Below are 139,491 nucleotides of genomic sequence, written 5' to 3' on the forward strand. Positions count from 1 at the left end.
GTAATTAGACAAGTAAAAAAAATGTTTTGTCAGAAACATATATGGTCTTATATACTACAGCTTTCAGCCAATCAGCACTCAGGGTTCGAATCACACGGTTTATAAAAAATTCTGAATAGGATTTGGTTTGTGTATGTTGAGGTATGCTGTCAAGATGATGATTAGTCTACCAGTATGAGTGAAGCAGATATGACATCACAGCCATGCAGATTGTGAGAAGACTTATCTTCAACTGGAGGCTGCCACTGGAGGCAGCAGCTGTGGTTGTTGTTGCAGTAACAATGGATGTTGTGGTGGCATCCATTTTTATTTAGGAGCAGCTATGGTTGTCATAGCAGCAGCTATGGTTGTAGTTGGAGCAGCTGTGGCTGTGGGGGCAGCAGATGTAGTTGCGGTGGTGGCTCCTGCTGTGGTTGTAGTTGGAGCAGCTGTTGTTGTCATGGCAGCAGCTGTTGGGTTTGTAGTGGCAGCTGTGGTTGTAGTTGGAGTAACTGTGGTTGTTGTGGCGGCTACGTTGGTTGTAGTTGAAGCTGCTTTGGTTGTAGTGGCGGCAGCTGTGGTTGTAGTTGGAGCAGCTGTGGTTGTTATGGCAGCAGCTGTAGTTGCGGTGGCAGCAGCTGTAGTTGTGGTGGCAGCAGCTGTAGTTGTGGTTGTAGTTCGACCAGCAGTGGGTGTTGTGGCAGCAGCTCTGGATTTGGCAGCAGCTGTGGTTGTATTTGGTTCAGCTGTGGTTGTTGTAGCAGGGACTGTGGTTGGGGTGGCATTGGTTGTTGTGCTTTGGGATTTTCCTGATGCTGTTGTAAATTAAAGCATTGATTTTAGAGTATATTTTTGCGATTTCAAATAATTTGCAATTTAAAGAGTAGTGGATCAGGTTGCAATAATCAGAAGAAGGACTGTGATAATTGTTGCATTCATCTTCAAACCATGTAAGTATTATTCTAAAATCACAGAGTAAGGGTGAAGTCATTACAGTTGAAGTCGAAAGTTAACATACACTTAGGTTGGAGTCTGTGGATGTATTTCAAGGCCTACCTTCAAACTCAGTTCCTCTTTGCTTGATTTCATGGAAAAATCTAAAGAAATCAGCCAAGACCTCAGATAAAAAATTGTAGACCTCCACAAGTCTGGTTCATCCTTGGGAGCAATTTCCAAATGCCTGTAGTTACCACGTTCATCTGTACAAACAATAGTAAGCAAGTATAAACACATAGGACAACGTCATACGCCTCAGGAAGGGGATGCGTTCTGTCTATTAGAGATGAACGTACTTTGGTGCGAAAAGTGCAAATCAATCCCAGAACAACAGCAAAATGACCTTGTGAAGATGCTGGAGGAAACAGGTACAAAAGTATCTATATCCACAGTAAAACGAGTCCTATATCAACATAACCTGAAAGGCTGCACAGCAGGTAAGAAGCCACTGCTCCAAAACCACCATAAAAAAGCCAGACTACGGTTTTGCAACTGCACATGGGGACAAGGATCGTACTTTTTGAAGAAATGTCCTCTGGTCTGACGAAACAAAAATAGAACTGTTTGGCCATAATGACCATTGTTATGTTTGGAGGAAAAAGGGGGAGGCTTGCAAGCCGAAGAACACCATCCATACCCTGAAGCATGGGGGTGTCAGCATCATGTTGTGGGGGTGATTTGCTGCAGGAGGGACTGGTGCACTTCACAAAATAGATGGCATCATGAGGAAAGACAATTATGTGGATATATTGAAGCAACATCTCAAGACATCAGTCAGTAAGTTTAAGCTTGGTCGCAAAGGGGTCTTCCAAATGGACAATGACCCCAAGCATACTTCCAAAGTTGTGGAAAATGGCTTAAGGACAACAAATTCAAGGCATTGGAGTGGCCATCACAAAGCCCTGACCTCAAACCTAAAGAGCATTTGTGGGCCGAACTGAAAAAGCTTTTACGAGCAAGGAGCCTACAAACCTGACTCAGTTACACCAGCTCTGTCAGGAGGAATGTGCCAAAATTCACCCAACCTACTGTGGGAAGCTTGTGGAAGGCTACTCGAAACATTTGACCCAAGTTAAACAATTTAAAGGCAATGCTACCAAATACTAATTGAGTGTATGTAAACTTCTGACCCACTGGGAATGTGATGAAAGAAATACAACCTGAAATAAATCATTCTCTCTACTATTATTCTGACATTTCACATTCTTAAAATAAAGTGGTGATCCCAACTGGCAGGGAATTCTTACTAGGATTAATTGTCAGGAATTGTGAAAAACTGAGTTTAAATGTTTTTGGCTAAGGCGTATATAAACTTACGACTTCAACTGTGTATAGGAACACGTGATTCATTAGGTAAAAGATAAATAATGACAAACAGAATGACCATGACAAATAAAATATAGGAGATCACTAGAGTAATAGCCCATCACTCGTTTTTTTCTAGTATTGCATAAAGTTTGGGATCTACGATTTTCACTTTTCAAACAAAGTCATCCACAACTGCTCTTCAAAATATGATTTGTTACACAATACATTTAAAACACACTTACCCCCAAAAATGGTTTACAATTGTATGATTTTCAGTTTACTCCTTAAAAGTGCTGACAGTTCAGCAATGCTCTTCAATTGTGATGCTGTAGAAGAAACCATTGAGTTTGAGCAGCTGAGTACATTCTTCCAACGGTGTACCGCCACACTTCTCCTAAAATCCTGGAATGCTACAGCTTTTATAGTTTAACGAACACCCTTGATGACATCATTAATGACAAAGGCTGAGATGTAAAGGAAACGTTGGTTTTGATTAGAGGGCGTGCTCAGGTGTGTCCTATACTCCGCATTTGCCTAAAATAGAATAACGACTCTCTCCAATTAAGGCTGAAGTCCTAATCCTAATCCAGGAGTACATGGACATACACCACACGTTTGTTCCTTGATGCACTTTATGTATCAATTATAATTGATTGTAATGCATAATGTAATGTTATACATTATACTTGTACTTTTGTCAGATATCCCAAGGAAATTGAACCGGTTTAAGGATTATGCATGTAATTTTAAGAGTTTATTCCCCAAGAGTGCCAAGTATGCTCTCCCATAGGATGCTGTAGAGATAAGTCTAAATCTAAATTATCTCCCAGCAGTACATCTTAAAACTTCTGAATCGCTATTATAATCAGTAACAGTAAACAGTAACAGTGACATAAGTATGAAGAAGGATGAGATGTAAAGGAAAAATAGATCTGGTCCATCTGGATGAAAATGATTAGGTGTGGACATCATACTGTTAGTCATGTACAGGTAACTGCCAAAGTAATGGAAACATTGAGTAAATAAGGGACACAGAGTATATTGGAAGCAGGTCCTTGCACGCAGATGTGGTTACTGAGTTAATTAAGTAATTAATATCCCATCATGCTTAGGGTCATGTATGAAAATTCTGGGCATGCCTTATTTTGTCTACCATGGCTATCCCCCCATTGGATGACAATGCCCCCATCCACAGGGCACGAGTGGTCACTGAATGGTTTGATGAGCATGAAAACGATGTATGCCATGGTTGTCTCAGTCACCAGATGTCAACCCAATTGAACACTTATTGGAGACTTTGGAGCAGTGCCTTAAACATCATTTTCCACCACCATCAACGAAACACCAATATATGGAATTTCTTGGGGGGGAAATGGTGTCATATCACTCCAAAAGAATTCCAGAAACTTGTAGAATCTATGCCAACGTGCATTGAAGCTGTAAGACTCTTTATGTTGGGGTTTCCTTTATTTTGTCAGTTACCTGTATGTGCTATTTTTGTTTGGGACATATAATTGGCGCAGCATACAACTTTAACGACAAAGATGACTGACAGGTTTAATGAAAACTTTGGGATTTTTCTTCCACTCTATAGGGTCGGGAATACAACTCCATTCTATGATTTGTGTAAGAGTTATACTTGTATGTTCTGAAAAGACTATATACTCACAGAATCTCCCCACAAATAGTTATGTTACAATCAAATCATTTTGCAGTCCTTCGCAACTTATCAAGAGCTGAAATTACAAACAAAACAGGTCAGAAGTATTTGTTTTCATAAGATTGCAACATAAATGGGCATTGTGCTGCCCCACCTTGTGAGCTCCCCGTCACATTTGTATCTCTGCGAACACACCTGACACACCCACATAACTGAAACAGCACGTTCACTCCCAACATTAACAATGTCTAAACCCTGTGAAATCAGCAATGAACGTGAATATGTTACTATTGGGAGTTATTCGCGTGTGTCAGGTGTGTTTGCAGAGATACAATTGTGACAGGGAACCCACCAGGTGGGACAACACCAAGTCCATTTATGTGCAAATTTTATTTTATGAATACTTCTAACCAGTTTTGTTTGTCTTTTCAGCTCTTGGATAGTTGCAACGGAATGCAGAAGGATTTGTTTGTGCCAAAAGTATTTGTGGGATATTGTGGGAGTACACAGTGCAGTACTGTATGTTCAGAATTTTGCTTCAGAATTTGCTAACAATATTCAAATCAAATCAAAGTTTATTGGTTGCGTACACCGTTTTTAGATGTTATAGTGGGTGCAGCGAAATGCTTATTTTACTACCTTCTAACAATGCAGTACACAATTAATCGAAATAGATAAATAAATGTCAGCACGAATCCAACTAACAATCCGAATAGCCCTGTAGCAGTAATCTAAATGCAATCTATACGTATCTACACCGGATTAATTTACACTAGATATGCTATGAATAATATGCAGCAGTATGTGTATTAGAGTGAGCTGTGTCAAGAGTCCACTATATGAATAAATATGTGATGTGTATAAACAGTGTAACTAAACTAAACTAGAAATATTAGCATGATCTATGATGAGAATACACTATTTACAGTACAGAGTAAAACAATTCAGAAAATTCTGTATATGTATGTATATGTACAGTTGAAGTCGGAAGTTTACATACACCTTAGCCATGTACATTTAAACTCAGTTTTTCACAATTACTGACATTTAATCCTAGCAAGAAGTCCCTGTCTTTGGTCAGTTAGGATCACCACTTTATTTTAAGAACGTGAAATGTCAGAATAATAGTAGAGAGAATGATTTATTTCAGCTTGTTTCTTTTCATCACATTCCAAGTTGTTCAGAAGTTTACATACACTCAATTAGTATTTGGTAGCATGGCCTTTAAATTGTTTAACTTGGTTCAAACAATTCGGGTAACCTTCCACAAGCTTCCCACAATAAGTTTGGTGAATTTTGACCCATCCTTCCTGACAGAGCTGGTGTAACTGAGTCAGGTTTGTAGGCCTCCTTGCTCACACACGCTTTTTCAGTTCTGCCCACAAATCTTTTATAGGATTGAGGTCAGGGCTTTGTGATGGCCACTCCAATACCTTGACATTGTTGTCCTTAAGCCATTTTGCCACAATTTTGGAAGTATGCTTGGGGTCAATGTCCATTTGGAAGACCCATTTTTGATCAAGCTTTAACCTCCTGACTGATGTCTTAAGTTGCTGCTTCAATATATCCACATATTTTCCACCCTCATGATGCCATCTATTTTGTGAAGTGCACCAGTCCCTCCTGCAGCAAAGCACCCCCACAACATGATGCTGCCACCCCCGTGCTTCACGCTTGTGATGGTGTTTTTCTTCCAAACATAACGATAGTTATTATGGCCAAACTGTTCTATTTTTGTTTCATCAGACTAGAAGACATTTCTCCAAAAAGTATGATATTTGTCCCCATGTGCAGTTGCAAACCGTAGTCTGGATTTTTTTATGGCAGTTTTGGAGCAGTTGCTTCTTCCTTGCTGAGCGGCCTTTCAGGTTATGTCGATATAGGACTCGATATAGGACTTTTATCTGAGGTCTTGGCTGATATCTTTTGATTTTCCCATTATGTCCAGAAAAGAGGCACTGGGTTTGAAGGTAGGCCTTGAAATACATCCACAGGTACACCTCCAATTGACTCAAGGCGCAGATATGAAACAGACCAAACCATTATCAACTTCCATTGGTCCAATGAAGATTGATGTAGGAATCTATGGTTCAGAACCATCCTATTTGGACTACGAAGAAAAATGAGTGTGGAATTTTGGATTTGGAATCAGTGTGCTTGACAGGTGTTGCCCACCTTGAGCAAAACAGTATCCCATTAGCAAGGAGCTTTGGACGCTACTACAGTAGTGATTAAAGATCTATGGGACATGGGTATAGTTGAAAAGACACAATGCAATCCAGCTACCCTGTTGTATCCTACAGATACCACATTACTTGAACACGACTGTTGCGAGTTGTTTTGGATCAGCTATCGGATGGGTTTATAGAGTCATCAGTTGGAAAACCCTGAGTTCATCTTATACACAGACGGTTCAAGCACTGTGGAGGGGGGGGGTTGAGGCAGGCTGGACATGGGTAGTTACTGGGTAGTTACTACAATGGAAAATGTGATAATACAGGCATTTTAGATTTGAGAAAAGCAGACGTTCACTTTATGAGTGACACAATGCTTAATTATTGCATACAACTCTCTAATGGGGCATAACTCCCGAGGGGGGACATGACGTAGTACCAGGACAGTGGGTGATGGTAAAAAAATATGTGACAGACACATTAGGGCAAAATGGGAAGGTCCTTATCAAGTTATGCACCTAACTAGGTAAGCAGTAAAAGTTCAGGGAAAATCACGGTGGGTACATGTCATTCATTGCAAGGTTGTCCATATTCATTGCAAGGTTGTCCACTGTAATTACGAAGCGGAGCCCTGGAGAATAAAGAACTGATTGATTAGCAATTGGGGGCCAATCTCAGGTGAAGAAGCATAGTAAGATGATCAGAATCTGATGAGCTTCTATGTTGTACACCGCAGTCATCATAATAGGGATATCTAGGTGAAATGTCCAACGTTTTCCTGAAAACTGGGACATGCTTACTTAGGGAAATCTTTGTGAAATACCAATTTCTATTGAAATCAGGACATGTTACATTCACTTTTTTGTTTCCTTCATTACAGGTTATGATAATCTACAGTCTGAAGCAATATCCTTCGATTCAAGGACTGTACTTCAAACAATACAAGATCACTGGTGAAGTGCAACCAGTGGAAGGGAAGAAGAATTCCTCACTACCTGCAGACTGTCAGAACATAATTTCTAATAGTTATCTATGTGGGACTGATACATTGGTGGAAGAGCTGGTCATTTTTAAAGGACTTTGCGAATGATTACCTTGTCAATAGGACGATTGAATATTGTTGTCTTGCAGACAAGTGAAAGATGTTTGAAATTATTTTCCTTGTGAGTTTCCACCTAATACAGGATGTGGGTGGTGTTTCCATTTCTAACACAGATATGCATCAGCAGGATGAGGGACACTCGGGCGTCAATACGTTTCTAGCTCTCTCTCTACATTATGCCACAGTAGCCAGTCAAAGTAGTTGTTGGGTTTGTACGAATGCTCCATTCACATCAAGGCCAGGTATTCCATTAAGGGTTATTCCTTTTAACCAGAGCGAAATGTTGGGTATATGGAGAGATGTTAATTGGTGTGAGACGGTTATTGGTACTAATTTGGGTACGAATGTTGAGTATCAACATGCGAGAGTACCTAGTTCTGCAGATAGGTGCTGGAGGAGGCCTAATTCTTCTCTGCCTATTCCTGGTTACCAGAGTTGTGGCGAGGGTCATTTGGGATATGTCGAATGTAAGACATTCTGTGAATTCTCCTTCTTTACACCATCATAAACCTTTGATTACAGAAACTGAGAGATTCTTGCAATTGTGTTTCTTCTTGTGGTATTTCTGAAATAGCATGGGAAGTTATTAATATGGCCAACTCTTTGGAAATCCTAGCTCATAGAACGGCTGAGAGTCTTCAGTTAATTGCAGCTGAGATGGTTGACATTCGGATTGTAGTGATGCACAATCGTTTTGCACTGGACTATCTCTTGTCCGCATACGGGGGTACATGTGCTGTTATTGGCGCTGAATGCTGTAAATACAGTTCTGATAAATCTGAGGAAATAACTGACCTAATCCAAAATATCAGGACTGAGGGCACTAAATATCATGATTCCAATCCAGATGATTTAGGCTTAGTCATGTGGTTATCTTCCACATTTTGTGAGCATGATACTTCCAATAGTGGGAGTTCTGGTTATTTTTTTTATCCTCATCCAGGTTATCAAGAGTGCTATTGCTAGATGTTTATCTGCTGAAATCTGACTGTTACGTGATAGGGGATATCATAAGATTCATCAACCGTGTCCTATTGGAGATGGGTGTCAGTGGTGTTCACAATAATGTGCTGGCTGTCCGGCGCTGCCGGAGTCTCCCGTCCATTCGGGACCAATTTCTAGGGTCCCCAGTCCGAGGTCGGCGGCGAGGGTCGCCGTGTTTGAGGCCACGGAGGCGGACAATGAGGCGAAGAAAAACTGTGATGAAGTGGGGTCCATGTCCCGCGCCAGAGCCGCCACCGCGGACAGACGCCCACCCAGACCCTCTCCTATAGGTTCAGGTTTTGCACCTTTGGGTGGGGGGGGGGGGGGGGGGGGGTTACTGTCACGTTCTGGTCTGACCTTTTGTTCTGTCTATGTTTGAGTATGGTCAGGGCGTGAGTTGGGTGGGCAGTCTGTGTGTTTTTCTATGTTGGGGTTTTGAGTTCGGCCTAGTATGGTTCTCAATCAGAGGCAGCTGTCAATCGTTGTCTCTGATTGAGAATCATACTTAGGTAGCCTGGGTTTCACTTTTGGTTCGTGGGTGTTTCCGTGTGAGTGTTTGGGCCACACGATACTGTTACGGTTTTCGTTTTGTTCACATCGTTGTTATTTTGTATTTTGTAGTGTTCATTTTTTTAAATCAAAATGGACACAAACCACACTGCTAATTGGTGCGATCTATCTTACTCCTCATCAGAGGAGGACAACGAACAATACATAATTGTCATATTTTTGTCAATAATCTACACAAAATACTTGGTCATTTCAAAATGGAAGAAAAAATTTGAACATTTGTAAAAAAAACAACAAAAAAAACATAAAAATCTAATATATCTTGATTACATACTGTAAGTAGTCAACTATCCTGAGTCAATACATGCCAGAATCACGTTTGGCAGCGATTACAGCTGTGCGTCTTTCTGAGTAAGTCTCTAACAGCTTTGCACATCTGGATTGTAAAATATAGGTTTGTTGTGTCTTTGGATATGCCGGATTAAGTGATATGACATGCTATTTTATAAAATAATTTATCCGTAATTAATATCACTTGATTGAGCTAATCATGTAAATGTGATTAACTAGAGAGTCGGGCACCACAAAATAATATTTATAGAGCTGTTATCTTCCGAATAAACTCTTAAAGACCTAGTAATCATTTACATCAATAGCAGTCAATATCAATCGTCATCTTAATTCAGTCTCATCTGAAAGTTGTAAATTCTTGGTTATCTGCACGAACCCTGGCTAACAATTTGAATCAGCAATACAAAGTTGGGTTTAATTATTGATTTACTAAATACCTAACTAATCACACAGAATTACACATACACATAATTAAATCATAACTTGATTACAAATTACGTCATAAAGGAAAACGTCCCTGGCGGGCGGAACAGATATGACAGCTTGTTACACAAAGGAAAAGGGCTGGGTTTGAGCGGGAAGACTGAAGGACACAGGGAGAAGCTGTGCTAGCGTAAATACAGTATCTGATGCATTCTAAATTACCGCCCATTTGGAAAAGGAAAATGCAATAAATATTTACTCTGAGCTGCGCTTCGGTAGGTTGGTGGTAGATGGAAGGCCGTGTTGCCAAACCGAGTCCTTTGAAGAATGTCTCTGGTTGTCAGTAACGTCGTTGGGTGATATACGGGATACTCTGTTTGTTCCTTCCTAACCCTCGTTGCATCTGCTGTTGCTAACTCAACGGCCAGGAGGTATCACTTCTACAGTGAATAAGAGTTCAAAGTACATACCATTCGCAACCAAAGCTCACGCTGATGTTGGCTTCGTTCTGTAGTTATTATCTGAACCATTCTGACATCAGACCGTCGTCCTACATCCTCGGAACAGGAAGTTATATTGTCGTCAAGGGCTTATATAGGAAGGGAGAGGAGCTCGTGTTTGAAAAGTTTTATAGCCCATGTCCCTTCATAGGGGTGGGCCATTGAGCAGAGCCCTGTCTTATGAAAACCCAAATCTCACATTTTAGAAGCTAAAATCACATTTCATACCATCACAAATAATAACATTTAAATTGAACAACAATTCCATGTGAATCCGATAACTCTGATGTGTAGACTTTCCACTGTAGAGTATATGTCATCTTATCATTGATGAGAATGTCTCAGATGACAACCGAACTGACATCATATTCATTAAGTACTACCGCATATGTTCCATTGTTAGGATTACCAGAATATAGTTCATTTTCACCCACCTTCTGATGTTCCCAGAATCTCTATGTTAACCAAGGTTTTTGCTAATGCAACATCAGTAGGCTAGAGAGAGGAAAATGGGGGGAAAGAGGTATTTATGACTGTCATAAACCTACCCCCCAGGCCAACGTCATGACAGGTTCATTATCCTTTTTTAAATTCTTCAAACTAAAATTGTTGTCAAGTCTTGCCATACATTTTCAAGCCACTGATGAATAGTCACTTTCTTCTTGGTAAGCAACTCCAGTGTATATTTGGCCTGGTTTAGGTTTTTGTCCTGCTGAGAGTTGAATTTGTCTCCCAGTGTCTGTTGGAAAGCAGACTGAACCAGGTTTTCCTCTAGGATTTTGCCTGTGCTTAGCTTTATTCAGTTTCTTTTTATCATTAAAAAAACTCCCTAGTCCTTGCTGATGACAAACATACCCATAACATGATACAGCCACCACCATGCCTGAAAAAATGAAGAGCAGTAGTCAGTGATGTGTTCTGTTAGATTTGCCCCAAACATAATGCTTTGTATACAGGTCATAAAGTTCATTTCTTTACTTTAATGCCTTATTGCGAACAGGATGCATGTTTTGGAATAGATTTTATTCTGTACAGGCTTCCTCCTTTTCACTTTGTCATTTAGGTTAGTATTATGGAGTAACTACAATGTTGTTGATCCATCCTCAGTTCTCTCCTATCACAGCCATTAAGGGATTTTATGAAACCATAGCAAATGTTAGAAAGTTAGCTAGGTGTTTATCTCAATCTTATATGCTGAAATCGACACACAATAGACAAATGTCACGCATGTTCATATGTAATACACTGGAATGATCTAATTTACAAACATATGACACGTTGGTGAGATTTTGGGATGCACGCAAACGTCCTTTGACCACACTGGACACCAATTACTAACATATCTGCCCATTTTTTCTGATATTGTTCACATGTTGTGGAAGCTATCTGATTTGTTTCCAGCTCTAGTCATCAACAATTCACTTATAGCTTGTCAATGAAAGACAAGCTATATTATTTATTTTGACTTTCAAAATAAAGAAACAAACAGATGTTTTGTTTTTGCTTGTGTATTCTGAACTATGTAACTCCTATCTATCTTCTGATAATTTCCTCATAATATCCCAGATGTCTTCTTTCCAAATATACCAAGTGTTTGCATGTCATAAATACTTTTGTCTATTTAGGCAGAAATTTACATTTTGCTTAAGGGTTTGTAAGTAAGCATTTCATGGTAAGGTCTGTTTTATTCGGAGCATGTGACAAATACAATTTGATTTGATTTTGATGGTTCATCAGACCTTGATGACACTGTTACCCTGACACAAAGTCCTAACAGAAAAAGGAGAGCAGAGGAAGATAGTGCAGCCAAAGTAAGCCTTTCATAATTTGCTATGATTGTGTTTTTTATAATTAAAAATGGTATTGATCTTCCTAAGGGTCCAGCTTTTTGGTGTTGGGTTGGCCTACTCAAGGAGAGTTACTTAATATGTAGGCTTTTTCCAGTCCTGCTCTTATCAACTTAAATCATTTTGGAAGATCCTAACGTGCAGCTTAGTGATAGAGTTAGGTGTTGGAGCAGGGCTGAAACCAATGCTTGCACAGTAGCTCTCCAGGAGGATGGCTGTCTACCACTGAGCTCAATTTTTCTATCCTTGGCTTCAAGTGTCCTCTTCTCATCCTTCTCAAAACCAACTACAGAACAATGAATTAGGAGAGGAACATTGGGTCTTATTATCAAATGGGATTTGAGAAGGAGGCGAGGAATCAATAACAAATATTTTGAGAAAAAACCCTGGTTTACTAGGGTCTGTGTCTTTTTGCTAGATGATTGAGGGCATTCTCCAGAGCAAAGCTGGAGGGGAAAGGATCATGATCGCGTATGCTCGCACAAAAGGCTTGACTGACCACACCAGACCAAGAGGAGGACGACCGTGACAGTAAAAGATACATTATTTTCTTTACGAATGTAGTGAAGTAAAATTTGCCAAAAATATAAATAGCAAAATAATGTACAGATACCACAAAACACTACTTAAAAAGTACTTTAAAGTATTTTGATATCACTGCCAAAATGCCTTCACAGCAGTACAATGGCGTACTTTATATACTGTTACACATGCACTTATCACATACGTAGTATTCCATACATAAGTTAAGGCCATGAAACCTGAGTTTGGAGCACATGTACAGTACATAAACAGATTCATGCCCCATATATTTAAGTGGTGGACAGTTGATACGGTCACATGATATTGTTGTGGTATGCCACAAAATCATGTTACACTGCAGATAGTGCTGATGACTGGTCCTTCTAAACCACACATGAACAAGGGAATCTATATTCAGAGAGCCTGTTTCTGTTCGTCCCTTGACTTTGGTGCAGAGCATGTGATGTCCATAGCCTCTTCGTCGCAAAACTCCCTGATTTTGTCAAAAATATAGTTTGTCTAGCTATGTCCAGTCCAGGTGGTGCTTTTACAGGCAGACCATCTATGGGAGGAAGGATGTCAGCATTGCGCAGTCTGAACGCAACACCAGGCTCCAGAGCATTGAAGTTGTAAAACAGGGAATAACAAAAATCAGAAGACATTACAACCTTGCACAACATCAATTCACCTCCCAAGTTTAGATAAGAATAACCTCGTAAAAAGAAAACTATTTTTTACCTGAAGTGCTGGTACTGCTTGATCTGTGGCAGCGGCCTGAAGTATGGAGTCAGGTGTTGTTGCCACCATAGCTTTCCACCAGCACCGTACCATCCTCCAGTCCAACCAGCTGTGGGATGTTGACCCCTGTCACAGTGCTGTCCTTCACAATACCAGCAATCTCAGACAAAGTCTGGTCTTTCTGAAGCGCTGCTTGATGAGGCCAAAGCACAAGTCAGGGGCAAACTTGGTGTGGCCTGTGATCAGGAAGTGAAGGTCCAGATTGTGTTGGAAGTTGTGCATGGTCCACCAGGCACAATAACTGATGACAAACTTGTTCTTGTTTTGGCCACTGCAGTTATCACAATTCAGGTCCACACGTGTTTTCCCAACTTCGTAGTTGAAGAAATGGTGCACGTAGTTAATGACTACGCTGCGGCCTTTGCTTGCTTGCTTGGGCCAGCTCTCTTTTTGATGACTGTATGACTGGTGGATTAGAGTCAGGCGTGTTCCACTGATTGTTGCTGAAGACAAATTCCAGATTCAAATATTTTATCATTATTATACAATAGATGCAAATTGGCATTCTGAGATATCACTACACTGTAGCTCGACAGCCATCTATCGTCAGCTGGCTAGCTAACAGAAAGCATTAGCTTGCTATGAAAACTACTTTTGGACGAAATTTGAAACGTAAAATATCTGATTCTGTAGCTAGATTGTTATCTGTATACATGAGATGAAAGCTTCATGGCAGACTGCAACACCTTTTATAAGACATCCTGTGTTTCTGTTTAGTTTGCACAGCTTGTTTGGCCTGTTGTGTTCCACTGATTTCAAAACATGTTCAGGGCAGAAATGTTATTGAGAGCAGTAGCAACAAATTTGCAGTTCTCCATAGCTAACATAATATCTTTCGGGAAAAAACTGCATTAGAAACAATTATTCACGCATTACGAGCAGCTCATTTTATAGACACAACACCGACAATCCAAACTCATCTCTCGGCATGTCCAGCCCATTCATTATCTCAGGCAATCATGGCTAGTGGGAAGGTTGCTGACTTTTTCTGTGGCTAAACAATCTAGGCTCGAAATATAACTTTTTTAATGATGACATTCAGTTTTGATATTAAGGCACATGAAAGTTCACATGTTCGAGAAGGCACTTCTGCCAAAGAACGCATTTTGATAAAAATTAAAAATATAAATTAACAAATAAAAAATTGTGTTCAAAAGGCTCTCCTGTGAAGTTGTGAATTGCGACATAGGCCTAGTTTCCTGAATCAGGTCACATATGCAAATAAAGCATACAAATGTAGCCTATAAAAGCAGCCAAATATCCTAAAGTGATAACTTGTGGACAGATCCTAAAACAGAGTCTGTGAGTACATGATAGCCTTGGATCAGTTGGTTAGATCAGAGTCTCCACACAGGGTCCGTTAATTTTAAATGTTGACCTCTCTATTTTGCAAATATAGTTGAACATTAAAACTTCTTATGGCTGCAATCCCGTTAACGGGATGATATGACAACAGCCAGTGAAAGTGCAGGGTGCCAAATTCAAAACAGAAATCTCATAATTAAAAATTCTCAAACATACATGTGTCTTATACCGTTTTAAAGGCAATCTCGTTGTTAAATCCACAGCAGTGTCAGATTTCAAATAAGTTTTACAGCGAAAGCACCACAAATGATTACGTTAGTTCACCACCAAGCCACCGAATAAACAGCCATTTTTCCAGCCAAAGATAAAGTCACAAAAAGCACAAATAGAGATAAAATGAATCACTAACCTTTGATGATCTTCATCAGATGACACTCATAGGACTTCATGTTACACAATACAAGTATGTTTTGTTTGATAAAGTTCATATTTATATTAAAAAATCTGAGTTTACATTGGCGCGTAACATTCACTAGTTCTAAAAACATCCAGTGATTTTGCATAGCCACATCGATTCAACAGTTTCCTTACCTTTGATGAACTTCATCAGAATGCAGTCCTAGGATTCCCGGGTCCACAATAAATGCTTGATTTGTTCGAAAATATCCGTTATTTATGTCCAATTAGCTACTTTGGTTAGCGCATTTGGTAAACAATTCCAAAGTCACAAAGCACAAAGCGAAATGTCAAAAAGTTCCGTAACAGTCAGTAGAAACATGTCAAATGATGTACTGAATCAATCTTTAGAATGTTGTTTACACCGGAGAATTAGAATGACTTCAGATGACCGGTGGAACGCAGGTCCTTCCCCTGTGAACGAGCTTGGTGAATGCATGGTCAACTCATGGCAGTGGTGACTATTTCCTGTGTCATTCGATCCCCCTTCACATTAGAGTCATCAGACAAAGTTATATTGACTGTTGACATCTAGTGGAAGGCGTAGGATGTGAAAACTCATCCATATCTCGCTGTAATTGCAATGAGAGCTTGGTTGAAAATCTGCCAACCCCAGAAAAAAAACAGGAAGTGGAATTTCTCAGGTTTTTGCCTGCTATATGAGTTCTGTTATATTCACATACATAATTCAAACAGTTTTAGAAACTTCAAAGTGTTTTCTATCCAATACTAATAACAATATGCAAATATGAGCAACTACGACTGAGGAGCAGGCCATTGAATATGGGCACCTCTGTGCACCTTTCATCCAAGCTACTCAATGCTGCCCCTGCAGCCATGAGAAGTTATTCAAGCCTGTCTCAAAATAGAACACTGCCCTGAAAAAAAAAGCTCTTTAATTGACTTGCTTTTCAAGGATGTCTAGAAATGTATACTATTTGTGCTCTTGTTGGAAGTAATCACTCCCCTATTGCTGACTACAAATTACCTATAATTGGGCTAATAACTCACTAACTAGCAAAGGATATGAACAAAATATGTGCACATGTCTACATGCAGCTCTCGCTTTGATTTCAAAACATACTCATGACTGCTCATGCTGTAGGGTCTTTATTTTAAGAATGTGAAATGTCAGAATAATAGTAGAGAGAATGATTTATTTCAGGTTTTATTTCTTTCATCACATTCCCAGTGGGTCAGAAGTTTACATACACTCAATTAGTATTTGGTAGCATTGCCTTTAAATTGTTTAACTTCGGTCAAATGTTTCGGGTAGCCTTCCACAAGCTTCCCACAATAAGTTGGGTGAAGTTTGGCCCATTCCTCCTGACAGAGCTGGTGTAACTGAGTCAGGTTTGTAGGCCTCCTTGCTCGTGAAAGCTTTTTCAGTTCGGCCCACAATTGTTCTATAGGTTTGAGGTCAGGGCTTGTGATGGCCACTCCAATGCCTTGACTTTGTTATCCTTAAGCCATTTTGCCACAACTTTGGAAGTTTGCTTGGGGGCATTGTCCATTTGGAAGACCACTTTGCGACCAAGCTTTAACTTCCTGACTGATGTCTTCAGATATATGTCTTCAATATATCCACATACTTGTCCCTCCTCATGATGCAATCTACTTTGTGATGAGCATCAGTCCCTCCTGCAGCAAAGGACTCCCACACAACATGATGCTAAAAGCCCCATGCTTCAGGGTTGGGATGGTGTTCTTCGGCTTTCAAGCCTCCCCCTTTTCTCTCCAAACATAACGATGGTCATTATGGCCAAACAGTTCTATTTTTGTTTCGTCAGACCAGAGGACATTTCTCCAAAAAGTACGATCCTTGTCCCCACGTGCAGTTGCAAACCGTAGTCTGGCTTTTTTATGGCGGTTTTGGAGCAGTGGCTGTGCAGCCTTTCAGGTTATGTCGATATAGGACTCATTTTACTGTGGATATAGATACTTGTGTACCTGTTTCCTCCAGCATCTTCACAAGGTCCTTGCTGTTGTTCTGGGATTGATTTGCACTTTTCACACCAACGTACGTTCATCTCTAATAGACAGAACGCAACTCCTTCCTGAGGCGTATGATGTGGTCCCATGGTGTTTATACTTGTGTACTATTGTTTTTACAGATGAACGTGGTAACTACAGGCATTTGGAAATTGCTCCCAAGGATGAACCAGACTTGTGGAGGTCTACAATTTTTCTTTAGATTTTTCCATTATGTCAAGCAAAGAGGAACTGAGTTTGAAGGTAGGTCTTGATGTACATCCACAGACTCCAACCTAAGTGTGTGTTAACTTTTGACTTTAACTGTAATGACTTCACCCCGTACTCTGTGATATTAGAATAATACGAACATGGTTTGAAGATGAATGCTAAAATGATCACAGTCCTTATTCTGATTATTGTAAATTGACCCACTACTCTTTAAATATCCAATTGCCACCACAACCACAGTCCCTGCTACAACAACCACAGCTGAACCAAATACAACCACAGCTGCTGCCACATCCACAGCTTCTGCCACAACAACCACTGCTGCTCGAACTACGAACAAAGCAGCTTCCACCACAACTGCAGCTGCTGCCACCGCAACTACAGCTGCTGACATAACAACCACAGCTGCTCCAACTACAACCACAGCTGCCACTACAAACCCAACAGCTTCTGCCATGACAACAACAGCTGCTCCAACTACAACCAAAGCAGGAGCCACCACCATAACTACAGCTGCTGCCCCCACAGCCACAGCTGCTCCAACTACAACCATAGCTGCTGCTACTATGGGAGAATGATGTACATATATGGAGGAACAAAATACTGTAACACAAGAGAGAGATACACTTATAGAGTGCATTTGCCATTCTGGTAAAATGCATTGTCTATTGTATAGGACAGGAAGCCAGAGTAAGGCCATGAGAGTATGGGACAGCTGAAAACACTAAAACTGGAGACACATAGTCTGCTGATCTTAAATAACCACATGAAGAGAAGGCGACACATAGGCGCCTAGGACAGCTGGACATACCAAGGTCAGAGGGATATACAAAGGAAGGGGTCAGCCAAATGACCAACTGATGGACTATAGACATAGGCCACATATTTTTAGGACATGGAGATGCTGAAGGAATGTCAGAAGAGACACATAGTCTACGAATCCTAATAAGGACAGACATACCAAAGAACACACCAGGCTGAACGTAAGGGGGCCCATAGCATAAGATAGGCATGTATTATTTTTGGGACATGAAGAGGTCCTGTCACCATTATAACTTGACTGAAAGCAGATATGGGCATTATCGAGCTGAACAAGCAGGATGCACAGATTGGCAGAAGGACTGAGGGAAGTAACTTCATTTGCATGTGGGATGGACTCATATGTTGTATGTGTATAAATCAGAGCCAGTGCTCTGAAAAAGGTGTGTGTTCCGCGGACCACTCCGGCTTACAATACGTTGTATTAAAAGTCTATTATTGAATTCACAGGTTCTTGCAAGTGTCATATTTTGAAATGATTAGCCACGACACTACGACAACCATAGCTGCTCCTAAATAAAAACAGATGCCATCACAACAACATCCATTGTTACTGCAACAACAACCACAGCTGCTGCCTCCAGTGGCAGCCTCCAGTTGAAGATAAGTCTTCTCACAATCTGCCTGGCTGTGATGTCATATCTGCTTCACTTATACTGGTAGACTAATCATCATCTTGACAACATACCTCAACATACACAAACCAAATCCTATTCAGAATTTTTTATAAACCTTGTGATTCGAACCCTGAGTGCTGATTGGCTGAAAGCTGTAGTATATAAGACCGTATATGTTTCTGGCAAAAAAAAACATTAATAATTAAAACATAACTAATTATGTTGGTAACCAGTTTATAATAGCAATAAGGCACGTCTGTGGATTGTGGTAAAGGGCCAATATACCATGGCTAAGGGCTGTATCCAGGGACTCTGCGTGCCTAAGAACAGCCCTTAGCCATGGTATCCTTTGGTCGTATACCACACCTCCTCAGGCCTTATAGCTTAAATATATCATAAAATAATATTTAGTTTGAAAAGAGTAAAGATGCCTAGAGAGAAAATGAAATAGCTGTAGGATCTTCTAAAACAACTGCTGCTAATCGGTCCCCTTCACCCTGAAGTAATCGTCCTTGAAGTCACAGCAATAACTGAATTATTTGATATCTATTATAACTCAACATTTTATTTTGTGGAATTATGCACTTTAGTTCAGTATTACTTTGAGTACCTCAAATAATATAGGAAAAATTCATTAAGTAGTATCTATTTCTTTTCTGTATTGATTTATAATGTATACAGAACAAAAATATAAGCGCAACATGCAACATTTTCAAAGATGTTTCTGAGATACAGTTCATATAAGGAAATCAGTCCATTGAAACGATTTGAAATGAGGCCCTAATCAATAGATTTCACATGACTGGGAATACAGATATGCATCTGTTGGTCACAGATACCTTAACAAAAAGGTAGGGGCGTGGATCAGAAAGCCAGCCAGCATCGAATGTGACCACCATTTGACTCATGCAGTGCAACACATCTCCTTCACATAGAGTTGATCAGGCTGTTGATTGTGGCCTGTGGAATGTTGTCCCACTCCTTTTCAATGGCTGTGCGAAGTTGCTGGATATTGACGGAAACTGGAACTTGCTGTTGTACACGTCAATCCAGAGCATCCAAAACATGCTGAATGGGTGACATGTCTGGTGAATATCCAGGCTACGGAAGAACTGGGACATTTTCAGCTTCAAGGAATTGTGTTCAGATCCTTGGTTCTTCTATTTCACCTCACAATTGACCAACACTTTGTTACGTTCATGTTTTTGTTCAGTATTGGGTTGAAATTCACTGCACGAATGAGGGATCTTACAGATAATTGTATGTGTGGGGTACACAGATGAGGTAGTCTTTCATGTTGAACACTATTATTGCACACAGAGCGAGTCCATGCAATTTATTATGTGAGTACATTTTTACTCCTGAATGTATTTAGTCTCGCCATATCAGCTGGGTTGAATACTTACTGACTCAAGACATTTCATATTTTATGTTATTTTTATGTTTTCATTCTAAAAACATAATTCCACTTTGACATTATGGAGTATTGTGTGCCGGCCAGTGACACAAAGTCTCAAATTAATACAAATGTTGGCTGCAACACAACAAAATGTGGAAAAGGTCCAGATTCTGTAATACAGCTATTCTTAGATCATTATCATTGGCATAATAATAGCCTTTATTTACTTTATCAAAGACGTGGTTTGGAGATGTGCACATCCTGGGTGTCATCAATGGTTGTCTTCATACGTATGCGGAAACATATGGGTGTGGTGTCATTGGAAAAATAACCTTGTATATTTGTGGTTTTGGCATTTCCTTAGGAAAATTAGCTTGATGAAAACAAAATAAATGTATCACAATGATTATGTAATAGATTAATTTACATTATGTATTGCAATCAAATACAATTGGTACATTAAATGTGTCCAGGGGTGTAATCATTACAATGGCGTTTCTATTGAGCAAGTTCAGCAAACCTATCTGAATCTGTACAATAGAAACAATAGTTGTAGTTGTAAAACAGAACATTTTGCAACTGTTTGTACAATTGATTGCACCCCTGGTATGTGTGTCTCCGTGTACTGCTAGATTAGGAATTCAGTCATAACGTGGGGGAGGCATCATTCATTCTTCTTCAAAAGATGATTACGATACAACTCAGCACACCTTTTCCTTTACATCTCATTCATCATAATGATGTCATGAAGGTTGTGCTTTAAACTATAAAGGCTGTAGCAATGCAGGAGCTTAGTATGGTTTGGAGGTGCACAGTTACTGAACACTGAGGATTTCAGCTACATCACAATTTAAAAAAATTGGTAGGTGTGGTTTTTGAAATATTGTGTTACATTTATTTTTTATTATGATTAGACTTCTGTGTATTTTTAAAAGTGAACTTTTGGAAGAAACATTTGTGTATGTTAACTGACAAGGCTATAACTCGTAAAACTTCCTCTATACCGCTGTTCCTTGTCCTTGTTCAGCCTGGATTTTATCATCTGAAATCATCTCTAGTTAAACTCTTATTCCAGGTACCAAGGGTCTGATCAGAATATCTGACCCCTTGGTCCAGGAATCATCTTCTTTAACCTAGAGTGCTTTGTCCTGATAGAGGAATTCAAGGCTATAGTTTCAGACTTGCTGCAGGAGGTGTGCAAATGTTTCAATTCTTAATGACTACATGTGTTTTATGATTGATGGTGGGTAATTACAGTCATTCATATTCATGTTTTTGCTCTGCTGTGTATGTGTTATGGTAAATGTGTAAAAACACTAAATCGAAGGATTACATTCTCATTTGAAAATCTACAGATTTAGTGGTAAATCTATACATTTACGGATTATACAATAACACATGCACTGTAGCGTATCTATGTGTTTTTATTCAGCTGACCTCTTAGCCAGGTCTAAATAAAAAAATATGCCTTCTGACCTAAACAGGACTTCCTGGATAAATAAATCATGGTTAAAATAATAAATAAAAGTAAAAAATACAAATGTGCATTAATAAAATATTAAATATCAAGACAAAGAAGTTGTGGATCACTTGATTAAAAACATCACAAACAAGACTTACTGTACATAAACAGACAAAATTACTGCGTTTACCATTAGTGATCTCTTTCCACAATATTCAAGTTTATATTACATTGGTCAAAGTCATTCTGTTGATAAATATTTGTATTTTACCTTCAAATTAATCATGTGTGCCCATCTCTCTGTGACCACAGACTAAAAAGAAAACAGTTTCAAAGATGAACAGAAAAATTCTCATAGTCCTTCTTCTGATTATAGGTAAGTTCATTCTCTAGTCTTTAAATTGTAGATCATTATGAAATTCTAAAAGATATTCTAAAATCTATGCTTTTTTATTTGCAACAGCATCAGGGAATGCCCAAAGCCCAACAACGAATGCCCCCACAACCACAGCTGCCCCCACGAGCACCACAGCTGGCATGACGACTACCACAATTCCGGTCACAACAACCACAGCTGCTTCGACTACAACAACAGCAGCAACCACCACAATCACAGGAGCTGCCATCACAACCCCTACTGCTCCTACTACATCCATATCTCCTGTCATGACAACCACAGATGCTCCAACTACAACCACAAATGGAGTCACAACATCCACAGTTTCTCCCACAACAATCACAGCTGCTGCCACAACAACCACAGATGCTCCAACTACAACAACAAATGGAGTCACAACCACAGTTTCTCCCACAACAACCACAGGTGCTGCTACGGTCACCACAGCAGGCATCACAACTACCACAGATTCTCATTCAACAACCACAGCTGCTCCAACTACAACCACAGCTACTGCTGCAACACCAACCACAGCTGCTGCCACGACAACCACAGATGCTCCAATTACAACAACAAATGGAGTCACAACAACCACAGTTTTTCCCACAACAACCACAGCTGCATTCACAACAATCACAGGTGCTGCAACCACAACCACAGCTGCCCCCACGACCACCACAGCTGGCATGACGACTACCACAATTCCGGTCACAACAACCACAGCTGCTTCGACTACAACAACAGCAGCAACCACCACAATCACAGGAGCTGCCACCACAACCACTACTGCTCCTACTACATCAATAGCTCCTGTCATGACAAGCACAGCTGCTCCAACTACAACCTCAAATACGTCAATGATGACCACCACAGCTCCTGCCATGACAACGACACCTGCAACTGCTGCAGCAGCCACCTTAACCACAGTTGCTGTCATGACAACCACAGATAATCCAACTACAACCACAAATGGAGTCACAACATCCACAGTTTCTCCCACAACAACCACAGTTTCTCCCACAACAACCACAGGTGCTGCCACCACAACCACAGGTGCTGCTACGGTCACCACAGCAGGCATCACAACTACCACAGTTGCTCAATCAACAACCACAGCTGCTCCAACTACAACCTCAACTACGTCCATGGTGACCACCACAGTTCCTGCCATGACAACGACACCTGCAACGGCTGCCGCTGCAACCACAACCACAGTTGCTACAACAATGACCACAGGTGCTCCAACTACAACAACAGCTACTGCTGCAACCACAACCACAGCTGCCAAGACGACTACCACAATTCCGGTCACAATAACCACAGCTGCTTCGACTGCAACACCTGCAGCAACCACCACAATCACAGGAGCTGCCACCACAACCACTACTGCTCCTACTACAACCACAGCTCATGTCACGACAACCACAGATGCTCCAACTACAACCACAAATGGAGTCACAACATCCACAGTTTCTCCCACAACAACCACAGCTGCTGCCACAGCAACCACAGATGCTCCAACTACAACAACAAATGGAGTCACAACAACCACAGTTTCTCCCACAACAACCACAGGTGCTGCCACCACAACCACAGGTGCCGCCACCACAACCACAGGTACCGCCACGGTCACCACAGCAGGCATCACAACTACCACAGTTGCTTATTCAACAACCACAGCTGCTCCAACTCCAACCTCAACTACGTCCATGATGACCACCACAGTTCCTGCCATGACAACGACACCTGCAACTGCTGCAGCAGCCACCACAACCACAGTTGCTGCAACAACAACCACAGGTGCTCCAACTACAACAACAGCTACTGCTGCAACCACAACCACAGCTGCCCCCACGGCCACCACAGCTGGCAAGACGACTACCACAATTCCGGTCACAACAACCACAGCTGCTTCGACTACAACAACAGCAGCAACCACCACAATCACAGGAGCTGCCACCACAACCAATACTGCTCCCACAACAACCACAGCTGCTGCCACAGGAACCACAGATGCTCCAACTACAACAACAAATGGAGTCACAACAACCACAGTTTCTCCCACAACAACCACAGGTGCTGCCACCACAACCACAGGTGCTGCCACCACAACCACAGGCACCGCCACGGTCACCACAGCAGGCATCACAACTACCACAGTTGCTCATTCAACAACCACAGCTACTCCATTTACAACCTCAACTACGTCCACAGATGCTCCAACTACAAACACTGTTGGCGTTGCTCCCACAACTACAGCTGCCACCACAACAACCACAGATTCTCTAACTACAAACACAGCTACTGCCACATCAACAACTTATCCAACTACAACCACAGTAGCTTCCTCTGCAACCACACATTCTGCCACAACAACTATACCTGCTGCCACTATTACCACAGCTGTTCAAACTGCAACCAACGCAGCAGCCAACACAACCACAGCAGCTGCCACAACAACCATAGTTGCTGCCACGACAACCACAGCATCTCCAACTACAATCACAGCTGACAAAACAACAACCACATCTTCTGCCCCAACAACTACAGCTGCTTCCTCTACAACCACAGCTGCCTCCTCTACAACCACAGCTGCTTCCTCTACAACCACAGCTGCTTCTTTTACAACCACAGCTGCTTCCTCTACAACCACAGATGCTTCATCTACAACCACAGCTGCTTCCTCTACAACCACAACTGCTTCCTCTACAACCACCGTTGCTGCCACAACAACTATACCTGCTCCCACGACAACCACAGCAGTTGCCACCACAACCACAGCTGCTCCATCTACATCCGGAAATGCCCCCACAACAACCACAGATGCTCCAACCACAAGAGACACAAACACAACCACAGCTGCTGCCACGGCAACAACTGCTTCTCCAACTAGAACCACAGCTGCTTCCACTACAACCACAGCTGCTTCCACTACAGCCATAGGTGCTGCAACGACAACCACAGCAGCTGCCCCTACAACAACAGCTGCTCCAACTACAACCACAAATGCCCCCACCACATCCACAGCTGGCAACAGGACTACCACAGTTGCTACTACAACAGGCACAGCTGTGTCTACAACAGCCAGAGCTACTACAGCAATAGCTGCCACCACCACCACTGCTGCTGGAACGAATACCACAACTGCTTCGACTACAGCCACAACTTCTGCGACGACAACCACAGCTGCTGCCACAAACACCACTGTACCAACGACAACCAAAATTGTTCCCACAACCACCACAGCCACCGCTACCACAACTACGTCAACAGCGGCACCGACAGCGAATGAGGGGTCAATGGGATTAGGATTCAGAATGATCCGTGCATTCCAAAGTGACTATACTGATTCTTCCACAACAGCATATCAGGAACTGGCAGAAAATGTTACCACAGAGGTAATCAGCTAATCTTTTAACAACATTGTGTCACTAACATTGTGTCACTGACTTCACTTTTGAAATTACTGATGCTAATTTGTTTCTTTTTTTACAGGTGAATCATGGTTACAAAAGAATTTACCCTTTAACATACGTAAGGTGTAGGATTATTCAGTTCACGTAAGTAACAATAATTGTTTTCTGTAAGTCTGTGAATCTCTCCATTCAAATATAATTATCTTGCAATAACAGTGATAATGAATGATATATTAAGAAAACAAATACAAATAATTACCATACATTGTCTTGTTTTCTTAATACTTTCTTGGAAACATCGGTTTTAGTCCGTCATTGGAAATAAGAATTTGTTCTTAACTGACTTGCCTAGTTGAATAAAGGTACAATATTTTTTTTTTAAGATCTGACCTCGAAATGAAAACTAAATCTTTCTATATTTCGTTTACAGGAGAGGGTCAATTATTGTCAACATGACCCTTATTTTCAAGAACCAGACAGTGGTTCCCAATGTAACGAGTGTGGAGCAGGGATTGAATGACTCTCTGTCTCACGGGAACACCTTCCTCGACATTGATACAACCTCCATTACTGCAAGTAAGTCAAGCCATCACTGCTGACCTTGTCATTGTCATCACTCTCAACATTGACTCATGGCACTCTATATTGGGTAAATTTTTATGAGATAACTTCTGTGGTGTTACAGGAACTACAACTTCTGCAGCCACCACAGTTGCTGCAACTACCACAGCCACCACAACAACCACAGCCACCCCCACAACAACAACAACAGCTGGTCCTACAACAAACGCAGCTGCTTCAACAACATCTGTTATTGAATCAACAATAAGCAATTCTGCCGCCTCCAGTGGAATAAGCTACAAGACAAGTCTACTCATCTGTCTTGTTATGTTGTCACAACTGCTTGACTAATACTGATATAACTGATCACCACTATGACAGGGAAACTTACAAACAATGCAATCATATTTATTATTAGAACTGTATACTATTTATTGAACAGCTTGAGGATAATGTAAAAAAAAGATAGCTGTTCTACCAATTATCAACAGGATCTTAAGAATCTTGATAGTTATTCCTTCTACTTACTGCACTAATACTTATTGTAACTGAATGGTGTATTTATCCTGTTTTGTAATTCTCTATTACTCATACTTTGAATGAAGAAAATGCTGGTTTCATTTTCTGTACCGGATTAATGAAGAAATTAAATTAAATGCAACCCATTACCTGAAAAGACATTCACTTCCCTTAAGTTACATTTCAATAATTATTATTGTGTGCCAACTGCATCTGTTATGTCTTGTTCACATACAACATAAACACCACTTTATTTCTATGATAGGAATGAGATATGAATATCAGAAGATCGATTTCAAGCCGAACAGGACATTTGTTTACAATGGCAACAACAACAAAAAGACAATGGCTATGATAAGTTTGGACAGTAATCGCAGAAAGGGCATTTCTAAATTCATGAATATCTGAAGGTATATTTCATAGGTCGAAATTCATTAAAATATTAGACTGGCTGTAATATGTTACTGGGTTTTTGTGAAGTGAAATATGTTGTCAACACACTTTAAAAATGGGATAAACGAGATTAGTCCTTTCAGATATAATTTTTTGTTCCGCTTATCTATTTCATTGTTCATCTCCTATAGTCTTGAGGGAGGGCTTTGAACACACCTCAACCATTTTTTTGTCACCCTGATTTCGCCAATTGTGTATCTATGTATTTCTCTGCTAGAGTTGAAGTATTAGAGAGAGGCCTTACAGACATTATAAAACCAGTGTATCTCTCATGTACACAAAACTGTGTCACGTATCACATCAAGGCAGAAAGATTAACATATTTTGGTGGGAAATAAAGGCCTAATCACAAAATGTTCATGCTATGCTAACTGAATGGTGGTCTTAGAGTATGTTGTTAATTTATAGGTAATTTAACTTCAGGCTCTTTGTAGAAGGTATCAACCTCAGAAAAATAACCATGAAGGGACTTTCAACCTCTAACCCATCCATTAAAAATACCATGCCTAAATATAATTATTTGCAGACTTGATTGAATTGATACAGGACTTGGTAAATATTCTTAATTCATTAGTAAGAGGGAACTACAACGCACAAGGCAATGTTTAATAGATTGTTTTATTTTTTTCAACATTACAAAATTAATCTTACCTCCAAATGTTCTCTTGCTGGTTCCTAGTTTCTCATTGTGGTGACAACAGATTGTCTCGCATATCCTGAAAAAGATGGAGTGTGAATATATATATATACACCAGGTATACCAAACATTAGGAACAGCTTCCTAATATTGAGTCGTTTTGCCCATGGCACACAAATAATCCATGTCCCAATTGTCTCAAGGCTTAAACATGCTTATTTAACTTGTCTCCTCTCCTTCATCTACACTGATTGAAGTGGATTTATCAAGTAACATCAATAAGGGATCATAGCTTTCACCTGGTCAGTCTATGTCATGGAATGAGAGTTTGTAATGTATGTAAACTCAGTTTATATTGGATTAAGAAATAGATGCTGAACGACAGAGTTGAAATTTGAGCCTAAAGTTACTTAACTTTAGGAGCAAAAAAAAAGATAATAAACAAGTAAGCCACCACAATTAACAATATGTTAATATAGATACAAATGTAGTTTAGGCATATCCTCTTTTTATGAGCTGTAAATTGCCACTGAAATCTAAAGAATGAAAAACAATACATTTGTATATCAAAATTCAAAAGTCACTCGCAAATCTGAGCTATCTTTTATCAGGTGCGTGGTAACGGTTGAATAAAATGTTCTTTAATAAGCTTTAATAAGCTTTGACGAAGGCCGTAAGGCCGATACTACCCTGCCTTTCTAAGGTCTTTCAAAGCCAAGTTAACAAACAGATTACTGACCATTTCGAATCTCACCATACCTTCTCCACTATGAAATCTAGTTTCAAAGCTGGTCATGGGTGTACCTCAGCCACGCTCAAGGTCCTAAACGATATCATAACCGCCATCGATAAGAGACATTACTGTGAAGCCGTATTTAACGACCAGAATAAGGCTTTCGACTCTGTCAATCACAACATTCTTATTGGCAGACTTAACAGCCTTGGTTTCTCAAATGATTGACTTGCCTGTTTCACCAACTACTTCTCCGATTGAGTTCAGAATGTCACATTGGAGGGCCTGTTGTCCGGATCTCTGGCAGTCTCTATGGGGGTGCCACAGGGTTCAATTCTCGGGCCGACTCTCTTCTCTGTATACATCAATGACGTCGCTCTCGCTGCTGGTGATTCTTTGATCTACCTCTACTCAGACGACACCATTCTGTATACCTCTGGCCCTTCTTTGGACAAAGTGTAAAATGCTGCCTGTCAACCCGGAAAAAAACGTTGCACTGGTAATATACAGTGAGCTCCAAAAGGGTTGGTACAGTGACACATTTGTTGTTTTGGCTCTGTACTCCAGCACTTTGGATTTGAAATGATACAATGAGGTAAAGTACAGACTGTCAGCTTTCATTTGAGGGAATTTTAATCCATATCAGATGAGCCGTTTAGAAATGACAATACTTTATTTACATACTGCTCCATTTCAGGGGACCAACAGTATTTGGATAAATTCACTTATATGTGTATTAAAGTAGTCAAAACTTTAGTATTTGCACACAATTATTACATCAAGCTTGTGAATCTACAGACTTGTTGGATGTATTTGCAGTTTGTTTTGATTGTGCTTCAGATTATGTTGTGCCCAATAGAAATGAATGGTACTGTAAATGATGTACGGTGTCAATTTGGAGTCACTTTTATTGTAAATAAGAATACAATATGTTTCTAAACACTTATACATTAATGTGGATGCTACCATGATTACGGATAGTCCTGAATGAATCGTGAATAATGACGAGTGAGAAAGTTAGACGCACAAATATCATACACCCTTCAAAATGCTAACCTCCCATTTTTGTAATGGTGAGAAGTTAGTATGTGTCGTGTCTTTACTATCATTAAATTGAAGACTTAGTTTTTATCAAATATTCTCTGTAATTAGTATTACGCGATCAAACTGATTAATCATGTAACTGTAATTAACTAGGAAGTTGGGGCACCAAGGAAAATATTTAAATTAAAGTTATAATTTCCCAATATAATCTTTCAGATATTTTATATCTGATCAATTAGTCTTCGAATTAATGAACTATTTACTTTACCTCACGTTAGTCTCATTCCAAATGTAGTGAATTGTTGGTTATCTGCACGAACCCAGTCTTCACTATGAGTCATCCATACCTCAATTGTCTTAAATCATTTATTTATTAATTAACTAAACAATCACAGAAATGCATAAACAAACAGCAGACAGTTACAAGGAATGATAGGAGAATGTGCCCTAGTGGGCTAAACCGGCATGGTGGCTTGTTAGTTAAAAGAGAAGATGGGGGTCGACTAAGATGAGACACTACAAAGTTGATAATTATAACATTTGAAATGCTAAACCTTTGCACAATAACGCTTACTCATTCAGGAACAATTGCAATCAATATATATATTTACACTCAGTGTGTCGTCGGGATCTTTGTTGAAAAGTTAGTTTCGTATCGAAATTACCCTGATTTTGGCGGGGATGGCAGCCCGAATGGGGATTCCGTCCCTGTCACTTCGGCACGGCTTTAGGTGTGTTACTGAAGCTACTGTCACGGTGGAGGAGCTTTTGGTCGCCGTAGGAGAGAAGGTAGGATACGAGAATGTTGCTTATGCATCCCGGATGAATAAAGCGGTGGTGTTATTTCTTAAAGAAGAGTGTCTTGTTGATCGGATGGTTGAGCATGGTGTACTTCTTAAAGAAGAGTGTCTTGTTGATCGGATGGTTGAGCATGGTGTACTTCTTAAAGAAGAGTGTCTTGTTGATCGGATGGTTGAGCATGGTGTTCTTCTTAAAGAAGAGTTTCTTGTTGATCGGATGGTTGAGCATGGTGTACTTCTTAAAGGAATATTTAATCAAGGGTACGCCGCTTTTTTCTTCATCAACAAGGGTAACGATTTCAAATGTACCGCCGTTTATTCCAAATGAGCTATTGGAGCGCGAGTTATTGCGCTTTGGGAAGTTCGCCAGTTCAATTAAGGTTGTCCCGTTGGATTGCAAACACCCGACAGGTGTTTATGTTTTTGGACTCACCGGAGCAGACTTTAGAGTTATCGTTTAAAATCAAGTATGACAATAGACTGTATATGGCTTATGCTAGTATGTGTAGTCAACGGTGTTTTGAGTGTGGGGATATTGGCCATAAGTGACATGCTTGCCCGAAAAGGGAGAAGGCAGAGGCAGGGGCGCAGGTGATCATTGTAACGCCTGGGCCCACTGATGTAGGGAGAGGTGGGCTGACAGTGGTAGAGCAGCCACAAGCACCTGTTGCTGAGGAACAAGTTATCCGTGTTGAGGGCACTGAGTTGCAACTTGTATTAGAGGCAAATGTTATGCAGCAGAAAAGTATTGTTGTAGAAGGTAAGGATGTATCTGAAGAGCCAGTTCCTCAGACTGGTGAGCAGGTGCCTAGTACGAGTGCTGGGGTAAAGGAGGGGGTTCATGTGGAGCTAGGCTAACAGGTAGTGGAGAAGTTGCCCACTATGAGTGCTGGGGTTCATGTGGAGCTAGGCTCCTAGGTACTGGAGGAGGTGCCCAGTACAAGTGCTGGGGTAAAGGAGGGGGTTCATGTGGAGCTAGGCTCCCAGGTAGTGGAGGAGGTTCCCAGTACAAGTGCTGGGGTAAAGGAGGGGGTTCATGTGGAGCTAGGCTCCCAGGTATTGGAGGATTTGCCCACTATGAGTGCTGGGGTTCATGTGGAGCTAGGCTCCCAAGTAGTGGAGGAGATGCCTACTACAAGTAATGAGGTTCAGGTGGGGCTAATCTCCCATGTAGTGGAGGAGATGCCTGGTATGAGTGATGGGGTGCAAGTGGGGATTGTTGAAAGGGATGTGGTAGAGGGGAGTCAGTTGTCTGTGGCCTCAGCTGAGGATCAGGAGAAGGATATGGATATCTTTTTTGATATGATAGCAGCTGGTGAGGACTCAATTTACGATCTAGAGGAGTTAAATTAGTTTCTGGATCAGACTTTTGGGAAATCTTTCAAATTGGCAGATTATTTTGTTGTTGATAAGTGTGTGAGGTCAGCTGTGATGTTACAGAAGACGGTGGCGTTAGACCAATTGAGTGAGAAGAAGCGGTTTTGCGTGAGGAAATGTATTACTGCTGTTGCAGCAGCTAAAGGTGGTGGGAAACGTGGTCAGGTTAAGAGAAGATTAAAATAATGATGATGATCATGCTTCATAGGGTGTCTTTTTTCTCTTTGGTTTCTCTGTGGTTTCTTCTGCTTTTCTTTTCTCTTTTCAATATGTAGGTACTAAGGGTAGGTTATCTCAATATTAATGGGGGAAGGGGCAGGAATAAGAGGGCTTGGGTATTAGAAGTAATAAAACAGAAAAGGCTTAATGTAGTTTTTCTACAGGAGACACATAGTGATGAGGAAAATGAGGTTGACTGGGGTATGTGGTGGGAGGGGCAGCATGTACTCAGTCACGGTACTAATTTCAGTGCTGGGGTGGCAATCTTGTTTTCCTCAGGTTTAGGGGTGACCGTGGTATCTACACCAGAGATTGTCAAGGGTCAAGCTTTATTGGGGTTCATTATTATTTATTGGTGGATGTTATGGGTTTAAAAAAATATTTTTTTATGTTTATGCTCCCAATGAGGGTACAGAGCGTATTTCTATATTTGATCAAATAAAGGAAACCTTAAGACAGTGTGATCAAGAGGGGTGTATGGTTTTAGGGGGTGACTGGAACTGTACAGTGGATTTTACTGTTGATCGCACCGCTGAAGAACCTCACCTGTGGTCAGCCACTTGCCTGTCTGGCCTATTAACTGAGTTTGAGCTTTCTGATGTGTGGAGAGTAAGGAATGCAAAAGATAGGCAGTACACATGGCTAAATATTAATGAAGGTCGTGTCAGTGCAGCAAGGTTAGACAGGTTGTATGTATCTGAGCAATACTGTAGTAGGGTTGGAAAGTGTGCCATTACTCCTGTGGGTTTCTCTGATCATCATATTGTTGCTGTTGGTATTCACTTGTCCTGTCCACGAAGGTCATCACCTTACTGGTATTTTAATATTAAATTGTTACATGATGTCATGTTTTGTGACAGGTTTTTGTTGTTTTGGAAAAAATGGAGGGTTACAAAAGGGAATTTTGAGTCCTTGAGACAATGGCGGGAGGTTGGGAAGGCCCAAATACGAATGTTTTGTCAACAGTATACTGTTCTGTCTCAAATTGAAGTTAAAGAGACTATCAAGGCCCTTGAACAGGACATAAAGTCTATTGAATTGATGCTTCTCACTCAGAAAGACCCTGGACTAGTCATGAATTTACAGGACAAGAGACATGAACTGAGGTCGTTTCTGCATGGAAGAGTGAAGGGTGCCTTGATTAGGTCTCGTTTCGCTTCCATCAAGGATATGGATGCTTGTAGCGCTTTTAAAAAAACCTAGGACAGTCGACATTGCAACGTAAACAGATGGTCTGCCTTCGTCTCCCTGATGGGAAGGTGACTGCGGATGACAGTGAAATGCGTCAACATGCCGTGGATTTCTACTCGGCCCTCTATAAGGCGGAGGATTGTGACTCTCTGTGTACTGAACAGTTGTTATACGGTCTTCATCCATTTTGGACCTCAGCAGAGAGTCGCATTGGACTCTGATATTACACTGCAAGAGCTGTCCACATCAGTTATGCAGCTCTCAACAGGCCGAGCCCCTGGCATCGATGGTTTACCATCTGAGTTTTATTAGCACTTTTGGGGGTCTATTGGGGAGGATTTTTATGAAGTGGTGTGTGAATCTTTTCATGAGGGTTCTCTTCCTGTATCCTGTCAATGTGCGGTGCTTTCACTGTTGCCAAAAAAGGGGGATTTGGCTCTCATAAAAAATTGGAGACCTGTTGCTTTGCTGTGCGCTCAATACAAAATTGTTGCTAAATGTCTCTCAAACAGGTTGAAAGAGTATCTGGGATTGTTGGTCCACAAGGACCAGTACTACTGTGTACCTGATTGCTCTATTGTTTACAACTTGTTTCTGATAAGAGATGTTTTAGACATTTGTAAACTGTCTGATATACAGTGCCTTGCGAAAGTATTCGGCCCCCTTGAACTTTGCGACCTTTTGCCACATTTCAGGCTTCAAACATAAAGATATAAAACTGTATTTTTTTGTGAAGAATCAACAACAAGTGGGACACAATCATGAAGTGGAACGACATTTATTGGATATTTCAAACTTTTTTAACAAATCAAAAACTGAAAAATTGGGCGTGCAAAAATATTCAGCCCCCTTGAATACTTTGTAGCGACACCTTTTGCTGCGATTACAGCTGTAAGTCGCTTGGGGTATGTCTCTATCAGTTTTGCACATCGAGAGACTGACATTTTTTCCCATTCCTCCTTGCAAAACAGCTCGAGCTCAGTGAGGTTGGATGGAGAGCATTTGTGAACAGCATTTTTCAGTTCTTTCCACAGATTCTCGATTGGATTCAGGTCTGGACTTTGACTTGGCCATTCTAACACCTGGATATGTTTATTTTTGAACCATTCCATCGTAGATTTTGCTTTATGTTTTGGATCATTGTCTTGTTGGAAGACAAATCTCCATCCCAGTCTCAGGTCTTTTGCAGACTCCATCAGGTTTTCTTCCAGAATGGTCCTGTATTTGGCTCCATCCATCTTCCCATCAATTTTAACCATCTTCCCTGTCCCTGCTGAAGAAAAGCAGGCCCAAACCATGATGCTGCCACCACCATGTTTGACAGTGGGGATGGTGTATTCAGGGTGATGAGCTGTGTTGCTTTTACGCCAAACATAACGTTTTGCATTGTTGCCAAAAAGTTCAATTTTGGTTTCATCTGACCAGAGCACCTTCTTCCACATGTTTGGTGTGTCTCCCAGGTGGCTTGTGGCAAACTTTAAACAACACTTTTTATGGATATCTTTAAGAAATGGCTTTCTTCTTGCCACTCTTCCATAAAGGCCAGATTTGTGCAATGTACGACTGATTGTTGTCCTATGGACAGAGTCTCCCACCTCAGCTGTAGATCTCTGCAGTTCATCCAGAGTGATCATGGGCCTCTTGGCTGCATCTCTGATCAGTCTTCTCCTTGTATGAGCTGAAAGTTTAGAGGGACGGCCAGGTCTTGGTAGATTTGCAGTGGTCTGATACTCCTTCCATTTCAATATTATCGCTTGCACAGTGCTCCTTGGGATGTTTAAAGCTTGGGAAATCTTTTTGTATCCAAATCCGGCTTTACACTTCTTCACAACAGTATCTCGGACCTGCCTGGTGTGTTCCTTGTTCTTCATGATGCTCTCTGCGCTTTTAACGGACCTCTGAGACTATCACAGTGCCGGTGCATTTATACGGAGACTTAATTACACACAGGTGGATTGTATTTATCATCATTAGTCATTTAGGTCAACATTGGATCATTCAGAGATCCTCACTGAACTTCTGGAGTGAGTTTGCTGCACTGAAAGTATAGGGGCTGAATAAACAAACGAGGTCCGCTCCACGGTTACCAGGGGGGCTTCAGTGGGGCTTCAATGGGATGAAGACTTTGTTTTTTTTTCTAGGCTCCGATGTCTTTCAGAAAAAAAACTGGTAGGGTGTATTGGAGAAAGTGTGTGCCAGACTGTAGAGATGGAAATGGGTGCTGCCCCAGCTGTCTTATAGGTGAAGGGTCCTGGTAGCTAATAATCTTGCTGCCTCTACCCTGTGGCACAGACTAATGATTTTGCAGCCACCAAAGAGTCTGATACAAGAGCTTCAGAGGACCCTTGTCAATTTCTTCTCGTCTGGACAACACTGGATTAAAGCTGCAGCCCTGTACCTGCCACTGCAAGAGGGTGGGCAAGGCCTGGTGGACATTTCCTCTAGAATAATGGCTTGTTGTAGATTGTTGTACAGAGACGGTTCTAGCTGGGTCGAAACAGCCTACATATTGATGAGGAGAGCGGGCTGTTTGGGCTTAGACAAGCACCTTTTCCTCTTAAAGCTGGAGGGGGGTGATTTGCCTGGCCTGACTCCATTTTATGAGTCTGTTATGCAGGCTTGGAGAGTCCTTGTCAAGTCCCGTAAGACCTGCACACGCCACCAGGGATGTGGCTTTTTAAAGAGCCTCTTTTTCACAACACTGCCATCCAGTCCCGTGTTTTGGGTTCAGCTAGCCTATGTTCATGCCTTAGGCGTGGGGTGTACCAAGCTGGGTCATCTGATGCGGAGCAGGAGCAGATCATTGGAGGAGCTGGGAGAAAGAGCGGGGATCCGATCATCTCGCCAAATGAGGAAGGTCGTTGCTGAGGTCTGCGACTCTTTGCCAGTGCTTCATATGCAGTATGTGACTGACACTTCCAATTCTGATAGGTGGAAGAAGGGTCTGGATTATGTGTTCCTTGCACTGATTGTTAGTGCTGCGATGGGGGCAATCGAGGAGGACGTGGGATGCTGCTTTCCTTCGATACCCGGGAGCTGGGGGAGTTCAAGGAGGTGGGAAAGAAGGCCATGTACAGAATATGTGTAAAGGTGTCCCATGCCTCTTCCCTGGAAGGGGTAAAATCGACAAGGTGGGCGGGTGTGCTTGGTTCAGGTGCCTCTCCAAAAGGCTGTTGGCAATCATTATACAAACTGCCTATTGATAAGAGGACAGCTGACCTCCAATGGAGGATAATACATGGAGCTATAGCCACCAACATGCATCTGGTACACCTGGACCCTACTGTTGGGGAGGGGAGTCCATTCTGTGCTGAGTCTGAAACTCTGGCACATCTTTTTTTTACTGTGTCCCAGGTTGGTCGGTATGATTGAACTGATCACTGATTGGTTCTCAACGTTGGGAGAGGTTCTCTGTTCCCAACTGTATATATTTGGGCCAAAGTACAGGTTCAGTCAAAATGGTGTAGTTGTGTTGCTTAATTTTGTGTTAGGTGCAGCAAAATTAGCGATATGGAAGACCCGAAAGAACAGTTTTCGGGGACAGGGGTCTGTGGATGTGGTGGGAATGCTGGAGGGAATGTTGGCAGCGAGACTAAGGGTTGAGTTTGCCTAATATAAACTTGTCAACAATATTGATCTAGTTGAGTATATGGGGTATTCAGAGGCTCTTGTGTTTAGTTACTGTGGAGGAGGAATTGGAGTTGTGTTTTTAATTGATGTGTAACTGTGGTATTGTGTGGTGGACCCCCAGACCCAATAAAGATGATTTAAATCTCTCTCTCTCTCTCTCAGAGTGGACTGTTCAGAGTGATTCATTCGTTATAGAATGGATGTTTCGGCGGTTGTCGTTCTTCGCATTCAATGATACCGAATTCCTAGCTGCAGACTAGTAATTAATATCAAAGACTTGTTCTTATTCTGTCGGTATCGATAGTCTAAGAGTTTAACCACGTGGTATGGTTAAAAGATTCAGCAATGGTCTACAACCTTTGTCCTCCCATGATTGAGAGAAAAATCTGGGTTTTTTTCAGAATTGCAGAAAAGGGGCTGTCCCTGGATGCCTGACCCTAACTGGGCTCACGGGCGGTTCTCTGATTTAGATCAACTCAAAAGGGAATTGGAGTTTCCTTCATTAAACAGTCCAAAATCACATTACACAATTTTACAAACAGTATCATACTCACTCATTCATCTTATACAACAATTAGATGTAAACCTCATATCTGAGGCTATTATATAAACAGTGTTATGGTAATGTGGCCACACGTCTTCCATGAACTTCCCCAAGTTGTAACAAACGGATTCTTCACCGATCTTTTATACCTTCTCTGGAACGTAAACGTTGTTAGGACCTCAAGTTCTGTGAGGTGGAAGGATTTCCTTTGTTCTCTATGAACATTTACTCTCTCTATACTGCCCTAGGAATTTACGACCTCACTGACCACAGCAGCCTGGTTGAATGGAGCAAAGAGCGGGGGATGGTGTTCGCTGTACCTAAAGAGGGCAACGTCATGACATACAGTATGTCTTGGGGGAATGACATGAAATTCAGGACTTACTCATCTGGTTAATAAGAAAAGTCTGGATTGTCCGTCTGTAGACACTATACAAATACTCACAATATCAACAAACTATCCATTGATAAACAACTGCTTCCAAAGATTCCAGATAGGTTTAGAGTAAGGGTTAGGGTAAGGGTTACATTTCTGGTTAGGGCATAGGTTAAGTTTAGGGTTAGAGTAAAGATTATGGTTAGGGCTAGGGTTAGTTGAAATGTTACTGATAGTCTGTAGACCACCTACAGATGGACTAATCCAAATAAGTGTTGCCGAGTGCAGTCGCAGACACATCCAGGGCTCTTAGATCATATCAGTAACAAAGAAGGCTTTGATAAGAAGTCGACCGTCAAAGGATAACAAGTACTGGAACACACACACATACCAAACCCTTTGTTCTCCCTTAGTCTGCTTGGAAACACCCCAAGATAGCATAAACAAGGATGTTAGGATGTTGACGTCAGGTACTAGGCCTCACCAAATATTATTTATCCAGACCTGGGACTATTCTGGTTTGTGCTAGGTTTCTGATGTCTTGACAATGCCAACTGAAAAAAAAGTGTAATAACTGAATTGATCAATGAATGAACATACAAATGAAAGGATGAATGAATGAAATTGCTAGACAATATATTTTATTTAATCTTTATTTAACGAAACAAGTCAGTTAAATACTAAATCTTATTTACAATGACGGCCTAGGAAAAGCTTTGTTCAGGGGCAGAACAACAGATTTTTACCATGTCAGCTCGGGGATTTGATCTAACAACCTTCCGGTTACTGGCCCTAACCACTTGGCTACCTGCCACCCCTATATCAAGATAATTTGTTACATTTAGATGTACTCAAACCTTACACTGGATTACATGGTTGTAACACAATAGATGAAAACCTGTGATATCAAAGCAATAGTTAAACCCCAAAATCAAAATTTAGGCCGAGCTGCAATGCAAATTGACCACTAGATCTGGCAGTGTTGTATCAGACAACAACCTCTCCCTCAATGTGAACAAGACAAAGGAGCTGATCATGGACTACAGGGGGCCGAGCACGCCCCCATCCATATCGACAGGGCTGTTGCGGAGAAAGTCAAAAGCTTCAAGTTCCTCTGTGTCCACATCACTAAGGACCTGTCATGGTCCAAAAACACCATCACAGTTCTGAAGAGGGCAAGACAACGCTTTTTACACCCTCAGGAGGCTGATAAGATTTGGCATGGGCCCTCAGAACCTCAAAAAGTTATTCAGCTGAACTATTGAGAGTCTTGACTGGCTGCATAACATAGCTCAGTATGGAAACTCCTCAGCATCTGAACACAAGGTGCTACAGAGGGTAGTGCATATGGCCCAGTACATCACTGGGGCCGAGTTCCCTGCAATCCAGGACCTCTATACCAGGCAGTGTCAGAGGAAGACCCTCAAAATTGCCAGCCAGGTCGTAGACTGTTCTCTCTGCTATCGCACAACAAACGGTACTGGAGTTCCAAGTCTAAGAACCAAACGTCACCCGAATAGTTTCTACCCCAAGCCATAAGATCTGTAAATAGTTAGCTATATGGCTAACTATTTAACTATCTGGACTGTCTGCATTAATCTATAACTTTTTGACTGAACAAATACACTGCTGCTACTGTATATTATCTGTCACTTTATTCCTAGTTAAATGTCCATATCTACCTCAATTACATCGTACTCCTGCACATAGACTCAGTACTGGCACCGGATGTAAATATAGCCAAGTTGTCGTTACTCATTGTTTATTTATTATTACATGTTTAGCTTTTCTATTATTGCTCTATTTTCTTTCTTTCGGCATTGTTGGGAAGGGCCCGTAAGTAAGCATTTCACTGTTAGTTTCTACCTGTTGTTTCAGGAAGTATGAGACAAATAACATATTATTTGATTTAGAATTAGAAATGGAATGACAAACTATCAATTAGGTCATTATTCCTTCGTGGTATTAAGATGCGACGATTCAAACTCGGTCCTTGTTCGGGTTCCTCATCTTTGATTTGTTATTTTTTAGCTGTTGCAAAATAATTGACTGCATGATTACATCTGCAAACTCACTTGAGTTTCAGATGACCCAAAGCAGAGTTTTAGCAATACTTACATAGAATGGCACACCAAGCGTGTAAGACTCAAGAGGGAATATCAAAATCTTTGTACATAATTAAAGGGAGGGGGACAGTGTGGTAGCAATTAGAGAGGTGTATCTGTACGATCACCGTCTTGAAAGAGACATGATTCATGACAGTGGAGAAACACTGAAGACAACCTTAACTGTCACTGTAGGAAGAAGAGTATTTGTGTCTTTCATTGCTGATGTTAGATCAGTGTAAACTATATAGCAGAAGCTCCATCTAGTACAATAACACATATTCAGTTGTTTCAGGTCAAGTTGCCTAATGGTAAGGTATTGGTTTGAATCTTTGCACGGTAAATATTTTCTCTGACACTTTCCTGTCTTCCTGTACTGCAGTGTCACTCCTTAAATCACACGGCCGGCTTGTGTCTTTCATAAATTATTGTTTGGGCGGCAGGTATGGGGTTGCAGGTGTGCAAATCAAGTCGCCATCCGTGGGGACAGGACATACAGTATCATGGAGGCACCTGACGACAAATGTGACTTAAGGTGGCTCTCGGCAGAACCACACCTGTCTCTCTGAATCAGACATACTGTATCTGTCATGCCTATAGGTGATGTTTCGAAGATAACAAGGACAAACAAGGATGTAGCCTTTCCAATATGCAACTAATTGTGCTTTCAAACCATGAAATATCCAAATACTTACCTTGAAATGTATTTGAAAGTAATTAAAATAAATTAAATTGTATTTGAACCCAGGTCTGTTTTTTACAAGTATCATGCAGCATGTATAAGTTATATTCAAGAATCAATGGCTATGTTCATTTAACAGTCCAAAAATGGGACAGGACATATCAGGGAGGCAACAAATGTGACTTTGCCCTACATTACGTGACTTTAAGGTGCCTCTCCACAGAACCACACCTGTCTCTCTGAATCAAAGACATACCTGTCATATGGTATGTGGTGACGAGAGGGAAGGTGACTTGGCAAAAACAACAAGGACAAACAAGGATGCTGCCTCCCTACAATCTTAATAATAACAATACACTATTTATTTATGGAGCACCTTTTGTATAGCCAAGGATACTAACATTTAAAGCTACAGTCGGACATTTGGAATACAACAAAACTACCGCCCGCCACTCAAATGTATAAACAATGCTATGTAAGCAAGGACTGACAATCCATGAGATCTAAATTCTAGTTTTAATTACTAAGGGTTTAAGCCATACAATAGCCCATAGCAGGGGTGCAACTTTGGTTTTAGAAGTGGGCGGAGACATAACTTGAACGGGGTCTGGGGGTCCTCCCCTTTTTCGAGGCAGCTAAAGCTCATTTCCTGCATTTCTACACAATCTAATATAACCAACGGTCCTTCTAGCCATCTCTATTTAGAACAACAAAAAGTAAGCAAAAATGCCCACAGTCATCAAGCTACAGTAAGAGATCATTATAAAATAAGTTTGAGGGATTGATAAGACTGAACTTGATCAATGGTAATTAAATAATCAATATTGTCTTGCACCTTTAACTGTTAGCGTTGCAAATGAACAACCCTTACAAATAAAGTACAAAGACTTAACTTTTGATTCAGAAGGTCCAAAAGGCTTCTTGACAGCTTCTAACCCCAAGCCATAAGACTCCTGAACAGCTAATCAAAGGGTGACTAGCATTGCCCCCCCCCTCCTCCTTTTACACTGCTGCTACTCAATGTTTATTATTTATGCATAGTCACTTTATTTTTTAGGTAATTTTTTATATAACCTTTATTTAACTAGGCAAGTCAGTTAATAAAGAACAAATGCTAATTTACAATGACATCCTACCCTCAGTCAAACCCGGACAACGCTGGGCCAATTGTGTGCCACCCTAGGGACTCCCAATCACGACCGGATGTGAAACAGCCTTTAACTCCACCTACTTGTACATATTACCTCAATTATCTCGACTAACCGGCGCCCCCACACATTGACTCTGTGCCGGTAACCCCTGTAAATAGCCTAGCTATTGTTTTTTTTTTTACTGCTGCTGTTGAATTATTTGTTACTTTTATTTGATTGTCTTTATTAAGACATCCTCTATATCGAAATTCAGCCAGACCGACGAGCCAGCCCAAGCCGCCTGCATGCCCGACCCCCACCACTCTCTCCCCAACATCTTCCTTTAAGAAGTCCTGCCCGTAGGGGTCCACGGCCCCCTACATTCATTATTGGCCCCCCCAACATTAATTATTGGTTTCAGGTGTGTTAGGCCAAGGCCAGAGTGAAAACCAACAGTATGGCAGACCCCCAGGGACCAGACTGAGCAGCCCAGCAGCTAGGGACTGCCTTAATATAAGTCATTTTAAATTATTTACACTTACTTTAAATACTCAAGAATATTTTAGCAATTAAATTTACTCTTGATACTTAAGCATATTTAAAACCAAATACTTTTAGTCTTTTACTCATGTATGACAATTTACTACTTTTTCCACCATTGTGGAAGGCCGCCGGTCAAATGCAGTGGTTATAGGAAAGGTGACTTGATCACCTTAACACAGGATTAGTTGACCTATTTTTGTAATTTATTATGCCAACAAAAGGGTTTTTCCTAATTATTACAGTCCAGAAGTGTTGGGTATACTTACCTAAATGTTGGTAATTCATGTGGTGTTTTATTTCAGTGCAATCGTGTTAAACTTATCTGCCTACTAAGTGAAGTGAAGTCTTCCCATTTGTGTGAGACTTGGTATAGTCCTAAGGGGGAAAGGCGGTTTCACTCTTATTTCAGCAGTCTGTTTCAGACCTTCAAAAACAAAGGAGGTGCACAAAACTGTTAAAGCTCAGTCCCAACTCAAAGCAGTTTTGATATAGATTCTCATACGTTGGCTAAACTTTGAATGTTTTCAGCCTGACTGTCTTTGTTTTTTATTTAAATACACTGAACAAAAATAAAACGCAACATATAAAGATCCATAGATGATGCTATCTCAATCGCACTCCCGCACTGCCCTTTCCCACCTGGACAAAAGGAACACCTATGTGAGAATGCTGTTTGATCATTGACTAAAGCTCATAGTTCAACAGCATAGTGCTCACAATAAGCTAAGAACCCTGGGATTAAACACCTCCCTCTGCAACTGGATCCTGGACTTCCTGACGGCCGTCCCCAGGTTGTAAGCGTAGGGAACAACACATCTGCCACGCTGATCCTCAATACTGGGGTCCCTCAAGGGTGCGTGCTTAGTCCCCTCCTGTACTCCCTGTTCACCCATGACTGCATGGCCAAACACGACTCCAACACCATCATTAAGTTATGATGACACAACAGTGGTAGTAGACCTGATACTGACAACGATGAGACAGCCTATAGGGAGGAGGTCAGAGACGTGACAGCGTGATGCCAGGGCAACAACCTCTCCCTCAATGTGAGCATGACAAAGGAGCTGATCGTGGACAGGAAAAGGCCGGCTGAACAGGCTCCTATTAACATCAACGGGGCTGCAGTGGAGTGGGTCAAGAATTTTAAGTTCCTTGGTGTCCACATCCCCAACAAATTATCATGGTCCAAACACACCAAGACAGTCATGGAGAGCGCACGACAAAATATATCCCACTGAAAAGATTTGGCATGGGTCCCCAGATCCTCAAAAAGTTCTACAGCTGCACCATCGAGAGCATACTGACCAGTTGATCACCGCATGGTATGGCAACTGCTCGGCATCTGACCGTAAGGAGATACAGAGGGTAGTGCGTACGGCCTATATATCTCTGGGCCAAGCTTCCTACCATCCAGGACCTATACACTAAGTGGTGTCAGAAGAAAGCCCAAAAAATTGTCAAAGACTCCAGTCACCGAAGTCATAGACTGTTCTCTCTGCTATCGCACGGCAAGCGGTACCGGAGTACCAAAGTCTAGCACCAAAAGGCTCCTTAACAGCTTCTACCCCCAAGTCATAAGACTGCTGAACGATTGATCAAATGCTCAACGGGACTATTTACATTAACACCCCCCCCCCCCCCCCCCCCTCCTGTTTTTACACTACTGCTAATCGCTGTTTAATGTCAATGTATAGTCACTTTACCCCTACCTACATGTACAAAATAACTTGACTAACCTGTACCCCCACACATTGACTTGGCACCAGTACCCCCTGTATATAGCCTCGTTATTGTTATTTTTTGTGTTACTTTTTATTTTACCATTTTGACTTTAGTTTATCTACCAAATATTTTCTTAACTCTTTCTTGAACTGCATTGCTGGTTTAGGGTTTGTAAGTAAGCATTTCACGGTAAGGTCTACACCTGCTGTATTCGGAGCATGTGACGAATACAATTAGATTTGATTTTATTTGGTCCCATGTTTCCTGACTTAAAATAAAAGATCCCAGAAATGTTCTGGATTCACATAAATCTTGTTTATCTCAATTGTTGACACCCTTGTTAGTGAGCATTTCTCCTTTGCCAAGATAATCCATTCACTTGACAGGTTTGGCATATCAAGAAGCTGATTAAAGAGCATGATCATTACACATGTGCACCTTGTGCTTGCGACAATAAAAGGCCACTCTAAAATGTGCAGTTTAGTCACACAGCACAATGCCACAGATGTCTCCACTTTTGAGGGAGTATGCAATTGGTATGCAGTAATGTCCACCAGAACTGTTGCCAGAGAATTGAATGTCCGTTTCTCTGCCATAAGCCACCTCCAACGTTGTTTTAGAAAATTTGGCAGTATGTCCAATTTGCCTCACAACCAAATGTATATATGGGGTCATGTGGGCGAGCGTTTTGCTGATGTCAACATTGTGAACAGAATGCCCCAAGATGATGGTGGGGCTAAGGTATGGGCAGAATAAGATAAGGACAATGAGCGCAATTTCATTTTATCGATGGCAATTTGAATATACATAGATACTGTGACGAGATCCCGAGGCCCATTGTGAGGCCAATTTTTTAAAGCCATCTGTGACCAACAGATGCATATCTGTATTCCCAGTCATATGAAATCCATAGATTAGTGCCTAATTTATTTATTTCAATTGACTGATTTATTTATTTGAACTGTAACTCTAAATCTTAGAAATTATTGCATGTTGCGTTTACATTTGTGTTCAGTATAGTTTCTTAGGGAAACGGATTTCACGGTGTGCTAAAAATAAGTGGCAAACAAAAAACTTTGTCATGCACTTCCCTGACATCTCCCTATCACTTCCCTCCCTCTCCCTGTCATGAAGCATTTAAGTTATATTCAAGAATGAATGGCTATGTTAATTTAAAAGCCTGAAGATGTACTAATCGCATACTTAATCAAACTAAGGAAACATTTAGTAGGAAATTACACAGAACATGAAAGGAGGATGTGAGGAAACATAACAGTTCATAACCATCCAACAAAACAACGGTGATGGGTTAGGCAGAAGACATAACACTAACAGTGACTATATGAGAGGGCATGTCTATGCACACTTAGAAAAAAAGGTGCCATTTTATGTTCAAAGAAGATCCCTTTTGGTTCCAGGTAGAACCCTCTTGAGTTATATGTAGAACCCTTTCCACAGAGGGTTATACATGGAACCCAGAATTATTCTAGGTTTTTCTAGCCCCCCGCCCCCTTGGGTTGTGCTGTGGCAGAGATCTTTTTGGGCTATACTCGGCCTTGTCTCAGGATGGTAAGTTGGTGGTTGAAGATATCCCTCTATTGGTTATGGGGGCTGTGCTGCCTGTTTGTCCTTGTCCGGGGGTATCGTCGGATGGGGCCACAGTGTCTCCCGACCCCTCCTGTCTCAGCCTCCAGAATTTATGCTGCAGTAGTTTATCTGTCGGGGGGCTAGGGTCAGTCTGTTATATCTTGAGTTTTTCTCCTGGCATATCCAGTGTCCTGTGTGAATTTAAGTATGCTCTCTCTAATTCTCTCTCCTTCTCTCTTTCTTTCATTCTCTCTCAGGAAGACCTGAGCCCTAGGACCATGCCTCAGGACTACCTGGTCTGGTGACTCCTTGCTGTCCCCAGTCCACCTGGCCGTGCTGCTGCTCCAGTTTCAAATACTCTGAATGATCGGCTATGAAAAGCCAACTGACATTTACTCCTGAGGTGCTGACCTGTTGCACCCTCGACAACCACTGTGATTATTATTATTTGACCCTGCTGGTCATCTATGAACATTTGAACATCTTGGCCATGTTCTGTTATAATCTCCACCCGGCACAGCCAGAAGAGGACTGGCCACCCCTCATAGCCTGGTTACTCTCTAGGTTTCTTCCTAGGTTCTATGGAGTTTTTCCTAGCCACCGTGCTTCTACACCTGCATTGCTTGCTGTTTGGGGTTTTAGACTGGGTTTCTGTACAGCACTTTGTGACATCAGCTGATGTAAGAAGGGCTTTATAAATGAATTTGATTTGATTTGATTCTACCTGGAACCAAAAAGGGTTCTCCTCTGGGGACAGTTGAAGAACCCTTTTGGAAACCTTTTTTTCTAAGTGTATGGAGGTATGTCTTATGTTTAGAATTTAATATGTGGATGGATTCTGAATCTCTGAAAGGTGGTTGGGAGAAGAGGGATTTCCTAAATTGGAAGGCAGTAGCTGTACACAACCTACCATGGAGCATAGCTGGTTGCTGTGAGAAATATTGAAGCATGGCCAGCATCTGAGGAGTGTTGACTTAGAGTGCCAGTTGGGATATATGACTAACAGGTCATGAAAGCACAATGTGTGCCAAACCAAATTATGCTTTGAAGGTTTACAAGATAATTGTGAAGATGGTACTAATAGGCAGCGAGGGTAGACAGCCAGTGTTGCGTAGTGGCAGTATGTAGGCACTCCCAGTGTTTGGTATAAGCTGACCTGGTGATTGTATTGATATCAGTATTCATAGGCCAAAATCATTAGTAAACACAGAATATATAAATTAATATATATATATATACATTGTCTATGCGATATATATTGTCTATGTCGATACTCAACTCAAATATGTTACATTTAAAGACATAAACATCTCTGAAAGTAAACTTCATGTATACATATCCATTAAGGCACACCACAATGTTTATTGTTGGTATTTTTGGCCAAGCCATTTCCTGGAGTATAGCCAGCCTCATCCTCTTTGTCAGGTGATTTTCACAAAGACTGTCCTGCTACTGTTACTTAAACAACAGGTGATCGTTCATTTTGTGAAGCACCCAGCTGGGGGGGGGGGTTCTACTAAACTAACATATGGAATTGTTTCGTGACGGTCATATCATGGATAATTTAGCTACATGATTTTGAATTTTGGGGTAACTTTATTTTTCTACATTATCATTATTTTATGAAAAGTAGAATTTGGCCTTTACTGCTATAGCCCATAGAAACATATTGAATAACACATTCATAAATGGCAAAAAAAAGACAGTCAAATGAGTAATGAGGAAAAAGGGTTTGAAGTGTCTGTTGTTGGGGAATAATCAGAATAGTTGGGTAACATAGATAAGATGTTTTATTTTCATTATATGCTTGTGAGTTACTTCTCATCATAATGTATCTTGTTGTACTATAGTGGTGGCCATTTGCAGTTATCTGTCCTCTGTCAGGTTTCAGTTACTTGGGCCGCAGAGAGGGGAGCGGTCAAGTTTGTCTTCATATGTAAACATATCTTTTAAACCAATTATCTCTTTTGGCTCCACAATGTCTGTGTGCCAGTCACTGCGTCTCTGTGATCTTGTCCAGGAGGGGTGTATTTGATATATGCCTGTTGATGAGGTTTTGTTTTATGGTTCTGAGAGCGAGATAAGAACATAGTTTAGGAGACAAAGCTGAACGATAATTTATAGCCAATGCTGTCTGGCTATGTGTGTCTTTGCTATAAAGGATCTCAGTTGCAATGTGTAAGGACTCTCAGATCAATTCAGTGTCTATAAATGAATTCTCTGAGAGTCCTTACACATTGCAACAAGGTTGTGATGGAGCTCATATAATTAAAGATGGACTTTATGATAACTCTGACTTTTGTGTGGTTTGCTCTCATGATTTGGTAAATACAGGAAATTTCCACTACATTGTCCTGTATCTATGAGACATAAGAATGCTCGGGATATATATATATATATAATTTTTATTACATTTTTTACACATATTTATCCCCTTATTTTTGTTGAGGCGAAACTACAGTGCCTCCATACTTCCATATATTTTGTATGGGTTACATTCAGACAAGTCCCATGGGGCTTGTGGGGGGTCGTAGAGGAAAACGGAGAACAACATGTTGTTTCTGAGATTCTCATCTTTCCATCGAGTGGTCATATTAGACAGATATCTCTACCTTAAATTGACAGATTTTGATGGGCAATTTTTTTTAAATTACGTGCCAAAGTTTTGTCATGAAAATGTCATCAGATGGCATAAACTTTAAACATTGAATGGCCTCTCTCTTGATGGTGGAGAGAAAATGTAAGTTATAAAGTCAATTTCCTGCAATTCTACACATTTTGCCATGGACTGAGAGAACATTTTGCTATTTAATCAGACATTTCTTGCAAATCTACTTATTTTGCCATGGGGCAAAGAGACATTTGAGCTGTTTTAAAGCACATTTACTGCATTTCTACACATCTTGCCATGGTTCAGAGAGATCATTTTGCAATTTTATATCAATTGTCTGTAGAGACATTTTGCAGTTTGAAAACACATTTTCTGCTGTTCTATACATTTTGCCATGGGGTGGAGACAACCTTTAGCAATTGTATAAAATATTTCATGCAAATGCTACTCATTTTGCCATGGGGCAGAGATACATTTTTGCAGTTTTTAAACACATTTCCTGCAATTCTACACATTTTGCCATGATTTATGCCATGTTAATAATATCTGAGTGAGAGTGACAAACACATGAATAGGGGACCCCTAGATGTCAGAGCCGTGGGCAAGTGCCCGGTCGGTATCCGGCCATGATTACAGACCCTGGTTCGATTCCAGGCTGTATCACAACCGGCCATGAATGAGAGTCCCATATGGCAGCGCACAATTGGCCCAGCGTTGTCCGGGTTAGGCCATAGTAGGCCATCATTGTAAATAAGATTTTGTTCTTAAATGACTTGCCTACTTAAATAAAGGTTAAAGTAATGATGGACTGTAATTTCTCTTTGCTTATTTGAGCTGTTCTTGCCATAATATGGACTTGGTATTTTACCAAATAGGGCTATCTTCTGTATGCCACCCCTACCTTGTCACAACACAACTAATTGGCTCAAACACATTAAGAAGGAAATATGAGCTATGAGCAGCAAAATACATAAATAAACTTCCAGATTCTACCAGTGAAATGAAAATGTGCTCATTCTAGCCTGTGTTTTGGATCATTTTGATGTTTGTGAAAATAACGTAATGTTGTTCATATAGTAATAACTATATGCCGTGGCAGAGCCAGGGTGAAATTTCGCTTTAAGCCTGTTAAGAAATTGATAATGTTTCTGACTTCTACTGTTGCCTGCATATTTAATCATCCTTGTAGTCACAGTTATAACTTCTTTAGTTATTTTGTATTTATTTTAACTAAACATTGTATTTTGTGCTATTATGCACCTCACCTTAATTCAGTATTAAACAAAAACTCGTTGACTACTTTGAATAAATATATTTTTTAAAGAAATTCTGATCAATCTACACACAATACCCTATAATGAAAAAGAAAAAACTGGGTTTTAGACATTTTTGCAAATGTCAGAAACACCTTTTTTACATAAGTATTCAAACCGTTTGCTATGAGACTGGAAATTGAGCTCAGGTGCATCCTTTTTCCATTGATCATCCTTGAGATGTTTCTGCAACTTAATTGGAGTCCACCTTTGGTAAATTAAATTGATTGGACATGATTTGGAAAGGCACACACCTGTCTTTATAAGGCCATACAGTTGACAGTGATTGTCGGAGCAAAAACCAAGCAATGAGGTGTAAGAAATTGTCTGTAGAGCTCAGAGACAGGATTGAACTCTTTGTCCTGAATGCCAAGCGCCACGTCTGGAGGAAACCTGGCACCATCCCTACGGTGAAGCATGGTGGTGGCAGCATTATGCTTTGCTGATGTTTTTCAGCGGCAGGGACTGGGAGACTAGTCAGGATCGATGGAAAGATGAAAAGGAGCAAAGTACAGAGAGATCCTTGATGAAAACCTGCTAGTGAGCGCTTAGGATCTCAGACCGTGGTGAAGGTTCACCTTCCAACAGGACAACAACCCTAAGCACATAGCCAAGTGTCACGACGTGGCCCTTTGGGGTGTATATTGTGGCTATTTATTGATTTTACGACAGGTCATAAATTCCTGGCAGAGAAAATCTCCCCTGGTCATGTAGAAAGAGAAGGGAAATAAACCTATGGAACAAAGAGCTTTTCTTTGTTCAACTCCTTTTCCACAAAATTGGAGGATTAGACCATATTTATATTTTTGAGAATGTGAGAATGGTCCGTAGGTATTTAAAGAACAATCCTGTCGAAGCTGTGTAATTTTGTGACATCAGGAGGGACGGTAAGCACAGAATAACGGTAGCTTTGGAAGTGTACATTTCTCAGTTATTAGTTTCCTTCCTGAATGTTGTGTAAAATATATGATAGAATATTAACTATTTGTGAGAAGATGTAATGTCATGTTGGCCTTCTAAACGAGATACTTGTTTAGTTCTAGAGTTTTAACAAGTCACTGGCCCCATGAGCCCAGACATTACATCAGGCGTCATAGAACCGCCCCTTTTTCCACAGAGTATAAAACCCTTCTTCCTACAAAATATACATTAAGTCAGAGAACACCGGGGTGTAGTCCCCACTTTGGAATGGCTACAATTCTATAGAACATTAGACCATACAGCTGTAGTTTTGGCTACACGGCTGGAAATGGTTAAACTCTGAGACTATTGATCACTAGAGAATAAGAGCAAATCTTAGACGTATAATTACTAGTCTCAACAACCATCGAAACATCTATTCTATGCGACAACCATGGGTATGCATTATGAACACGAGCAGGGACTTTCTGCCGATTGACTCTCCAGCGGACGGACTGGATTCCAACAGAGAAGACAAGAATGACATATGGGTGTAAATATATACATTGCAATTATTCTCGAATGAGCGACCGTTCATGTGCAAAGGATTAGCATTTAAATTAATATAATTGCCAACTGTGTGTAGTGAATCCATTTTTGTCTTTCCCACTCTTTCTCAGTCCCCATCCCTTTTCTTTGTCTACCAAGCCGTCGCATCGGTTATGTCGGCTAGGGACATTTTCTTTGTATCATGTATTAACCCAAATATCTACTGTTCATTATATAATTCTGTGTGATTATTTAGTTAGTAAATAAATAATTAAGCCAATTTGTATATCTCTGATTCATGATTTAGGCTAGGGTTTGTGCAAATATCCAAGATGAGGTAATAAAAATACATTAATGAGAATGACTAATCGATCAGATATTAAAATACCTGAAGAGTTATATTTAGAAAATTATAACTCTGTAAATCTCAACATTTTCCATGGTGCCCCGACTTCCTATTTAATTCATGTTTACATGATTCGTTTAATCACAGTAACAATTAATCCTAGAGAACTGATTTGATATAAATAAGTCTTCATATATAATGATAATGTTACGGTTTTCTTACGGTGAAAGAGAGGCGGACCAAAACGCAGCATGGTTATTTATAAACATCTTTAATAAAGATGATAACGTGAACAATATACTTATACAAAACAAGAAACCGTGGAAAACAGTCCTAACTGGTGCAAAACAAAGAGACAGGAACATCACCCACAAGAGACCTAAAGAATATGGCTGCCTAAATATGGTTCCCAATCAGAGACAACGATAAACACCTGCCTCTGATTGATAACAACTCCAGGCAACCATAGACTTTCCTAGACAACTATACTGAACACAACCCCATAAATCTAATAAACCCCTAGACAAGAAAAACATAATAAATCACCCATGTCACACCCTGGCCAAACGAAAATAATAAAGAGAACACAGAATGCTAAGACCAGGGCGTGACAGATAATTCAGACACAACATATTGATGCCCCGTTCGAGGAATCTAAAAAGAATGAGGTCTTCATGATTTAATTAAGTATATTAATATTGCAAACATATTACTGTACAAACAGACTGCGTGAGATACGAATAGAGTGGTTTGATGTGTGCGTTGCCCATAGAAGTTGTCCTGGTGTCGCATATCTGATGACTTCAGAGTGTCTTATGAGTTGGTATTTAGCAATTACATTTCTAGTGCTAGGACACAATCCAGCTACTTATAAAAATTTGACAAATAGATGCACTGGGCCTAACGTGCTATTTCTGTCTCCCGCGTTTCAGAACCGGGTAGACTCGATAATTATTAACTTCTTGCGCAAGGACACAGAGCCAGCCAATTGAAATTTGAGGAGAAATTAGCTGACCAAGCGATAAATCTCGGTCCCCTGCGTTTTCAGTAGCCTGGGTAGGGCACAGGCATATCTTTTTCATTGTCACGCTCGTCGAAATGATTGGACCAAGGCGCAGCGTGCGTAGAGTTACACATATTTTAATTAATAGAAACTCACCAAACAAGCACAAACTAAACGTGAAGCTACTAGTGTGCACACAGGCAACTATCTTTGAAAGTGTACAAAGTAGGATTAGCTTGCACGAGATGCTAAACTAACAAAGGAAAAGCAGCCATTTTGTTTTTCTGTGTAACGTTGAAATTCCTCCGTCTTGGGCGACGGAAGTAGCACCCTTTGTAATTCTATTTGATTTCAGCCTTCTGTGATCAGTGACCCCTGGGGGTGAAGAATCGCTAGTACATTTAAAAAAAAAATATATATATATATATTTAGGTGATACCCAAACGTGTATCACGTTTAATTATGATATCTAGCCAATCTCAACTGATTGAATATCGATGTCTCATTCTATTGAACTAATAAGTAAAATTGCCAGACTTAACTTTTTGCGACATTCAGTAATGGGAACTGATGAGGTAAAAGTAATACATCAATGAGAATGACTAATCGATCAGATTTTAAAATATCTGAAGAGTTATATTTGGAAAATGATAACTGTAAATCTCAATATTTTCCATGGACTCCTGACTTCCTAGTTAATTCATGTTTACATGATTAGTTTAATCACAGTAATAATTAATCCTAGAAACCTGATTTGATATAAATAAGTCATCACATTTAATAATTGTCCAGACATGACACAAGACAATGCAGGAGTGGCTTCAGAACAAGTCTCCGAATGTCCTTGAGTGGCTCAGCCAGAGCCCAGATTTGAACCTGATTGAACATCTCTGGGGAGACCTGTTAATAGCTGTGCAGCGACGCTCCCCATCCAACCTGACAGTAGTTGAGAGGATATGCAGAGAAGAATAGGATTAACTCCCCAAATACAGGTGTGCCAAGCTCGTAGCGTCATACCCAACAAGACTTGAGGCTGTGATTGCTGTCAAAGGTGCTTCAACATAGTACTGAGTAAAGTGTCTGAATCCTTATTTACATATTTAATACTTTTACAAAAAATTCTAGAAACCTGTTTTTGCTTTGTCATTATGGGGTGTTGTGTGTAGATTGTTGACGAAAACTAACAATTTAATCCGTTTTTGAAAGGCAAAGTAAATGGGTCTGAATACTTTCCGTATGCACTGTATATACATAAACGCAACAGGCAATCCTTTCTAGGATTTTACAGAGTTACAGTTCATATAAGGAAATTAGTCAATTTAAATCATTTCATTAGGCGCTATTCTATGGATTTTCCATGACTGGGAATGCAGATATGCTACTGTTGTTCAAAGATACCTAAAAATAAAGGTAGGAGCGTGGATGAGAAAACCAGTCTGGTGTAACCACTATTTGCCTCGTGCATCGCGACACATCTCCTTCGCACAGAGTTGAACAGGTTGTTGATTGTGGCCTGTGGCATGTTGTACCACTCCAAGGTAGAGTATCTCATGATAAGCTGTAGACCACACTATCTACCTAGAGAGTTTATATCTGTATTTTTCGTAGCTGTCTAAATACCCCCACAGACCAAGGCTGGCACTAAAACTGCACTCAATGACCTGTCTGGGAACGGGGTTCCGCTACTCCTCGCCAACAGCCAATGAAATTGCAGGGCGCCAAATACAAATCAACAGAAATCTCATAAATCAAATTTCTCATACATACAAGTAGTAGGCACCATTTTAAAGATACAATTCTCGTTAATCCAGCCACAGTGTCTGATTTCAAAAATGCTTTACAGCAAAAGCTCAACAAACAATTATGTTAGGTCACCACCAAGTCAGAAAAACCCAGCCATTTTTCCAGCCAAAGAGAGGAGTCACAAAAAGCACAAATTGAAATAAAATTAATCACTAACCTTTGATGATCTTCATCAGAAGACACTCATAGGACTTCATGTTACACAATACATGTATGTTTTGTTCGATAAAGTGCATATTTCTATCCAAAAATCTCATTTTACATTGTCGTGTTATGTTCAGAAGTTCCAAAACATGCTGTGATTTTGCAGAGAGCCACATCAATTCACAGAAATACTCATTATAAATGTTGATGAAAAAGTGTTATGCATGGAACTTTAGATGAATTTATCCTTAATGCAACCGCTGTGTCAGATTTTTTTTAAACTTTACTGAAAAAGCATGATCTGAGTACAGCGCTCAGAGCCCAAACCAGCCAAAATAAATATCCGCCATGTTGCACAGTCAACATTAGTCAGAAATAGCATTATAAATATTCACTTACTTTTGATGATCTTCATCAGAATGCACTCCCAGGAATCCCTGTTCCACAATAAATGTTTGATTTGTTCGATAAAGTTCATAATTTATGTCCATATACCTCCTTTTGTTAGGGCGTTTGGTGAACAAATCGAAACGTGCGTGCAAGTCCAGTGGAAAGGTCGGACGAAAATTCCAAAAAGTTATATTACTGGTCGTAGAAACATATCAATATAATCAATCTTTAGGATGTTTTTATTATAAATGTTCAATAATGTTCCAACCGGAGAATTCCATTGTCTGTAGAAAAGCAATGGAACGAGAGCTACCTCTCATGTGAAATGCATGTGACGAGCACGTGACTGCTGGCAGACCTCTGACTCATTCCCCTCTCATTCAGCCCCCCTTCATAGTAGAAGCCTCAAACAACGTTCTAAAGACGGTTGATATCTAGTGGAAGCGTTAGGAAGAGCAACATAACCAATATCCCACTGTGTATTCGATAGGGGCTGAGTTCAAAAACTTCAAACCTCAGATTTCCCACTTCCTGTTTGGATTTTTTATTACAGACTACAAAGGTAAGAACAGCCAAGAGCTGTCCAGTGACAGTACGCCACCATTATCATCGACGGGGCTGTGGTGGAGCAGGTTGAAAGCTTTAAGTTCCTTGGCGTCCACATCACCAACAAACTAACATGGTCCAAGCACACCAAGACAGTCGTGAAGAGGGCACAACAAAACCTATTCCCCCTCAGGAGACTGAAAAGATTTGGCATGGGTCCTCAGATCATCAAAAGGATTTCATCACTGCCTGGTATGGCAACTGCTCGGCCTTCGACCACAAGGCATTACAGAGGTTAGTGCGTATGGCCCAGTACATCACTGGGGCCAAGATTCCTGCCATCCAGGACCTCCATACCAGGCGGTGTCAGAAGAAGGCCCTAGAAATTGTCAAAGACTCCAGCCACCCATGTCATAGACTGTTCTCTTTGCTACCGCATGGCAAGCAGTATCGGAGCGCCAAGTCTAGGTCCAAGAGGCTTCTAAACAGCTTCTGCCCCCAAGCCATAAGACTCCTGAACAGCTAATCAAATGGCTACCCAGACTACCCAGACTAAGCAGTACACGGGGGGAGAAACATCCTAATGAAAGATAAAAAAAATCAAGGAATATATAAAGCCAAGAATCTAAAACACAAAATGTATAGTGTTCTTGTGTATTCTGTGGGAAATAAACAACTGTTATAATGAGCAGAGTAATTACACATTTGGGACACACGATGGTGCTAAGACACATATTCCTGCACAAGAGGACTGAGAAAAATACACAAACATACAAAGCATACAAATTAAGCCTATAAAAGCAGCCAAATACACTAAAGTGACTCTGGACATCCTGAAACAGATTCTGTGAGTACGTGATAGCCAAAGATGACAACAGGGTCCATTCATTTTTCATGTTGACCTCTCTTAATATACAAATGTTGTTGAACATTAATACACAATATGTATACAATACAATATAGGGTTTAAACCATCTTTTGAGAATAGTTTTTTTCACATCTGTTGAAGCAGCTCAAATGAGTTGCTTTTCTTAAAAATACTTGTTTTTAAAGTGGGTTGTAACCAAAGTGCATAACAGCAGGTCAAGTTGCAAGGATCTTACTTAGAATTTTTCTTAAAACGTCAACAATATATTTCCGAAGAGCTTCCACAGTTGAACATTGCCAAGACATATGCATTTACATTCCTATTATAGCAAAATAACATTTGTTACATTGATCATTATTGCATGTGACTATGGTACGAACAGACAGAGACAGAACCACAGTCCCCTCACCAATATCATTGTGGGGGACAATCATCAAATTACCTTTATAATCCATCAACACACTACTCTATTGATGCCATCAGGCTTGGATGCTTACATTTATTTAGACAGGGGTCCTGAACAATTTCCCCCTAATTTTTTCTGACACTGAGCATATTTCAGGTCTGCTGAGCGCAAACTCGAGTTGTGAAAATTCTGTACAACTTCCAGGGCACGTTTACTGTGAACACTGAGTCTGTACCTGCTTTAAGTTTTAACAGTGGCCGTGTAGGCTACAGTGGCTATTTGAACATAATGCAGGCCTACCAGAGTGGCCTACCATCAAAAACAATGGAGACAATACACCCCATAACAATTAACATGGAAATAGCTGTTCAATCATTCAGCCTACAGTAGCAGCCAAAGTGTGATGTTCGACGTAGGTCTACATTCCATGAGACTTTTGAAAAAAAACATATAGGGCTTGACATTAACCTGTTTATCCACTTGTTCTTCAGACAAGGAGGTCACTGAAAATGCTGTTGTGTTGTTTGATGCGAGAAACCACTTTACAAAATAAAATGCATTATTATTCTCATGACATCATTACAGAGAATCAGACAAATTATGCTACCCTCTGTCTATTGGCCACTTAGCTTATTCAAGCCTGTCTCAAAATACAACACGGCCCATTTAAGACAAAAAAAAAAAACTCTTTGCTTGACTTGCTTTTCAAGGATGTGGAGAATTGTATACGTTTTGTGCTGTTGTCGGAAGCAATCACACCCCTATCTACAACTGGGCTAATAACTCACTAACTAGCAGAGGATATGAACAAAATATGCACACATGGCTACATACAGCTCTCTCTCTTTGATCTCAAAACAATTGCATCGCATCACAACTGCTCATGCTGTAAACGCAATCCAGTTCAAAGTAAATGGCACAGATCCATATATGACAATGTTCTATTTGCATATAGGCCGACTCATTTTGTTTCGATATGTTGCATTGAAAGTGGCTAATATTGCATTCATTTGATCAAAACTGCCACAGTTAAGGAAAACGTTGATAGTGTTAACAGGGAAAACTCTAGAACAGTGGTCACCAACATTTTCTGAGTCAATATCACTTTGAGTCAAAACGCAAGCTGAGATCTACCGCTCGGATTTAATTGTATTATGACTTAACGTAAGCCTATGCAACATTAACCAATTAAAAACGGTACTGTAGTAAATATCTTATTAGCTTTGCTTGAATCGCCCTGCCAATGCAATGTTGTTCGGGACAATTTTTTAAATTATGTTTAAAAAATGTATGTAGCTACAGTGCCTTCGGAAAGTATTCAGATCCCTTGATTTTGTCCACATTTTGTTAGGTTACAGCCTTATTCTAAATTGATTAAATATTTTTTTCCCCTCATCAATATACACACAATACCCCATAATGACAAAGCAAGAAGAGGTTTTCTAATTTATAAAAAAATAAAAACAGAAATTGTAACGATCTTCTTCATCTGATGAGTAGGAAAGATCGGGAACAGGCTACCTAAGTATGGTTCTCAATCAGAGACAACGATAGACAGCTGCCTCTGATTGGGAACCATACCAGGCCAAACACATAGAAAACATAGAAAAAAAACGTAGAATGCCAACCCCAACTCACACCCCGACCAACCAAAATAGAGACATAAAAAAGGAACTAAGGTCGGGGCGTGACAGAAATATCACATTTACTTAAGTTTTCAGACCCTTTACTAATACCTTAGTCGAAGCACCTTTGGCACCAATTATAGCCTTGAGTCTTCTTGGGTATGACGCTACAAGCTTGGAACACCAGTATTTGGGGAGTTTCTCCCATTCTTCTCTGCAGATCCTCTCAAGTTCTGTCAGGTTGAATGGTGAGTGTTCCTGTACATGTATTTTCAAGTCTCTCCAGAGATGTTTGATCGGGTTCAAGTCCGGCCACTCAAGGACCCCCCCCCCACACACACACACACACACACACACACCCAACAGCATAATGTGCCATCACCATTATTATTCACTGTAGGGATGGTGCCAGGCTTCCTCCAGACGTGACGCTTGGTATTCAGGTCAAAGAGTTGAATCTTGGGTTCATCAGACCAGATAATCCTTTTTCGCATGGTCTTTCTCATGGTCTGGAAGCCACTCCTCAGTAAAAGGCACATGACAGCCTGCTTGTAGTTTTCCAAAAGGCACCTTTTTGGAGCTTGGAGTTTGAAAAACTTCAAGCAGGCTGTCATGTGCCTTTTACTGAGGAGTGGCTTCCGTCTGGCCACTTTGCCATAAAGGCCTGATCCGGGGAGTGCTGCAGAGGTGGTTGTCCTTCTGGAAGGTTTTCCCATCTACACAGAAGAACTCTAGAGCTCTGTCAGTGACCATCAGGTTCTTGGTCACTTCCAGGAGGCTGTGTTCTTGTGGACCTTCAATGCTGCAGAAATGTTTTGGTACCCTTCCCCTGATTCCACACAATCCTGTCTCGGCGCTCTACGGACAATTCCTTCGACCTCATGGCTTGGTTTTTGCTCTGACATGAACTGTCAACTGTGGGACTTATAGACTGGTGTGTGCCTTTCCAAATCATGTCCAATCAATTGAATTTACCACAGGTGCGCTCCAATCAAGTTGTAGAAACATCTCAAGGATGATCAATGGAAATGCACCTGAGCTCAATTTCGATTCTCATAGCAAATGGTCTGAATACTTATGTAAATAAGCTATTTCTGGTAAAAATGTATTGCTAGAATTTCTAAAAACCTGTTTTCGCTTTGTCATTTGGGGTATTGCTGAGGATTTTTATAAATGTAATGCATTTTAGAATAAGGCTGTAACGTAACAAAATGTGGAAAATGTCAATGGGTCTGAATACTTTCCGAAGGACACTGACCAAAAAGGGACACCGTCTTTCAGCTGATTTTAAAACTTGAGTCACACCACATTATTTCTGCCTCATGCACAAATTCATGTTGTTACTCCTATGAACAGAGAAAGTGAAATATTCCTCGATATTAAAAAAGACACAAGCCGCCAATAATAACAACGCAAGCCTGTAGATCCACTTTCCTACTCATTCATTACTGCACAGTGCATGTTGTAGTGCTGAGTGGAAATAGGAAGAACGCACATTGTATGGCTTATAAATTGTTGAATACAGTGTTGACAGTGCTGAGTAAGAACTTAAAAATTAACTTGTAAAAACAGCAGCTCTTTGCTGTATTTGGTGAGAGTCTCTCTCTGGTCATGGATTTAAACATTTTGAAATCTCACACTATCAACTTTGCTGTAGCTTTCTTTTATTCCTGCTATGTTACTGCTGAAACTGTGATCTGAGCCATCCGATTGGGCTGCGGTAACCTATAATGCAATTGATTTGCTCTCTGGGCCCCCCTGCGAAGGCAGAGATTGTACTTTCAGACACATGACATGGTTCAAAACTGTTCACCTACCCGGCACGCAGGACAGCTGATTAGGGTGCAACTACCACAAAAACTCGAGACAAATAAATACAAATAATAGTAACACAAGGCTTTATCATTGTTGTTTTTTTACAGAAATGTAAAACTAGGAATGCCTTGGAGATCGACCAGTTGATCACGATGGACCGGTTGGTGACCAGTGCTCTAGAAAGTTTATTGAAGTTCAATCTGGTTCTTTTCACTGTGGGCTGATATTTCTGCTCAGCAGTCCCTGGGAGAGCAGCAAGGCAGTTTTGTGGCTTCTGCGCTGGCAGTTTTTAGGGAACATTGGTCCTGAACTGCTCTGACTGAAAAACAGACCCCAAATACTGTATATACATTTTTTAAAGGAAACAGTAAACCGGCTGTCCCCCATGAATGATGCAGCTCCCAACCTTGAGCCAATCAGTGTAAATTTGCAAATTACATATTTCTATGGCAAGACACACCTTTCAACCAAGTTTCGTCAAAATTGGGCCAGTGTTGTCCATGATGTCAAGTGTGACTAAAATACTAAGGACAGAGACAGATCCACAGCCACCCAATTTCACTCAGGGGGACAATCAAGGATACACGCCCAAGATCCTGTTGGTTGATGAAGACAGCACTCAGAGTATAAAGTTGCGGCCAAATATATTGGCATCCATGCACTGTTATTAAATAATTCCCTATTTCTTCTCAAATAAATTGCAATGGAAAAAAACTTAAGGTTGTGGGTCTTCCAGCAGGACAATTATCCCAAACACGCATCGAAAGCAACCCCTGGTATGGTTCAATATGAAACACTGGACTGCTCTGGAATGGCCAGCAGAAGAGTTCAGATCTGAATCACATCAATGACGTATGGCAAGAGCCGGAAACAGCAGTTGGTGGAGGGTACCACTCAAACACTGAAGAATTAGAGCAGTTTGTTGCTGAAACGGTGAAAAGGTGCAGCAAGCTCATTAGTGACTAGAATAAGCATTTGTTGGCAGTTGTCTTGGCCAAAGACTGTGTAACCACATTTTTTCCATACAATTCGTCTTTAATCGTAAACTTGACAAAAATGAAGTTCACAAAAATCTAATTGGTTTTGCAATGTTGAAAATCCAAAACAAAATAAGTTCTACAGTGCCTTGCGAAAGTATTCGGCCCCCTTGAACTTTGCGACCTTTTGCCACATTTCAGGCTTCAAACATAAAGATATAAAACTGTATTTTTTTGTGAAGAATCAACAACAAGTGGGACACAATCATGAAGTGGAACGACATTTATTGGATATTTCAAACTTTTTTAACAAATCCAAAACTGAAAAATTGGGCGTGCAAAATTATTCAGCCCCCTTAAGTTAATACTTTGTAGCACCACCTTTTGCTGCGATTACAGCTGTAAGTCGCTTGGGGAATGTCTCTATCAGTTTTGCACATCGAGAGACTGAATTTTTTTCCCATTCCTCCTTGCAAAACAGCTCGAGCTCAGTGAGGTTGGATGGAGAGCATTTGTGAACAGCAGTTTTCAGTTCTTTACACAGATTCTCGATTTGATTCAGGTCTGGACTTTGACTTGGCCATTCTAACACCTGGATATGTTTATTTTTGAACCATTCCATTGTAGATTTTGCTTTATGTTTTTGATCATTGTCTTGTTGGAAGACAAATCTCCGTCCCAGTCTCAGGTCTTTTGCAGACTCCAGACTTCTTCCAGAATGGTCCTGTATTTGGCTCCATCCATCTTCCCATCAATTTTAACCATCTTCCCTGTCCCTGCTGAAGAAAAGCAGGCCCAAACCATGATGCTGCCACCACCATGTTTGACAGTGGGGATGGTGTGTTCAGCTGTGTTGCTTTTACGCCAAACATAACGTTTTGCATTGTTGCCAAAAAGTTCGATTTTGGATTCATCTGACCAGAGCACCTTCTTCCACATGTTTGGTGTGTCTCCCAGGTGGCTTGTGGCAAACTTTAAACGACACTTTTTATGGATATCTTTAAGAAATGGCTTTCTTCTTGCCACTCTTCCATAAAGGCCAGATTTGTGCAATATACGACTGATTGTTGTCCTATGGACAGAGTCTCCCACCTCAGCTGTAGATCTCTGCAGTTCATCCAGAGTGATCATGGGCCTCTTGGCTGCATCTCTGATCAGTCTTCTCCTTGTATGAGCTGAAAGTTTAGAGGGACGGCCAGGTCTTGGTAGATTTGCAGTGGTCTGATACTCCTTCCATTTCAATATTATCGCTTGCACAGTGCTCCTTGGGATGTTTAAAGCTTGGGAAATCTTTTTGTATCCAAATCCGGCTTTAAACTTCTTCACAACAGTATCTCGGACCTGCCTGGTGTGTTCCTTGTTCTTCATGATTCTCTCTGCGCTTTTAACGGACCTCTGAGACTATCACAGTGCAGGTGCATTTATACGGAGACTTGATTACACACAGGTGGATTGTATTTATCATCATTAGTCATTTAGGTCAACATTGGATCATTCAGAGATCCTCACTGAACTTCTGGAGAGAGTTTGCTGCACTGAAAGTAAAGGGGCTGAATAATTTTGCACGCCCAATTTTTCAGTTTTTGATTTGTTAAAAAAGTTTGAAATATCCAATAAATGTCGTTCCACTTCATGATTGTGTCCCACTTGTTGTTGATTCTTCACAAAAAAATACAGTTTTATATCTTTATGTTTGAAGCCTGAAATGTGGCAAAAGGTCGCAAAGTTCAAGGGGGCCGAATACTTTCGCAAGGCACTGTACTTATTTTAAAAGAAATGGGGAATAAGATATTTTTTGAACTGAAGTTCATCCCTAGCTGGATTCCCAGGTAGGTAAAGCTGTGACATTCAAGAGAGACAGGTGATGATGGTAAATTAACTTCCTTGCCTGTGACTTTCAATGGCATTAAAATAGACTTAGACCAATTCGTCTTGAAGCGCGTAAAAAAAACTTTATTCCTTTGATTTAAAACGCCGATATACAGTACACTGATGTTCCCTAACAGCCTATAGGTTCTACCAAGAGCGTAAATAGGTATGGAAAAATGGGCATCCCTATTTCGTACTCCTATGCAATACAAACTCTAATTGTATAGTAATAAACACAAACCATTTGTGGACCATTCGATTTCAATGAGAGTGAAAAACAAAGCATGCAAAATAAATGCAGCTACTCGTTGTGAATATTGGGTTTAACCAGGTGCTCATTTATACCGAACAAAAAATATAAACGCAACATGTAAAGTGTTGGTCCCATGTTTCATGAGCTGAAATAAAGATCCCTGAAATGTTCCATACACACAAAAAGCTTATTTCGCTCAAAATTTTGCACAAATTTGTTTACATCCCTGTTATTGAGCCTTACTCCTTTGCCAAGATAATCCATCCACCTGACAGGTGTGGCATATCAAGAAGCTGATTAAACACCTTCATTATTGCACAGGTGCACCTTGTGCTGGGGACAATAAAAGGCCACTCTAAAATGTGCAATTTTGTCACACAACACAATGACATAGATGTTTCAAGTTTTGAGGGAGTGGGCAATTGGCATGATGATTGCAGAAATGTCTACAAGAGCTGTTGCCAGAGAATTGAATGTTAATTTCCCTTAGATCATTATCATAATAATAGCCTTTATTTACTTAATCAAATACGTGGTTTGTAGATGTGCACATTCTGTGTTTCATCGATGGCTGTGTGCACACGTTTGAGCATACATATGTGTGTGTCATTGGAAAAATAACCTTGTATGTTTGTGGTTCTGGCAATTCCTTGGGAAACTCAGACTGATGAAAACTCAATCAATTTATCACACTCCTTATGTAGTAGATGCCATTACATTATGTCCTACAATCAATGGCAATTGATACATCAAACGGGTCCAGGGGTGTAATCATTACAATTGCGTTTCTATTGGACAGGTTCAGCAAACAGGGAGGGACATAGAAACAATAGTTTTCGTTGTAAAACAGAACATTTTGTAACTGTACAAATGATTGCACCCCTGGTATGTGTGTCTCCATGTACTGCTAGATTAGGAACTCAGTCATAACGTGGGGGGAGGCCTCATTCATTCTTCTTCAAAAGATGAGTCACAGGACACACTTCAGCACACTCTTTTCTACAAGGTGACATAAACACACATTTTCCTTTACATCTTATTCATCATAATGATGTCATCAAGGTTGTTTTTTTAAACTATAAAGGCTGTAGCAATGCAGCAGTTTAGTAGAGTTTGGAGGTGCACCATTACTGAATACTGAGCTTTCAGAGGAGTTCAGCTACAATATAAGTTTTGGGGGTAAGTGTGGTTTTCCATTATTGTGTTATCTTTTTTTATTATGATCAGAGTTGTAGTGTGTATTTGTAAAAGTGAACTTTTGGCAGAAAAATGTGTTAATCTTAATTGGCAAGCCTATAACTGGTAAACTTCCTCTCTGTTCCTTGACCTCGGTCATCCTTGGTTCTTAAATCTCAGATCATCTCAAGTGAAGTTCTTGTTCCAGGTAGTAAGGGCCAGATCAGACCTTTAGTAGAACTGTTTTGAACTTTCTGGCACCTTGGTCACGGAATAATCTCAAGAACTCCTTAAACCTAGTGTTTTGACCTGATAGAGGAATTCAAGGCTATAGTTGCAAACTTGCTGCGGGAGTTGTGGAACTGTTACAACTCAATGATTACATGTGTTTTATAATGATGGTGGGTAATTATTGTAATTTATAGTTATGTTTTCGCTGTGTATGTGTTATGGTAAATGTGTAAAAACAGTGCATCTGAAGATTTCATTCTCGTTTGGTAAATCTACAGATATACTGTAGCAGGTAATCTATACATTTACATTTTTTACACATTTACACTAACCGCACTGTACTGTATCTTTCCGGGGGTTTTGTTAGCTGCCCTCTTAGCCAGGTCTCCAGCATAAAAGATCCCTTCTGACCTTAATGAGACTTCCTGGATAAATAAATGATGGTTAAATATTTTTAAATACTAGTGATCTCCTACCATAACATTTTACAACAGTGCAATATCAGACAAAAAATACTGATGGGCATTTACCATTAACGATCTCCTTCCACAATATTCCAGTATATATTAAATGTGTCAATGTCATTCTGTTTGTAATTATCTATCTTATCCCCATCTCTCTGTGATTATTGATTAAAAAGGAAACAGTTTCAAAGATGAACAGAAATATTCTCACAGTCCTTCTGATTGTTGGTAAGTTGAGCCACTGGTATTTACAGTATATTGTAGATAATTTTGAACTGCAAAAATGTATTCTAAAATCTATGCTTTAATTTTCAATAGCATCAGGGAATGCCCAAAGCCCAACAACTAATGCCCCCACAACAACCACAGCTACTGTAACCACAACCACAACCACAGATGTAGCAACAACAACCATAGCTGCCGCCACGACCACCAGAGCAGGCATAACAACTACCACATTTGCTGCCACAACGACCACAGCTGCTTTGACTACAACCACAGCTGTACCAACTACAACTACAGCTGCAGCCACGACAACCACAGCTTCTCCAACTACAAGTACTGCTGCTCCAACTACAACCAATGCTGCTGCCACAACAACCATAGCTGCACCAACTAGAACCACAGCAGACGCAACCACGACAACAGCTGCTGCCACCACAACCACAGCTGTTAAAACTACAACCATCACAGCAGCCAACACAACCACAGCAGGTACCCCAGCAGCTGCCACGACAACCACAGCTTCTCCAACAACAACCACAGCTGCTTCCACTACAAACAAATCTGCCACCACGACCATCACAGCTGGCATAACAACTACCAAGTTTGCTGCAAAAACAACCACAACAACCACAGCTGTACCTACCACAACTTCAGTTGAATCCAAGACAACCACAGCTGCTCCAACTACAACGACTACAGCAGCCACGACAGCCACAGCTGCTGCCACAACAACCACAGATGCTGTCACAAAAACCACGACTGCTCCAACCACAAACACAGCAGACGCAACCACAAATACAGCTGCCACCACGACCACCAGAGAGGGCATAACAAATACCACAATTGCTGCCACAACAACCACAGCTACTTTGACTACAACCACAGATGTACCAACTACAACTACAGCTGCAGCCAAGACAACCACAGCTGCTCCAACTACAACTACTGCAGCAGCCACAACAACCACATCTGCTGCCAAGACAACCACAGCTGCTGTTACGACAACCACAGCGGCTGCCACACCAACCACAGCTTCTGCCACAACAACCACAGCTGCTGCCAAAACAACCAAAGCTGCAGGCATGACAACCACAGCAGCTGCCACAACAACCACAGATGCTCCGAATATAACCAAAGCTGCTGCCACAACAACCACAGATGCTGTCACAAAAACCCCAGCTGCTCCAACTACAAACACAGCAGGCGCAACCACAACTACAGCTGCTGGCATAACAACTACCACATTTGCTGCCACAACGACCACAGATGCTTTGACTATAACCACAGATGTACCCACTACAACCACAGCTCCTGCCACAACAACCACAACTGCTCCGACTACAACCAAAGCTGCTGCCACAAAAACCATAGATGTTGTCACAACCACCGCAGCTGCTCCAACTACAACCACAGCAGACGCAACGATGACAACAGCTGCTACCTCGACAACCAAAGCTGTTAAAACTACAACCACCTTAGCAGCCAACACAACCACAGCAGCTTCCCCAACAGCTGCCACAATAACAACAGGTGCTGCAACTACAACCACAGCTTCTCCAACAACAACCACAGCTGCTTCCACTATAACCAAAGTTGCCAAAACGACCACCACAGCTGGCATAACAACTACCACAGTTGCTGGCACATCAACCACAGCTGCTTTGACTACAACCACAGCTCTACCAACCACAACTTCAGCTGAAGCCAAGACAACCACAGCTGCTCCAACTGAAACTACTGCAGCAGCCACGACAATCACAGCTGCTGCCACGACAACCACAGCGGCTGCCACAATGACCACAGCTGCTGCCACAACAACCAAAGCTGCTGCCACAACAACCACAAATGCTGCCACAACAACCACAGATGCTGTCACAACAACCACAGCTGCTCCAACTACAACCACTGCAGATGCAACCACAACCACAGCTGCTGCCACGATAACCACAGCTGTTCAAACTACATCCACCGGAGCAGCCACCACAACCACAGCAGCTACTACAGCAGCTAATACAGCAGCTGCCAAGACAACCACAGCTGCTCCAACTGTAACTATTGCATTAGCCACGACAATCACAGCTGCTGCCACGAAAACCATAGATGTTGTCACAACCACCACAGCTGCTCCAACTACAACCACAGCAGACGCAACGATGACAACAGCTGCTACCTCGACAATCACAGCTGTTAAAACTACAGCCACCTTAGCAGCCAACACAACCACAGCAGCTACCCCAACAGCTGCCACAATAACAACAGGTGCTGCAACTACAACCACAGCTTCTCCAACAACAACCACAGCTGCTTCCACTATAACCAAAGTTGCCAAAACGACCACCACAGCTGGCATAACAACTACCACAGTTGCTGGCACATCAACCACAGCTGCTTTGACTACAACCACAGCTCTACCAACCACAACTTCAGCTGAAGCCAAGACAACCACAGCTGCTCCAACTGAAACTACTGCAGCAGCCACGACAATCACAGCTGCTGCCACGACAACCACAGCGGCTGCCACAATGACCACAGCTGCTGCCACAACAACCAAAGCTGCTGCCACAACAACCACAAATGCTGCCACAACAACCACAGATGCTGTCACAACAACCACAGCTGCTCCAACTACAACCACTGCAGATGCAACCACAACCACAGCTGCTGCCACGATAACCACAGCTGTTCAAACTACATCCACCGGAGCAGCCACCACAACCACAGCAGCTACTACAGCAGCTAATACAGCAGCTGCCAAGACAACCACAGCTGCTCCAACTGTAACTACTGCATTAGCCACAACAACCACAGCTGCTGCCACGACAACCACAGCTGCTGCCACAACAACCAAAGCTGCTGCCACAACAACCACAAATGCTGCCACAACAACCACAGGTGCTGTCACAAAAACCACAGCTGCTCCAACTACACACACAGCAGATGCAACTACAACGACAGCTGCCGCCACAACAACCAGAGAAGGCATAACAACTACCACATTTGCTGCCACAACAACCAAAGCTGCTGCCACAACAACCACAAATGCTGCCACAACAACCACAGATGCTGTCACAACAACCACAGCTGCTCCAACTACAACCACTGCAGATGCAACCACAACCACAGCTGCTGCCACGATAACCACAGCTGTTCAAACTACATCCACCGGAGCAGCCACCACAACCACAGCAGCTACTACAGCAGCTAATACAGCAGCTGCCAAGACAACCACAGCTGCTCCAACTGTAACTACTGCATTAGCCACGACAACCACAGCTGCTGCCACGACAACCACAGCTGCTGCCACAACAACCAAAGCTGCTGCCAGAACAACCACAGATGCTGTCACAAAAACCACAGCTGCTCCAACTACACACACAGCAGATGCAACCACAACCCCAGCTGCCGGCATAACAACTACCAAATTTGCTGCCAAAACGACCACAGCTGCTTTGACTACAACCACAGATGTACCCACTACAACTACAGTTGCAGCCACGACAACCACAGCTGCTCCAACTACAACTACTGCAGCAGCAACGACATCCACATCTGCTGCCACAACAACCACAGCTCCTGCCAAAACAACCACAGCTGCTAACACAAAAACCATAGATGTTGTCACAACCAACACAGCTTCTCCAACTACAACCACAGCAGACACAATGATGACAACAGCTGCTACCTCGACAACCACAGCTGTTAAAACTACAACCACCACAGCAGCCAGCACAACTACAGCAGCTACCCCAGCAGCTGCCACAACAACCACAGGTGCTGCAACAACAACCACAGCTTCTCCAACAACCACAGCTGCTTCCACTACAACCAAAGTTGCCAAAACGACCACCACAGCTGGCATAACAACTACCACAGTTGCTGGCACATCATCCACAGATGCTTTGACTACAAACACAGGTCTACCAACCTCAACTTCAGCTGAAGCCAAGACAACCACAGTTGCTCCGACTACAACCAAAGCTGCTGCCACAAAAACCATAGATGTTGTCACAACCACCACAGCTGCTCCAACTACAACCACAGCAGACGCAACGATGACAACAGCTGCTACCTCGACAACCACAGCTGTTAAAACTACAACCACCTTAGCAGCCAACACAACCACAGCATTTACACCAACAGCTGCCACAATAACCACAGGTGCTGCAACTACAACCACAGCTTCTCCAACAACAACCACAGCTGCTTCCACTATAACCAAAGTTGCCAAAACGACCACCACAGCTGGCATAACAACTACCACAGTTGCTGGCACATCAACCACAGATGTTGTCACAACAACCACAGCTGCTCCAACTACAACCACTGCAGATGCAACCACAGCCACAGCTGCTGCCACGATAACCAAGGCTGTTCAAACTACATCCACCGGAGCAGCCACCACAACCACAGCAGCTACTACAGCAGCTACTACAGCAGCTACTACAACTGCAACTACTGCAGCAGCCACGACAATCAGAGCTGCTGCCATGACAACCACAGTGGCTGCCACGACAACCACATCTGCTGCCACGACAACCAAAGCTCCTGCCACAACAACCACAGCTGCTCCAACTACAACCACAGCTGTTAAAACTACAACCACCGCAGCAGCAAACATAACCACAGCAGCTACCCCAGCAGCTGCCACAACAACCACAGGTGCTGCAACAACAACCACAGCTGCTTCCACTACAATCAAAGTTGCCAAAATGACCACCACAGCTGGCATAACAACAACCACAGTTGCTGGCACATCATCCACAGCTGCTTTGACTACAACCACAGCTCTACCAACCAAGACTTCAGCCGAAGCCAAGACAACCACAGCTGCTCCAACTGAAACTACTGCAGCAGCCACGACAATCACAGCTGCTGCCACGACAACCACAAATGCTGCCACAACAACCACAGATGCTGTCACAACAACCACAGCTTCTCCAACTACAACCACTGCAGATGCAACCACAACCACAGCTGCTGCCACGATATCCACAGCTGTTCAAACTACATCCACCGGAGCAGCCACCACAACCACAGCAGCTACTACAGCAGCTACTACAGCAGCTGCCAAGACAACCACAGCTGCTCCAACTGCAACTACTGCAGCAGCCACGACGATCATAGCTGCTGCCATGACAACTACAGCGGCTGCCACGACAACCACAGCTGCTGCCATAACAACCACAGCTGCTGCCACAACAACCAAAGCTGCTGCCACAACAACTACAAATGCTGCCACAACAACCACAGATGCTGTCACAACAACCACAGCTGCTCCAACTACAACCACTGCAGATGCAACCACAACCACAGCTGCTGCCACGACAACCACAGCTGTTCAAACTACAACCACCGGAGCAGCTACTACAGCAGCTATTACAGCAGCTGCCACAACAACCATAGCTGTTGCCACGACAACCACAGCTTCTCCAACAATAACCACAGACACTGCCACAACAACCACAGCTGATGCCACAACAACCAAAGTTGCTGCCACAACATCCACAGACGCTCCAACTACAATCACTGTCGATGCAACCACATACACAGCTGCTACCACGACAACCACAGCTGTTCAATCTACAACCACCGGAGAAGCCACAACATCCACAGCAGCAACTACAGCAGCTGCTACCATGACAAACATTGCTGCAGCCACGACAACCACAGCTGTTGCCAGGACAAACATAGCAGCTGCTACCACTAACCCAGTTGATTCCACAAATATCGTCACAACAACCAGAGCTATCACCACATCAACCACAGCTGCTACCACAACGACCACAGCAGATGCTCCGACAAACACAGCTGCTCCAACTTCAACCACAGATGCCCCCTTAACAACCACAGCTACTGCCACCACAACCACAGCTACTGCCACGGCCACCACAGCTGGCATCACGTCTACCACAAATGCTCTCATAACAACCACAGCTGCTGTCACATCAACCACAGCTGATACCACAACAACCAAAGCTGATGCCACATCAACCACAGATGCTGTCACAACAACCACAGCTGCTCCATCTACAACCACTGCAGACGCAACCACAACCACTGCTGCTGCCACAACAACTGCAGCTGTTCAAACTACAACCACCGGAGCAGCCAACACAACCACAGCAGCTACTACAGCAGCTACTACAGCAGCTACTACAGCAGCTACTACAGCAGCTGCCACAACAACCACAGCTGCTTCCACTACATCCACAGCTGCTACCATGACAACCACAGCCGCTGCAACCACAACAACAGACTCAACAGCGACACCGACAGCAAATGAGGGGTCACTGGGATTAGGATTCAGAATGATCCGTACATTCCTAAGTGACTATTCTGACTCTTCCACAACAACATATCAGGAACTGGTGGCAAATGTCACCACAGAGGTAATCAGCACTTCTTTGAACAACATTCGCACTTCAATGCTGAAATTATTGATTGAAATGATTGATACTAATAGAATACTTTTTTCACAGGTGAATCGTGGTTACAAAATAATTTACCCTTTAACATACCTTAGGTGTAGGATTATTAAATTCACGTGAGTAACAATTCATTGTTTTCTGTAAGTCAGAGAATGTCTCCATTCAAATTCAATTTTCCAGAAATAACAGTGATACAGTGATATAACAAGTTTGAATAATACATAAAGAACAATTAGAACACATATTGTTTTGTTTTTAAATCATTTTTTGGGAAATATCTTTTTAAGCATCTGACCTGAAAAGAAAAACAAATGTCTTTGTTTACAGGAGTGGCTCAATTATTGTCAACATGACCCTTATTTTCAAGAACCAGACAGTGGTTCCCAATGCAACGAGTGCAGAGCAGGGATTGATGGACTCTCTGTCTCACGGGAACCTCTTCCTCAACGTTGACACAACCTCCATTACTGCAAGTAAGTTAAGCCATCACTGCTGACCTTGTCATTGTCGTCACTCTCAACATTGACACGTCACATCTCTAGTATTGGTATAGTATTTATGAGTTAACTTCTTTGGTCTTACAGGGACAACAACTACAACTACAACTGCCACAACTACCACAGCCACCACAACAACCACAGCCACCCCCACAACAACAACAACAACAACAGCTGGTCCTACAGCAAACACAGCTGCTTCAACAACATTAGTTGTTGCAACAACCACAGCTTCTGCCTCCAGTGGAATAAGCTACAAGACAAGTCTACTCACAATCTGTCTGGTTGTATTGTCACAACTGTTTCACTAATACGCATAGACTGATAACCACAGTGACAGGGCAACTTACCAGAAAATCTAATCATGTTTAATATTATCATATAATTATATAATATTCTTTGTTATTTATTATCCACAAATGTACAGGGTAAACATGAATTGCTATGAACAACAGGAGAGCATTGAGCAGCTTGTTGACAAAGTAAAAAACAACAGCAGTATTGACAATTAAAGTCTGTGAATCTGGGTAGTTATCCTACTACTTATTGCACTACCTTCATATTTAACATTGTGTATATGTAACATTTATTGTAACTGAAATGTGTATTTATATTGTTTTGTATTTCAGTATTATTCACACTTTGAAAGAAGAAAATGCTGGTTACATTTTCTGTAAAGTATTCATGAAGAAATTCAATTCAATGCAATCCATGACCTGAAAAGACATTCACATCCCTTTAAAAGTTACCAACATAAAGAAATAATAATAATTCTATCAATTATTGTTTGCCAACTGAATCTCCAGTAGGTCATGCCTTGTTCACAGAGCACAAATATCACTTTATTTCTATGGGAAAAAAATGGTTGAAAAAGGGTTCTACCGTTGTCCCCATGGGATAACCCTTTTTGGTTCCAGGTAGAACTATTTTTATGTTCCATGTAGAAAACCGTGGAAAGGGTTCTACATGGAACTCAACAGGGTTATTTATACCTCAAACTGAAAGGTTTCTTCAAAGGGTTTTTCTATGGGGAACACTTTTAGGTTCTAGACAGCACCTTTCTATGTGTACAAATGCAATTTCTATGAGCAACCTGTGATGGAAATGTTTCTGTGTGTATGTTAAGTAATTTTGTAATCAATGTTCATAAATTCCAATTATCTTTATCTGTCTGATACCCAGAGGTTGTAAAGTTCTGGCCTTAAATAAAACAGACAGAATTCCCAGCTCACTAATTGATCAGATCCAGATTTATTTGCGAGAGCTCTCAAGTTTTCACAAATACATTCCCTTTATACCATCCTAACCTATGCACATACATACACACCAACATAGGGAATTTCTCATGAGTCTCATCACAGTTTATAACCCCTCAGCTGACAGTTCCAGGCTCTCCCAGACACTAGAACTCTGGAGGAGCTCTCCCTGTCCTCTCTTATCTCCACATACATTATTTTCTTCCTAGGTACATGCCATATAACCCCTTCCTAATGAACCAACATGATTTAACACTACAAGAAAGACAGGGTATTCTTCTTGCCAGTTATATTGCCGTATACCTCTTTTAGTCATTATTGATTTTTTTTTAAATCCCACTCACTGGACTCCCATGATTACTTGGCTACGCTTGCCTCTCGCTAACGTCAATATGCCTTGTCCATTGCTGTTTTGGTTAGTATTTATTGCCTTGTTTCACTGTAGAGCCTTTAGCCCTGCTCAATACAGCTTAGTGAACACTAATTCCACCTCCAACACATTCGGTGACATCACCTAATTTAAATGATATTCCTACAGACAATATATCTTTCATCGTCACTCTATGCACAGGTTTACCCCCACTGTATTCACATCCTACCATACTGTACATTATGCCTTGAATCTGTCCCACCGCGCCCAGAAATCTGTTCCTTTTACTCTCTGTTCTGAACATACTAGGCGTCCTGTTCTTTTAGCCCTTAGCCGCACTCTTATCCTACTCCTCCTCTGTTCCTCTGGTGATGTGGAGGTTAACCCCTGCAGTGCCTAGCTCCACTCCCATTCCCCGGGCGCATTTGTTGACTTCTGTAACTGTAAAAGCCTTGGTTTCATGCATGTTAACATTAGAAGCCTCCTCCCTAAGTTTGTTTTATTCACTGCCCTAGCACACTCTGCCAACCCGGATGTCCTAGCAGTGTCTGAATCCTGGCTCAGGAAGGCCACCAAAAATCCTGAAATTTCCATCCCTAACTATAACATTTTCTGACAAGATAGAACTGCCAAAGGGGGCGATCTACTGCAATCTACTGCAGAGATAGCCTACAGAGTTCTGTCATGCTATCCAGGTCTGTGACCAAACAATTCGAGCTTCTACTTTTAAACATCCACCTTTCCAGAAACAAGTCACTCACCATTGCCGCTTGTTATAGATCCCCCTCGGCCCCCAGTTGTGCCCTGGACACCATATGTGTTATCTCCCTCTCTAACTTTAAGCATCAGATGCCTGAGCAGATTAGTAATCACTGTACCTGTACACAGCCAATCTGTAAATAGCACACCCTCATCCCCATATTATTACTTACCATCTTGCTCTTTTGCACCCCAGTATCTATACTTGCACATCATCATCTGCAAATCTATTCCTCCAGTATTAATGCTAAATTGTAATTATTTTAGCCTCTAGGGCCTATTTATTGCCTACCTCCCTACCTCTACATTTGCACAGACTGTACATAGATTTTTCTATTTTTATCCAAACATATACAGTATTATATAACCCATTGATGTGCCTGGAGAAAGCCACTGCTTAGAGCATCAGGCACGCCCCACAACCAGCATAGAGTCCCACAGCGGAGGTGTCATAATGCCCATGAAACCTTGCAGTCAAACAGGCAAATGGTTCCAATCATTTTTCCACCAACCATTTTTCCCATAAGGAATTTTAGAAACACTTAAAATAAGGCCTGTGTTTCGTGTAGGCTTACCCTGGCGTAACATTTTGATAACCATGTACAGTAAATCTCTCTTGGACAAGGGGACTTTGTCAATCAAGTATTACTGAAGTGCCTTGTTGCAAACAGGATGCATGTTTCGGAATTTTTTTAGTCTGTAAAAAGCTTCCTTCTTTTCACTCTGTCATTTGGGTTAGTATTGTGGAGTAACTACAATGTTGTTGATCCATGCTCAGATCTGATATCACAACCATTAAACTCTCTAACTGTTTTAAAATCAGCATTGACCTCATGGTGAAATCCCTGAGCACGTTCCATCCTCCTGTATCTTTGTAGTGACTGGGTGTATTGACACACCATCCAAAACCTAATGAATTACTTCAACAGTCTCAAAGGGATAATAGGCGTATTATTACAAATAAAAATAAATCACATCTAACAATCGGTGCCCTTTTTTTGTGAGGCATTGAAAGAATTCACTACTCAATTGTATTTTTGGTGTACAGAGATGGGATAGTTATACAAAATCATGTTAAGTAAGGGATAAAGGCCAATGTTCTGTACATTACCTTGGAAATAATGGACAACTCAGCAGAATGAGTTGGAGCCTAGTCCCTTTGCAGAGTTCATTTGTCCAAGGTAATGTACAGAACAGAGGGGTTTATACCGCTTATACCCACATTTGATTAAAAAAACTATATGAAAGCACACATTTAGCTGTAGGTATACAGTACCAGTCAAAAGTTTGGACACACCTACTCATTCCAGGGTTTTATTTTATTCCAGGGTATTTCTTTATTTATTATTTATTTTCAATATTGTATAATAATAGTGAAGACATCAAAACTATGAAATAACACATATGGAATCATGAAGTAAGCAAAAAAGCTTCAAATCAGCTTCATTAAATTGCACCCACAAAACACCAGTCTCAACATCCACAGTGAAGAGGCAACTCTGGGATGCTGGCCTTCTAGGCCGAGTTCCTCTGTCCAGTGTCTGTGTTCTTTTTCCCATCTTAATCTTTTAATTTATTAGGCCAGTCTGAGATATGGCTTTTTTTTCAACTCTTCCTAGAAGACAAGCATCCTGGAGACGCCTCTTCAATGTTGACGTTGAGACTGGTGTTTTGCACATACTATTTAATGAGGCTGCCAGTTGAGGACTTGTGAGGAGTCTGTTTCTCAAACTAGACACTAATGTACTTGTCCTCTTCCTCAGTTGTGCACCGGGGCCTCCCACTCCTCTTTCTATTCTGGTTAGAGCCAGTTTGCGTTGTACGAGATCTTCAGTTTCTTGGCAATTTCTCACATGGAATAGCCTTCATTTCTCAGAACAAGAATAGACTAACGAGTTTCAGAAGAAAGTTATTTGTTTCTGGCCATTTTGAGCCTGTAATCGAACCCACAAATGTTGATGCTCCAGATACTCAACCGGTCTAAAGAAGGCCAGGTGTATTGCATCTTTATGCAGCACAACAGGGTTTTCTAATGATAAATTAGCCTTTTAAAATGATAAACTTGGATTAGCTAACACAACGTGGCATTAGAACACAGGAGTGATGGTTGCTGATAATGGGCCTTTTTACTCCCATGTAGATATTCCATAACAAATCAGCCGTTTCCAGCGACAATAGTCATTTACAACATTGACAATGTCTACACAGTATTTCTGATGAATTTGATGTTATTTTAATGGACAAAAAATTTGCTTTTCTTTCAAAAACAAGGACATTTCTAAGTGATCGCAAACTTTTGAACGGTAGTGTATATATTTGTGAAGTGCTGCACATCAAATCAATTGCATGTGCTCTATTAATTTATAATTGATAATACTGGAAGAAAATGTACAACAAATGAAAGATCTGTGCGGACCTCTGAATGATTGCCTGTTACAAAAAATTGTGAGTAACACTGATCTAGATGGAAATCCTGTGTTTCTATGTCAAACAGATTTGTTATATTTTAGTCTTCTGTGATGTATATAAAGTGTAATATTGGGATGCAAACTCAAAATTGAATATATTGCAACTCTATATGTATCTGACATGGTACAGGTCTCTTCTTTTTTTAAGAACATGACCATGTGTGTGAGGGGTATGCTTTTGTTCCAAAATAGATTTGATTAAGACTAACAAGAAACACTCTGTGACCATGTTTTAGCCCACTGCAGTAAAAGGTTCATGTCCATTCTAGAATACCCTTCTAACCAATCAGAAATGAGTACTCAACAATTCTGTGGTATAACCACTATTTTAAACTGGGTGGTTTGAGCCCTGAGTGCTGATTGGCTGACAGCCGTGGTATATCAGATCATATACTACGGGTATGACAAAACATGTATTTTTACTATTCGAATTACTTTGTTAACCAGTTTATAATAGCAATAAGGCACCCTGGGGGGGTTTGTGATATATGGCCAATATACCACAGCTAAGTGCTGTGTTCAGGCACTCCGCGTTGCATCTTGCGTAAGAACAGCCCTTAGCCGTGGTATATTGGCCATATACCACACCTCCTCGGGCCTTATTGCTTAATTATACCATTGCATTGTTGAATACTTGTTTCTTATTGGCTTGAAGGGCATTCAAGAGTGTGCATTATTTCCCCCTTACGCACCATATATTTGCACAGTGTAATTCAATGGCTGTAGTTCGATCTTACATGTTTTATGTTTGAGCTGCTTTTAAAAGCAAAAGTCCAATTTAAAACATTATTGGCATTGTTGAATTTGATTTTCATAATGGATAGTTAGGACTGATGATTAGGTAGCTAAACTAGCAAACTAGCAACAACTACTGTAGCTTTCTAGTAAACTTGCTAGCTACTTCAGTGGATGTTGAACACATTTCTAATGGCAAATTAACACATCTCTGGGGCAAACATGTTAAATTATAGCCATGGTATGAAAGGGATAATCAATCCGAGGCACTATGCATTCTCTGGAAAATAATGCAACTCCGCGGAACACACCTTCCACCTCATTCATAATTTTCCACAGAACGCATAGCCCCTCCTTGATTATCCCTTATTGAACACAGAATGCAATTTATTATGCGATTTGTTGAGCAAATGTTTACACCTGAACTTATTTATACTTGCCATAACGAAGGGTTTGACTACATTTTCAGCTTTTAATTTTTTATTAATAAAAAAAAATGCTCTAAAAACAAAATTCCACTTTGACATTCTGGGGTATTGTGTGTAGATCTGTGACACAAAATCTCAATTTCATAAATTGTTTATTTGTCTGTAGCACAACAAAGTGTGGAAAAGGTAAAGGGTCCTGAAAACTTTCTAAAGGGACTATATATATTGAGACAAGAAATAGATTTAGACTATGTATGCTGAACGATAGAGTTGAACTTTGAGCTTAAAGTTACTAAGCCGTTTTAGGTACTAAAAGAGGTAATAAGCAACTAAGCCACTGCAATGAACAATGTATTCACGCAAATAAATTGTGAGTTCATGCCTATCCTGTATTTATGACCTGTAAACTGAGACAATAAATATATTTATGACCTGTAAACTGACACTGTGGACATTGTGGAAATTAAACACGGGAATCAATGAATCTGGACATTTTAGTTTTGAATTGATTTTATTGGAAATAAGAAACAGGTTAAGTTAGAATGCAAGTAAGAGGTTTTAAAATGTTTGACTCATGAGACTGACCAGAGGGTGTTCCAGATACCCGGATTAGTGAGATCTGTCAAACCAGAACTTTAGCAAACTCAGAATTCCAGTTCCAGAAAGAGAGCTCATGAATTGCTTCATCGGAAACCACAGCAACGAATGCTCTGAAGCAAACCTGCTACCTACTTGTTTAACTTGATCTTGGCCTGTCCTGGTGAATAAAGATGGGTCTTTTCCGACAATCAAATTCTTGTCAGTCACTATGGCCTGTCCCTTTACGGTAAATCCAAATGACATCGAATCCTGCATTGTTTGCCATACATTACAAAGGGACCTGCAAATAGATCATTGAGGTCATTAAGAAGCTTTTCTTTTGGAACGTTATCGTTTTACAGCACAATCAATCATATAATCAGCCAAATTGACATTTAGATAAATCAAAGAATGGGATTACTTTAAATATCAAGTTACATCATTATGTGATAGTCAGATGTTTACTTACTAGTAGCCTGTGGGCCAGGGGAGAACATGAGTAACAGTTTCTCCTGGCCCAGAGGCTACTTTCTGTGACTAGGGTGGGTATTCTAGTTTCTTTATTTCTATGTTTTCTTTTTCTATGTTTTGGCCAGGTATGGTTCTCAATCAGGGACAGCTGTCTATTGTTGTCTCTGACTGGGGATCATACTTAGGCAGCCTGTTTTTCCACCTTAGTTGTGGGTAGTTGTATTTGTTAGTGGCCTGTATAGCCCTAGGAAGCGTCATGGTCGTTTGTGGTGTTTCTTGTTTTGTTGCCGACATTCTTAATGAAGAAAAATATATGCTCACCACGCTGCACCTTGGTCCGGTCATTTCCCTGATGACGTTCGTGACACTTTCAGGTCAGGGAGCAATCTGATTTCCATGAAATACCCCTAACTAATAATTTACCCCTACCTGTATGTATGATGTTCTTGCATTTAGTTTTGATCTGCTGCCAGGTTATTTTTGCTCCCACGGGGTTACAAATAAACCTATAACACATTGCTGCCCGTGTCATTAAAAAGCACTATGAATTCAATAGATAACTATTAATCCTCCATAGGCTAATCCTCCATAGGCTATGGAATGGGCCTACCATTACAATTGTGACATAGCCTAATATGTAAGTTGTAGTAGTCTAGTGTAACATCACCAGCGTTGCAATAAAAGTGCTCTATGAAGCGGAAGCATTATTACTAATAACCCATGTGTGCAAGCTAGGGCTGTTGGATATTGCAATCATTCCACTTGACTTGGATACAGAGCATATACTCTGTATACAATTTTCTTCCAGTGCCTGGCTCCCTCTGTTTTTAGGGGGGAAATTACGTAAACATATTCGATGTTACAATTGCTTCTTGTTCTAGACTTGTGAAATATTGGGCTCTGTCTTTTGATTTTGTATCTGCCCATTAGCCGTCCTGGAACCAGCAAATCCTGGACATCATCTGGTTAAGTGCACCCGGAAATGTTCAACATGTCCTGAATTTGTTAAACCGTCTTTCTGGAATACCCCCGATATCAAACTTATGGTTGTGTGACACACACGCATGCGTGCAGACAGTAAGAGAGTAAGAGCAGCTCATGATTGTATGACAGTGCAGGGTCACACTTTAATTGGATAGTCTGGATTGTCCATCTGTAGACGCTATACAGATGGTCATTCTATCAGCAAACTATATCTGCTGATAAGCAACTGCTTGCTAAGGTTGCGATTAGGGTTAGAATAAGGTTTAGAATACGGGTTAAGGTTATGGTTAGGCCTAAGCTTAGTAGATAGTTAGTTGAAATGTTACTGATAGTTGGTAGAGACCCTACAGATGGACTATCCAGATAAGTGTTGCCCAATACAGTCACGGACATCTACACATCCAGAGCTCTTAGATCATATCAGTAACAAAAAAGTCAAAGGATAACAAGCACTGGAACACACACACATCACATACTAAACCCTTTGTTCTCCCAAGTCTGTTGTGAAAACACCCCACGATGGCGTAACCAAGAGTATATTTTTTCTTCAGGTACTAGGCCTAAACAAATATTATTTTATCCAGACCTGGGACTATTCTGGTTTGTGCTGTGTTTCTGTTGTCTTGACAATGGGGAGGCCAACTGAAAAAAATGTCATAACTGAATTGATCAATGAATGAACATACAAATGAACGAACGAAAGATACAGTATTGCTAGCAAATATCAAGATCATTTGTTACGTCCGATTGAGCATAAATTTGCATGTACTCGAGCCTTGCACTGGCTTATGAGGCTGTAACACAGTAAAAGAAAACCTGTGACATCAAAGCGATAGTTAAACCCCAAAATCAAAGTTTAGGCCAAGATGCGTTCCAAATTGACCCCTAGACCATACTCCTAGGCACTACATCTAAATCTGAAAGAGTCATGGAATAAACTGACATGAAAACGTCTGGCAAACTTCGATTTCGGAGTATGTGTCGTCCCGTTGACTGTAGAGTAATTCAACAAACGATTTGTTGTCTTATTATTCCTCTGTAGTACTGAGATACAAGGATTCAAACTCGCTACTTGTTTAGGTTCCCTCATCTTTGTATTAGGGGTTTTTCATCCGTCCGCAAAATGATTGACCCCCGTGATTACATCCGCAAACTCCCTTGAGTTTCAGCTTACCTAGAGCAGTTTTTAAAAAAGACTCACGTTTACACATTTCTTAAAGTCGTCCTGGCACTCCAAGCAGGTAAGACTCAAGGAATGTCAAAATACTCGCATGTAATTAAACGGAGGGTGTGGTAACAGTTGCGGAGGTGTATCTTTAGGACCACTGTCTTGAAAGAGACATAATGTAAGGGGAGGAATCCAAACCATGCGCTCTTGGCGACAACCCAGAGTTAGTTATGTCTGTGGGAAAAAGCAATCTTCACAAAACACAAAATATCACATGTCGGCCGTAGCTGGTGACTTGAACTTTTCTCTGGCCAATAAATGACAAGGTCAATATGAATTGACTCTTGAACTCAATGAGTATTTATATATTTCATGCACGAATAATGCAATGTCTACCCTTTCCCCGGGCTGGCTAATGTTAAAAGGAAGCCCCTTCTACATCTCCCTCCTTTCCAGATGCACATAGCCTCAGGGCTACGGGGCCTGGCCCGCCCTACTGTGTTTCCTTGCCCATCCAAATTGATCATCTATTTGACCGAGACACGCGCCGACAGAAAGATGCATCCATCTCAGATAAAGCATCCAAGCGAGCGAAACAGCGCCCCTCTGTCCCCCGTATGTAGACCATTTAGTCTATCTTCTGGACAAAAGGTGTATGGCACGTTATACTTTTCTGGCTAGACAACATCAGATACATAGGATGCATATAGTAAGACAGACGTGCGCTGTTTTCCTTGCTAGTTTCAGCAGAGAGGAAGAGGAGAAGTGAAAGAGCTCAGTCTCGCCAAAATCTGACCTAAGTATGTTTCCTATATTCCTGCCTTTTTGGGACAACGACTTGCATTGTTAAGTGATGAGCATCTTGTCATTATATACAATCAATCAAATGTATATATCAATCCCTTTTTACATCAGCAGATGTCATATATGATATCTGGTATGGAAACCCAACCTAAAACTCTAAACAGCAAAGCAATGCAGATGTAGAAGCACAGTGGCTAGGAGAAACCCACTAGAACATGGTGGGAGGAAACATAATAGTTCATAACCATCCATCAAATAAAACCAGAGAGACAAGTTGACAAGACAACATAAGAAATAACAACGGTGATGGATTCGGCAGAAGACAACGCTAACAGTGGCTATATGAGATGCCTGTCTATGCACTATGCACTATTTGTCCTTTATCATTAGTAAACATGGAAAATATATGTACAGTACACACCTACTCATTTAAGGGTTTTTATTTATTTGGACTATTTTCTACATTGTAGAACAGTAGTGAAGACATCAACACTATGAAATAACACATATGGAACCATGTAGTAACCAAAAAAGTGTTAAACAAAACGAAATAAATTTTATATTTGAGATTCTTCAAAGCAGCCACCCTTTGCCTTGATGACAGCTTTCCACAATCTTGGCATTCTCTCAACCAGCTTCACCTGAAATGCTTTTCCAACCGTCTTGAAGGAGTTACCACATCTGCTGAGCACTTGTTGGCTGCTTTTCCTTCACTCTGTGGTTCAACTCATCCCAAACCATCTCAATTGGTTTGAGGTCGGGGGATTGTGGAGGCCAGGTCATATGATGCAGCACTCCATCACTCTCCTTTTTGGTCAAATAGACCTTAGACAGCCTGGAGGAGTGTAATACTTAAAATGAAGCACATTGGAATTTGTTCAAATGACCTTAATTTTGTTCTATGTCTGATTAGTGGGGTGGCAGGTAGCCTAGTGGTTAGAGCGTTGGGCCAGTAACAGAAAGGTTGCTAGATTGAATCCCTGAGCTGACAAGGTAAAAAGCTGTCATTCTGAACAACACTAAATAAAGGTTTTAAAAAATATGACATAAGTGCTGTTGGAACACAATACATTATTTTTTCTATTTGAATTAACCTTTTTTTAACTATGCAAGTCCGTTTACAATCACGGCCTACCCTGGCCAAACCCTCCCCTAAACCGGATGATAATGGGCCCATTCTGCGCCGCCCTACTTAACATATTTAACTGATGCGCCATCATTGGTTTATGGGCTTCCCATTGTGTTAAAGCTTGGCCCCAAGGGCAATCAGCAACCAGTTTACTGAACAGAAAAATGAACAGAAAAATGTATTCATACAGTTACAATGTTTTTTATGAAACCAATATACAGTGCCGTGAAAAAATATTTGCCCCCTTTCTAATTTTCTCTACATTTTCATATTTTTGATATTGAATGTTATCTGATCTTCAATCAAAACCTAATATTAGATAAAGGGAACCTGAGTGAACAAATAACACCACAATTACATACTTATTTTATAAAATGTCATGAACAAAGTTATGCAACACCCAATGCCTCTGTGTGAAAAAAAATATTTGCCCCCTTACACTCAATAACTGGTTGTGCAATGACTCCAGCCAAATGTTTCCTGTAGTTGTTGATCAGTCTCTCACATCGCTGTGGAGGAATTTTGGAACACTCTTCCATGCAGAACTTCTGTAACTTAGCGACATTTGTGGGTTTTCAAGTATGAACTGCTCATTTCAAGTCCTGCCACAACATCGCAATTGGGATTAGGTCTCCTGTATAATTCTCTGAGACCCAGCAGAATTCATGGTTCCTTCCATTAAGGCAAGTCGTCCAGGTCCCGAGGCAGCAAAGCATCCCCAAACCATCACACCACCACCACCATGCTTCACTGTTTGGTTCTTAATGTGGAATGCAGTGTTTGGTTTTCACCAGGCATAATGGAGACCCATGTCATCCAAAAAGTTGTACTTTTGAATCATCTGTCCGTAGAATATTCTTCCAAGAGTCTTGATGATCACCAAGGTGCTTCCAGATGCTTTTTGGCAAACTTGAGTCAACTTTTTGCCTGGTGGAAACCAAATACTGCATTCCATAGTAAGCACCTCATACCAGTGGTCAAGCAAGGTGGTGGTGGTGTGATTGTTTGGGGATGCTTTGCAGTCATTGCAGCTAAAGGTGGCACAAATAGTTGTTTAGTGTAAGGGGACAATTACTTTTTCACACAGGGAAATTGATTGACTTTGTTAATTAAATTAAATAATATCTACTTTGTGCATTATGGGTTATTGTGCATTATGGGTTACTTTGTCATTATGGGTTATTGTGTGTAGATTGATGAGGGATTCTTTTTTTGAATAAAGCTATAACATAACAAAATGTGGGGTCTGAATACTTTCCGAATGCGCTTTATATATACAGTTGAAGTCGGAAGTTTAGGTCATTAAAACTCCTTTTTCAACCACTCCACAAATTTCTTGTTAACAAACTATAGTTTTGGCAAGTCGGATAGGACATTACCTTTGTGCATGACACAGTAATTTTTCCAACAATTGTTTATAAACAGATTATTTCACGTATAATTCACTGTATCACAATTCCAGGGAGTCAGAAGTTTACATACACTAAGTTGACTGTGCCTTTAAACAGCTTGGAAAATCCCATAAAATTATGACATGGCTTTGGAAGCTTCTGATAGGCTAATTGACATAATCTGAGTCAGTTGGAGGTGTACCTGTGGATCAGCCAAGACCTCAGAAAATAAATTGTAGACCTCCACATGTCTGGTTCATCCTTGGGAGCAATTTCCAAACGCCTGAAGGTGCCATGTTCATCTGTACAAACAATAGTACGCAAGTATAAACACCATGGGACCACGCAGCCGTCATATCATTCAGGAAGGAGACGTGTTCTGTCTCCAAGAGATTAATGTACTTTGGTGCGAATAGTGCAAATCAATCCCAGAACAACAGCAAAGCATCTTGTGAAGATGCTGGAGGAAACAGGTACAAAGGTATCTATATCCACAGTAAAACAATTCATATATCGACATAGCATGAAATGCCACTCAGCAAGGGAAAAGCCACTGCTCCAAAACCGCCATAAAAAAAGCCAGACTACGGTTTGAAAGAAATAAAAGCTTAAATAAATAATTCTCTCTACTATTATTCTGACATTTCACATTCTTAAAATAAAGTGGTGATCCTAACTGACCTAAGACAGAGAATTTGTATTAGGATTAAATGTCAGGAATTGTGAAAAACTGAATTGAAATGTGTTTGAAAAAGGTGTATATAAACTTCCGAACTTCAACTGTACATATCGATATCATATCAGAAAGAACTGCAACTGATATTCATATAGATTTTCCATTTAAATGCCCATCTCTAGTTCATATTCACCTTTGTATAACACAGCTGTTCTTAGATCATGATAATGATAGCCTTTGTATACTTGATCAAGTATGTGGTTTGTAGACGTGCATATTCTGTGTGTCATCAATGGCTGTGTGCACATGTTTGCACATACATATGTGTGTGTGCCATTGGCAAAATAATCTTGTATGTTTGTGGTTCTGGCATTTCCTTGGGAAACTCAGACTCATGAAAACACAATACATTTATCACAATCATGATGTAATCGAGTACATTACATTATGTATTACAACCCATTACAATTGCAACATCTAACAGGTCCAGGTATGTGTATCCGTGTACGGCTAGATGAGGAATTCAGTCATGGCATGGGAGAGAGCTCATTCACTCTTCTTCAAAAGATAATAGTACAGGACACACCTCAACACACCCTTTTCCAACGTGCTGTCGTGAACAAACATTTTCCTTTGCACCTCAACATTCATCCTAATGATGTCATCGAGGTTGTTCTTTAAGCTATAAAGGCTTTAGCGGTGAAGGAGCTAAGTAGAGTTTGGAGGTGCACCATTGGAAGAGTACTGAGCTTTCAGAGGATTTCAGCTACAACGTTACAACTGAAAAGAATTGCTGAACAGCAAGGACAGTAAAGGAGTGCTGTAAAAAAAAAAAGACATCCATAACCCATACATTTTTTGGGGGGGTAAGTGTGGTTTTCAATTATTGTGTTACGTGTCTTTTCATTATGATCAGAGTTTTAGTTTGTGTTTGTAAAAGTGCAATTTTGTCAGAACAATCTTCATTGACAAGGCAATAACTGGTCAACTTCCTCTCTAACTCTGTTCCTTGAACTCAGTCAACCATGTTCTTATCATCTCAAGTGAAGTTCTTAATCCAGGTACCAGAACTTTTTACCTTGGTCCTGGAATAATTTCAAGAACTCCTTAAAACTGTAATGCTTTGACCTGATAGACGAATTCAAGGAAATTGTTGCCGGCTTGTGTGCAACTGTTTTCACTCTTAATGGCTACATTTGTTTTAATGTGACGGTGGTAAGTGTTGTCACTGATATTAATGTTTTTGCTGTGCATGCGTTGTGGTGAATGTGTAAAAACAGTACATCTTAAGATACCATTCTCATTTGTAAATTTGCAAATTTGGCAGGAAATCTATACATTTACAGTTTTTACACAAACACATGCACTGTACTGCATATCCATTTTTTAATTGAGCTGCCATATATGCCAAGTCTCCATCAAAATAGATGCCTTCTGATCTTAATGGGACTTCCTGTATGAATAAATAGTGGTCAAAATATTAATGAATAACTTTTAAAATACAACTGTGAATTAGTCAAATATTCAACCCTAGCAACAATACTGTACAAAAACAGGGACAAAAATCAGACAAAAAGTCTGACGTACATTTACCATTCGTGATCTCTTTCCACAATATTCCAATTGATTTTATGTTTGTCAATGTCATTCTGTTTATAACTATTTGTCTTTTATCTTTACATTAATCTTGTGTGCCCATCTCTCTGTGACTACAGACTAAAAATAAAACTGTTTCAAAGATGAACAGAAAAATTCTCATAGTCCTTCTTATGATTATAGGTAAGTTAATTCTCTAGTCTTTAAAATGTAGATCATTATGAAATTCTAAAAGATATTCTAAAATATATGCTTTTGAATTTGCAACAGCATCAGGGAATGCCCAAAACTCAACAACTAAAGCCCCCTCAACAACCACAGCTCCCCCCGCGACCACCACAGCTGGCACGACGACTAGCACAATTGTGGTCACAACAACCAAAGCTGCATCAACTACAACCACAGCTTCTGCTACAACTACGTCTTCTCCAACTACAACCACAGCTAGCGTTACAACAACCCCAGCTCCCCCCGCAACCACCACAGCTGGCACGACGACTAGCCCAATTGTGGTCACAACAACCAAAGCTGCTACAACTACGTCTTCTCCAACTACAACCACAGCTAGCGTTACAACAACCCCAGCTCCCCCCTCAACCACCACAGCTGGCACGACGACTAGCCCAATTGTGGTCACAACAACCAAAGCTGCATCAACTACAACCACAGCTTCTGCTACAACTACGTCTTCTCCAACTACAACCACAGCTAGCGTTACAACAACCCCAGCTCCCCCCGCGACCACCACAGCTGGCACGACGACTAGCACAATTGTGGTCACAACAACCAAAGCTGCTACAACTACGTCTTCTCCAACTACAACCACAGCTAGCGTTACAACAACCCCAGCTCCCCCCGCGACCACCACAGCTGGCACGACGACTAGCACAATTGTGGTCACAACAACCAAAGCTGCTACAACTACGTCTTCTCCAACTACAACCACAGCTAGCGTTACAACAACCCCAGCTCCCCCCGCAACCACCACAGCTGGCACGATGACTAGCACAATTGTGGTCACAACAACCACAGGAGCTTCGACTACAACCACAGCTGCTGTAACAACAACCAAAGCTGCATCAACTACAACCACAGCTTCTGCCACAACTACGTCTTCTCCAACTATAACCACAGCTAGCGTTACAACAACCACAGCTCCTCTTAAGACAACCACAGCTTCTGCGGCAACAAATACAACTGCACCCACTTCAACCACAGTCGCACAAACAACTCCTATTCCACCCATAACCACCACAGCCACCACAACCACAGACTCAACAGCAGCACCGACAGCGAACGAGGGGTCAGTGGGATTAGGATTCAGAATGATCCGTGCATTCCTCAATGAGTATTCTGACTCTTCCACATCAGCATATCAGGAACTTGCAGCAAATGTTACCAAAGAGGTAATCAGCGTATCTTTCAACACCATGACACTGACTTCCCTGCTTTAATTACTGATTGAAATTATTGACACTAATAAATTTTTCCCCACAGGTGGGTCGTGTTTACAAAAAGGTTCACCCTTTAACATACTTAAGGTGTAGGGTTATTCAGTTCACGTAAGTAACAATAATTGTTTTCTGTAAGTCTATGAATGTCTTCATTCAAATACAACTATCTACAAATAAGTTTGAATAACACATAACACATAAAGAACACTGCCCTGAAAAGAAAAACAAAATAAGTATTTATTTCTTTGTTTACAGGAATGGCTCAATTATTGCCAAATTGGCCCTTATTTTCAAGAACTCGACAGTGGTTCCCAGTGCATCGACCGTAAGGCAAGAATTTATTGACGCTGTGTATCAGGACAACACCATCCTCAATGTTGATGCAACCTCCATTACTGCAGGTAAGAAAAATGCATCATTGCCGAATCGTGTCATTGTCGTCACTCTCAACATTCACACATGGCACTCTATGTTGGGTTCATTTTTATGAGTTAACTTCTGTGTTCTTACAGGGACACCAACCACAGCTTCAAGTCTACTCACAATCTTTCTGGTTGTATTGTCACACCTGCTTCACTACTATTGAGACTGATGACCACAGCGGCAGCGCAACTTGCCAGTCAATCCAATTGTATCACAGTTTTTAATAGAAGTGTATTGCATTCATTCGTATTAATTATCCAAATATGTACATTGTAAAGATGAATTGCTATGGAGAACATGACAATATTGAACACCTTGAGGATAATGTAAAAATCTGAATATGGGTAGCTTTCCTTCTACTTACTGCACTGCCTTGATTTTTAACATTTGTTGATATGCAATATTGTTTTATAATTCAGCATGACCCATGTTGTGAATGAATGAAGGAAACGCTGGTTTCATTAGCTTCGCTGTACTAATTAAGAAATTAAATGAAAAGACATTCACATCCCTCTTGAGTTACCAAAGTTCAAAATGAATGAACTGAAAGGGTTTAAGCTAAACAGGACATTCTTTGTTTACAATGGCAACAAAGACATAGACAATGGTCATGATAAGGTTCAGACAGGTATGTCTAAATTCATCAATATTATTATTATTTATTTTTTAATTAATGAACATTTTAGATTGTGGCTATAATATGTCACCACATATCAGTCTTGGGCTGGGTATTTGTGACATCAATAAAAGTTGGGAAACATAAAGACCCAAGCACAAAAACGTTCATGGCATGCTACAGGGCCTTCAGAAAGTATTCATACCTCTTGACTTATTCCACATTGTTGTGTTTTTCAAAATGGATGAAATAAAAAATTATCTCACCCACCTACACACAAAACCCCATAACGACAAAGTGAAAACATGTTTTTAGAAGTGTATTGAAAATGAAATGCAGAGGTTCACATAAGTATTCACACTCCTTTGCTATGACACTCCAAATGGAGCTCAGGTTCATCCAATTTCGGGTGCGTTAGTAAATTGACTCTGGAGTGCCAGAGGGCTCTCAGAGTGCGCTCTGGGCTTTCATAAATTAAGAGTGTTGTCAGATTATTCGTTTGTAAAGTCAGAGTGTTTCCCTCTCAGAGCATTCAGGGCGTGCACTGGACGCTCTGGCCGAGGAGTAGGGTTGATCTGAGCATCTGTGAGTTTAAAAAAATTGCAGTGTCCGTAACGGCAATATGTGATGGATGTGGCTATATTGATTCACTTGAAGTTCAAATTCAACATATTGCCAAATCAAACACAGGATGTATTTGAGACACACCTTCAATCTTCATGAAGTAGGTCACTTATAAGCTAAAAAATATATATATATTTAACTAGGCAAGTCAGTTAAGAACAAATTAATATTTACAATGACGGCCTTGGAACAGTGGGTTAACCTCCATGTTCAGGGGCAGAACGACAGATTTTAACCTTGTCAGCTCAGGAATTCAATCTAGCAACCTTTCGGTTACTGGCCCAATGCTCTAACCACTAGGCTACCTGCATTAGCTAGCCAGGTGCTGTTATTTATTGTAAAAGTGTCTCCGTCCTCTAATTGGTTGTCAGCAGGCTTCACCTGGGACCAGGCAGCACTCTATCTCCTCAGTGCATGTTATGAACAATGCAGATCCAATTTCCATTCTTCCAAAAGTAGAATAAAAGCGTCCTGAGATCTTATAGCACTAGAACTGTAGAAGAAAGGCCAACAGGTCACAGGCCCTTAATGTGACAACAAGTGGAAGGGCATGTTAAAAGTGTGTAAAGAGACCCTTTAATAAAATGAAAGTTGGTCTCAGGAACAGCAACATGCCCATATTTGAATGCACTCAACACCCTTCTTCATAGATACCCCAACATCAACCCTGAGTCAATAGCCAGGAACATCAGTGGGTTTCAACCCATGTTAGCTCTACCAATTGCTCCAATGCCCACCACTCAAACGGACCTGACACAAGCAGAGTCCACCTAGACAATGCACATCAGCCAGAGGATGAGGAACAAGCAACCCAATCTGTGATGCCATCGCCTGTGAAGAAAAGGAAACCTGCAGAGGAGCCAACTTGGCTTAACGATTACAGGGTGGAGGGTGATACACCACAGCAGGCAGCTAAAAAAGGGCAATGGAAGCACAGACACGCCACACAGAGAAGATGGCCATGATGAAACAACTACTGGAGCAACAGAGCACTGTAGTAAACATCCTCCAAAGCTATGAACAAGTGAAGTTGCAAAAGTGAAGAACCTGTAATTAAATTAATTTAAAGAAAATAAACAGCATGTTATGTTATTAATTATATATCAAATAAGTATAGGCATATCAAAACAAGTTTAGGTTTGATTTAGGCATATCAAAACATTTATTTACAAGTTCATAATTTGTAGCAAATTAAATACATTGACCCATTATTCAATAAAGACTACTTGACATTAATTTCAATTGTTTTGTTTGTTTGTTCAGCAGTAAATTATTGCATGTGGGCATACAGAGAGAGATTTGGGGGGGGGGGCAGTGGAATAGTAAGTGCTGGCTCCATCACATACACACGTCTTGACGGGCCGTTCCCAACTCTTGTCCAGGGCCTTGGGGTGGGTTTGTGTTGTAGCCTACAGCTCATGAGACAACAGGTGAGCAATCTAGTTCCGCTTCTGCGATGCAACATCATTGACAACCTGCTCACCATGTAGCATGCCCACGAGCAAACCACGTATTGTATCATCATAGCAGAGGTAAATGCTATGCAGCACAGAGCGGGATCAGGTCAGTGCGGAAAATATCAAGGTACTTTATGCACCTGAACCTTTCCTTCAGGTGGGTGAAGGACCACTCTATTGTGCACCTTGGTTGTAGAGGACATGCTGGATGCTCCGGGATGTGGGTGTCATTGGGCACCATAGACTGCGGGTTGGCGGTAATCATCTGATGCAGGTCTGAGTTCCACTGAGCCGGGATAGGCACTACATGCACTAATGAAAAGCATTTTGTCATCGCAGACGGCCTGGAGGTGCATAGAATGAAACAACTTCCGGTTGACATGTCTCAGGTTATTCTCAGGGGGGGCCTTGATGGGATTGTGTGTTCCGTCAATGGCTCAGGTCACCCCAGGGAACTTAGCTGCCTTTAAGAAGCCACTGATGACCTCTTGTGCTCTGGCGCTGTTGGCCAGATGATGACTTGTTGCAGAGAGATGAGATACTGCTTCAGTTACCCTCTGAAAGCAGGCCTCAAATATAGATTTAGAGACATCGAAACTGTCGCCAATTCCTCTGCACCAAGGAATATAATTGATATTACGATATTATATACATTTTGATAGAACAGTTTAGAATAACACTACTCTGAACATAAATTCACTCTTTACCAACTATGGCTATAAATCAGCAGTGTGATCAAAAATACACACATCAGAAAATAAAAAATTGGGAATATAGTGTTTTGGGGTATGTCAGATTTTATGTTATGAATGACGAACAGTGTCTCAATGTCTGAAAGGACTTTGCTCGTCATATATACTTGTATGTTCCCGGCCTTGCCTCATATGCATGATTCAATATCAAATCCAACATGATTTTGCAGCAACGTCCAGTTCGTCATTACCACCACAGGGAATCAGCTCTGTTGGGGTATAACAGTATAACTTCAGACCGTCCCCTCGCCCATACCCGGGCGCGAACCAGGGACCCTCTGCACACATCAACAACAGTCACCCACGAAGCATCGTTACCCATCGCTCCACAAAAGCTGCGGCCCTTGCAGACCAAGGGGAACTACTACTTCAAGGTCTCAGAGCAAGTGACGTCACCGATTGAAACGCTATTTAGCGTGCACCACCGCTAACTCAGCTAGCCGTTTCACATCCTTTACAGGGCTTAACTTTCACTGAAAATATATGGTTAACCTCTGGGACTATCGATCCCGACGGAATAAGAGCAAATCTTAGATACTAATTACTAGTCTGCAGCCATAAATTATGTAAACCTGGGATGCTATTACCGACAACCGCCGAAGCATCTATTCTATGAGAACATTTCTGAATGGTACTCTGAAGTATTCATTCTAACCACGAAAGACTTTGATCTTCAGGGAAAAAGAGAGAGAGAGAGGGTCACGATCGTCATAATGAGGAGACCAAGGCGCAGCGTGGTAAGCGTACATAACTCTTTTAATGAAAGAACGTACACTGAACAAAACTATACAAAACAACAAAACGTGAAGCTATATGACTCGTGCAAACAGGCAACTAAACATAGAATAACAACCCAGAAAACTATCCAAGGAATATGGCTACCTAAATATGGTCCCCAATCAGAGACAACGATAAACAGCTGCCTCTGATTGAGAACCAATCTAGGCAACCATAGACATATAAACACCTAGAATATAAAACCCCATAAACATACAAAACCCCTAGACAATACAAAAACTACACAAACCACCCTTTTTACACCCTGACCTAATCAAATAATAAAGAAAACAAAGATAACTAAGGTCAGGGCGTGACAGAGAGAAAGAGACTCGGATGAACTGACTGTCCAGCAGACGGACTGACGATTCCAACAGAGATCCCGACGACACATGGGCATAAAACTGTATTGATTGCAATTATTCCCAAATGAGTGAGCGTTCAGGTGCAAAGGATTAGCGTTTCAATTAATATAGTTATCAACTGTGTGTGTAGTGACCCCTTTTGTCTTTCCCGCTCTCGCACAGTTCACACCCACTTCCCTTTGTCCACCAAGCCGTCATATCAGTTTAGCCCACTGGGGAACCTTCCCTATAATTTATTAGTGACATATCTAGTGTTGTTTGTTTATGCATTTCTGTGATTATTTAGTTAGTTGGTAAATTAATGATTGAGCCAATTGGTGTATGGATGATTCATAGTAAAGGCTGGGTTCGTGCAGATAACGAACAATTTGCGACGTTTGGAATGAGACTGACATGAGGTAAATAATAATTCATTATTAAGAAGACTAATTGATCAGATATTAAAATATCTGAAGAGTTACATTAGGAAAAGTATAACTTTGTAATCTGAAGATTTTCCTTGGTACCCCGATGTCCTAGTTAATTATATTTACATGATTCGTTTAATCAAGTCATAATAATTACAGAAAATGTATTTGATAAAATAAAAGTCTCACAAGAACAGCTCAAATAAGCAAAGAGAACAGTCCATCATTACTTTAAGACATGAAGGTCAGTCAATGCTGGAAATCTCAAGAACTTACTATGTTCTTCAAGTGCAGTCGGAAACACCATCAAGCACAATGATGAAACGGTCTCTCGTGAGGACCGCCACAGGAAAGGAAGATTCCAAGAACACAGGATGAGATGTTACTATCCTTTGTGCAAGCACTTCCTAGAGTTCATGAACAGTGAGCCTGGTGAAATTTGTTGAGCGCATCGTCAGTAGTGTACCTTTGGTTCCTAGGGTGTTTCGGCCTTTCACACTATACACCCTCCCCAAAGGCGGCCAGCGACAGAGTGATCAATCCTACGCTTGCGTCCCATTCCCAATTAGTCATAGGAGTTGCCTTGTTGTTGATAGCCAACATACCATGGGACTATGCATGGCAGGGGCGTCCTCCCCCCTGAGTCAAGCATTGTTGACCGCATACCTCCTGGCCCTCTCACTTCGGGGCCCAGCTGGGGTCTTTCCTCTTCATCCAGAGCCACTAACTGCTGCCTTCTGCCGCCTCCGATACAGCTTTGATTGCCGAACGCTGGCTCTGGCCCTTAATTCCCAGGTCTCTAAGCAGTCTGGTTGTAGATGTTGCCACAAAACCTCTGCAGCCCACCTCCACTGGTCGGACTTCTGTGTTCCAGCCATGATGCCGTGCTTCGGCAGCTAGATCGGCATAGCGCAGATGTTTTCGCTCATAAGCCTCATCTACTGAGTCCTCCCAGGGTACTGTGAGCTCAATTATGAAGACCTTCTTGAGCGAACGGACCTTCCAGAGCACCATGTTAGGTCGTAGGGTGGTGGTTGCGATCTCCGGAGGAAACACAAGTTGCCGGCCAATGTCAGCTAGAATTTTCCAGTCTCGCTCTAATGGTGTAGAGCCGCTCTTCGGTGGTTTATCCCCTTCGCGGACAAAGGTCGTCCGTAAGAGGTGTGATGCTGCAGGGGGTGGTAGGGAGTTGGTGGCAGGACTTTAGGACTTTAAGGACTTGGTTGTGACGCCAAGTGTAGCGTCCTTGGGTGAGGCTTGTTTTACACCCTGTGAGAATGTGCCTGAGGTTGGCTGGCATGGAACAGAGGGCACAGTCCGGATCTTCACCATACCATTGGTGAAGATTAACTGGTGTTGGAAGGACGTCATATGTTGCTCTGATGGAAAAGCTCAACCGCCTCGCTTCCATGGCCCACAGATCCTTCCAGCTGATCTCCACACTGTCCCATCGAGTCCACTGTCCCTGTTTGGCAAGAGAGACTGCCTTGGCCCACCTTGCAACCTCCTCCTGATGGCGTACTTCCTGCACTACCATCTTCCGCCACTATGGTGCAGTGGCCTTACTCCAAGCAGCACGGCTAGTTAGCCCAAGGCCTCCTCTCCCTTGCTGAACATGACCCACAATGTCAGCATGTCTGAGGGCTGCTGTTGCCTCCTGGACTGCTTTTCCTGGCCTCCATTTGCGCCCAGTTGCCAAGGTCGGCACGTTGTTGCTCACCACTGGGTCTCGAGATTCAATCAGTGTCATCTGGAGCCTAATTTTTGCACACTTGAATTCCTCTGTTAGACTGGTGAGGGGCAGCTTGAGGACACCATCTCCATAGAAGCCTATGGTGGTAAGGCATCGTGGAACTCCGAGCCACTTCTTTAAGTAGCCTGTGACTCCTCTTTCCATCTTCTCCACTGTTGAGATTGGAACCTCATACACTGCTAGGGGCCACAACACCCGGGGTAGGAGACCAAACTGCAGACACCAGGCCTTTAACTTTCCAGGTAGTTGGGTGTTGTCGATGGACTGTAGGCTACTACTGATGTCTTTGCGCAGCTGTTGCACCTGGTCTTTGTCCTTCAGGCTTGCATCATACCACCTTCCAAGGCTTTTTACCGGCTGCTCAGACACTGTTGGGATTTGGTCATCTCCGATGAAGAATTTCAGGTCAGAGAGTACTCCCTTCACAATCGAGATGCTGCGTGACTTGGATGGTTTAATCTTCATACGGGCCCAGCTGATGTTCTCCTCAAGTTTTCTGAGCAGTCTCCTGGTGCATGGGACAGTGGTGGTCAGTGTTGTAATGTCGTTCATGTAGGCTCTGAGTGGAGGGAGGCGGAAACCAGAGTCGACTCGCTGTCCACCAGCAACCCATTTTGAGGATCTGATGATAACCTCCATTGCCATTATGAATGCCAACGGATAAATGGTCCATCCCGTCATTATACCTACATTCAGGCAATGCCATGAGGTGGTGAACTCTGAGGTGGTGAAGCAGAACTGCAGATCCTGGAAGTACGACTTCACCAGGGTTGTGATGGTGTCCGGTATGTGGAAAAATCTGAAGGCAGACCACAGGAGTTCATGGGGCACAGAGCCAAATGCATTGGCGAGGTCGAGGAAGACTACATGGAGGTCCCTTTTCTCCACCTTGGCCATTTGGATCTGGTGCCAGATCATGCTGGAATGTTCCAAGCAGCCAGAGAACCCTGATATTCCTGCCTTCTGTACAAATGTATCGACGTACACATTCCTTTGCAGGTACTCGGCCATCCTCTGGACAATGACCCTAAAATAAGATTTTACCCTCGACATTCAGTAAGGAGATTGGGTGGAATTGGTTGATGTTCACTGCATCCTTCCCCTTAGGGATCAGGACCACACTTTGGGTATTATCTTCTTTTGCCAAGCTGTTGTCATAAGCCTCCAGAGGAACCTCAGGACGTCTAGTGCGTTCTTATACACTTTGTACGGGACTCCATTTGGCCCCGGGGCTGATGCTGTTCTTGCCCGTCGAACTGTGTTTTCCACCTCTTTCCATGTCGGAGGGCTGGTCTCATTAAGATGTTTCTGGGGTTCAATGGGTGGGATATCTGATGGGATGGCCACATGTTCATGTCGTTTTGAGTCAAAGTTTGTTGTTCTCAGGTGCTCCTCTAGGTCTTTCTTTGTTGTTTTTAGAGCTCCACTTTTTTCCATCGTGAAGAGACTTTTAAGGAAGGGATCTTTATAGAATCAAGTTCTAGTTTGTTCTTTCTTCCATCTGCGTTTCCGTAGGTTCTCTGCTCTACGGAGGGATGCCAACCGGGTTTTGATGTCAGCCTGTATCACGTTCTGACCTTTATTTCTTTTGTTTTGTATTTATTTAGTATGGTCAGGGCGTGAGTTGGGTGGGCAGTCTATGTTTGTTTTTCTATGATTTGGGTATTTCTATGTTTCGGCCTAGTATGGTTCTCAATCAGAGGCAGGTGTCATTGGTTGTCTCTGATTGAGAATCATACTTAGGTAGCCTGGGTTTCACTGTGTGTTTGTGGGTGATTGTTCCTGTCTCTGTGTTTGCACCAGATAGGGCTGTTTTAGGTTTTCACATTTCTTGTTTTGTTAGTTTATTCATGTATAGTGTCTTTATTAAAGTACCATGAATAACCACCACGCTGCGTTTTGGTCCGCCTGTCTTTCTCCTTCACCACAGGAAAACCCTTACAGAATCACCCACCACAACAGGACCAAGCGGAGTGGTAACGGGCAACAGCAAAAGCAGCAGCAGGAGAATGAACAGAGGCAGCAGCAGCAGCAGCAGGAACAGCAACAGCGAGGTCAGGATTTCGGGACATGGGAGCAGAATCTGGACTACACAACTTGGGAGGAGATAGACAGATGGGCGGTCGACCCAGGGAGAGTGCCGGAGCCCGCCTGGGATTCGATGGAGCAGTGTGCGGAAGGTTACAGGAGAATGAGGTTGGCGAAGCAAGCACGGCGGCGCGGACGGAAGCCCGAGAGTCAGCCCCAAAAATTTCTTGGGGGGGGCACAGGGGGAGTGTGGCAGAGTCAGGAGTCAGACCTGAGCCAACTCCCCCGTTTATCGTGAGGAGCCAAGGAGGAGCTCAGAACCAGAGCTGGTGTTGGAGGTGAGCGAAGCAGAGACTGTGAAGGAGTTAATGGGGAAATTGGAGGAGAGAGATATGAGGGAGTTGCTGGTTTGGTGCATGAGGCACGACATTCGCCCGACGGAGCGTGTCAGGGATTTAATGGCACCAGGGTCAGCCCTCCATACTCATCCTGAGGTGCGTGCTAGGGGTCTGGTGAAGACTGTGCCAGCCTCACGCACCAGGCCTCCTGTGCATCTCCCTAGCCTTGCACGTCCTGTGCCATCTCAGCACTACAGTGCTCCTAGCAGTGCTAACCGTGGCGGGCGTGGTGCTGGTCAGACACCGTGTTATGCTGTGGTTCGCACGGTGTCCCCAGTACGCGTGCTTAGCCCGGTGCGCTACATCCCAGCTTCCCACATCTGCCGGGCTAGGGTGAAGATCCAGCCAGGGCGGTTGGTGCCAGCCCTGCTCTCAAGATCTTCAGTTCGCCTTCACGGTCCGGTCCATCCAGTGCCACCTCCACACACCAGCCCTCCGGTGGCAGCTCCCCGCATCAGGCTTCCTGTGCGTGTCCTCGGCCCAGTACCACCAGTGCCAGCACCACGCATCAGGCCTACAGTGCGTCCCGCCTGTCCAGCGCTGCCGGGGCCTTCCTCCTCTCCAGCGCTGCCGGAGTCTCCCGCCTGTTTGGCGCTGCCAGAGCTCCCGCCCCTCAGTCCAGAGGCGCAAGAGCCCCTCATTCCAGAGGCGCCAGAGCTCCTTAGTCCAGCGCTGCCAGAGCCTTCCTCTCCAGCGTTGCCGGAGCTTCCCGTCTGCCCAGCGCCATCTGAGCTACCCGTCTCTCCCGCGTTGCCAGAGCTTCCCGTCTGCCCAGCGCCATCTGAGCTACCCGTCTCTCCAGCGTTGCCGGAGCTTCCCGTCTGCCCAGCGCCATCTGAGCTACCCGTCTCTCCAGCGTTGCCAGAGCTTCCCGTCTGTGTTCTTGGAATCTGAATATCTGGACTTGTCAGCCCAGAGGCGCCAGAGCCCCTCAGCCCAGAGGCGCCAGAGCCCCTCAGCCCCGAGCAGCTGCCCCTCTGTCCCGAGCAGCTGCCCCTCTGTCCCGAGCAGCTGCCCCTCTGTCCCGAGCAGCTGCACCTCTGTCCCGAGCTGCCCCTCTGTCCCGAGCTGCCCCTCTGTCCAGTGGGGTCATTGAGAGGGGTTGCCATGGTTAGAGAGCCACGGAGGCGGACAATGAGGCGGACTAAGACAATGGTGAAGTGGGGTCCGCGTCCCGCGCCAGAGCCGCAACCGCGGACAGACGCCCACCCAGACCCTCCCCTATAGGTCAAGGTTTTGCGGTTTTCCGCGCCTTTGGGGGGGGGGGGGGGTACTGTTACGTTCTGACCTTTATTTCCTTTGTTTTGTATTTATTTAGTATGGTCAGGGCGTGAGTTGGGTGGGCAGTCTATGTTTGTTTTTCTATGATTTGGGTATTTCTATGTTTCGGTCTAGTATGGTTCTCAATCAGTGGCAGGTGTCATTGGTTGTCTCTGATTGAGAATCATACTTAGGTAGCCTGGGTTTCACTGTGTGTTTGTAGGTGATTGTTCCTGTCTCTGTGTTTGCACCAGATGGGGCTGTTTAGGTTTTCACATTTCTTGTTTTGTTAGTTTATTCATGTATAGTGTCTTTATTAAAGTACCATGAATAACCACCACGCTGCGTTTTGGTCCGCCTGTCTTTCTCCTTCACCACAGGAAAACCCTTACAGCCTGAAGTGCCTCTATGCCCTCCTTTTCCACTTCCGAGGCCTTCTTCCACTGTTTCTTAAGCTGTCTCCTTTCTTGAACGAGGCACTTGATTTCTTGTTGCCTCCTGGAAACTGGTGGGGTTGGAACCTTTCTCCCGCCTTTTGCCTCTTGCACTCCAAAGCTTTCTGCCCCGTACTCATAGATGATGTCCCCCATCCTCTCCAACTTCTTCTCCACTGTGCCTCGAAGTTTCTCGAGGGTCAAGGTAAGGTCAGTATTCACTGTTTCCCACAACTTCATGTCACTGGCGCCAGGCCACTTCACATACGGTCTGGGTGAGGTCTGGGAGGCTGGGTGAGTTCCACTCCTGTTGTTGGTTCCACCTCAGTTGTTACTTCGGTGCTTGAGTTTACGTCCTCCATGACAGTGGTACTGATGCACTGCAGACTATGGTTTGCGTCCAGTTGCTGCTCTTCATTTGACTGATTTGATCACTTTCGCAGAAAGTAATCAATGCGAGGCCTCTGTCTCTCTTTACCCAAACACCCCTTCTTTCCCTGGTGGATCCTCAACCCATGGTGTGATATAACTTTCCTCCAACCACAGACACATATCTGCATCTGTTTGTGGCCCGCTGTTGTAGCAGCACTTGTGACAGTTGCTGTGGTGTTCTCTTGTGCTGTGCTCTCATTATTCGTAGTCGTTTCCGGTCCAGTCGTTACCATGTTGTCAGCCGATGAGTCATCTTCTGCCCCCGCTCTCGCAGACTCTAGGGGTATTCTCATATGTTGACTTTCTGTAGCTAAAGCGGGTGTTTCCAACATACTGCAAAGCATGGTAAACTACAGAAATGGGAAGCTACCCCATGACTGTCCCAGTGGTGTCTATTCCCTCCTGTCAGCCGTCTCTCCGTACCGCCACAAGGACTTTCCCCTGTTGTCAGCTGATCTTTCTCAGCAGTCACTGGACCAAGTCCAGATATTCAGATTCCAAGAACACAGGATCAGATGTTACTATCCTTTGTGCAAGCACTTCCAAGATTTCATGAACAGTGAGCCTGGTGAAATTGAAACACCATCAAGCACTATGATGAAACGGTCTCTCGTGAGGACCGCCACAGGAAAGGAAGACCCAGAGTAAAAATAAAGAAAACCCCTTGAATGAGTAGGTGTGTCCAAACTTTTGACTGGTACTGTATATATATGGTCAAGAAATTAGTTTTTACTATGTATGCTGAACGATAGAGTTTCAGTTACTAAAAAAGCCACTGCAATTAACAATATGTTTGTACAAATAACTGTAGTTTCTGCCTATCTTGTATTTGTGACCTGTACATTGACATTGTGGAAATTAAACGTGGGAATGAATGAATGTGGTTTATTTCGACAGGAGAGAAAAACAGACAGACGCAACTGGGTCCAGAAAACCTCCAGCCAATAAGGCAAAGTGTAAATTGCGCAAAACAATGACACGGGGAAAACGCACACAAGCCTAGTGCGATCAAAAACACATGACACACAAACAATCTTCCACAATGACATGAGGGGGAGCAGAGGAATAAATACATGTAGAGTAATTGGGGAATGAAAACCAGGTGGGCAAGGAACAAGACAAAACAAATGGATACATGAAAAATGGCACGGCGATGGCTAGAAAGCCTGTGACGTCGTCCGCAAAATGCCGCCCGACCAAGGAGAGGAGCCAACTTCGGCGGAAGTCGTGGCATTTGGACATTTTAGTTTTGAAATAGATTTTATTGCAAACAAGTTAGAATGCCAGTAGGAGACTTTAAAGTGTTTGCCTGATAACAATCTTATGGTTGTCACAAACACAATCATGAACACAGTAAGACAGTAAGAGGAGCTCATGATTGTATTACATTACAGTCGCAAACATGTTTGTTGCTCTTAGATCATACCAGTAACAAAAAGGGTTTTGAGAAGAAGTCAACCATCAAACAATATCAACAAGTACTGCAACACACACGCATCACATACCAAACCCTTTGTTCTCCCTTAGTCTGCTGTGAAAACACCCCACGATGGCATGACCAAGTCTTTTTTTTAGGATATGGACGTCAGGTACTAGGCCTAACCAACTAATATTTTATCCAGACCTGGGACTATCCTGGTTTGTGCTGGGTTTCTGTTCTCTTGACAATGGGGAAGCCAACTGAAAAAAAAGTGTAAGTGAATTGATAAATGAATGAGCATATGAATGAATGAATGACTGAATGAAAAATGGCGATTTGATTGCCAATATCAAAATCATTTGTTAATAGTTGTACATCTGATTGAGGGTAGATTTACATGTACTCAACTTTCAGTTACTCTGGACTATGAGGCTGTTACACCATCGATCAAAGCCTGTGATTTCAAAGTGACAGTTCTGAATGAAGATCTAGCTGCACTCAGAACTGACCAATAGACCCTACTCCTAGATCTGAAAGGGTCAATTAGGAACGGAATAAAATCAAATGAAACCGTCTGACAAGACGTACGAGACGTTAAGGTGGCTCTCCGCAGAACCACACCTGTCTCTCTGAATCAAAGATATACAGTACCTGTCATACCTATGTCTCGTTGTGACGAGAGGGAGGGTGACTTGCCAAAAATAACAAGGACAAACAAGGATGCTGCCTTCCCTACAATAATAATAACAACAAAACACTACACATTTTTGAGCAGTTTTCGTGTTCCCAAAATCAAGGATGCTGAACATTTAAAGTCTGCGTTTGGGAAACAAAAACTGCCGCCCTGCCACTCAAATTTGACCGACAAAGCTATGGATGCAAGGACTGAAGATCCATGGGATCAAATGTATATTTTTAAAGGGCAACTCCACCACTTTTAACATTTGGGTTTATGTTCTAAAGTATCTAGTGAGGTCCTACACAGTTTCAGTCTAATTTTATGATTTCAAGTAGAATCCCTAAGATCCCTAAGATGACTATTTTTTCCTATTGAAACTTGCTTTATGATGCTCTGGTTGTCTTTGTCTAACGGCAAATAAATATTTTAAATAGAGACTCAAAAACCTATAGAACTAAATTCTACGACAAACTATTCCAATATTTTCCTGTTATTTAAGGCTCAAACTCCCATGATGTTTTGGCAAAACCACTCCTACCATCATCGTTTAAGTTGCAGCTCCAGCAGCAATTATGCCCTGTCCAAATAGACTATATTTTTAGTGAATTACTTGTAAAACTTGTAAAATTCCTATTTTTAATTAGTTCCAATAGGCCTACAGTGTTGTTGGATGGTTTCTTGGGCAGTCGCTAAGGCAACTCACGTTCAGCCACTAAGACCAGGGTGAAAAAACATACTGTGGCAACCCCCAGGACTAGCATAATGAAAATATGCATATTTTACACATTTTTTATGCCTTCTCGCCATTAAATTGAGTTAAGGAGGAAATTGAGTCTTTGCAGCCTGAATGGAGAATGTTTTATGTACAAACCGATCCAAGGGGTATACAAGTGTATACATTTCCTATGTCTGGTAAGAGGAAAGGACTCACTATCACCATCTTCCGGCTGTTGGGCTAATATAGATGTATACATCCAAGACGGGTAGATGGCGTGGTTAAGACAGCTTATTATTTGAGGATTTGATCTGATAAAAACAAACCAAAAATTGGCTACCTGATGTCTCAAACAATATTACACATGTGAAATTGGGTTGTCACTAGTTACCATAGCCACAAAGTACAAACTGGCAATATCAGAAAAAATGTGTGTGAACAAACATTTGCTTTTTGATCTTCATTTAAGGTTAAGGTTAGGCATGAGGTTAGCAGCGTGGTTAAAGTCAGTTGTTAAGGTTAGGTTTAAAATTGGCAACCCTTTAATTAGTGCACTTCCGCAACAGTCGGTTTGGCCAGATCCCCATTCAGCAGGACGCTACGGTGTGCAGCGTTAATTCAATGGAAACTGTGCTGTTCTGAACAACCAGTTGAAGAATGTTATGTGATTTATGGTGTTGTGGCAGTGTGTGCTAATATTTCCTCTAAGGGCATATTAATCAGTAGCAACCAATCCAGTTTCAAACTCTGTGAAAGGCGGAAGTAGGCTTCTCCTGTGCAGACAGGGAGCAAACTGCAGACAATATCATCTCAAATGTTAAACCCCAGCACCTTTACCTTTGGCCATTGGAGTACATTTGTCTACTGGTGGAGTGAGTTTGTGAAAACTACTCTTCTCAAACATATATGTTTCTCTTGCTGTTCCTTTAAAGATAAGGATTTATTTTGTACCTGTAGTCTGCAGGTACAACCCCCTTTTAAATACCTTTAATCTACAAGGGGAAATCCAAGTCATGTCCAATTAAGGAACATCACACTTTCCTTTTGGTACTTTTGGCACCATCCTCTTTGTCAGGTGATTTCCAGGAAGACTGTCCTTCTACTGCTACTAGAACAGGTGACAACCAAACAAGTGAGCATCAACAGATCATTAGATTTGTGCAGCACCTACGCTAGCAGGTCAATGTGGCAACAAGTGTGGTTCATTTATTTTCTGAACCAGTTATTGGCCAATGTTTAATCATGAAAATGTCACCAAACACAGATGGCATACACTTGAAATATTTAGGTATTTATTTAAGGGTGAATAAAATATATATATGTTTAAACATAATTTATTTTGTTCATCATCCTCCTGATTGGCTAGCCTTATTGGTTGTCATTGAAAACAAAATTATATTGCACAAATATAAACCTTTTTTTTTACAATAAAGTAAGAAATCAGTACAAAACTATTTTAGATACAGTAGTAGCCTACTCTTAAATGACAATGGTTTATCAAAATGATCAGTAAAACCTCACAAATGGTGCATTTAACGTGGTGAACTAACTCAAATTGATTGGTGGCCGGCTTATAGTTCACTTTGTTAGCTAGTACCAGGCAAGAGCAAAACAAGACAGTTAAATCAGTCAATCAATCAAATGCATTTAGACAGCCGATGTCACTAAGTGCTTATTCAGAAACCCAGCCTAAAACCCCAAACAGCAAGCAATGCAGATGTAGAAAGGCGGGAACCTAGGAAGAAACCTAGAGCGGAGGCGTGGCCAGTCCTCTTCTGGCTGTGCTGGGTGGAGTTAAAGTAACTGCCCAGTGAAAAACTCACTTTTAAAAGTTTGTTTTCTCGCATACCCAAATAATGCTGTTCATTCGTCCAATACTTGCTTTTGTGGTCAAAGCATAAATTGGAGGGGGGAAAAAACACTTTAAAAACCATACCTCAAACTTGTATCTCAAACATGCTGTTTAAAAAACTTTTGGTATTTCCTCATACTGTAGAAAGGACATTATCAACCCGAGGAGGATAATCTGGCCAATCAATGGTCTACTTGCGTTCCTATTTTTTGTGAACGGTATACGCCCACACCATTCCAACACAGAAAATCTGCTTTTTAACATACTTAATTACAATTTTCTGTATAAAAAAAAGCAATTTCACTCATATTGTTGGTAATGATAGATCATATTTCATAAAAGTTTGGAAATACTGGATAGTTTGTTTAAAATAAAGAAAGGACAGACATGCATTGATATTGTTCATTGTGCATTCTCCCTCAATAGGCTACAGCATCGCTTTGGTTGGTATTTTAATTTTTTTATTATTTTTATTAACTGATATGGCTAATGCAATTCTGCTTTATAGATCACTAATTCATTAACAGATATTGTTCATATTGTATGCCAAGGGATAGACGAACGGAAACAGCCCTCCTACACATGTATTGCTCCACGTCTACCCTCCAAGACACCTCTGAAAGGTGATGAAGGTAGCCATTCTTCACCCCCAGCTCTCCCAGGCTCTGGTGCCCCTGGACGGGCTTGCCGTTGTAGGCGAGGTTCAGGCTTCCCGTCAGGTCAGACCGCTTCTGTAGGAACCTCCTCTGTAGTTTGCCGATGGTGTGTGCTCTTGAGGACGAATGGGACTCTTTTGCCGTCTGAGCCGGTGACAGCTAAACGGGATGCTCGGTTCGGTTTATGGTCTTGGACATCCAGTAGAGAGGTGTGAGTTGCGTTCAGGAATGTTGGATCGTACGGAACAGGGATCGGTGGGTCTCCTCTGGGGCAATCGTGGAGTCTAACAGGTAAGGCCTGGGACAGGGAGAGAGAAAGAGACAGGGGGGTAGAGAGAGAAATAGAGTGTGTGTGTGAGAGGAGAGAGATATGGCATACTGTAAATACTGGCTATATCATCAATAATGTCAAGGTTGTTCATCCTCTTCATTCTTTTCTGACATTCTACTTCAATGAACATCAATTTTGCAATGTACAACAATGACGGGAAATGCCACACATTTGCTTATTTCATGCCCTCCACTATGCCTGCTTTCAGTTTCTGTTACTGTGTCGTACAGTTGATATCATGATGAAGAATTGTGAATGATAAAAGAAAAACCCGCTGACTCACATTTCACTTTTGGGCACAAGAAATAGTGCTTACATTTTCAACATTGATGACCAATACATATCTCTTTTAAAAAAAATAATGTTTTACTCGAAACAATACTAAAATATGTTACCAACCACGGCAGTGTGACATTATAGTGTGGAAGTACCGGTGCGTAAATAAACAAGCCTTACCAGTGGCCATTGTAGCTGTGCCGTTGCCATTTTGCAGAGGGTTTGTGAAGAGTACTCATCAACCTCATATGTTCCTCTTTTAACTTGAACTGTATTTATACTAAATCAATAGGAGAGTTCCAGAAGCTGCAGAAGCCAGAGGGAAGTCCCTAGATCCCCCAAATTCAATGTTGTTGTTTTTTTTTTACTTTTCTGGAGTTTCTGGAGTGAGCATCAACATCTCTTGCTGCTGGTGATTCTCTGATCCACCTCTACGCAGACGACACCATTCTGTATACCTCTGGCCCTTCTTTGGACACTGTGTTAAATAACCTCCAGACGAGCTTCAATGCCATGCAACTCTCCTTCCGTGGCCTCCAACTGCTCTTAAACACAAATAAAACTAAATGCATGCTATTCAACCGATCATTGCCTGCACCTGCCCGCCCATCCAGCATCACTACTCTGGACGGCTCTGACTTACGTGGATAACTACAAATACCTAGGTGTCTGGCTAGACTGTAAACTCTCCTTCCAGACTCACATTAAGCATCTCCAATCAAAAATGTTTTCTAGAATCAGCTTCCTATTTCGCAACAAAGCCTCCTTCACTCATACCCTCGTAAAACGGACCATCCTACCGATCCTTGACTGCGGCGATGTCATCTATAAAATAGCCTTCACCACTCTACTCAGCCAACTGGATGTTGTCTATCACAGTGCCATCCGTTTTGCCACCAAAGCCCCATACACTACTCACCACTGCGACCTATACGCTCTCTCATTGGCTGGCCCTCGATTCATACTCGTCGCCAAACCCACTGGCTACAGGTTATCTGCAAGTCTCTGCTAGGTAAAGCCCCGCCTTATCTCAGCCTGCTGGTCACCATAGCAGCACCCACTCGTAGCATGCGCTCCAGCAGGTATATCTCACTTGTCACCCCCAAAGCCAATTCCTCCTTTGGTCGCCTTTCTTCCAGTTCTGCCACTGACTTCCAGTGCTGCCACTGACTGGAACGAACTGCAAAAATCACTGAAGCTGGAGATTCCCATCTCCCTCACTAGCTTGTAGAACCAGCTGTCAGAGCAGCTCACAGATTACTGCAACTGTTCATAGCCCATCTATATACAGCCCATCTATCTACCTCATTCCCATACTGTATTTATTTATTTTGCTCCTTTTGCACCACAGTATCTCTACTTGCACATCCATCTTTTGCACATCTACCATTCCAGTGTTTAATTACCATATTGTAATTACTTCGCCACCATGGCCTATTTATTGCCTTAACTCCCTTATTTGACCTAATTTGCACTCACTGTATATAGACTTTGTTCTCAACTAGCTTACCTGGTTAAATAAAGGTGAAATAAAAAAATAAAAAAATAAACAGATCATTAGATTTGTGCAGCACCTACGCTAGCTCAGGTCGATGTGGCAAAAAGTGTGGTTCATTTATTTTCTGAACAAGTTATTGGCCAATGTTTTATCATGAACATTTCACCAAACACAGATGGCATACACTTGAAATAATTAGGTGTTTATTTAAGGGTGAGTAGAATGTCCATATTTTTTCAGATAAAATATTTCAACATAGTTTATTTTGTTCATCATCCTCCTGATTGGCTAGCCTTATTGGTTGTCATTGAAAATATATAGTATTTTTACAATAAAGTAAGAAATCAGTACTGAGCTATTTCTGATTCAGTAGTAGCCCCACTCTTAAACGACAATGGTTTATCAAAATTATCAGTAAAACCTCACAAATGATACATTTAACTTGGTGAACTAACTCACATTGATTGGTGACCGGTGTATAGTATAGCTAGGCAAGAGCAAAACAAGACAGTTAAATCAGTCAATCAATCAAATGTATTTAGAAAGCCAATGTCACCAAGTGCTTATTCAGAAACCCAGCCTAAAACCCCAAACAGCAAGTAATGCAGACGTAAAAGCACGGTGGCTGGGAAAAACTCCCTCGAAAGGCAGGAACCCAGGAAGAAACCTAGAGCAGAAACAGGCTCTGAGGCGTGGCCAGTCCTCTTCTGGCTGTGCTGGATGGAGTTAAAGTAACTGCCCAGTGGAAAACAGCTCTCCTTCACATCTATTGCTGCACTTTTACTCCACATCTACCCTCCAAGACACCTCTGAAAAGTGATGAAGGTAGCCCCATTCTTCACCCCCAGCTCTCTGAGGCTCTGGTGCCCCTGGACGGGCTTGCCGTTGTAGGCGAGGTTCAGGCTTCCCGTCAGGTCAGGCCGCTTCTGTAGGAACCTCCTCTGAAGTTTGCCGATGGTGTCTGTGCTCTTGAGGAGCAATGGAACTATTTTCCCATCTGAGCCGTTGAGCACAGTGACAGTGAAATGGGAAGCTCGGGTCGGTTTAGTGTCTTTGACAACCAGAAGAGAGGTGTGAGTTGCATTCAGGAATGTTGGATTGTACGGAACAGGGATCGGTGGGTCTCCTCTGGGACAATGCTGGAGTCTAACAAGTGAGGCCTGGAACAGAGAGAGAGAAAGATAGAGGAGGGGGGGTAAAGAGAGAAAGAGTGTGTGTGAGATGAGAGTGATGGCATAAGTATAGGCTATGTAATCAAGAACGTCGAGGTTCTTAATCCTCTTCCTCCTTTTCTGATACACTACATCAATGAACATCACTTTTGCAATAAAAAAATGCCAGAATATGCCACAGATTTGTTTATTTCATGCACTGCTCTATGCCTGCTTTCAGTTTCTGGTACTGTGTCATACAGATGATACCATGATAAAAGAAAAACCCTCTCACACACATTTTACTTTTTGGCACAAGAAATAGTGCTTACAATTTCAACATTGTTGACTAATACATCTTCTAAAAACAAAAACTATAAACCATACTATGTTGCCAATCACTACAGCTTTAACATCTATGACATTATCGTGTGGAAGTACTTTTGCATGAAGAAAACTATAATATTGTGTAGAAAAACACCTAATAGCCTTACCATTGGCCATTGCAGCTTTGCCGTTGCCATTTTGCAGAGGGTTTGTGACGAGTACTCATCAACCTTATCTTTTCCTCTTTCACCTTGGAATGTGTGACTGTGACTGTGTGTGGCTGTAATTTATTCTAAATCTGAAGGGGAGGTCCAAAAGTGTCAGAAGCCAAAATGAAGTCCCTAGATCCCCTAAAGTTACATTTTTCTACCATTTTGCCACCATTCCCTTCTGTGGAGTGTAGCCAGCATGATCCTATTTGTCAGGTGATTTCCACAAACTGCCGCGACTCCTGATACCAGTTCCATCAGATAGGCAAAGGTCATAGAGTTATAACTCTCTAACAACGACAACCTGTTACCAGGAACAGAGCAACAAAAAGCACCTGACTGCCAAGTAGTTGTGAGTTGTTAATCACTGGCTGACTTACCATTAGGCAGAATAGGCAATTGTCTCAGGTCTCACATCATCCAGAGACCTCCTGAGCTGGGCATCATAATTCAAAATATAACAGTAACATTCTCCACTTGAACCCCACCCATGCTGATATTCAATCCAAACCTCCAAAAGAATGAAGAATTGTTGAGAAGGATTATTGGGAGTGATATCAGTTTAATGCAGCAGCATCATAATGTGAAGCAAATACGTGCAGAGATCTTGACTGTGTGTGTTTGTTTGCCTGAGAAAGTGAAAGAGTTGAAGAGGTCACATGACTTTTAGTAACAGTAATAAAACAACAGAGGAAACAATTGCATTTCTAGCCCTCATTTCTTTACAAACACAAGTTTAGGTTGAACTATGTTTATATGTTAGTGTTTTAAAAGACACTCAAATGAATGGTAACACTAATGTAATTGCTAAGCGTATTCCTATTCAATCAAAACTGTTATCGACGCGTCTGGGGTGACACGAGTTCTAACCTCGACTCAGTAACCTCTAACCTCGACTCAATAGTGTCTCTGTGCTGCATTTCTTGTCTTTGGCTATGCCGGATTAAGTGATATGACATGCTATTCTATAAAATCATTTCTCCGTAATTAATATCACCTGATTGAGCTAATCATGTAAATGTAATTAACTAGAGAGTCGGGCACCACAAAATAATATTTATAGAGCTGTTATCTTCCGAATAAACTCTTAAAGATCTAGTAATATTTTACATCCATAGCAGTCAACATAAATCTTCATCTTACTTCAGTCTCATCTGAAAGTTGTAAATTCTTGGTTATCTGCAAGAACCCTGGCTAACAATTTGAATCAGCAATACAAAATTGGGTTTAATTATTTATTTACTAAATACCTAACTAATCACACAATTAATCACATGCACACAATTAATCATAACGTGATTACAAATTACGTCATAAAGGAAAACATCCCTAGCGGACAGAACAGATATGACAGCTTGTTACACAAAGGAAAAGGGGCTGGGTTGTAGTGAAAGAGCGGGAGACTGAGGAACAAAGGAAAAAAGCTGTGCTATCGTAAATACAGTATCTTAAATTACCGCCCATTTGGAAAAGGAAAATGCAGTAAATATTTACTCTGAGCTGCGCTTCAGTAGGTTGGTGGTAGATGGAAGGCCGTATTGCCAAACCGAGTCCTCTGTCCTTTGAAGAATGTCTCTGGTTGTCAATTGGATACGTTGTAGTAACTTCGTTGTGTGATAGACTGGATACTCTGTCTGTTCTTTCCTAACCTGCGTTTGCAGCTGCGGTCGCTAACTCAACAGCTAGGAGGTCACTAGCTTCACTAGCAAGCTTCACTAGCTAGGAGGTCACTAGCATCACTTCTGTAGTGAATAAGAGTTCAAAAGTTCATACCATTCGCAACCAAAGCTCATGCTGATGTTTGCTTCGTTCTGTAGTTATTACCTGAACCATTCTGGCATAGGACCGTCGCCCTCATATCCTCGGAACAGGAAGTTATGTTGTTGTCAAGGGCTTATGGGAAGGGAGAGGAGGGTGTGTTTGAAAAGTTTTATAGCCCTTGTTCCTCCACTGATTGAGCAGCCCTCCCCATCTTATAATAATCCAAATCTCACATTTCAGAAGCTAAAATCACATTTCATCCCATCACAAATAATTTAATATTCAAACATTTAAATTGAACAACAATTCCATGTGAATCCGATAACTCTGATGTGTAGACTTTCCGCTGTAGAGTTTGTCATCTTTTCATTGATGAGAATGTCTCAGATGACAACCGAACATGACATCATTTCATTAAGTACCACTGCATATGTTCAATTGTTCGGATTACCAGAATATAGTTCATCTCCCCTACCTTCTGATGTTCCCAGAATCTCTCTGTTAACAAAGGTTCAAATGTAACCTCAGTAGGTTAGAGAAGGGAAAAGGGGGGAAGAGGTATTTATGACTGTCATAAACCAACCCCCCAGGCCAACGTCATGACAATGGTAACAGCGTGAAAATCCACATCAATCAATCAATCAATCAGATGTATTTAGAAAGTCCTTTTCACATCAGCAGATGTCACAAAGTGCAATACATAGCTGCCACTACAGTTTCCAAATCTATGAAAGGCATTGCAGAAGTAGGCTTCTCCTGACTGGCATGGAGCAAACTGCGGACAATATCATCTCAAACGTTATACCCCAGCACTTTTACCTTCGGCCATTGGAGTGCATTTGTCATTACTACTGGTGGAGTCAGTGTGTGAAAACTACTCTTCTCAAACATACATTACCAGTCAACGGTTCAAACGTCTGCTCATTCAAGGGTTTTTCTTTATTTTTACTACTTTCTATATTGTAGAATAACAGTGAAGACATCACAACTATGAAATAACACATATGGAATCATGTAGTAACCAAAAAAGTGTTAAAGGAATCAAAATATTTTTCATATTTGTAACGATTTTCGTTCTCCTCTTCTGAGGAGGAGTAGGAAGGATCGGACCAATACGCAGCATGGTAAGTGTTCGTCATATTTTTTATTAAAAGTGAACACTACACAAAATGAAAGCGAAACAGTTCCGTGTGGAAAAGACAGACACCGAAAATAATCACCCACAACCAAAATAGGGAAAACAGGCTACCTAAGTATGATTCTCAATCAGAGACAACGATCGACAGCTGCCTCTGATTGAGAACCATACCAGGCCAAACACAGAAATACAACATAGAAAAAAGAACATAGACTACCCACCCCAACTCACGCCCTGACCAAATTAACACAAAGACATAATAAAGGAACAGGTCAGAAGGTCAGAACGTGACAATATTTTTGTATTTCTACAAAGTAGCCACCCTTTGAATTGATGACAGCTTTGCACACTCTTTACATTCTCTCAAACAGCTTCACCTGGAATGTTTTTCCAACCGTCTTGAAGGAGTTCCCACATATGCTGAGCACTTGTTGGCTGCTTTTCCTTCACTCTGAAGTCGAACTCATCCCAAACCATCTCATTTGGGTTGAGGTTGGGTGACTGTGGAGTCCAGGTCATCTGATGCAGCACTCCATCACTCTCCTTCTGGCTCAAATAGCCCTTACACAGCATGGAGGTGTGTTTTGGGTCATTGTTCTGTTGAAAAACAAATGATAGTCCCACTAAGCACAAACCAGATGGGGTGGCATATCGCTGCAGAATGCTGTGATAACCATCATGGTTAGGTGTGCCTTGAATTCTAAATCACAGACAGCGTAACCAGCAAAGCACCCCCACACCATCCGTGCTTCACGGTGGGAACCACACATGCAGAGATCACCCGTTCACCTACTCTGCGTCTCACAAAGACACGGCAGACCAAATGAGAGGTTTCCACCAAGGTTTCCACTGTCTGATGTCCATTGCTTGTGTTTCTTGGCCCAAGCAAGTCTCTTCTTTGTATTGGTGTCTTTAAGTAGTGGCTTCTTTGCAGCATTTCAACCATAAAGTGTCACGTATGACACCGCGAACGACCGAAACAGTTCTGGCTGGTGCAGACACACAAGGTAGTTTGGTCAGGGCGTGAGTTGGGGTGGGCATTCTATGTGTTGTTCTATGTTTTTGTATTTCTGTGTTTGGCCTGGTATGGTTCCCAATCAGAGGCAGCTGTTTATCATTGTCTCTCATTGAGAACCATACTTAGGCAGCCTGTTTTCCCACTATGATTGAGGGTAGTTGTTTTCTGTTGTGTGTCTGCACCAGCCAGATCTGTTTCGGTCGTTTGCGGTGTTATTTTTGTGATTTCAGTGTTCGTTAAATAAATATGGACACATACCACGCTGCACCTTGGTCCTCTCCTTCCAACAGCCGTTGCATGAAGGCTTGATTCACACAGTCTCCTCTGAACAGTTGATGTTGAGATGTGTCTGTTACTTGAAATCTGTGAAGTATTTATTTGGGCTGGAATTTCTCGGATGGGGCCACAGTGTCTCCTGATCCCTCCTGTCTCAGCCTCCAGTATTTATGCTGCAGTAGTTTATGTGTCGGGGGGCTAGGGTCAGTTTGTTATATCTGAAGTACTTCTCCTGTCCTATTCGGTGTCCTGTGTGAATCTAAGTGTGCGTTCTCTAATTCTCTCCTTCTCTCTTTCTTTCTCTCTCTCGGAGGACCTGAGCCCTAGGACCATGCCCCAGGACTACCTGACATGATGACTCCTTGCTGTCCCCAGTCCACCTGGCCATGCTGCTGCTCCAGTTTCAACTGTTCTGCCTTATTATTATTCAACCATGCTGGTCATTTATGAACATTTGAACATCTTGGCCATGTTCTGTTATAATCTCCACCCGGCACAGCCAGAAGAGGACTGGCCACCCCACATATGCTCTCTCTAATTCTCTCTTTCTTTCTCTCTCTCGGAGGACCTGAGCCCTAGGACCATGCCCCAGGACTACCTGACATAATGACTCCTTGCTGTCCCCAGTCCACCTGACCGTGTTGCTGCTCCAGTTTCAACTGTTCTGCCTTATTATTATTCGACCATGCTGGTCATTTATGAACATTTGAACATCTTGGCCATGTTCTGTTATAATCTCCACCCGGCACAGCCAGAAGAGGACTGGCCACCCCACATAGCCTGGTTCCTCTCTAGGTTTCTTCCTAGGTTTTGGCCTTTCTAGGGAGTTTTTCCTAGCCACCGTGCTTAGGCTGGGTTTCTGTACAGCACTTTGAGATATCAGCTGATGTACGAAGGGCTATATAAATACATTTGATTTGAATTTCTGAGGCTGGTAACACTAACGAACTTATCCTCTGCAGCAGAGGTAACTCTGGGTTTTCCTTGCCTTTGTCTGTCCTCATGAGAGCCAGTTTCATCATAGCACTTGATGGTTTTTACGACTGCACTTGAAGAAACTTTGAAAGTTCTTGAAATGTTCCGCATTGACTGGCCTTCATGTCTTAAAGTAATGATAGACTGTCGTTTCTCTTTGCTTATTTGAGCTGTTCTTGCAATATTATGGTCTTGGTCTTTTACCAAATGGGGCAATCTTCTGTATCTTCTTCCCCCCTACCTTGTCACAACACAACTGACTGGCTCAAACACATTAAAAAGGAAAGAAGTTCCACAAATGAACTTTTAACAAGGCATACCTGTTAATTGAAATGCATTCCAGGTGACGACCTCATGAAGCTGGTTGAAAGAATGACAATAATGTACAAAGCTGTCATCAAGGCAAAGGGTGGCTACTTTGAAGAATCTAAAGTCTCAAATATATTTTGATTTCTTGAACACTTTTTTGGTTACTACATGATTCCATGTGTTATTTCATAGTCTTGATGTCTTCACTATTATTCTACAATGTAGAAAATAGACCAAATAAAGGAAAACCCTTGAATGAGTAGGTGTGTCAATACTTTTGGCTGGTACTGTATATGTTTCTCGTTCTGTTCCTTTGAAGATATGGATTTATTTTATACCTTTAATCTGCAGGGGGAAATCTAATCCAAAGGGAATCCCCTTCGTGTCCATTAAGGAACACCACACTTTCTTTTGGTACTTTTGGAACAGCCATTTCCTGGAGTGTAGCCAGCACCATCCTCTTTGTCAGGTGATTTCCATGAAGACTGTCCTTTTACTGATACTAGAATAATTGACAACCGAACGAGTGAGCATCAGCAGATCATTAGATTTGTGCACCACCTACGCTAGCTCAGGTCGATGTGGCAACAAGTGTGGTTCATTTATTTTCAGAACTAGTTATTGGCCAATGTTTTATCATGAAAATGTTACCAAACACAAATTGCATATGTTTAAATATTTAAGTGTTTATTTAATGAAGGGTGAATACAATGTCCATTCCGTATATGCAGATAAAATAAATACACGTTTAAACATTATTTATTTTGTTCTGATTGGCTAGCCTTTTTGGTTGTCATTGAAAACATATTTCTAGTTACAAAAATATTTGTTGTTACAATAAAGTAAGAAATACAGTCGTCTTTAAACAACAATTGTATATCAAATCTATCAATAAAACCTCACAAACGGCACATTTAACGTGGTGAACTAAATCACTTGATTGGTGACCGGCTCGTCGTGCACTTTGTTAGCTAGTACCAGGCAAGAGCAAAACAAGACAAACGTATTTATAAAGCCCTTTTTAAAATCAGTCAGATGTCACAAAGTGCTTATACATAAACCCAGACTAAAACATCAAACAGTAAACAATGCAGATGTAGAAGCACGGCTAGGAAAAACTCCCTAGAAAGGCAGAAACCTGGGAAGAGATCTAGAGAGGAACCAGGCTCTGAGGGGTGGCTAGTCCTCTTCTGGCTGTGCCTGGTGGAGTTAAAGTAACTGCCCAGTGGAAATGTCACTTTTAAAAGTTCCGTTTCTGATTTGTCCCGTACATATTTGTGGCCAAAGCAAAAATTGGAGAAAAAACACTTTGAAAACCCCATCTCAAACTTGTACCTCAAACAGGCCATTTAAGAAACTCTTGCTATTTCCTCATATAAATTATTTCCCTGAGGAGGATGAGCTGGCCAATCAGCCGTCTACTCAAGTTAATATTTGTAATGACTGGTGTACGCCCACACAATTCCAACACAAAAAAAGCTGTTTTTTAACATACTTAATTCTCATTTTTTGGAATGAAAACTATTTCACTCTTATTGTAAGTATTTATAGGTCATATTTTATAGAAGTATGGGAAAGACTGGACAGTTACTTTAACATAAAGAAAGGAAAGAGATGGCTTGACATTATTCATTGTGAATCCTCCCTCAGTAGGCTACAGTATCACCTTTGTTGGTATTTGAATCAAGAAACCATATATTATGTTGTGCAAAAAGAACACCTGATATGTCCAATGCAATTGTTCTTTGTAAATTACAAAATCATTAACAGATAATGTTTGTATATTATTTCATACTATGGGATAGATAAATGGAATCAGCCCTCCTCCACATCTATTGCCCCACGTTTACTCCACATCTACCCTCCACGGCATCTCTGAAAGGTGATGAAGGTAGCCCCATTCTTCACCCCCAGCTCTCCCAGGCTCTGGTGCCCCTGGACGGGCTTGCCGTTGTAGGCGAGGTTCAGGCTTCCCGTCAGGTCAGGATGCTTCAGTAGGAACCTCTTCTGAAGTTTGCCGATGGTGTCTGTGCTCTTGAGGACCAATGGGACTCTTTTGCCGTCTGAGCCGTTGAGCACGGTGACAGTTAACCGGGAGGATCGGGTCGATTTACGGTCTTGGACAACCTGCAGAGAGGCGTGAGTTGCGTTCAGGAATGTTGGATCGTACGGAACAGGGATCGGTGAGTCTCCTCTGGGACAATGCTGGCGCCTAACAGGTAAGGCCTGGGACAGAGAGAGAGAGCAGGGGGGTGGAGAGAGATAGAGAGTGTGTGTGAGATGAGAGACATATGTCATACATACAGGCTATATCATGAAGAGCGTCAAGGTTGTAAATCCTCTTCCTCCTTTTCTGACACACTACATCAATTAACATACATTTTGCTATTATAAAAAAATGTATGAGATAAAATATGCAGAATATGCCACAGATTTGTTTATTTCATGCACTGCACTATGCCTGCTTTCAGTTTCTGTTACAGTCAGTCATGCAGATGAACAGAGTTTATACAATGCTAAACAAATATGAATTATAAAAGATTACGTACTCCCGTACACACATTTTACTCTTGGGCTCTGTCACATTTTCAACATTTATGACCAAAACATACAGTATCTCTTAAAAAAAAGCTCTAATCAATGCTATGTTACTAACAACTAAAACTTTAACATCTATGATATTTTATTTTGGAAGTACTATTGCATGAAGAAAACTATAATAATGTGTAGTTAAACACCTAATAGCCTTACCAGTGGCCATTGTAGCTGTGCCGTTGCCATTTTGCAGAGGGTTTGTGAAGAGTACTCATCAACCTTATATGTTCCTCTTTTAACTTGAACTGTATTTATACTAAATCAATAGGGGAGGTCCAGAAGCTGCAGAAGCCAGAGGGAAGTCCCTAGATCCCCAAATTCAAAGTGTAATCACATTTGGCCACCATTCCTCTCTCTGGAGTGTAGCCAGCATGATCCTCTTTGTCAGGTGATTTCCACAAACTGTCGCAACTACTGGTACCAGTTCCATCAGATAGGCAAAGGGCATAGAGTTATGACTCTCTAACAACAACAACCTGCACCCGGAAGAGAGCAACAATAAAGACCTGGTTATTGGGAGTGATACACAACAGTTTACTGCATCAAATCAAATCAAATCAAATGTATTTATACAGCCCTTCGTACATCAGCTGATATCTCAAAGTGCTGTAACAGAAACCCAGCCTAAAACCCCAAACAGCAAGCAACGCAGGTGTAGAAGCACGGTGGCTGGGAAAATATAATAATATAATATATAATATCTAATATAATAAAATAATGTGGCACAGATATGTGCAGAGACCTTGACCTGTGTGTGTGAGTACGTGTGTTTGCCTGAGAGAGAAAGGGAAAGAGATGAATAGGTCATATGACTGTTAACAACAATAATACATTCTCTCAAACAGCTTCACCTGGAATGTTTTTCCAACCGTCTTGAAGGAGTTCCCACATATGCTGAGCACTTGTTGGCTGCTTTTCCTTCACTCTGAAGTCGAACTCATCCCAAACCATCTCATTTGGGTTGAGGTTGGGTGACTGTGGAGTCCAGGTCATCTGATGCAGCACTCCATCACTCTCCTTCTGGCTCAAATAGCCCTTACACAGCATGGAGGTGTGTTTTGGGTCATTGTTCTGTTGAAAAACAAATGATAGTCCCACTAAGCACAAACCAGATGGGGTGGCATATCGCTGCAGAATGCTGTGATAACCATCATGGTTAGGTGTGCCTTGAATTCTAAATCACAGACAGCGTAACCAGCAAAGCACCCCCACACCATCCGTGCTTCACGGTGGGAACCACACATGCAGAGATCACCCGTTCACCTACTCTGCGTCTCACAAAGACACGGCAGACCAAATGAGAGGTTTCCACCAAGGTTTCCACTGTCTGATGTCCATTGCTTGTGTTTCTTGGCCCAAGCAAGTCTCTTCTTTGTATTGGTGTCTTTAAGTAGTGGCTTCTTTGCAGCATTTCAACCATAAAGTGTCACGTATGACACCGCGAACGACCGAAACAGTTCTGGCTGGTGCAGACACACAAGGTAGTTTGGTCAGGGCGTGAGTTGGGGTGGGCATTCTATGTGTTGTTCTATGTTTTTGTATTTCTGTGTTTGGCCTGGTATGGTTCCCAATCAGAGGCAGCTGTTTATCATTGTCTCTCATTGAGAACCATACTTAGGCAGCCTGTTTTCCCACTATGATTTGAGGGTAGTTGTTTTCTGTTGTGTGTCTGCACCAGCCAGAACTGTTTCGGTCGTTTGCGGTGTTATTTTTGTGATTTCAGTGTTCGTTAAATAAATATGGACACATACCACGCTGCACCTTGGTCCTCTCCTTCCAACAGCCGTTGCATGAAGGCTTGATTCACACAGTCTCCTCTGAACAGTTGATGTTGAGATGTGTCTGTTACTTGAAATCTGTGAAGTATTTATTTGGGCTGGAATTTCTCGGATGGGGCCACAGTGTCTCCTGACCCCTCCTGTCTCAGCCTCCAGTATTTATGCTGCAGTAGTTTATGTGTCGGGGGGCTAGGGTCAGTTTGTTATATCTGAAGTACTTCTCCTGTCCTATTCGGTGTCCTGTGTGAATCTAAGTGTGCGTTCTCTAATTCTCTCCTTCTCTCTTTCTTTCTCTCTCTCGGAGGACCTGAGCCCTAGGACCATGCCCCAGGACTACCTGACATGATGACTCCTTGCTGTCCCCAGTCCACCTGGCCATGCTGCTGCTCCAGTTTCAACTGTTCTGCCTTATTATTATTCAACCATGCTGGTCATTTATGAACATTTGAACATCTTGGCCATGTTCTGTTATAATCTCCACCCGGCACAGCCAGAAGAGGACTGGCCACCCCACATATGCTCTCTCTAATTCTCTCTTTCTTTCTCTCTCTCGGAGGACCTGAGCCCTAGGACCATGACCCAGGACTACCTGACATAATGACTCCTTGCTGTCCCCAGTCCACCTGACCGTGCTGCTGCTCCAGTTTCAACTGTTCTGTCTTATTATTATTCGACCATGCTGGTCATTTATGAACATTTGAACATCTTGGCCATGTTCTGTTATAATCTCCACCCGGCACAGCCAGAAGAGGACTGGCCACCCCACATAGCCTGGTTCCTCTCTAGGTTTCTTCCTAGGTTTTGGCCTTTCTAGGGAGTTTTTCCTAGCCACCGTGCTTAGGCTGGGTTTCTGTACAGCACTTTGAGATATCAGCTGATGTACGAAGGGCTATATAAATAAATTTGATTTGAATTTCTGAGGTTGGTAACACTAACGAACTTATCCTCTGCAGCAGAGGTAACTCTGGGTTTTCCTTGCCTTTGTCTGTCCTCATGAGAGCCAGTTTCATCATAGCACTTGATGGTTTTTACGACTGCACTTGAAGAAACTTTGAAAGTTCTTGAAATGTTCCGCATTGACTGGCCTTCATGTCTTAAAGTTATGATAGACTGTCGTTTCTCTTTGCTTATTTGAGCTGTTCTTGCAATAATATGGTCTTGGTCTTTTACCAAATGGGGCAATCTTCTGTATCTTCTTCCCCCCTACCTTGTCACAACACAACTGACTGGCTCAAACACATTAAAAAGGAAAGAAGTTCCACAAATGAACTTTTAACAAGGCATACCTGTTAATTGAAATGCATTCCAGGTGACGACCTCATGAAGCTGGTTGAAAGAATGACAATAATGTACAAAGCTGTCATCAAGGCAAAGGGTGGCTACTTTGAAGAATCTAAAGTCTCAAATATATTTTGATTTCTTGAACACTTTTTTGGTTACTACATGATTCCATGTGTTATTTCATAGTCTTGATGTCTTCACTATTATTCTACAATGTAGAAAATAGACCAAATAAAGGAAAACCCTTGAATGAGTAGGTGTGTCAATACTTTTGGCTGGTACTGTATATGTTTCTCGTTCTGTTCCTTTGAAGATATGGATTTATTTTATACCTTTAATCTGCAGGGGGAAATCTAATCCAAAGGGAATCCCCTTCGTGTCCATTAAGGAACACCACACTTTCTTTTGGTACTTTTGGAACAGCCATTTCCTGGAGTGTAGCCAGCACCATCCTCTTTGTCAGGTGATTTCCATGAAGACTGTCCTTTTACTGATACTAGAATAATTGACAACCGAACGAGTGAGCATCAGCAGATCATTAGATTTGTGCACCACCTACGCTAGCTCAGGTCGATGTGGCAACAAGTGTGGTTCATTTATTTTCAGAACTAGTTATTGGCCAATGTTTTTGTTACGGTGCGTGAATGAGGACCCAAAAGCGAATCAACTAAAACAGAGCTTCTTTAATTACCAAACATAGGTAGGCTCAGATGGACCGGCAGATTCCGACAGGACAGGACAAGGTTACAGCAAACATGACGACAGTCTGGTTCAGGCATGAATGACACAAACAAACAAGAATCCGACAAGGACAGGAGCAGAAACAGAGAGAGATATAGGGACCTAATCAGAGGGAAAAAAGGGAACAGGTGGGGAACGGGGTGAATGGGTAGTTAGAGGAGACAAGGGACAGCTGGGGGAAAGCGGGGGAGAAAAGGTAACCTAACACGACCAGCAGAGGGAGACAGGGTGAAGGGAAAGGACAGAGACAAGACAACATGACAGTACATGACAGTACCCCCCCACTCACCGAGCGCCTCCTGGCGCACTCGAGGAGGAAACCTGGCGGCAACGGAGGAAATCATCAATCAGCGCACGGTCCAGCACGTCCCGAGAGGGAACCCAACTCCTCTCCTCAGGACCGTACCCCTCCCAGTCAACTAGGTACTGATGACCACGGCCCCGAGGACGCATGTCCAAGATTTTACGGACCCTGTAGATAGGTGCGCCCTCGACAAGGATGGGGGGGGGGGGGGAAGACGAGCGGGGGCGCGAAGAACGGGCTTAACACAGGAGACATGGAAGACCGGGTGGACGCGACGAAGATATCGCGGAAGAAGAAGTCGCACTGCGACAGGATTAATGACCTGAGAGATACGGAATGGACCAATGAACCGCGGGGTCAACTTGCGAGAAGCCGTCTTAAGGGGAAGGTTCTGAGTGGAGAGCCAAACTCTCTGACCGCGACAATATCTAGGGCTCTTAGTTCTACGCTTATTAGCAGCTCTCACAGTCTGCGCCCTATAACGGCAAAGTGCAGACCTGACCCTCTTCCAGGTGCGCTCGCAACGTTGGACAAAAGCCTGAGCGGAGGGGACGCTGGACTCGGCGAACTGAGATGAGAACAACGGAGGCTGGTACCCGAGGCTACTCTGAAAAGGAGATAGCCCGGTCGCAGACGAAGGAAGCGAGTTGTGGGCGTATTCTGCCCAGGGGAGCTGTTCTGACCAAGACGCAGGGTTGCGAAAAGAAAGACTGCGTAAGATGCGACCAATAGTCTGATTGGCCCGTTCTGCTTGACCGTTAGACTGGGGGTGAAAGCCGGAAGAGAGACTGACGGAAGCCCCAATCAAACGGCAAAACTCCCTCCAAAATTGAGACGTGAATTGCGGACCTCTGTCCGAAACGACGTCTGACGGAAGGCCATGAATTCTGAAAACATTCTCGATGATGATTTGTGCCGTCTCTTTAGCAGAAGGAAGCTTAGCAAGGGGAATGAAATGAGCCGCCTTAGAGAACCTATCGACAACCGTAAGAATAACAGTCTTCCCCGCTGACGAAGGCAGTCCGGTGACAAAATCTAAGGCGATGTGAGACCACGGTCGAGAGGGAATAGGAAGCGGCCTGAGACGGCCGGCAGGAGGAGAGTTACCGGACTTAGTCTGCGCGCAGACCGAACAAGCAGCCACGAAACGACGCGTGTCATGCTCCCGGGTGGGCCACCAGAAACGCTGGCGAATGGAAGCAAGCGTACCCCGAACGCCAGGGTGGCCGGCTAACTTGGCAGAGTGAGCCCACTGAAGAACGGCCAGACGAGTAGGAACGGGAACGAAAAGAAGGTTCCTAGGACAAGCGCGCGGCGACGGAGTTTGAGTGAGTGCTTGCTTTACCTGCCTCTCAATTCCCCAGACAGTCAACCCGACAACACGCCCCTCAGGGAGAATCCCCTCGGGGTCAGTGGAGGCTACTGAAGAACTGAAGAGACGAGACAAAGCATCAGGCTTGGTGTTCTTAGAGCCCGGACGATAAGAAATCACGAACTCGAAACGAGCGAAAAACAGCGCCCAACGCGCCTGACGCGCATTAAGTCGTTTGGCAGAACGGATGTACTCAAGGTTCCTATGGTCAGTCCAAACGACAAAAGGAACGGTCGCCCCCTCCAACCACTGTCGCCATTCGCCTAGGGCTAACCGGATGGCGAGCAGTTCGCGGTTACCCACATCATAGTTACGTTCCGACGGCGACAGGCGATGAGAAAAATACGCGCATGGGTGGACCTTGTCGTCAGAGAGGGAGCGCTGAGAAAGGATGGCTCCCACTCCCACCTCTGACGCGTCAACCTCGACAACGAACTGTCTAGAGACGTCAGGTGTAACAAGGATAGGAGCGGATGTAAAACGATTCTTGAGGAGATCAAAAGCTCCCTGGGCGGAAACGGACCACTTAAAGCACGTCTTGACAGAAGTAAGGGCTGTGAGAGGAGCTGCCACCTGACCGAAATTACGGATGAAACGACGATAGAAGTTCGCGAAGCCGAGAAAGCGCTGCAGCTCGACGCGTGACTTAGGGACGGGCCAATCAATGACAGCTTGGACCTTAGCGGGATCCATCTTAATGCCTTCAGCGGAAATAACAGAACCGAGAAATGTGACGGAGGAGGCATGAAAAGTGCACTTCTCAGCCTTCACAAAAAGACAATTCTCTAAAAGGCGCTGGAGGACACGTCGAACGTGCTGAACATGAATCTGGAGTGACGGTGAAAAAATCAGGATATCGTCAAGGTAAACGAAAACAAAGATGTTCAGCATGTCTCTCAGGACATCATTGACTAATGCCTGAAAGACAGCTGGAGCGTTAGCGAGGCCGAAAGGAAGAACCCGGTATTCAAAGTGCCCTAACGGAGTGTTAAACGCCGTCTTCCACTCGTCCCCCTCCCTGATGCGCACGAGATGGTAAGCGTTACGAAGGTCCAACTTAGTGAAAAACCTGGCTCCCTGCAGGATCTCGAAGGCTGAAGACATAAGAGGAAGCGGATAACGATTCTTCACTGTTATGTCATTCAGCCCTCGATAATCTATGCAGGGGCGCAGAGACCCGTCCTTCTTCTTGACAAAAAAAAACCCCGCTCCGGCGGGAGAGGAGGAGGGGACTATAGTACCGGCGTCAAGAGCTACAGACAAATAATCTTCGAGAGCCTTACGTTCGGGAGCCGACAGAGAGTATAGTCTACCCCGGGGGGGGGTGGTTCCCGGAAGGAGATCAATACTACAATCATACGACCGGTGTGGAGGAAGAGAGGTGGCCCTGGACCGACTGAACACCGTGCGCAGATCGTGATATTCCTCCGGCACCCCTGTCAAATCACCAGGCTCCTCCTGTGAAGAAGAGACAGAGGAAACAGGAGGGATAGCAGACATTAAACATTTCACATGACAAGAGACGTTCCAGGAGAGGATAGAATTACTAGACCAATTAATGGAAGGATTATGACAAACTAGCCAGGGATGGCCCAAAACAACAGGTGTAAAAGGTGAACGAAAAATTAAAAAAGAAATGGTTTCACTATGATTACCAGAAACAGTGAGGGTTAAAGGTAGCGTCTCACGCTGAATCCTGGGGAGAGGACTACCATCCAGGGCGAACAAGGCCGTGGGCTCCTTTAACTGTCTGAGAGGAATGTCATGTTCCCGAGCCCAGGTCTCGTCCATAAAACAGCCCTCCGCCCCAGAGTCTATTAAGGCACTGCAGGAAGCTGACGAACCGGTCCAGCGTAGATGGACCGACAAGGTAGTGCAGGATCTTGAAGGAGAGGCAGGAGTAGTAGCGCTCACCAGTAGCCCTCCGCTTACTGACGAGCTCTGGCCTTTTACTGGACATGAAGTGACAAAATGACCAGCGGAACCGCAATAGAGACAGAGGCGGTTGGTGATTCTCCGTTCCCTCTCCTCAGTCGAGATGCGGATACCTCCCAGCTGCATGGGCTCAGCACCCGAGCCGGCAGAGGAAGATGGTAGTGATGCGGAGAGGGAGGCGACGGAGAGCGCGAGCTCCTTTCCACGAGCTCGGTGACGAAGATCAACCCGTCGCTCAATGCGAATAGCGAGTTCAATCAAGGAATCCACGCTGGAAGGAACCTCCCGGGAGAGAATCTCATCCTTTACCTCTGCGCGGAAACCCTCCAGAAGACGAGCGAGCAAGGCCGGCTCGTTCCAGCCACTGGAGACAGCAAGAGTGCGAAACTCAATAGAGTAGTCTGTTATGGATCGATTGCCTTGACATAGGGAAGACAGGGCCCTGGAAGCCTCCTCCCCAAAAACAGATCGATCAAAAACCCGTATCATCTCCTCCTTAAAGTCTTGATACTGGTTAGTACACTCAGCCCTTGCCTCCCAGATTGCCGTGCCCCACTCACGAGCCCGTCCAATAAGGAGAGATATGACGTAGGCGACACGAGCAGTGCTCCTGGAGTAAGTGTTGGGCTGGAGAGAAAACACAATATCACACTGGGTGAGGAACGAGCGGCATTCAGTGGGCTCCCCAGAGTAACACGGCGGGTTATTGATTCTGGGCTCCGGAGATTCGAAAGCCCTGGAAGTGGCCGGTGGATCGAGGCGGAGATGGTGAACCTGTTCTGTGAGGTTGGAGACTTGGGTGGCCAGGGTCTCAACGGCATGTCGAGCAGCAGACAATTCCTGCTTGTGTCTGCCTAGCATCGCTCCCTGGATCTCGACGGCTGAGTGGAGAGGATCCGAAGTCGCTGGGTCCATTCTTGGTCGGATTCTTCTGTTACGGTGCGTGAATGAGGACCCAAAAGCGAATCAACTAAAACAGAGCTTCTTTAATTACCAAACATAGGTAGGCTCAGATGGACCGGCAGATTCCGACAGGACAGGACAAGGTTACAGCAAACATGACGACAGTCTGGTTCAGGCATGAATGACACAAACAAACAAGAATCCGACAAGGACAGGAGCAGAAACAGAGAGAGATATAGGGACCTAATCAGAGGGAAAAAAGGGAACAGGTGGGGAACGGGGTGAATGGGTAGTTAGAGGAGACAAGGGACAGCTGGGGGAAAGCGGGGGAGAAAAGGTAACCTAACACGACCAGCAGAGGGAGACAGGGTGAAGGGAAAGGACAGAGACAAGACAACATGACAGTACATGACAGTTTTATCATGAAAATGTTACCAAACACAAATTGCATATGTTTAAATATTTAAGTGTTTATTTAATGAAGGGTGAATACAATGTCCATTCCGTATATGCAGATAAAATAAATACACGTTTAAACATTATTTATTTTGTTCTGATTGGCTAGCCTTTTTGGTTGTCATTGAAAACATATTTCTAGTTACAAAAATATTTGTTGTTACAATAAAGTAAGAAATACAGTCGTCTTTAAACAACAATTGTATATCAAATCTATCAATAAAACCTCACAAACGGCACATTTAACGTGGTGAACTAAATCACTTGATTGGTGACCGGCTCGTCGTGCACTTTGTTAGCTAGTACCAGGCAAGAGCAAAACAAGACAAACGTATTTATAAAGCCCTTTTTAAAATCAGTCAGATGTCACAAAGTGCTTATACATAAACCCAGACTAAAACATCAAACAGTAAACAATGCAGATGTAGAAGCACGGCTAGGAAAAACTCCCTAGAAAGGCAGAAACCTGGGAAGAGATCTAGAGAGGAACCAGGCTCTGAGGGGTGGCTAGTCCTCTTCTGGCTGTGCCTGGTGGAGTTAAAGTAACTGCCCAGTGGAAATGTCACTTTTAAAAGTTCCGTTTCTGATTTGTCCCGTACATATTTGTGGCCAAAGCAAAAATTGGAGAAAAAACACTTTGAAAACCCCATCTCAAACTTGTACCTCAAACAGGCCATTTAAGAAACTCTTGCTATTTCCTCATATAAATTATTTCCCTGAGGAGGATGAGCTGGCCAATCAGCCGTCTACTCAAGTTAATATTTTTAATGACTGGTGTACGCCCACACAATTCCAACACAAAAAAAAGCTGTTTTTTAACATACTTAATTCTCATTTTTTGGAATGAAAACTATTTCACTCTTATTGTAAGTATTTATAGGTCATATTTTATAGAAGTATGGGAAAGACTGGACAGTTACTTTAACATAAAGAAAGGAAAGAGATGGCTTGACATTATTCATTGTGAATCCTCCCTCAGTAGGCTACAGTATCACCTTTGTTGGTATTTGAATCAAGAAACCATATATTATGTTGTGCAAAAAGAACACCTGATATGTCCAATGCAATTGTTCTTTGTAAATTACAAAATCATTAACAGATAATGTTTGTATATTATTTCATACTATGGGATAGATAAATGGAATCAGCCCTCCTCCACATCTATTGCCCCACGTTTACTCCACATCTACCCTCCACGGCATCTCTGAAAGGTGATGAAGGTAGCCCCATTATTCACCCCCAGCTCTCCCAGGCTCTGGTGCCCCTGGACGGGCTTGCCGTTGTAGGCGAGGTTCAGGCTTCCCGTCAGGTCAGGATGCTTCAGTAGGAACCTCTTCTGAAGTTTGCCGATGGTGTCTGTGCTCTTGAGGACCAATGGGACTCTTTTGCCGTCTGAGCCGTTGAGCACGGTGACAGTTAACCGGGAGGATCGGGTCGATTTACGGTCTTGGACAACCTGCAGAGAGGCGTGAGTTGCGTTCAGGAATGTTGGATCGTACGGAACAGGGATCGGTGAGTCTCCTCTGGGACAATGCTGGCGCCTAACAGGTAAGGCCTGGGACAGAGAGAGAGAGCAGGGGGGGTGGAGAGAGATAGAGAGTGTGTGTGAGATGAGAGACATATGTCATACATACAGGCTATATCATGAAGAGCGTCAAGGTTGTAAATCCTCTTCCTCCTTTTCTGACACACTACATCAATTAACATACATTTTGCTATTATAAAAAAATGTATGAGATAAAATATGCAGAATATGCCACAGATTTGTTTATTTCATGCACTGCACTATGCCTGCTTTCAGTTTCTGTTAGAGTCAGTCATGCAGATGAACAGAGTTTATACAATGCTAAACAAATATGAATTATAAAAGATTACGTACTCCCGTACACACATTTTACTCTTGGGCTCTGTCACATTTTCAACATTTATGACCAATACATACAGTATCTCTTAAAAAAAAGCTCAAATCAATGCTATGTTACTAACAACTAAAACTTTAACATCTATGATATTTTATTTTGGAAGTACTATTGCATGAAGAAAACTATAATAATGTGTAGTTAAACACCTAATAGCCTTACCATTGGCCATTGTAGCTGTGCCGTTGCCATTTTGCAGAGGGTTTGTGAAGAGTACTCATCAACCTTATATGTTCCTCTTTTAACTTGAACTGTATTTATACTAAATCAATAGGGGAGGTCCAGAAGCTGCAGAAGCCAGAGGGAAGTCCCTAGATCCCCAAATTCAAAGTGTAATCACATTTGGCCACCATTCCTCTCTCTGGAGTGTAGCCAGCATGATCCTCTTTGTCAGGTGATTTCCACAAACTGTCGCAACTACTGGTACCAGTTCCATCAGATAGGCAAAGGGCATAGAGTTATGACTCTCTAACAACAACAACCTGCACCCGGAAGAGAGCAACAATAAAGACCTGGTTATTGGGAGTGATACACAACAGTTTACTGCATCAAATCAAATCAAATCAAATGTATTTATACAGCCCTTCGTACATCAGCTGATATCTCAAAGTGCTGTAACAGAAACCCAGCCTAAAACCCCAAACAGCAAGCAATGCAGGTGTAGAAGCACGGTGGCTGGGAAAAACTCCCTAGAAAGGCCAAAACCAAAACCATCAGCATGATAATGTGGCACAGATATGTGCAGAGACCTTGACCTGTGTGTGTGTGTATGTGTGTTTGCCTGAGAGAGAACGGGAAAGAGATGAATAGGTCATATGACTGTTAACAACAATAATAAAACAACAGTGGAAACAACTGCATTTCTAGCCCTCATTTCTTTGAAATCACAAGTTTAGTTTGGACTATGTCTATACATTAGTGTTTTAAAAGTCAATAAAATGATTGGTATCACTAATGTATTTGGTAAGCTTATTTCCTATTCAAGCAAAACAAGTGTCTGGGGTAACATGAGTCCTAACCTCGACTCAGTACTCAGTCCCGGTTATGCCTAATTGTCTGTGCTGCATTATTTGTCAAACAGTGTTAACAGCATGAAACTCCACAAAAACATTTATTTGGGGGAACCACATCCTCGTGATAGGGCAATATAATAATATGTTACCCTAGCTACTAACTCCACACACTACAAGCGTTGTACTGTATTGGGCATTTTGTTATTGAGAGACACTCCAAAGATGAAATTCAAATCAATGAAGTAAATTCCCAGAGACGAAACCCAGATACCCATAAAACTCATAAAGTGAAACTACAATAATAACTTTTCACACAGAACGTAGGCTACAAACTACTGGTGAACCAAATAAAGAGCACAGAATCCGCCTACCTGATTGCCATCCCCTTAGAGGACAGTTTCTGACCAGGACGATTTATCAAAGACAAGACCAACAGACAGACTGGACAATACAGACCAATGCATCACATCACTTCTGCAAATGGCTATTTACACCATGAATAGTGAAATCTAAGCCAGCCTAAATATGTTATATTGAGGGACAATTTGCTTTTAAATTATTTTATAAAAAAATTAAAAATAAATTGTACCAAGATAAATTATCTAATGTCATTGGCCGGTAATTTTGCTTATGTTAACCCCCCAAAAAGTCTTAATACAAGTAATTTATCTTATAACAGCTGACTCTACTGAGGGCCGCGCCAACCAGATGGAACCAACTCCAGGCTGGCACAGACAATCTACTTTTACCAATCTGATCTACGTGCGCTGTTCCGGATTATGAGGGACAATCCGGATGACTGGGATGGTGAGACCCTGACCATGGCCTCCAGATGTGATCTTTGACTGTCAAAGGCATCCACCTGCTCGTATTGTTCTGTACGTAAACCCAAGACACTCCATTTATGTTAAATTTTGTATGGTATGTATTCATTTGTGGATGTCCATCACCCAGTATGATATATTATGAATAAGAATTCGTATTGTATGTTACAAATTTGCAAAATGTACAATATGTTAGCTAGATGGCTAACTTTAGCTAGACTAGGTTTTAGAGTCAGGGTTAAGGTTAGTGTTAAGTTTAGGAGTTAGGCTAAAGGGTTAAGGGAAAGGTTAGCTAAAAGGGTTAAGGTTAGGGGAAAGGTTAGCTAACATGCTAGTAGTTGCAAAGTAGCTAAAAAGTAGTAAGTACTTGAACATTTGCTAATTAGCTAAAAAACTAACGTTGTTAGTGATGAAATTTTATCTTGCAACCTTTGGGTTGCTAGATGTTCATATTATATATCTACCCATCCACCCCAACCAACCAAGCTAAGTTTTTGCCTTAACTTACCATCTATCTTATCTAACCATACCAAACATAACATACCATACTCATTTGAGTGTCCCGGATTTACATAGCTGGCCTCACCGCAAGTCACGGCAAGTCACGGCAGAGCTACGATAAGGTACTTTCCACATAAAGTGAAAGTAAAGTCAAACTCCATAACAATAACTTTTCTCAGAGGTTGAACACAAAACAGTCTTGATAATTAATATTTGCAGGACGTTCTTTTCAACAATTTTTTTTTTTACAAACACCAAAAAGTAGGCTCCAAACCACTTGTGAGCCAAATAATGTGTGGATGAAGAATCCTTATTTTGGACAGTTAGTACAAAGTAGGCTAATCATTATGGGTGCTTAGAGAGAGAACAGAAACCCCCCGACCTGATTGCCATCCTCCTTACAGGACACTTTCGGATCAGGAGAAAAAAAAGTAGACTTATCAGAGACATGACCTATATCAGACCAACATATAGACTGGACGATACAGACCAATGTATCACATCACTTCTGATAAAAGCAGCAAATTCCTCTTTAATACCAATTGAGTTATTGAATTTGTATTGGACACGTCTAATTTCAAACGCAGAATTGACCCCAACACTGATTTAGTCATAAACAGTGTTGGATCTGAACATCCAATCACAGAACCGGTGCACTCTGTTTACAGTGTAAAACAGAGTGCAAAATACTTAAACGTACATGCAAAATACCTGCTGTTAACTTTTAAATGATTGGAATGAATTATCCAAAGAGAGTATAAAGATTTTCAGATGAAAAGATGAAAATAAAACCTAACATAACTCAAACGGAAAGCATTTGCATTTCTGCGCAGTTTAAGAACAAAAATAGGTGACAGGTTTGAATCCTGAGCAGAAGGCCTCAGACACATTAGTTGTTCTTTTGGCTCAACCTAGTATAATGATTTGCTGTTATTTTATTGATATTGACAGATATAGGCATGTAGTAGTCAACATAATATTTATGAGCATTCCATTTTCTTTACAATGGAGATAATAATAAATCAATCAAACTCAGATACACAGATTTTAAGTGCAACTGAGCACTTGCATGCACCATAGGGGGGGACCGAGTCACCATCATGAAGACAAAAGCTGGTATATTGAAAAACATGCTAAGAATATAACACCCTGTGTAAACAGTGAAATCAAGATATGGTTTGTTTCAACCATTCCATCCGTCCAAAAGCATTGCTGTAAATGTAGAGTTTGAAACACTACCACCGACTCAAGGTGATAAGAGACCTGGAAGTCAAGATCATGTTTGTTTCCATTTTTTGTATTTCCCACAAAATGGAGGTAGGAAACCCTTTCCGCAGGTGTCAAGCGTCTCCACCGATCCACAGATCCTCATTTGTGTCGAAAGAGTCTGCTCATGCATTCCAGGCTCACATACCCATTGCGCTTAGCCATGTACAGTAGGTCCTGTTCAGAAACACCCTGTAGATAGACGTAGATGTGAAAGGATTAGATAGGCATGTTGAGATATTCCCCTTTTTACTTATACCTATCCATTTCCAAATGTACATAAAGTGAAGCGACTAAGGGGTAGGGGTTTAGATCTGAACATCCAATCACAGAACCTGTGCACTCTGTTTACAGTGACACATTAGTTGTTCTTTAGGCTCTGTACTCCAGCACTTTGAAACTATACAATGACTGTGAGGTTAAAGTGCAGACTGTCAGCTTTAATTTGAGGGTATTGCCATTTATATATTACAGCACTTTTTGTACATATTGTAGTCCCCCCCCCCCCCCCCATTTTAGGGGAACAAATTAATTAATTAACTTACGTGAATTAAAGTAATCAAAAATATAGTATTTGGTCCCTGATTAGATCAAGCTTGTGACGCTACAAACTTGTTGGGTGCATTTGCTGTTTGTTTTGCTTGAATTTTTTATGCCAAATAGAAATGAATGGTAAATAATGTAGTGTGTGATATTTTGGAGTCAATTTTATTGTAAATTAGAATGGAATAGGTTTCTAAACACTTCTACATTAATGTGGAGGCTACCATGTCCCATTTCTTCCTCTCGTAATGTAAGTCTTCTTTTTCCTTAAGGCCTGACTGAGGTCCAGGATCAGGAAGAACAAAAAGGCCCAGTTTGTCAACACCCATAACCTGCTGCTGCTCCAATACAAGTATGAGGTGAGTCAGTGAACGGATGGTGAACTGGGCAGTCATTCATTCTGTGCTATGAGTCTAGCCAATCTACCCTTGTTAGAAATGAACCAAGCCTCTGTTATAGCTGAAGTCTTCAACTCCCTTCTTAGGCTGATGTTTTGAGGATTCTTCTGGGCTACCTGGCTCAGGACAGAGAGAGGCCACTACTTATACAGGTGAGTGTAAAACACGGTCTTTAGTGTTGTGATGATACAATATGTGGATTTATGACAATGTTGTTGACTGTGTGCGTTCAGGTGCTGCGGTCGCAGTGCCAGACCTGGGCCAACCCCCTCTGGTGCAGCAGCTCTATGTGAGCCGGGCTCTGCTGCCTTGTGTGGGACTACTGAAACATGCAGAGTTACAGGAGCCACGCTCAGGTAACACCCCCAACACTACGAGACAGTATTACGTCACACGATTAGAGCTGTTCACACAACTTTCTGACCTCTGGCTTGTGTTCATTGGAGAAATGGAAAGCATTTTCCTACGGAAAACAACAATGGGACGTTTTGTTATGGGACGTGTCCATGTAGTCTCGCCTTGTTGGAAGTCCAGTTTCTTCTGTTTGGTGCCTAATGATCACGACCGTGATGTACTTTCCCCCTGTCAGAGCTGCTGCAGTGCATGCGGGGAAGGACGCAGAGCAACCTGGACAACAGGGTACTGCGTGTGAGTCGCATGGGCATGGGGGTGGGGAAGTGTCTCCACTCCTGCAGGAACATCAGCGGACTCAAACACACATTCGAGGTACAGTATGGCACCTTACCCAAGGTTTTGGGTGTGTCTCAATAGTCTGAAATGGCTCCCTAGCTTCTGTTCTCTGCTCATGCTGATCTAAAAGAACTTGACAGGTGAAAATAAATTCCATAATGCTTCCACATACTGTTGTATTGACTCTATGTCCCTGTCCTGTATGTGTATGAACCAGTGATGACCCCTTCCGATACGTCAGCTGACCAGGAGATGAGCCAAGTCCCACCTATCTACCTCCGAGGCTGTCTGGAGGACGAGAGGTGGACATTTAAGCTTATCAACGCTCGCTTTATTTAACTGACTTGTTGAATGATTCACCCATTCTTCCATCCCTCCATCTCTCTCCAGACTTCCTCTCATCTGAGGACCCAGTGAGTGTGGAACTCAGTCTGAGAGTTGTTGAGGGACTGGTTAGGAAGAACACTTCCACTCACAGAGAGGTGATAGGTCACACACGACTTAGATGTTAAATCTTTATATCCCCTAATCGGTTCATCACGTATCCAAAAGGGAATATGTTCCATCGTCTATGTTAATTTACATGTGCAAATTGTCCACCGAAATTCATGTCATTTCTTGCCCCTTTTGGCTGTATGAAAGTTTACTTCCCCTCAGGCACACACATTTGTTCTTTGTTATTATGAAAGTAATTTGTGTGGAATGTATTTTTTCCCACTCATTCACCCCATCTCTTTACATTGCATATGCATATTTGGTGGCATGATTGCATCCAGACTATATCAAATTTCTGAACAAAATGTGCCGGGTGTAACCAAGGCCATAGATTATCCATATTCATTACTTTGAGTGTTTTACTAAATGTATTTATTTTTGTGTTGCAGGGGCAGTCAATAAATGGAATGGCAAGGCCACAGAACATGACTTACACAGAGCTGTGGAAGATTACTTCAAGCCTGCCCCTGGTAGAGCCGGGAGTGTTTACTACTGCAGCCTGCCATGGGGGTGGTGTTTACCACTGTAGCCTACCATAGGGGTGGTGTTTACCACTGTAGCCTACCATAGACCACCACTGCCTTTAGCAGGCTTGATAAGTGACATTGATCTGTTTGTCTTTGTTTGATCCATTTGTTTGCTTCAGTTTTCAGCAATTGAATCCTTTGACATATTGTTGATTTAAAAATGTTTTTCAAATGCACAGGATGGGTCGGGAAAGATATACTAAACTTACATACCATGCACAATTTTGACATAGCGGAAGATACACACTGAATGTATGCTGTTTTTCATGCTAAGATAGACCAAGATATGTGTTGCTTTTGCACATACTTGTTCATTGGTTTTCGCAAGTCGGTTGATTGGTTTTGCAATATGTTGATGCCATTGATTAAAAGAGTAAGAATAGGATGCAACGTCCAACTCAAAATCTAAGCTTGTTTTACTCCATTGTTTGTAAAAAAAATAATTGTTAGAAGAAAAAATTGCAGTTGGTTGCATAGATAATTATTATTACTAAATGTTACATGAAATGTAAATGTTAAATATCAAAACCGAATGGGAACCCAGTTCTAAATATGTATTGGCAATAATTCACTTAACTGTGAGGCATGGAATAATTGTTATTTTGTCAGGCTGGATGTTTGAAATATGAGTAGACATAATGATTGGAGTCATGCTTCTTCAGCAGTGGAATAAAGGCAATTAGCACTTGACTGTTGTAAAGCAAATACTGTGTGTAAATAATGGAATGTTGTATGATTGTCAGTGGCGATTTTAGCATGTAAATCTTGGTTGGGCAAACTCCTAAAATTGTTTTAGACGCATGCCAGCAAAACAACCACACAACAAAATACATTAATTGCACTAGAACGGTTCCCACAAACTGTTAGGGCCTAAACAAAGCTGTCCGATCAGCAGAGATTTATTTTCAGCACCATGGAGTGAATCCTTACCACGTCTAAACCTGGCTATCAGCGGAGCCTTGTCTGGCAGTGAAACAGTTCATTCAGCCTCATTTACTGCCTTTTTAAAAATCATAGCTGATATGGCAGACTTGCTTAAAACAAATGGGTCCTACTGACAATTGAGATGTACAAACTATGGCATATGGCGTATAAGAGGCAATCCGTAATTTCGATTAAGACCTTAATGAGCAAGGTGGAACGAATGTAATCAATATAACTCTTTGTTCAGGACTTTTGAAACGTACAGCGACAGAATTCAGAACATGGTCAGAACCGTAGGATACATAAAGGGACCATAAAAGCAGACAATGAAAGTTCTTTCAATTTTCAATGATTACATTTCTCTAAAACAGGCTATAGGCTACATGTGCACCACCAAGTCAGAACAGTAGGCTAAGTTATGAGGGGGAAAGGGATCAAATTATTAGGGTGAGGCACATGGAATACTAACAGCTAACAACACAACATACACTTAGTATTACTTTCTTAGCTACAGTATACATATCTCCCTGGCATACTGCATCACTTATGCAGCAGCATACAAGACATTTTTGGACTCACCTTGTTGTGCTGTGCTCAATTGAACAGGAAGGTGGAGCGGCGGTCCTTCTTGTGGGCAGATTTTGACATCAAAGTCTGGCATTCTCCGGATTTATGGTGCTTTCAAGACAACTGGGAACTCATGATGTCAGCGACATTCAGGTCGGAGCTCAAGAAAGAGGCACGAGTGCCCGACTCGGAATTCTGATTTGGATGAATGTATTTTACCAGTCGTTTTTTCAGAGTTCCCAGTTGGCTTGAACTCACTGAAGGCTGAGATTTCCCAATTCAGAGTTTCCAGTAATTTTGAACGTGGCAGAAGTCAAGCTGGATTGACACCATGGCCAATGTGTTCAACCTTTTCTGGGCCATGGTGTGTTGTGAGTGAATGTTCATCCTCAAGGATGATCAATGAAAACAGGATGCACCTGAGCTCAATTTCAAGTCACAAAGCAAAGGGTCTGAATACTTATGTATATACAGTGTTTCTGTTTTTTATTTTATTACATTTGCAAACAATTCTAAAAATATGCTTTAGATTTGTGATTATGGGTTATTGTGTTTGGATTGATGAGGAAATAAATACATTTAATGCATTTTAGAATAAGGCTGTAACATAACAAAATGTGGAAAAAAGTGAAGGGGTCTGAATACATTCCGAATGCACTGTACATGAAAAGGCACAAAACTGTCTATATAAGGTCCCACAGTTCACAGCGCATGTCAGAGCAAAAACCAAGCCATGAGGTCAAAGGAATTGTCTGTAGAGCTCCGAGACAGGATTGTGTCGATGCACAGATCTGGGGAAGGGTACAAAACATATCGGCTGCATTGAAGGTCCCCAAGAACACAGTGGCCTCCATCATTCTATAATGGAAGAAGTCTGGAACCACCAAGACTCTTTCCAGAGCTGGCTGCCCGGACAAACTGAGTAATCGGGGGACAAGGACTTTGCTCAGGGAGGTGACCAAAGACCTGATGGTCACTCTGACAGAGCTCCAGAGTTCCTCTATGGAGATGGGAGAACCTTCCAGAAGGACAACCATCTCAGCAGCATTCCAGCAATCAGGCCTTAAATGTAGAGTAGCCAGACGGAAGCCACTCTTCAGTACAAGGCACATGACAGCCCACTTGGAGTTCGCCAAAAGGCACCTAAAGGACTCTCAGACCATAAGAAAAATTATTCTCTGGTCTGGTGAAACCAAGATTGAACTATTTGGCCTGAATATTGGCACCATCCCTAAGGTGAAGCATGGTAGTGGCAGCATCATGCAGTGGGGATGTTTTTTAGTGGCAGGGACTGGGACACTAGTCAGGATCGAGGGAAAGATGAACAGAGCAAAGTACAGAGAGATTCTTGATGAAACCGGTTCCAGAGCGCTCAGGACCTCAGACTGGTGCGAAGGTTCACCTTCCAACAGGACAACGACCCTAAGACACACAGCCAAGAGTGGCTTCCAGACAAGTCTCTGAATGTCCTTGAGTGGCACAGCCAGAGCCCGGAATTTAATCTGATCAAACATCTCTGGAGAGAACTGAACATTTTTTTTTTAAAACTGTTTTTTGCTTTGTCATTATGGGGTATTGTGTGTAGATCAATGAGGATTAAATAAAAAAAAATTAAAAAATGATTTTAGAATAAGGCTGTAGCGTAACAAAATGTGGAAAAAGTCAAGGGGTCTGAATACTTTCCGAACGTATGTATATATGTACAGTATATACAGTACCAGTCAAAAGTTTGGACACACCTACTCATTCAAGGGTTCTTCTTTATTTTTACAATGTAGAATAATAGTGAATACATTAAAACTATGAAATAACACATGAAATCATATAGTAACCAAAAAAGTGTTACATTTTTTTTTTAGATTCTTCAAAGTAGCCACCCTTTGCCTAAATGACAGCTTTGCACATTCTTCGCTTGGTGGGCTAAAAATCGCCACTTGCTGGAGGAAACAGATTTTGGGACGAGTTGGGCCTCTCGCTTCGGCTCTTCCTCTCTGCCTTTACAGACAACAAGGGATCCTCCTCCCTGCCCCCCACCCCTCCCGAGAAGACTAGCATGACTGCCCAACCTGTCAAACAACTTCACAGCTCCCCATCAACAGGGAATACAAAAAGAAAATAAGAGAAACCTAGTCCTACAAAGTAATCCACCCTGAATAGGAATGTGAAAAATGACACTCGGCTGGTTTTATTTTTGCACGAGAACTCTCTCTGGAAGATCTAACAGACGTTGACCAAGTTTTTTTTTTTAAGAAATGGGTAAAAGGAACATAGGTGGTTTCTTTTGGTAAGATAGAGCCGATGGCATAAACATTTTCTTTGTCAAAAAGGTGACATTGATTCAGAACATGGAGGGGGTGAACGATGGGAGATTCTTGTTATTTGAACTTTCTTTACAATCAATCTCCATCATTTTTGTATTATGAAATGTAAATGTGATGTATTGATGTTTATTTCCACTTTTGATCCCCCAAAAACTAGCGGAATGTAAACAAAACCAAAAAGATATACATATATTTATACAACGACTGTGTCTAATCTTGAATGCTGATTGGTTAAAACTCCATTCCATTTGACTGAGCAATCCACTGTCTCATCAGCCCAGCCAGGCAATGTATAAACTCTCCACAATAAAAAGCATTGAGACATTATCTCATGTTTCTTTTAGACTAACATTTCATTTTCAACAGCGGAGATTTGTATAAACCTTTCTGTCTGTCTCTCCGACATTTGCAACATTGTTTCAATATTGAAATTCGATCTGTTCCATAGTATGAGCGTGTCGGGACAAGACAGACAGGCAGCGTTTCACAGCCAGTCGAAATCATGAATCATGAACTTGCCTGGTCATCTCTACTGCCTCTAATCTGGCGGACTCACTCAAAACAAATGCTTTGTTTGTAATTATGTCGGAGTGTTGGAGTGTGCCCCTGGATATCCGTCAATAAAAAAAAAGAAAATGGTGCGGTCTGCTTTGCTTAATATAAGGAATTAGAAATGGTTTATACTTTTACTTTTGATACTTAAGTACATTTCATCATTCAATTTACTTTTGATACTTAATTAAGTATATTTGAAACCAAATACTTTTAGACTTTTACTCAAGTAGTATTTTACTGGGTGACTTTCACTTTTACTTGAGACATTATCTATTGAAGTATCTTTACTTCAACTCAAGTATGACAATTGAGTACTTTTTCCACCACTGGGAACTGGAACAGCCTTGTTTTCTTTGTGACACTAATCCAGCTGAAATATCCGCAGGTGGGTCTGGTTTGGTGGGCTTTGGACATACTGTACAGTACCAGTCAAAAGTTTGGACAAAACTACTCATTCAAGGATTTTTCTTTATTTTTACTATTGTAAACATTGCAAAATAATAGTGAAGACATCAAAACTATGAAGTATATAAACAATATCATAACCGCCATCGACAAAAGACAGTACTGTGCAGCCGTCTTCATCGACCTGGCTTCTGAAATGACTGCCTCGCCTGGTTCACCAACTACTTCTCAGATGGAGTTCAGTGTGTCAAATCGGAGGACCTGTTGTCCGGACCTCTGGCAGTCTCTATGGGGGTGCCACAGGGTTCAATTCTCAGGCCGACTCTTTTCTCTGTATATATCAATGATGTCGCTCTTGCTGCTGGTGATTCTCTGATCCACCTCTACGCAGATGACACCATTCTGTAGACACCTGGCCCTTCTTTGGACACTGTGCTAACAAAGCTCCAAACAAGCTTCAATGCCATACAACACTCCTTCTGTGGCCTCCAACTGCTCTTAAATGCTAGTAACACGAATTGCATGCTCTTCAACCGATTGCTGTCCGCACCCTCCTGCCCGACTAGCATCACTACTCTGGATGGTTCTGACTGAATATGTGGACAACTACAAATACCTAGGTGTCTGGTTAGACTGTAAACTCTCCTTCCAGACTCACATCAAACATCTCCAATCCAAAATTAAATCTAGAATCGGCTTCCTATTTCGCAACAAAACCTCTTTCACTCATGCCGTCAAACATACCCTCGTAAAACTGACTATCCTACCGATCCTTGACTTTGGCGTCAATTACAAAATAGCCCCCAACAATCTACTGAGCAAATTGGATGCAGTCTATCACAGTGCCATCCATTTTATCACCAAAGACCCATATACTACCCACCACTGCGACCTGTATGCTCTCGTTGGCTGGTCCTCACTACATATTCGTCGCCAAACCCACTGGCTCCAGGTCATCTAACTCTTTGCTAGGTAAAGCCCCGCCTTATCTCAGCTCACTGGTCACCTTAGCAACACCCACCTGTAGCACACGCTCCAGCAGGTATATTGCATTGGTCATCCCCAAAGCCAACA

General features: G+C 42.0%; 2 protein-coding genes and 1 long non-coding RNA gene across 3 annotated transcripts; all 3 read left to right on the forward strand.

The window, feature by feature from the left end:
* The first annotated feature begins 18,189 nt into the window (after positions 1-18,189).
* On the forward strand, positions 18,190-24,704 carry LOC139419298 (mucin-2-like). The gene is made up of 3 exons (XM_071169247.1): positions 18,190-18,247; positions 21,878-24,017; positions 24,362-24,704. The coding sequence occupies exons 1-3, from the start codon at positions 18,190-18,192 to the stop codon at positions 24,702-24,704; spliced, it is 2,541 nt and encodes an 846-aa protein (XP_071025348.1).
* Positions 24,705-24,943: 239 nt separating this feature from the next.
* Positions 24,944-25,791, forward strand: LOC139418832 (uncharacterized). Its single transcript, XR_011635354.1, has 3 exons — positions 24,944-25,209; positions 25,307-25,371; positions 25,658-25,791. It is a non-coding gene; the product is annotated as an uncharacterized lncRNA (long non-coding RNA).
* A 12,867-nt stretch (positions 25,792-38,658) lies between these two features.
* On the forward strand, positions 38,659-88,866 carry LOC139419300 (mucin-2-like). Its single transcript, XM_071169248.1, has 7 exons — positions 38,659-38,788; positions 64,688-70,983; positions 71,390-71,495; positions 86,604-87,739; positions 87,831-87,895; positions 88,043-88,188; positions 88,300-88,866. The coding sequence occupies exons 1-7, from the start codon at positions 38,659-38,661 to the stop codon at positions 88,371-88,373; spliced, it is 7,953 nt and encodes a 2,650-aa protein (XP_071025349.1). The 3' UTR covers positions 88,374-88,866.
* The last annotated feature ends 50,625 nt before the right edge of the window (positions 88,867-139,491 follow it).

The sequence above is a fragment of the Oncorhynchus clarkii genome, chromosome 10, assembly GCF_045791955.1.
Source record: "Oncorhynchus clarkii lewisi isolate Uvic-CL-2024 chromosome 10, UVic_Ocla_1.0, whole genome shotgun sequence".
NCBI classification, from domain to species: Eukaryota; Metazoa; Chordata; class Actinopteri; order Salmoniformes; family Salmonidae; genus Oncorhynchus; species Oncorhynchus clarkii.

Excerpts from the sequence above, each read along its gene's own strand:
- LOC139419298 (XM_071169247.1), top strand. The coding sequence starts at position 18,190 with ATGGGCATTATCGAGCTGAACAAGCAGGATGCACAGATTGGCAGAAGG. Across the intron at positions 18,248-21,877 it reads TGGCAGAAGGACTGAGGGAA|CATCAGGGAATGCCCAAAGC; the intron begins GTAACTTCATTT and ends TATTTGCAACAG. Across the intron at positions 24,018-24,361 it reads CCATTTACAACCTCAACTAC|CTGCTTCCTCTACAACCACA; the intron begins GTCCACAGATGC and ends CAACAACTACAG.
- LOC139419300 (XM_071169248.1), top strand. The coding sequence starts at position 38,659 with ATGGCCCAGTACATCACTGGGGCCGAGTTCCCTGCAATCCAGGACCTC. Across the intron at positions 87,896-88,042 it reads TGTAGGGTTATTCAGTTCAC|GAATGGCTCAATTATTGCCA; the intron begins GTAAGTAACAAT and ends CTTTGTTTACAG. Across the intron at positions 88,189-88,299 it reads TGCAACCTCCATTACTGCAG|GGACACCAACCACAGCTTCA; the intron begins GTAAGAAAAATG and ends GTGTTCTTACAG.